Source organism: Crinia signifera, chromosome 5, assembly GCF_055691185.1.
Source record: "Crinia signifera chromosome 5, ASM5569118v1, whole genome shotgun sequence".
NCBI classification, from domain to species: domain Eukaryota; kingdom Metazoa; phylum Chordata; class Amphibia; order Anura; family Myobatrachidae; genus Crinia; species Crinia signifera.
In genome coordinates this window covers 237,640,244-237,784,422 of record NC_139221.1, presented here as the reverse complement: position 1 = coordinate 237,784,422, position 144,179 = coordinate 237,640,244, and the positions used below count along the sequence as shown (strand labels likewise).

General features: G+C 42.6%; 1 protein-coding gene across 1 annotated transcript; it reads left to right on the top strand.

The window, feature by feature from the left end:
• Positions 1-63,512: 63,512 nt before the first annotated feature.
• On the top strand, positions 63,513-131,866 carry CMC1 (C-X9-C motif containing 1). Its single transcript, XM_083188683.1, has 4 exons — positions 63,513-63,664; positions 81,864-81,956; positions 119,197-119,287; positions 131,651-131,866. Exons 1-4 carry the CDS (start codon positions 63,643-63,645, stop codon positions 131,769-131,771), a joined length of 327 nt encoding a protein of 108 aa, XP_083044809.1. The 5' UTR covers positions 63,513-63,642; the 3' UTR covers positions 131,772-131,866.
• The last annotated feature ends 12,313 nt before the right edge of the window (positions 131,867-144,179 follow it).

Below are 144,179 nucleotides of genomic sequence, written 5' to 3'. Positions count from 1 at the left end.
CTCTGTTTCTGAACTTCCCTATTAATTTATGATTACTATCACCTGTGGTGAAGCACCTTTCTGATCACTTAACCTGTTTAAAACATGTGATGGCATTCATAGAATAAGAGGGTGCTGGATGACTGCCCGACAGGGGGGATCCTGACAGTCAGTATCCCGACGTCGGGGGATCCTGACTCACAGGGGCTATTCTCCCTTGTGGGGGTCCACGACACCCCATAGAGGGAGAATAGAACCTGTGGCGAGTGAAGCAAGCCAGCAAGGGGATTCTTTGTGCTCGCCCTCCTGTCGGAGCGCCGGCAGTCGGGATTCAGAGGTTGGGATACTGAGCGTCGGGATCCCCCTGTCGGAGCGCCATACCACACCCAGTCCGGAAACAGATAATTGTGTCCCTCCTGAAGAGGATCATGTTTGGATGTATGCATTTTGTATCCATGAAGCAGTGTGTAAAGTACCTTGTTGTATTGTATAAATATATCTGGAGATATATGCAGATTAAGGGATGATGCAGTGAACACTGCACCTCTACTCCCCACTGTTAGGCCCCCCCTGGCCTGAGCACAGTGACATCAATAACTCTTCTTATTCCTGTCCTAGTGTGTAAGTAGTACGGAGGCTACTGCTACTCATACATTTGACAAGACAGATGCCGATTTTATTTTTCTATGTGTGAAAACGTTATCAAATAACAGTCTTTCAATTAGGTGAAGCTATAAACAATACACATACATTTAAAAACTACTAGTTTAAACATTTTATAAACTACAGTATTAGTTTAAATCTAATATACATAAGCTATACCTCCCAACATGTCCCATTCCAGGAAGGACACAATCTTAATTTATGATTGCAATAACCTGTGTTCCTCTATTACCTCTATACTTGAACTTGTAGACTACAACATATATGTGGGATACCAGTTGGAGATCCCTGAAGAGCACCCCAATTCTAATATGAGAGTGCAGGACACACCAAACCAAAAAAATTATATATATATATATATATATATATATATATATATATATAGGGAAAAAGATCGCACTAACATCCAAAAATAAACAACCACAATGCAGTCCAGAATGTATTGAAAAAATTAGAAAGCACATTAGGAGTTAGAGTCCCTGCTTCCGGTATGACGAGTGTGCTGGTCTCACGGAGAGAGGGAAACGTGAGACCAGCACACCCGTCATACCGGAAGCACGGACTGCGTCTTCCGGTTTCGGAAAAACAGCGTGCTAACGGCACAAGGGGACGGGGACGGAGAAAAACGCCGGTACTTAAAAAACATCTAAAGGAGAGGTAAGATTAGGGATAGACAGGGCCTCCGTAACCTCCCGAATACCATCTACTACCTACGGCAACCTCCGGGCTACAAACCCCGCTATTTCATCTGAGTGCGCTCCACGTATATAAACCCACAGGAAAAAACTCCACTTGCTCCAAAAGGGGCTGTAAACATTGAAAGTGATTGCTTTGCCAATTATATTTTCATGTTGATACATTTGTATTAATTATTTTATCTTTAATTTTGACTTTTATTTCTCATTTTTTCGGCATGCACAGCTCACATATAAGCTTAGATACAAGCGCTTGATTAAATCCAACATATTGTGTAAATCCCTTCCCTATCAAGCAGCTAAACCAGAGCGCAGTGAAAGTCCCTTTTTCGTTTCAATTGTATTTTTTTTCAAGATTATGGATGAAACAAAGACCCTGATAATCTAGAAAAACAAAAACTCTGACAAGAATCTGTGACGGAAAAGTTGTTTTAAACATTGTTTTAATAAATGTTTTATGTATAAAGACATATTTTGTGTATGAATTATAAAGTGAAGAGAGACAGGAATCCCCATTTAACTACATAGGGCACCGAGTAACACTATTGTGGGTATATTGGGATTGGTGAGCCTAGTGTTACTGGCCTAGTGCCTAGTGTTACTAGCCTTAGTGTTACTGGCGACCACCTTTGGATATTACACCTAGCAAGGCCTGAGAAATTTTGTTGGTTTTATATATATATATATATATATATATATATATATATATACACAAACATACAGTGTGTGTATATATATATATATATATATATATATATATATATAATTATCATGAGTTTAGCAGTGTGTGTGTGTGTGTATGTATGTGTGTTTTCAACTATTAAACTTTTTATAATTTACATTCTGGTTTTCAAGACACAATGCTTAAAACTGGTTCAAATAAAACATCGATAATGTATTGTATTAGATCAGGCATGTCCAAATGATGGCCCTCCAGCTGTTGTGAAACTACAAGTTCCATCATGCCTTGCCACAGTTTTGCTATTAGGGCAGTGGTTCCCAAACTGTATGCCGTGGCTCCCTGGGGTGCCTTGGGACACGTGCAGGGGTGCCACGGGCTGGTGGACCAGGACCAATTCAAATTATGTATGGTCAATTATTTATGCACAAAAACAGTTACTGTTATTGGTTACTGCCAATGATTGGTTACTGCCAATCATAAATATGTGTACAAACAGAAGCAAATACTCCCCTTTACTTCATAACAGACCTAAGGATCACATATAAACACTATACTTAATTTTATATTTTTTCCTTCTTTTTTTTGGCCTATTGGTGGCGTGAAAAAATTCTGATACTCTAGGGCATGGGTCCTCAAACTGCAGCCCTCCAGATGTTGTGAAACTACAAATCCTAGCATGCCTTGCCACAGTTTTAACACTCCCTTATAGCAAAACTGTGGCAAGGCATGCTGGGATTTGTAGTTTCACAATATCTGGAGGGCCGCAGTTTGAGGACCCATGCTCTAGGGTGCCATGATTCAAAAAAATATTGGGAACTTCTGTATTAGGGAATACTAAAACTATGGCAAGGCATGCTGGGATGTGTAATTTCACAACAGCTGGAGGGCCACAGTTTGCACATGCCTGCATTAGATGCTCAATAACCAGAATAGGCCCTTGGCTGTATTTAACTCTGGTCAAGTCAACAGATGAAAACTCCTGAAACTCTCCTATGGAAATCTCGTCTATTTCTCCAGGCCTGGTGATCTCTCTGAGGTATCACATGTTGGCCTTTATTCAGATCTGATCGCAGTACAAATTTGTTTGGAAAATGGGCAAAACCACGTGCACTGGAGGTGGGGTAGATGTAACATGTGCAGAGAGAGTTAGATTTGTGTGAGTTATTTTGTTTCTGTGCAGGGTAAATACTGGCTGCATTATATTTACGCTGCAAAATAGATTTCAGTTTCGACACACCCCACCCAAATGTAACTCTCTCTGCACATTACATCTGCCTCACCTGCAGTGCACATGGTTTTGCCCATTTTCCAAACAAATTTGTATTGCAATCAGATCTGAATAAGGGCCATTTTGTGAATACAATTTAGGATAGAAAATGTTAAAATCACGGCTTTCCTTAGTTCGTTGTTTTATTTTACCACATCATTTCCAGTAAATGGTTGGTCCCACAAAGGGAATTTAACATATTCCCTAGCAACCAAGGCAGTTACTGTCAGGACTCTAAAAGAGTAAAATAAATGCATTATTGTGTGAATTTAGTCCAAATGGACCTCCAGTTGATTGAATATAAACAATGACACTCCAAGGTTTGCAAATCTTTGGGAATTCCAAGATGCTTTATACTATCCCAGAAGAAGCAGAAATTGTACTCAACAGAATGCTAAAACCATATTGTATTATCAGAGGGGAAAGACACACTTATTTGCAATAAACATTAGTGCTGCCACTCAGGTGTGATACAAAATGGCACTAATGTAGGGATGAGTGCTTATTTTTGTCTTCAGAAATTGCTCAGTTTGCTAGACATTGCACGACTCGAGTCCTTGGGTAGTATGCAGGATCTTGGACAGTTCTCAAACTAACCTTTAATACTTTATAACAAATCAACTCTAGCTTGCTTGCCAGGGAAGTACAATACTGTATGTAAGGCTGTGCTATGAAAAAAAGTCTGCGTTCATGCAAGTAATAATTAAATACAGTCACAAACATTGTTTAAGTTTATCATTAGTATAGCGAAAAATAAAATACATCCAAAATATTAAAGAATTCCCCATTTTTCTATGCATTGATGTAATCTTACAAATACGGTAGGAATATAAATATCAGACCTTTTTTTGGAACTAGCGTACGTCATGTAAAAACAATATAATAAACATGTTTTTATATGATTGCCTATAGGTAAAGCTGAGGTAAACCTTGCCACCAAATGCTATACAGGTTGAGTATCCCTTATCCTAAATGCACGGGACCACAAGCATTTTGGATAAGGGATTATTGCGGATTTCTGAATAACTTTCGCATCCCCGGTACGAAATGCATTGCAAGGGTGCACTGGTGACGTCACCGGTGCACCCGCACAATGCATCCTTGAGACCATGGATGCAGTTGAAGAGTCCAATAGCCACCATTGACACCAGGGGACAAGGTAAGTATAAAAAAACTTTTGAAATATTCTGAAAACGGTTTTTGGAATATTTTGGATATCGAATAAGGGATACCCAACCTGAACAGTATACAAATGGATGTGCTAAAGATTATAATGGGGAAACAGGAAACATATATATATATATATCTCAGGGAAGTGGGGGGTGATTGGGGTGCGCTACCTAGTATAGAAACTGTACCTCCCAATAAAACATTACAATTTCAAAACAGAATACACATTTCTGAAATAGTGTTCTTGTATTTGAGGATGTTCCCAATGAATAAGCTCAGTCCATCTCTGAGTAAATAGTTATTTTATTGGTGAAGAAACCCGACGCGTTTCGTCTCTAAGACTTCATCAGGGGTAAGAACCAATGGGTGAGTGAATTTTGTGTGGCTGGTCCTATTTGAAGTTTCTGCTGATCACAGCTGATGCAAATAAAATAAATATCCCCAAGTCCTTCTTGATGGGGCTCAATTAAATGGAAATTTCTGAGTTGAGAGTCTAGTGTAGGTTCTTATCAAGAACAATATCAGGACGCTCTCTCTGCAGTATCCTCTTCGTTTTGCATTCAAAATGAGAGTCAAAAACCCTTTCTTCTATATATATATATATATATATATATATATATATATATATATATATATATATATATATAGAGGGTGTTTGGCGAGCCGACAATCCCTTAGTAGTCCTGGGGCCACGGTGCCCGTAGGTGAGGATACAGATGCTTGGAAAAAGACAAAGGCACTCGTAGGACTTTCAAAAATAACTTGTGTATTCACAGGAAGATGACCAACGTTTCGGGGTGCTTTCACCCCTCTGTCAAGGTATAAACAGGTGAAAAAACAATGTATCAATATACCTTGACAAAGGGGTGAAAGCACCCCGAAACGTTGGTCATCTTCCTGTGAATACACGAGTTATTTTTGAAAGTCCTACGAGTGCCTTTGTCTTTTTCCAAGCATATATATATATATATATATATATATATACATACACACATATATATTTTTTCTTAACAGTATGACATTAAATTCAGATCTGTACCTAATTTTGTAATTATTATGTATAATTTAATCCATAGAGGAAGCTTTTGTGTCAGTCCTTCAGCAGAATTGTTTTGGACAAAGAAGGAAGCAAGTCTCGGTGGAGTTTGGGAGAGCAGCCAAAGTTTATGCAAGGGGAAAACGGGGTAGTAGGAATGAAGGATATATGAAAATGGTTTGTTGAAGCATTATAAGCTGCTACTCTGTGTGAGTCATTTTATTATTAACCATGGCATCTGCACAGAGCAGATGTACAGAGCCTGCTTTTCCCAGTCCAAAGACTATATTACATTTGAATACTATTTAAAAACAATCAAAACATGTAAAGTAATAAAAAGGTGGGACAGAGTCCAAAATAAGCATTGTAACAATACCCTTTGTTCTGCATCATTTAAAAAAAAAAAAAAAAAATTAGTGCTGCTCTATACTTAACTTATTATGTACAAATGTATACCAATAGTATACTAAATAAAAAGTAAAACATGGGTTAATCATTGTATGCTTTTGAAGTTATGAGTCATAGCCACACACTGGGTAAACACAGGTGTGCAAACATGAAAAGATCAATTTGGTATCAATCGACATAAAAATGAAATATTCTGAACATCTATTTTTGGGAAGGGGAGTGGTTTTGCTGTTGAAATTTTTTCTTTTATGTTCCTTTAGCCGTTGGAGGAACCTGCACTGCACTGGCTCCTCTTCTATTGTTGTCGGGACACCGTAGTGCTGGAGTTACGTTGCATCATGACCTCTTATATGGCATGTGCCAAATCGTAGGGGAGCCCTCCTGGGGAGTGGCCACGGTAATCAGGTCCGACTTGCCTAGTTTATGGGGTCTTTACTCCTCTGTATCACTCCCACAATGTTTCCTCTAAAATGGGCGTGCCTTGTAACTACAATTTGCATTATTATGAGTCATTTCCACCCATTTTGCAGGCCTTTACTGAGAATTTCCAGCTTCCCCAGGAATCTAGAACATTTGCTTATAAAGTGGTAGACTTTTGAAAGTTTATAAAACCTGTCACGAAGCCATCAATAAATGAAAGTTTAGGGATAGATCGCTATTCTTTAATATTGCAATCCCAATATTTAATTAATAATTAAAAGAAACTGACATAGTTATCAAGTGTGGTTTTAAAACAAAAAAGCTGGAAAATCCACAAACAAGATAGCTCATACAACATGTTTTTTGAGCTTGCACCCAGGGCAGCCGAGAGAGGGGGGGGGGGGGGGAGCGGATACTAATTACCAGGGCCCAGGCTAGCTGGAGGGACCCTGGTCCAACCCCTCCCTTCCCCCTCCGTGTAGCAACAGAAGCAACTTCTACAGCATGTGCTGTGCTGACAGCAGGTTCAGCATGAGTGTCTCACTGACAGCGTGAGAGGTCATGCTGAGTCTGCTGTCAGCACAGCACATGCTGTAGGTGTGTGTTGCTGCTGATATTACAGATTTTTTCACCCTCCTCTTAACATTTTTGGGGCATGGCCTAAGTGTGGGAGGTGCCCACACCTCCCACACCCCCAAAATTTTACCGGGGCCTGGCATTCCTCTCGACTGCCCTGCTTGCACCCAAGATATTGTGCTGTGGACAGCACAGTGCACACAGGGCCCTACTTCCCAGGGGGGGGGCAACACCACACACACTGCACCTATTTGGTTATACTTACCCTCAGGAGTCCAGTGGCGGGAGCGTTTGCAGAAATCGCTGCAAAAATGGTGGTGCGGTGGCCATTTTTACAGCGTTCTGCACATGTATAGTGGAGTCTGAGTGCTCTAGTGCTCAGACTCCACAGTGCAGCAGAAGTTTGCACATGTGCAGTATGATCTGAGCACTAGAGCTCTCAGACTCTACTGATCCAGGCACCACTCCCAGCACAGGGAGGGGGCCTGGCCAAGGAGGCTGCACACGAGCCTCCTCCTCTCTTAATTCCCCAAAATATAGCCATGATCAGTAAATACAAGTAAATTTAAACCATAGTGTTGTTGTTCTTAAAGAAGTGGGAATATGATTTTTATGTGTTTTGAGAATTTGGGGGATATCCAATTACCCCATGTTTTATTTTGGGCTCTCCGATTGGCTACGATAAAAGACCCATTTCGTTGAGAAAACACGCAGGTTCAGCGAAACCTGTGTGTTCTCACCGAACCTGAGGTAATCAAAACATATTCCAGAAAAACGGCGGCATGTGCCAGCTTGACAGAGCTAATTATGTAGCCCCTTGTGAGCATATTAGCCACAAACAGTGAATGTGGGTAATAAAATATCATTGTTTGTGCTTCTCCAGTCCTGTGCAACCACATACAAAAGCAGAAGCCTCATGTAGAGGTCACCCTCTCACATACTTGTTTCCAAACTTGAACTTCTGATGAACATAAAGATCAGTTCCACCGTTTATAAATGAACAGCCACAATTGAGTTATTGAAACCAGCCTGAAAACGATAAGATAATATGCCCATTTTAAGGTGCTTGTGAACAATGAGTAACCCAACAAAGGCCATATAACAACTTATCAGTCAACATTTTCTTTTCAATTTTAATGATTCAGATGCAATATGATTAGCAAATGATTGTAGAGCAAATGAAACACTTTCACACTTCCTTAGTTGTAGGTGTAGCAATGTATCAGCACCACAGAGGTGTGAAGAGCCCTGAAATCTGCATGCAGGCTAATCTGAAATACCGAAGCTACTGTACTTCCAACAGTTTCTGAAGTATCTACCTCCGTTGTTTTGTCAAATGAAATCAAGTCAAATATCTGAATATGATTACTTTATTTTTACAATTAACAGTAGAAAATGGCAGGGAGTAGGACATAGCATTAGATGTAGCTATGAATAATGCTGCTTACAAAATTGAATTGATATTCTCACTGCCCTGCAAGTTTAGCTGTGCTATTGCAGGCTTACTGTACTGTATGTGAAAACATTTGCATTATCTGATATGATAGTTGCTTTTATTTTTAAATTGTACTTTTATAAAGTCAGCTTTATTACATCTGAATACTGGGCTTTATTCAGAGATGTATAGATGGAAAACCGTATATGTTTCTGCAAATCTTGTTTTTAGGTCTTTGCATGTGCAGATCTGTACGATATCGCTAGCAGTGCTGGAAATGCTGAACCATGATTAATATGCTGTTGCATTTAGAGGTGGTGGAAGACAGCCTTCCAAGGAGCATGGGGATGTGGTTGGGGAATCGTCTCATATACTGGGCATGCTGAAGGCAGTGGTTGCATCCTCAGATGCAGCTTCACCAGCTCCAGCATTGTGATTTAACTGGACATCCTTGGTAACTGGAGGGTTACTCAGATGCTGAGCCTTTGGGTCTGACTGTACATGAGCATTGTTATTTATGTGCATATGCAGCTGCTGTGTGCGAGTGGCCACAGCAAATATATTATTAGATGGGCGCTCGCACACAAGAGTGTGAGCATGGGGGGCGGGCCCGGAGATTCACCTATGAGAACGCCCAGCGTTTCATGGTGTTCCCAAAAAACACTAGGCTTCCCATGGAAATCAGGCAGTGACGCGGTTGACGGGGGGCAGACAGCTGACATCACCGGATATTAGCTGCCTGCCCTGTTCACGTACAGGGAACATGCAAAACGAAGGCACCTGAGAGTGCCTTAGTTTTGCGTACACTTTCCAAATCATTCGATGGTCGGCGAATGGGCCGTGAGGGGAACATCCATTCACAGCCGTGAGGGGAACATGGTAAGCAAGGGGGGGGGGGGGGGCGGGCGCCTGGATGAGCAGTGGGTGGTGTTTAAATTACAAAAGTTTGCAGCAATGCATGTGAACCAGAATAAGGTCCTTCGGACGTAGCAGAAGTTTACAGAACCTAGGAGTGGGCTCCTTGCTTTTGCATACTGTAGCTCGAGATGCCTGGATTTTTCCTATTTTTGCAGAGACACAGTGCTACCAAGATGCAGCAGCTGTGCAAGGCTGCAATCCTTTTCCTGAGAACAAATAAAGTTTACAGATGATAAGTTTACAGATAATCTACTAGCCACAACTTGGGGCAGACTTCCACACAGCTGGTGGTTGCTTGGAGAAACCCCTAACTCTTCCAGAATGATAGCATCCAATAGGATTTTGCAAATGTATGTGCAATCGACCTGCATGCTGTATGTATGGTAGTTTAAAGATAGCAGACTTTGCAACTACTTTAGATGAAGGGGCACCACTTAAACTAAGAAAAATCAGTACCAACCTCTTTCATGGAGACAACCCATCCTCTTATTGTAGAAAATCTGGATGGACTATAAGATTACTGACTGGTAGTGAATAATTGCTGTATATTAATGCTAACAATTAGGGAAAGTCCAAGGTAAGTAGATATACAGGAGATAATGCAATGGTTTGGTCTTTATCATATTTTATTATGCATAATGATGGATGAAACATGTTTTTATATGACCTTCAAGACTAATAGGGTACCCTTCTGAGATAACCATGTGCCTTAGACTGGTGTGGTACAAAATATAAACATTCAAAATGTTGACATGTCGATGATTGTGACGTGTCAAGATTGTGAATGTCAACATAGCATTTTTACAGTATTCAATCCTTATGACAATGCAACCTCTAGTAAGCGGTGATTAACTTGCCAAAATAGAGATACAGAGGTCCTAACTAAATAGTGGCACAGTTATGTTTGTAAATGTTTGCTCTAAAGTACTGGAAATATAATCAGTAGATGTTTTGAAGCTAATACTGGGTTGAGCACATAGCAAGTGAAGCATACTGTGCTGTAATGCGTATGTGCCAACACTGAGCCTACACAAGCATGAACTACAGTATGCAGAATCATTCATATTTGAATCCCAACTACACTTATAACTGTAGAGGCAGAACTGGTTTGTATTGGAATGTTCTCAAATAAGGGAGGGAGGGTGCAAGTGAGCAATAGTGATTATAATTAGCAGTACAAGCATATACCACGGTGGCAAGCACACTTTGTTCAACTATACACATACATTCTGTGGGGGGGGGGGGTGATTTAATTGGTCACCAGCCATCAGTTCAACATGAGAATGTCAACAGTGTCCGACTATCGACATTCAACATGTCAGCATGCTAAGAAAGTCAACAGTGACCATGTTAATATCCATCACATCTATCAGGATGATATGTCAACATGATGAATTGTTGGCAAACAGTTCTTGGATGTCTATTGGCTTCTTACCTTACCCCGGCAGCAGCAGCGGCTCCAGCAACATGTTCTGGGTTCCTAACCCCCACATCCACAGTGGACATTGTGAATATGCTAACAGTTTGCGGATGTCTACCTAGTGACTGTCGATAGTATGAATCATGTTGACCATCTGAATATCGACATGGTTACTGTCAACTATTCTGTGCACAGTGTTGACAGAATGCTTGGAGCTTGGAATGAAGGCTTTCTGTGCTTGGCATGTCGTGTCTCTGTTGTGTGCTGTTGCCTTACATTGGTTTGTAAGCATATATTAGCCAAGGCTCGGTGGCTTACGTTGTAATCTATTTTTGGGCATAACTCATAAGATATTTCATGTACATTATAATGTGTGTCCGGAGCTTACAGTCATTACTGCATTTTTTTCATGAAATCTGGTTGCAATGCTGTTCACAGTCATGTCATGTGCTATGTGTGTCTGCAAAGGGTAAGGGGTGCCTGCCTGGACATGTGATGTACTTGTACCCTTATCCCGAAAATCAAAACTGTCTAGATGAAATGGACGCAAAAGTGTTTGTAAGCTGTCGTAAACATCTCGAATAGTGAACATTGAATAGGTTTGTGAAGATACATCGACAGTTCGAGGACAAATCAGCTCGGTTTGTCGCAAAAACAACATTTTAATGTGCAAGAGAAACGAAAACAAAAAACTGTGTTATCGACAGTAGTGAAAACATTACATTGAATACGAAAAAGCAAAACAACAACATTTACTAAATATATCGCCAAAATTGACTTTAACAGGGATTGCAAACCCCCCTGGACTCTTACATAGCAGATTCTAAAAATTTTACCAGGTAGTGTTGAAATCTCATATATGACTATACTGTAAATTAAGTAGTAAATTGTATTTGCAATCAGTACCTTTCACAATAGCATGTGAACAGATAGGCAATGTGGCATTTACTGATACAATATTAAACCACACATGGGTGTCTTGTGGGGTTTTTAATTTCCACAACAGAAATCTAAATAGCTGCACCCACCACTTGACCTAGATCTGTAACACTGCTTTTGACACCTGGTATTGAATATGTTTCGGAGATGCATCTGAATAGGCTATGATTAAATGTCGTTATTTGAAAATGCACCATGGCCATTAACATTTAAACAGTAACTTAAACTCAGTATTTGCCATTAATATATAACAACAAATGATAACTACAAAGGCAGATAACGAGTTTCTAAAAGTGCCATTTGGATTTAAAGATCCTCATAATTGGGAAGGTTTAACACCAGAACTAGTGCTTACAGTTTCCAGCAGAAAGGATGTGAAGAAGGTGAGTGCATCTGCGGTCTATCCATACATTGGGGGAAATTTACTAAGAGGGGAATTTTATTTCAGATGGGATGTTACTACAGGCAACCAAGCCGATACTATCTATGATCTTCTAGAAGGTGCTAAATAAATAAGTCGATTCTGATTGGTTGCCCATAGCAACATCCCATGTGAAATAGAACTCCCATCTTATACCCCGTTCTCACTGCTGCAAAAACCCGGGTATTTGCCAGGGCGAGGAGTAATTTCCTATGTCGCATCTCTGTGTGAAAGAGTCTTTGTGAAATCCCCAGGTGTTATGCCCTGGGAATTACACACAGTTTTTTTGCAGGGTTTTTCCTGGGTAATACACGGGTGTGTGGCAGTGTGAACAGGTTAGACCTGGGTTTTTCTCACAAAATGCAAAAAAAAAAAAAGTTCATTGCATTGCTCAAAACTGCTTTTTAAACAGCCAATCAAATATACTTTTTAAACATCCAATCACACTTGATGGCAGGCATACCAGGGGAAGCAGTGTGAACGGGGAACACCCAGCATTTGCATGGGGATGCCCATAAAACCAGATCCTTCCCTCCCTGTGCGAACTCCACACTGACTGTGCAGGACATACGTCTATGAGAATATGCAGTGCAGTACTTCACCATTGGACCCCCATGCGAACACCCTGGGGACCAAAGGATTTAGAATCAGGGCCTAAGTGTTAACAATATCTTACATTGTTTCCCATTATATTTTCCCTACATGAGAACAACAAGACGTAAGGAAAATTACGGCAGATAAGACCACTTGGCCCATCTAGTGTGCCCCCTTTTCAAACATGTTACCTCAAACCAGGGCTATTTTTCAGCCGGAACGGTCCGGAACGCCGTTCCTGAAGCTCAAATTAAAAATGACGTCATCAGGAACGGCGTTCCGGAACCTGCTCCAGGCCGCCCAGCACCTGCATCGCCTGCCCGCTCCCCGCACCCCTGCCCGGAGAGACGTGCAGCAGCAAAATTCACCTCTCCTGCTGGACCGCTAGCCAATGGGCGCTTGCGGTTCAGCAGCCAATCAACTGGTGGCTGCTGGACCGCGAGCGCCTATTGGCTAGCGGTCCAGCGGGAGATATGAATGGAGCGGGGAGCAGCAAGCAGCACAGGGCTGGGGCCCGCCGAATGACGGGATTTGCGCAGCGGAGAGGGGGGCTGGGAAGCAGTGAGGCCGCCGCTGCCGAAATACAGTCCCCTCCCCTCCCCGTGCTATACATCATTCAGCAGCAGCCCCGCTCAGCCTCCCCTCCTCCCACCCGCTGTCCGCATCTTCCGGCGCTTTCCCACCTTCTCCTCTAGTCTAGAGGCAGCGCGGCTCCAGATCACAGCACCATCTACATGTGCAGGCCTGGGATGTCAGCAGCAGAGGTGATCAGCGGCTCCTCGAGGCACCGGGGCTGCGCCACATCAACCCTCAACGGTAAGATTGCCTCTTTGGTCAGTGTTGGTGCCCCTAGTAGTGGCAGGGCTGGAAGGAGGTAGTAGTCTGTGTGCCATGGTGCGGGGGTGTATGGCAGCAGTGTATGTATGTATGTATGTATGTATGAATGAGACTGTCAGTGCATGTATGTATGTATGAATGAGGCAGTCAGTGCGTGTATGTATGAATGAGAGTGGTTATGTATGTATGTATGTATGTATGTATGAATGTATGAATAGAGAGTGTCAGAAACAGTGGCGTAATTAGGGCTCCGCAGCCCTAGCCATGGCGGGGGGAGCCGGTGACATGGGGGTGCAGTGATCTGCGGGAGACAATGTCAGAAGGAATGTTAGGGGCTGTGGCTGCGCTAGTCTACCTATGGCCGGTCTAACCTGTGCTGCCGATCTGTGAGTGCGCCACAGTAGCAGAGCTGGGCTTATGACCCAAGAAGCTTTACAACAAAAAAAGTTACAATGAAAAGCCTGCAGCTGCACAGGCTGCAGTGTTCTCCCCACTCTTTACAGGCAGTCCGCACTGTCAGTCCAACAGCTCTTGTGGGAGATGGTGACGGGCGAACAACAGGGGACGAGTGAGGAGCAGGAGGCCCGGCGGCGCCATATGTACATCGCAAAGCAAGAGGCCCTGCGGCGCTGTCTGTACAGGGGAGAGATGGTGGATGCTGGCTGGCCTGTACAACAGAGTTGAAGCTCTGGTGCCAAGGTGGCCCGGCTGCGGGAGGCACATATGAGAGACCAAACTCAGTCTGAAGGTACAGTATCTTACTGTGGAGGAGAGGGAGGTAGTAGAGATAGCAGAGGGGCTAAAATTCTACTACACAAGATGCCTGGCTCACTCTCCTCTCCTTATCCCTATGTCCCCCATATCCCCCCCCCCACCCCCTCCCTTGATCTCTCTCCTCTTTTTGTCCCCTGTGCCCACCCCCCCCTCATATGTATGTATGAGAGCGGCAGTGTATGTATGTATGAGAGCGGGAGTGTATGTATGTATGTATGAATGATAGCGGCAGTGTATGTATGTATGAGAGCGGCAGGGTATGTATGAGAGCGAGAGTGTATGTATGTATGAGAGTGGGAGTGTATGTAGGTATGAATGAGATCGGGAGTGTATGAATGATAGCGGCAGTGTATGTATGAATGGGCGGGACTGTATATATGTATGAATGAGAGCAGCTATGTATGTACAGTATGTATAAGAGCAACCATGCATGTATGTATGTATGAATGAGAGCGCCTATTAAGTGTAAGGAGGGGCCCTTAAAAATGTTGCTATGGGGCCCAAAAAGTTCTAGTTATGCCCCTGACAGGTACCCCACACTGCTGCTAATGACTGGTACATGCTGCTTACTGCCATTGCTTATTAAGGAACCCCGTGGATTGGAAGGAGGAGGCCCAGCACCATGGATCACAAGAAAAAGCCTGGCACCGCAGAGAGGAGGTTGAGGCTCTGCACCAGGGGACTGCAGACAAGAGGCCCGGCGCACCAGTGTGGGAGGAGGAGGCCCAATGCTGAAGAGAGGGAGAGCTGCCTGAGGTACACTCGCCACTTTGATTGAGGGGGAAGGAAGGATTAGGAGGCGCAAAGTAATTTCTGTAACTTTCAAACACATGCCTACTTCTGCTCTTCCTTCTCTACCACCCCACTCTCCTCCTCTACCACCCCCTTCTCCGCCTCTACCACCCCCTTCTCCGCCTCTACCACCCCCTTCTCCGCCTCTACCACCCCCTTCTCCTCCTCCTCTACACCCCCTCTCCTCCTCTACCACCACCCTTCTCCTCCTCTACCACCACCCTTCTCCTCCTCTATACCATCCCCTCTTCTCCTATACCATTTCCTCTCCCCCTATATCACACCCTTCTCCTCCTCTACTACCACCCTTCTCCTCCTCTACCACCACCCTTCTCCTCCTCTACCACCACCCTTCTCCTCCTCTACCACCACCCTTCTCCTCCTCTACCACCACCCTTCTCCTATACCACCCACTCTCCCCCTATACCACCCCCTTCTCCTCCTCTCCCACCCCCCATCTCCTCCTCTACCACCCCATCTCCTCCTCTACCACCCCCCTTTTACTCCTCTACCACCACCCTTATCCTCCCTCTCCTCCTCTACCACCTCCTTTCCTCCTCTACTACTCCTATTTCCTCCTCTACACCCCCTCTACTCCTATACCACTCCTTCTCTTCATCTACCCCCCATCTCCCCCTCTACCACCCACATCTCCTCTATCCCTCTTCCCCTCTGTCACCCTTTCCCCACCTCAGACACTCTCCCTCTCTTTCTTCCCTTTCTCATTCTGCCCATCTCTCACTCTCCTCTCCCCCTACTATAGTCCCGTCACTCACTTTCCCCTCTAATCCAACATCTCTCCCTCCTCTCACCCACCCCTCTCTTTCTTTTGCCACCACTCTAACCCCCTCTCCCTTACTTACCCCTCTCATGCACCCCCTCTCACTTTCTCTCTCTCTCTCCCTCTACCCTTTCTCACTATCGCTCCACTCTCTGACTTCCCTTCCCCCTATTTAACCTGTCACTTATTTTCCCCTCACCCAATCTCTCTCCCCTCTCTCTCTCCTCCTCTCACCTACACCCTCTTTCTCTTGCCACCTCTCTCACTTACTCTCCCCTCTCATGCACCCTCCTGTTCTCTACATTCTCTCTCTCTTCCCTATCTCCCCCCTATTTTTATGTCTCTCACTTACTCTCACCCCCTCTTTCTCTCACACCATCTCCATCTCTGCCCATTTCTCTCCCCTCTCTCTCTTCCACTCACCTCCTCTCTCCCCTCTATCTCACTATCCCCTCACTCTTTGTGCCTCACTGACTCACTCCTCTTCCCTCCTCACTGTCCCCATCTCCTGTACCCTCCGTCCACCTTCCCTAGCTCCCTCTGTCTCTCCCTGTAGCCACCTTTGTCTCTCTGTCTCTTCCCTTTACCAACTGCATCACCATCTACCTCTCCACTGTGCTACTATCTCCCCATTTTCATCTCTCTCCTGTCACTCTGCCTTTCCAAGACATCACCCTCTGCCTCTCTAAATCATCTGTTCACTGTTACCCACTGTCTCTCCTATGTATAATGGCCATCACGGTGTGTGGCATATGTATAATGGGCATCTCGGTGTGGGCCATATGTATAATGGGCATCTGTGTGTGGCATATGTATAATGGGCATCTGTGTGTGGGCCATATGTATATGGGCATCTGTGTGTGGCATATGTATAATGGCCATCACGGTGTGTGGCATATGTATAATGGGCATCACGATGTGGCATATGTATAATGGGAATCTGTGTGTGTGGCATATGTATAATAAGCGTGACGGAGTGAGGAATTATGGCTTTCTTTTTTTTATGTAATGCCCCGCCCCTTTTGTAGCTCCTCCCACATCACCGCCCACTTTCTGCCCCCGCCCACAGTTCCTGAACCTATTTTCCTACAAAAATAGCACTGCCTCAAACCATAGTTGATCCTTATTTCTTTGTAAGGATATCAAGAAAAGAAAAAAAGCGCTACCAAGGAACATCCATAGAAGGAATGTTTATTTTTTTTTATTTATCACATTTTACCATTCCACACATCTTCCATTAGACCAAAGAGGGGATTCCCATCCGCCTTATCAAGTCTATGTGGCGTCATCTAGGGTAGACCCTATTTGTATCTCTGCTGGAAGAACCCCTATGTGAAGCGCTCTTAAATTTTTCACCTAGTATCAAAATTCCACAGGTTCAAATGAGTGCAGACTCAGCTTTTGTTCTATATAATGCCACCAGCAAGTATACTGTACTAAAGATGTGGAAGGGATTCATATGTATGTATGAACCCATACACTAAAAGCCCCCCAAATCTCCCTTAATATATACCAGTACAGAAATTGTATTATGTTGTGTGGAAAATAAAAATGGAATTTTGATTTATGGCCAACCATGTGGACAGCTGGTGACCATCGTGCAGTCATGATGATGGCTTATATTTCTGTGGAGGCCTGGAGCTGCAGCTCCATCCGCCCCATTGTTGTTCTAGGGATGCAGTTGAAATCCTGACCGCCGAAATCCTGACACTTTCTCCCTCCGTGGGTGTCCACGACACTCATAGAGAGAGAATAAATTAGTGTGCCAAACGTAGCGAGGCACCGGGCCCGCTGCATGGCGAGCGCAGCGAGCCGCAAGGGGGGACGATCCACCCCCCCCCCCCATGTTGGGATTTCGGCTGTCGGGATTTTGAACGCTGGGATTTCATACCAATCCCTTATTCTAGTCCTGCTTTCCACTATACCTCTCACCTCACCTTATTCCTCTTGTTTCTCCCTATCTCCCTGTTTTTCCATCTCCCACATTTTCTCCAATCTTCACATATTTGTGACCCTATTATTGCTGCCTCCAGCTATTTCTCCCCCAATTGCAACCATCTGCCTCAATTCTTCCTGAATCCCCCTATTCCTCCTGTTTCTCCCATCTTCCCATATTCCTCCTCCTGTTTTTTCTTTACAACTGTTTTTGTACTTCATTTCTCATTACTTATTTCCTTTTCCTCACTCCCAACAATCTTTTCAGTCCTTTTCTTATTGGGATACGGTCAACTAGGTCGACATGCAGAAATGTCGACATGGGTTAAGGTCGACATGGGTCAAGGTCGACGTGGGTTAAGGTCGACATGGGTCAAGGTCAACATGGATCTAGGTCGACATGGGTCTAGGTCAACATGATATTAGGCCGACACAAGCATTAGGTCGACATGGGCTAGGTAGACAGTCAAAAGGTCGACATGGGTTTTTTCACTGTTTTTTTACCCGAATGTCGACAGTTGACATGGACACAGTTTGAAGTGCACCGCATCCCCATGAAACGTAGGGCGTACGCATATGGTAATGAGCCAAAACAATCCTTCACGCCCCTCTCCACCCCTGATCGGATGGTTCCAACCAATCGTTTTCTGCACGGAACTCACGCTGTGTTCCGATGTGCGAGGCGTTCGCACATGCGCAGAAACGCCTCTAAACATGTGCAAACACCAAACATCGGCCGTCCGACTGCACACACAGCTGTCCAACTCAATCAGAATAAGGGCCATAATGTAAATATACACCCAGTCATCCCACTCCCACCACTTCCCTCTGGAGGTCTCAATGTTATATACAAGCAGTTTAACTTCAGTGTTGCTACAAGAAAATGTAGATAAAGAACAAAACATAATGATACTGAACAAAGAAAAAATGAAAAAAAATGAAAAAAATGAAAATGCAGAAAAAATCAACACAAGTGTTGATTTTTTCTGCATTTTCATTTTTTTCAGTTTTTTTCATTTTTTCTTTGTTCAGTATCATTATGTTTTGTTCTTTATCTACATTTTTTTGTCATGTACCATATACTTGCCTTGTAAACTAACGCACATGGTCCAGGTACATAGTGCATGTGTCGCATGTTTATTCACCACGAGCAATTGTAAAAACCTTGAAGGAATATAATATTCCTGTCCTTAGCGTCAGGCGTTTGTATTGAAAAGGTTTATTGCCGTACACCCATTACTATTACTTACAAATAAAGAACAACAATTTATTTTAAAACAGCCTGTAGAATTTTCATTAACGGAGCGCAGCACCACAAAACTATTCTTATAGGTCACCAATGTGAGGCTGCCCTATACATATATATATATATATATATATATATAGTATACATATAAATGTGTATATATTATTGATATATATTATATATATATGTATATATATTTATATATATATATGTATACATATATATATATGTATATATTATATATACATATATATATATATATATATATATATTTAATAATGTGTGTATATATAGATATGTATTTTTTTTTTTTGCACCACTGCCACCAATGTGAAGATGTTCACAATATATACTGTATATACATATCAGCAACACTGCAATGTATGCGTTGGGGAGTGTCGGCGGTAAGTAACGCATACATTGCAGGCGCAGGCCAGCAATGTATGCGTTACCACCGTCACTGCCTCACCAATGTATATTGTGGTGGTAACGCATACATTGTTGTCGCATGCGCACGTGTGGATCAAGCCCTTTTTGCGATCACAGGCAGTGAACACCTGTGATTGATCTCTGCCCGTTTGCTGTCTGATTGACAGCAGTGGCCATCGGAGGGTGCCACCACCATATTCTGGGAGTTCACCAGAAAATGCAGGCGTTCCCTGGCCATTGGAAGTCGCCAGCAGCCTCCATGGCGCTGTGAACAAGGGGAAAAACATTCAATGGTGACTGGTTTCTCCCTATTTTCTCGGCTGCAAATGAAATTGCTGCCGTTCACATGGGTGAGATTTCGGATCCTTGTGGGGTGTCGTGCGTTTACCTGATCACTCGCCTCCGAATATATGCAACCCAGCGTTCACTTCTGAATCAGGCCCTAATTACAGAAATACACAGAATAATATGGCCCCTGCTTCCACCCTTGGAATTCAAACCCCGCCCATTATGTTAATAGCATTTTATATGAAAGATTTTCAGCAAAGTCTTCCACCTCCTGAAAATCTCTTGCTCTTTGGGGAAAATAGCTCAGTGTGTACGCACTACTTTGGTGACAGACATATCTATCAAAGATTTTGGCAAAGTCTTTTGAAATGAAAATCTTCGAGTGTGTATGGGCCTTAACATTCACATTGAAAATCTTTCATTCACACACCCAATGGTAAGATCTGTCAATCTCTGATAACAAGAAGATGTGCCTAACATTTAATAACTGTGCTACTTTTAGATTCAAGGGTTAAATAACTGAAAGAGATGAAGGAAATTGTTTAGATCATATCAAGTGCAGCAGGAAGAGTCTTTTCCTCTGTTCTGATATCCTGTTTCTCAGGTTTTTATCTAGGTGTCAAGTTTAAATTTAGAACATGAATACTGCACTGCAATCAGCTAACTGTACTGAATAGAGGGGTCTTTTCTTCTCTTCTTCTAAAATACCTGTTCTACTCCGAATCCTTGAATTTGCAATGGACAACAGTGCACTTTGATTGGATCATACCTGGTATAGGTTGTGTGGCTGGAAATTGGATACATTCTCTTTGATATCCACTTTCCAACTTATCATTTGAATTTGATTGCATTAAATCTGTATACAGTATGTGAATATCCTAATTATTTTCCGTCCTGAAATTCTTATTCAGTCTAACATTAAAAATAATAATATTAGCCATCTCTAGATGCTGACAAACATCAAACACCAAGGGCAAAATGTAATGTGGTGTGAGAATAAGGAAATGAAAGATTTTGGGACAGGATTCACAGTTTTTTAAATCGGAAATCAATTACATGGCTAAATCACCTGATGTTTCGGTGTAAAAGATTTATAAAAAATGGTAAAACTCTCCCAAAATCTCTCACATTTTGATTCTCACACCCTATTACATTTGGCCCCAAGACTAATTCCATCTTCAAGTACAGAACTGGAAGAAAAACACAATACTGATTTTGAAGAAGAATTATAATGGAAATACCATTTCAAGGGATGAATTCATTATAAACATTTATTGCCAAAAACATGTAAATACATAAAAACACTTGAATAAAAATATAGATACCAATTATAATGGGTCCCTCTCAGAGGGTGCATAGATGAATGAATAGCAAAAAAGTGGTCCTGTTCTTATAGTAACCTCGTGTGTAGGGCACAGTTCTTTAGAAGAAGGTGTATAGTCTTTTCTCCGTAGGTAGGCCAGTATTCAATGCTCCCGATTCACCGTTTTTTTCGGTGAATCGGGCTTCTCACTCCTTGCAGTGAATTTTCTTCACTGAAAATCTGATTCACCCTATTCAATGTTCACTGTTCGCCGAAAGCGAACAGTGAATGCCGGCCAGTTCTCCGTGTCAATATCACTGCAATTCGCTGGTGTATTTCAATGGAGTTTTCACTGGGATTCGCTGAGAGTGTATTCAATGCTAGGATGGAGAACTGATTTCTCCCTGATTTTTGCCATGATTCACCGTTTTTGCATTAGACATCTTTTTTAGGTGAACTGGAAAGTGATCTTTTAAAATAAAGTTTTTTTTGTTTTGTTTTTTGGTGTAAAAAAAAATCGGAATTTTTTTTCTGTGAAGGGGCATGCTATTTTTATTCATGTGCTTGAAGCACATTAATATCTAATTCATTTTTATTTTTTTACAGGTTTTTTTATTTTAGACATTAGCCAGCAGGAGGCTGGGAGCCGCTCATTGCATTTTCATATATTCACTTCACACTGGTCGCGGCTTATTACAGCGGGACCAGTGAAGTGGCATGGAGTCTAGCATTGCAAGTAGCCTTCACCAAGAACCACCTCAAGGATGTGTGGACTTTTGTGACCTTACTGTTACGGCCCCTGTCTGGGTCTCTTTACTGAGAAATACTGGTAACAGGTGGTAAATACTAGAAGTAGAAGAACTACAGTCTTTAGACAAGTGTAAAGACAAATAATTAATTAAACACTCGCTCTGAGGAATAACCAGGAGACTGGACCGGAGCTGAGAAAATGAAGAATTAAAAAAATACTTGATCCAGAGAATTACCAGAAAACTGGACCAGAGATGAACAAATGTAGAATTAAAGATATACTTGATCCAGGGAAGACCCAGGAGACTGGACCAGAGCTGAATAAACAAAGAATGAAGAAATACTTCATCCAGAGAATTACCAGAAGACTGGACTGGAGTTAAAGATACAAAGAATGAAAATGTACTTGATCTGGGTTATAATCAGGAGATTGGACCAGAGCTGAAGAAACGAAGAATGAACAAATACTTTATCTAGAGAATTAGAAGGAAACTGGAGCGGAGCTGAAAAAATGAAAAATTGAAGAAATACTTGAGCCGGAGAATTGCCTGGAAACTGGACCAGAGCTGAAGAGAGTAAGAAAGAATAGCAAGCTGTTCTAGGAGATCGGAGCTCAGGACGCTGAACCTTCCAGGAGGTAATAAAGTGTTGTATTGACATCTGTTTGGAGTCAAAGTCCCAGCTTTAAAGTTCTCAGGCTCTGCTGATTGGAGGGTTGGCTGCCAGTTGAGTTTCTATTGGCCGGCTTCCCCAAGATGGCAGTGACCAGCGGATAGCTCCACTGTCGCCTCCTTCATAAACTTGGGGAAAAGTTGAAGCCGACCACAGCCATACAGAAAGGGAGAAAAGGCTGGGGAAGGACATGCAGTGCCCACTCGGAAAAAAGCCATGACAGCAACAGCTTAAAAAAACAAAAACAAACAAGATGTGCAGCATTTGCTTAAATGTTTCTATAAACAAAGGCATAGATCACACCATAAACTCTTCCCTACAACAGTTTTTATTGAAAATGTCGTTCCATTAACCACTGAAGTGGAGAGGATACAGAAAATAAAATAGGGGGGGGGGGTGTCCAAATATAATACATCAGAATAACAGTATACAATGTAGACATCAATACACAAAGCAGAATATAAGACTTGTTTTACAATCAGCAAGGCTATATGTGTACACGAAATAAAGCAAACAGCTATCTACAGTTAATGGGATTAGTCTGGTCCAAATATCTTATCAAGACCTTCCCTAGAAACAGAGTATTCATGCCAACTAAGCCATTTAACCGTTGAAGAGTTGGCCTTTGAGGAGTGTGGTAAATCTGTGGTTTCCATTTGGTATGCATAATGTATTTTTCGGATAATCTTCGCAAGGGGTGGGGGGTTAGGGTTTTTCCAATTCTGTGCTATTGCTGCTCTGGTGGCTATTAGTAGATGTCCAAGATGTATCTGGCTGTGGTGGGGATAGCTTTGGGATATGTGTGGAGTAGGGCTAATGAAGGTGGCATTGGGATAGGTACTCTCAGGATCTCAGAATCTGATGTAAATGCACAGCTGGCGAATTACGGAGCAGGACCAGAAGATATGGAAGCTATCACCTATCTCCGCACAGTCTCGCACACTGTACTTGGAGACCGATGGCCAACTCTTGTGTAGCTTGGCCAGTGTGTAGTAGAGACCACGTATTAGTTTAAAGTGCATCTCTACATGATTGCTGCATTTAGACATTGAATGAAACGACACACATATTGATTCCCACTGTTTTTTGTGTGAACGAAAAGTTTAAGTCGGACTTCCATTTTAATTGCGAGAGTAATTTAGTGTCTAACTCATCGATATTTCTTAGTGTACCAAAACTTAATAGAGCACCTACAGTTACCAGTCACGATCTTAGTCATGATGTCAAGGGGTGAAGAGCAAAGTGAGCTTGTTATCCAGTGGATGATGTGGTTAGAGAGAATAGCTCTGTAGGGGGTAGGTTATAGTGAGTTTGTAATGACGAGAAAGGGGTAATCCTGATACCATCTACCAAATTTGTGATGTTGACAATACCCCGGGAGATCCAGCCATTCAGTGTCAAGTCTGGAATTATAGCAAAGAGGGCCCCGTAGCGATAGGGATCGAGTGGGTAGGGAGACCTTCTTCGAGAGCACACCAAAAATTCTTAAAACAATGTAAATGATAAACTATGGGAGAGTAGAATCCACATTTTATAATATACTATGTAAAGTGCAAAAGGAAAATATTTTTTGTAAGCAGTAATTAAGTGTTAATGAAAGCAAGTATATCATTAACAGAGTATAGCTTAGATCATTTGTGTATGCTGCAAGATCTTTAGCCACCTTAAGGCCACAATGAATATGGCAGACTAGACACAATAAGCACCATGCAGACTCCACAACAGACTCCACAACATAACACCTCACTGTAGGCAGTGACAGCAAAGGCAAGTGGGAGATCACTCAATAATTCCCTGTACTAGGGCAACAGGCCTTCAGGACATTAAAGGTTCGGCGTTGCAAACATTGACTTGCAGTGGAAATAAAAAACCTGACAAAGAAAATGTCAAAAAATGCAGATCAAAATGTGGAACAGGCTACAGTTTGTACATGTCACCTTTAGCAGTGTTCTGGAATATTAGAAACTTCAGGGTTAATTCTTTGCTATGGCGGACATCAGACCACTTATTGTAGCCACCAGAGGTATTATTTAAGTAAATAAATAAATGTGGACCTCCTGATTTAGAGGACTACTTTGGCTTCTATAAGTGCAAATGACACCACAGGGACTTCAATGTTAAAACTGTACAATTTAATAAAGTAAAGGAACTCATAAAGTTAATCATTATCTGGTTATATTTTTTTTATTTCTTAAGTAAATAGCATTAAATGATAAAACAGTGAACTGACATTTCGGTACACTTAAGTGTCCCGCCTTACAAATAAATAAGAAATATTTTTTTCTGCTGCTATCTGCATATCTCTCATTTCTGTCTCCTTTATACCCCTTTCACACTGCACAAATAACCCAGGTCCGACCCGGGTTGTTGCCGGGTTGACACGAGTCTCTGTGCTGTGTGAAAAATTTGAAAAAACGCGGGTCCAGCAAGCCGGCATTCCGACCCAGGTTAAAAGATGGGTTTTACCTGGGTCGGACCTGAGTTGCTGGGCAGTGTTAATGGGTCGAGCGACCCGGGACCCATTCACACTATAGGGAAGAGGCAGCATCAACTAAAAGCGCTCCCTCCTCCCCTGCCCGATGAAGCGTGGCATCTCCGCCCAGACCTCTTTCTGACGTCAGTGACCTGGCTTACTGCTGGGTCGCTGTGTGGGCTAATCATCGCAAATACCAGGTAACTCCCGGGATGGACCCATGTCCCAATTCCGGGTTCAACCAGGCATTTGCAATGTGAAAGGGGTATTACATCAAACAATGAACACCACTGTGTGGCTCTAATATGCCACCTTATTGTTAGTAAACAAGCTGCACCCTTGCATTAAAAAACAACAACAAATAAAACCCTAAAATTAAAACAGACTCCACTGCTGTTAAATAGTCAAAAATAAATAAGATTATCAATAAATATTAAGAAAAATATATCATAGGCACAATGTCAAAGTTTACATCTTTAAAAGGTGCCATTTAAATAAAAAATATTTTAATCAAGTGTCACACCCGGGTTGTTGCCGGGTTGACACGAGTCTCTGTGCTGTGTGAAAAATTTGAAAAAACGCGGGTCCAGCAAGCCGGCATTCCGACCCAGGTTAAAAGATGGGTTTTACCTGGGTCGGACCTGAGTTGCTGGGCAGTGTTAATGGGTCGAGCGACCCGGGACCCATTCACACTATAGGGAAGAGGCAGCATCAACTAAAAGCGCTCCCTCCTCCCCTGCCCGATGAAGCGTGGCATCTCCGCCCAGACCTCTTTCTGACGTCAGTGACCTGGCTTACTGCTGGGTCGCTGTGTGGGCTAATCATCGCAAATACCAGGTAACTCCCGGGATGGACCCATGTCCCAATTCCGGGTTCAACCAGGCATTTGCAATGTGAAAGGGGTATTACATCAAACAATGAACACCACTGTGTGGCTCTAATATGCCACCTTATTGTTAGTAAACAAGCTGCACCCTTGCATTAAAAAACAACAACAAATAAAACCCTAAAATTAAAACAGACTCCACTGCTGTTAAATAGTCAAAAATAAATAAGATTATCAATAAATATTAAGAAAAATATATCATAGGCACAATGTCAAAGTTTACATCTTTAAAAGGTGCCATTTAAATAAAAAATATTTTAATCAAGTGTCACACCTGAAGGCATCCATAACCTCTCTTTCTTTTTTGATAACCAAAAGGTGTGGGATTTCTGCAACAGATAATTAATCTCTATTGCTATCTATAGTTTCATAGTTAACACTGTCTTAAAAGTGCAAAAACACATTCACACCTCACAAAACAGATGATTAGTTAATCAAATGACAATATGGATGTTTGACTAGTGCTTTGGAATGAATGCTATACAAAAGAGTTCTCAAATTTTATTTATATAGTTAAAATAATATACATTATTACATATTCCGCAGCTCTTTACAGAGAATATTTGAACATTAACATCAGTTTGTATCACATGTACACGCACAAGCAGACATCGGGTTAATTTTGTTGGGAGACAATTAACCTACCAGTATATTTTTGGGACTGTGGGAGGAAACCCACGCAAGCACTGGGAGAATATTCAAACTCAGCATAGTTAGCGCCATGCTAGGAATTGAACCCATGACCGTAGTTCTGTGAGGCAGCAATGCTAACCATTACACCAGGCATGTCCAAACTATGGCCCTCCAGATGTTGTGAAACTACATATCACAGCATGCCTTGCCATAGTTTTAGCATTCCCTAATAGCAAAACTGTGGCAAGGTATGATGGGACTTGTAGTTTCACAACAGCTGGAGGGCCATAGTTTGGCCATGCCTGCATTACACTATCTGTGCTGCCCATACAAAAAAGTAATATGCAATGCTTTCAAAAGTGATCACAATGATGCCTTCAAGTTAGCGTACCAGATCTCGGGGCAGATGCATTAAGCCTGCTGTAGAGATAAAGTGGAGAAAAAGTGGAAGGAGTCAACGCACCAGCCAATCAACTCGCAACTGTAATTTTTCAAACACAGTTGATTGACTGGTGTGCTATATCCTGCCACTTTTTCTCTAATTCATCTCTTCACCAGGCTTAATACATCTTCCTCCTTGAGTGAATCTGCTCTGAATGAACACATGCTTTTTTGTCTATGTAGGTTTGCATATTTCTAGCATTTTGTCTATCTGCATTTGGAGAGAAGGGATGGAGGTGGGTGGGAAGGAAGTCCCAAATTACATGATAAAAACTATCTGGGTAGTTCTGACAAGCAGAAAGGCTAATGCCTAGCATTGAGCAAAGAATGGAGAGAAAATGAGGCTGTATGATGCCAGCACCCAATGCTTAGGCACCAAACAAAGTATTGTGGTGCCCACCCCAAATTTTAAAACCTGAGCAACATTGACAGGAAATTGGCAACAGTATGCTGGTGCAAGATGTACAGTAGGAATCCTGATGCTTAAAATATCAGAAGACCGGTCCTGGAATACTGACATTTGTCAAAATCGCAACACCAGAATCCCCATAGTCAACATACTGAATGTATGGAGGAGTTAGGCACTGGGGGGAGCTTAGGCTGTATGGGGAGATGACTAGGGATAGGCTGCGGGTGGGTTAGGGTTAGGCTAGAGATAGGGATGGCGAATCAGACCACCTGCACTCCACTTGCCTGCACAAATTGGGGAGACCGTCAGCCGTAGATCACAGGGTATGGGTTGTTAGGTCGACAATATTTAGGATGGTGGGCATAAGGTCAACCACTAAAAGGTTGCCAGGTATTAGGTCAACATGGTCAAAAGGTTGAGACAAGCTATAGGTCAACATGCAAAAGGTCGACATGAAAAGGTCAACATGAGATTATTTGTTTTTAAGGGTGTCTATGTGGACATAACTAGACATGGACAGCGTATAAATGTACTGCATCCCCTTACATGGCTCTCTGTGCCCTTCACGTCCACTGGGATGGTAAAGTATGAAGAAGTAACCTCGACCTGTTGCTTGTGTTGACCTTTTGACCACATCAGTCTTTTTCATGTGTCGACCTACGGCATCTCCAGCAATAGCGGTCAACTTAGGCACTGTTGACTTAACGACCACATAGGAAATAGGAATATCCAGCAGCAGTGTTTAATTATAACAGAGATTGGTGACTATGTATGCTATATATATGTATTTATTATTTATTTACAGTTTCTTATATAGCAAAGCATATTTTGTTGCGCTTTACAATTGGAAACAACAGTGATTAAACAAACTGATTAGAAACAAACTGACATAGAGGCAGGAGGGCCCTGCTCGCAAGCTTACATTCTATTGGGATAATTGGAGGGATACTTGAGGAGCGAATTCCATAGCATTGCAAACCATGCTAGATTACAAGACAGTCCTGATGGGATGCAATTAGATATGAATGCTACTGGAGGTTAAGTGGGGGTTCTGGAACATGATAAGCTTGCCCAAAGAGGTCAGTTTTCAGGGAACGCTTGAAAGTTTGGAGGCTAGAGGAGAGTCTTAATGTACATGAAAGGGCATTCAATAGGATGGGTGCTGCCCGACAAAAATCCTGCAAGTAGAAGTGAAAGCAAGTAATGAGTGTGGATGAGAGACGCAGATCTTGTGCAGAGCAGAGAGGTCGGATGGGGATATATTTTGAGATAAGTGAAGAGATATGTCAGTGTAGTCAGAGTAATGACCTTGAATATAAGTAGAAGTATTTTATATTGAATACGGTAAAATACGGGGCAACCAGTGGAGGGACTGACAGAGCGGATCAGTAGACTTTGAACGTCTAGCTAGGAAGATCAGCCTCGCAGCTGAATTAAAAATGGATTGTGGTGGTGAGAGTTTTTTGTTCGGAAGACTGGTAAGGAGGCTATTGAAATAATCAATGCATGATATAAAGAGTCCATGTATTAGCAGTTTTGCAGTGTCTTGTGTAAGGTACGGGCGAATTTTGGATACGTTTTTTTAGATGCATGTAACATGATTTAGAGACCAGATTGAATGTGAGGAATAAAGGACAGTTCAGAGTCGAGGTTGACACTATGCACTGGTATGTTGCTGTATATAAAATAAATTGTGTATAAAGTGTGTACATGGTACACACACAGAATCCATGGACTTTTCATGGATACTAGGGTTAACAGGTCCCTGGAAACAAATACCTACTGAGCAAGGTGGAGCCTGCTGCCCCAATTAAAGTACCGCAGGTAATTGAATATAAGCTTAAAGCTTTTTAACATCAACAGTAAATCTTTAAACTAGTTTCCAGTAAAAAAAAATGTCTACTGACCAGTCAAACTAAACATGATTCAAACTGAATTTTAACATGATCCCTATATATAACATATATCCATATATATAACTTATTCTGCAACTAAATAAAAAGTACATTTAGCTTTCATTTACCATAGCAGTTACAGTATTTGTATTAGTAAGTAATTATTCCATCAATACAGTGTTAGCACAATCAGTAAATCTAAAAACCAGTAACAGGAATGCAATACAATTAACAACTATATTTAGAAATAGGAACTGTCATTTGCACAAATACATGTCAATTTATTATCCATTTATATGACTTGTTTAGGAAAACAAATCCACGTATTTAAAAGCATTTTACTATAAAAGAAATGCTATCTTATACCGCATTTACACCAAAATACCAGATCTGACCCGGTATTTGGAAAAAGGTTCCAATGTGGGTCGGCTCCGGGATTTTCCCCATTTACACCGCGGTGCCGACCCGGAATATTTAAGGGCCGGCTGCATTTACACTGCACATGAGTGCAAGGTGCGGCGCTTGAAGATGACATCATCTCCAAGAGCTGGGGCCACCGATCGCCACATCTGGACCACTGCTCTGGGGGCAAGCACAGCACCAAGGGAAGCTTCTGGGATTCCCCAGCCTCCATGCACCCCCTAGCCCCTGAGGTGAATGGATGCCGCATACAGACATCCATTGACCTGCACAGTACAGCAACAGAGGCTTTGTGCACCCCCCCCCCCCCCGCAACACACAACCTCCATACTGACCGCAGGATGCTGCGGTCTGGAGGTTGGGCTCCCCTATTACTGTAAACTGGATCTGGGTTGGATGACCAGGCATACCCATTCACACTGCCCCAACCTGGGTCCTGCCTGTGTTCCACACCTGGTCAGAAACCGGGTAAGATTCACGGGGAAGTGAACCCGTATTTTTCTTTTCAGTACCCCTTTTACACCGATGCTGACCCAGGTCCATGAGGAAAAAACCCAGGTTTCTGCCTCAGTGTAAAAGGGGTATTAGACAAAGCCAGTCTCTTTAAATTGTCATAAGTTCGATTGCGTGTTACTAAAAACAGCAGCTAAATTCTGGAATAAAATAACACTAGTGCGGCTAGAGCTATTTTATTAACTACTGAAACTGCATGATAACACTTTCAAATATTATTACCTGGCTTCAATCTGGCACAGACTCAGGACACAACATGGGTCAAAGCGAGGGTTATCCATTTTCATGCGTGAGTGATTACCCAGGTTATTCCCAGGGCCTTCACCATTCACACCAGGTATTCCAGTGACCTAGGTTTTCCAGAATTGAGTAGGCACTTGGATATGATGAGCTACTGTCTCAACCAATCAATTTCTTTTAGGCGTTACCCAGGTTGCAACTTTCAGAACTAAGCTGGGTTGTCTAGCTGCGTTGCAAGCCTTGGAAAAAATCCTGCTAGCAGCAAGGTTGCTGACCCAGGACTCTATCCCTGAAAGCCTATCCATTTCAGGCATGAGCCAGGCTCCAGTTGATGCATGTTCACGTTAAACACAAAATGGATTTTAGGCTTATGTATGAAAGGAGTTTAAGTTACGTTGGAAAACTCAGTCTGTAGTGGACCTATACTGTAATCATCCAAGCTCTGCCATTAATAGTGTGCCCTAAAAGCCAGATTGTGGTAGGGCTTTGCTGATATGTGTAGTCATGCAGCAGCTGGAGGGTCATTAATTGCCCAACCCCCTAAAGTTAAACCTAGCAGGATGATGAAGACCCAATTGAAACCTCACACTGCTCACACACCTTCGGCCAAAAGCCACTGGCTGGAAAAGGTAGTTGCATTGGCAAGCTTGTTACTGCCATTCCTACTTGAAAAAAAAAAATCACGAATATGGTGGTGTATTGAAATTAATGGCCGGTAGTGTATATGTATAATAAAACCACACCGTATAAATGAATATATGCACAGCTTGAACCCAAATTGTACGGCACTGTTGGTTCCAGCACTGAGCCGGCAAACCGATTTTGAAGGATTTTTGTGGGTATCATCTGCATGCAGGGAGCATCATGACCCTGTAGCTCAATTTCCCACTCCCCATCTCCTGCTCAGCATACACCCGCAGTGAAAATCACCCCCCCTACCCCCCAGCTCTCCTACAGCCTAGGGTTACGGACAGTCTGGTAATTACGTCTGGTGTCTGGACAGATGGCGTTCCCGGTCTATACAATGTCCGGGAACCGTGCCGCAGCCGCGACTTTGAGCGAGAGATGACTCAAAAGACATGCTGGGAGATAGCTGTGGACCTGCTCTTTAAAATCTTGCGTCATGTACGTCACATAACCGAATCGTGCCTCTAGTCTTCTTCCCCCCATGCTAGCTGCACTTGGTATCACTCAGTTCCTACATTCGAAGCAGGACAGACCATTCCCAGGTCCACATGGTGGGATGTGATGGAACTGATGCTGTCAGCTTGTCCCAGGAACTTCCTTGCCACATCCACCTAATGATGCAGGAGGGGGATCAGCTCATGGCTTGTAGACTCCCTCCCATCGTAGTGCTGGCTTCTGGGCCCAGCAGGGAGGACTACTGTAGTACAGAAGGCAGTGTGAGAGCAGCAGGTAAGATGATCTGCATGCTGCCATGTACTGTAATGTGTACCACAGAAATAATCTGTAGTATATATATTTACATATATAGAAACACTGTACGGGCCACACTTCCCATATAACAGAATCAGCGGGTGCCTTTCTTAGGTACTCCTGCGAGAGTCCAAAATAATGCAGCGATGGTGGCATGCCAAATAACAAGTCAATGAAACAGGTATGGTCAATCAACGTTTTGGGGTACTTTAATGTGACCCCTTTATTAGGATGACAAACACTGTAGAAAGATTCATAGTTATAGTACTCACCCTCACTCAAAGGCACCAAAACCATTGGGTCCTGCCCACCGATACTGCCAGATTATGTCACAAACTTGTTGCAGTGGTCCCATCATCCCCACGGCCCAGAAATGCATGGACCGCCAGAGACTGGTGTATCCGGCGTCAATCCAGAACCGTGGCAACGTGGCCACTTCCGCATACACTGCAACCTAACATATGCCACATGGCAGTGTCCCATCGTTATGACAGCCTACTACAACAGTGCTCAACCAACTCAATATACACAAGACAAATAATATACACTATAAATATGATTCTTTGTACAGTGTTTGTCATCCTGATGAAGGGGTCACATTAGAGTACACCGAAACGTTGATTGACCATACCTGTGTCATTATTTGGAGTCCGGCCCTTATTGTACATTATGCTGGACTCTTGCAGGAGTACCTAAGGAAGACACCCACTGATGATGTTATATAGAAAGTGTGGCCCACACAGTGCTTCTATTTTAAGGCCACTGGGAGGAGCAGGTACCGTGACCTTTGGAAAGCAGCACCCCTGATGTTATTCATTTTGTGAAGTGACTTACAGACTTTCATTCTCATCAGTGTTGTTATTCCAACATGTGTCGCAGAGCACATGGGGTTTGGAACCTGCTGGATTCAGTTAATTTATCTACTGAAACACAAGGCTTGACTTTCAATTTTTTGGAATCAGAGGTAGAATCTATTTTATATTTTGAAAAACTACTTGATGCGCCTGAAGCCAAACAATTGGAGTATGTATATAAGGATCTGCTGCGATGCAAAAAGCATGAGACAGATTTCTTGTACCATGGTATTACCCTTAGCGAATATTACAAAGAGAAACGCATACCCAGAGGCAACGGGATTAAAAATGCAATTGGCAAATACAATATTGCTTTCTGCAAGAAGTGGATAGCGTTGCTGAATAAGTGCAGGTGGACTTTAGTCGGGGAGGGAGCTTACTGCTGGGATAAAATCTCTGAGTTTGAACATGCACATAAGGCATAAATTGAGGCAGATAAAGAGACCAAATGGCTCAAGAAATTGGAGACCAAAGTTGGTAATTATAAGCTTGACATTATTGCTTTTAAAAAACAGAAACTCTATAAAGTCAACATGGATTATGAACAAAATAAAATCTACCCATGGGTCTATGGTGGCCAGAATACCTTTCCCCCGAAGTTGCTTTCAAAAAGCGAAGCAAGAAAGGCAATAGAGGTGCATCATCCTATGAGGGCATTTCTACTATTGACTCTGAAGGAGGGGCAACTCAAGGCACTGACACCCGTTCATTGCCCCTTTAGGGGTGCATACCCGATATAGAATGGGGGCTACAGGAAGAAACAAACCCACTCAATTGGAGGGGGCGGTCATAAATATATCATCACATGTCCTTACTGAGACTGAAAGTACTGTGTTATGTAAAGGACTCACATTTGTTGCCTTTGAACTTAGATGGTTTGAAATAGGCGGTAGATAAATAAAAGCTGAATCGCCAACTTAGGCTATGTGAACATTTTGTTGATTCTGTGAATGTTTTTGATATACATAATATTCCATCTCAATTAAGTAAGATTAAACCTACATCAAAATTTAAACCGTTCTCTAATAATTTTTCCATTAACCCCTTCCCGACATTGCCTTTTTTGTTAATTTTTTTTTTTTTTCCTCCTTGCGTTCAAATAAGCGTAACTTTTTTAATTTTCCGGCTATATAGACACATGAGGGCTTTTTTTTTGCGGGACAAGTTGTACTTTGTAATGGTACCATTTACTATACCGTATAATATTCTGGGGAATCAGGAAATAATTCAATGTGGGGTAAAAAAAAAAAAAAACGCCATTCCACAATTTTGCACTGGTTACGCTTTTTTTGGAGTTCATAGTTCGTTTAAAATGATGGGTTATCTTTATTCTATGGGTCGTTACGATTCTGGTGATACCAAACTTATATAGTTTTCGTTATGTTTTACCACTAAAAAAAAAATAGCAACTTTTACGGTTTTTCTAATTTGCGTCGCGTCGCCATGTTCTGCGGCTTATAACTTTTTTATTTTTCCACCTACGGACCTGGGTGAGGGCTCATTTTTTGCGGGCTGAAGTGTACTTTTTAATTAATACCATTATGGGATATGGGCGACTTTCTGATCTCTTTTAGTTATTTTTTTTTGGGTACGCGATGCGACCAAAAAACGTAGTTTTGGCGTTTGGAATTATTTTCCGTTTACGCCTTTAACCGTGCGGGATAACTAATGTTATATTTTAATAGATCGGACTTTTAGGAACGCGGCGATACCAAATATGTTTATTTTTTTTATTTTTTATTTATTTTTATTTGTGAAATGGGGAAAGGGGGGTGATTTGAACTTTTAATATTTTTTTATTTTTTTTTTATTTTTAACCCCTTCCTGACAGAGCCAGTTTTTGCGTTCCTGACAGAGCCCTTTTTTTCAAATCTGACAGGTATCACTTAAGTGGGGATAACTTTTTTTTGCTTTTACTTATCCCAGTGATTTTGAGATTGTTTTTTCGTGACACATTGTACTTCAAATTAGTGGTAAATTTTCGTCGATACAGTCTGTGTTTTTTTGTGAAAAATACCAAAATGTCGGAAAAAAATGGAAAATTTAGCAATTTGCAAAATGTTAAATTTTCTGCTTGTGAGACAAATAATCATACCACTCAAAATAGTTAATAACTAACATAGACCATATGTCTACTTTATGTTTCCATCATTATTTCAACTTCCTTTTAATTTTTTTGGACACTAGGAGGCTTACAATATGAATAGCAAATTCTCAAATTTTCAAGAAAATTTCAAACACTGATTTTTTTAGGGACCAGTTCAGTTCTGATGTGACTTTGAGGGACTTGTATGTGAGACACCCCCATAAATGATACCATTTCAAAAACTGCACCCCTCACAGTATTCAAAACAGCATTTTGGAAGTTTGTTAACCCTTTAGGTGTTTCACAGGAATTAAAACAAAGTGTAGGTGAAATTTCAAGATTTGCAATTTTAATACATTTTTCTAAGGAACACAGTACATTTTACTAGAGAAATGTGACTAAAAATTGATTCCCCCAATTCTTTTGTTTTCATAAATATCCTATATGTGGCCCTAGTGTGCACGTTGACCAAACCACAGGCTTCATAATAGAAGGAGCACCTACTTGATTTTGGAGCCTCCTTTTTATGAGATTATTTTTTAGGCACCATGTAGGTTTCTAGGCACCATAAGATGCTAAAATTTAGGAACCCCCCCACAAGTGACCCCATTTTGCAAACTACACCCCTCAGGGAATTCATCTAGGGGTATAGTGTACATTTCAAACCCCCAGGGGTTTCACAAATTGTGGTACAACTGGGCAGTGAAAATGAAAAATTAAATTTTTTACACAAAAATGCAGTTCTGGCTCAAAATTTTTCATTTTCACAAGGAATGAAGGAGACAAAGCACCCCAAAATCTGTGCCCCAATTTCTCCCGAGTACGGCAATGCCTCACATGTGACCAAAAAATACCATTTGGGTGCATGGCAGGACTCAGAAAGGAAGGAGTGATTTTTGGATTTTGCAGCTCAGATTCTGGTGGAATGTTGGTGGGTGCTATGTTGCATTAGCAAGACCCCCCCAAGCACTAATACAGTGGAACCCCCCCACAAGTGACCCCATTTTGCAAACTACACCCCTCAGGGAATTCATCTAGGGGTATAGTGTACATTTCAAACCCCCAGGGGTTTCACCAATTTTGATACAACTGGGCTGTGCAAATGCAAAATTACATTTTTTACACAAAAATGCAGTTCTGGCTCAAAATTTTTCATTTTCACAAGGAATGAAGGAGACAAAGCACCCCAAAATCTGTGCCCCAATTTCTCCCGAGTACGGCAATGCCTCACATGTGACCAAAAAATACCATTTGGGTGCATGGCAGGACTCAGAAAGGAAGGAGTGATTTTTGGATTTTGCAGCTCAGATTCTGATGGAATGTTGGTGGGTGCTATGTTGCATTAGCAAGACCCCCCAAGCACCAATACAGTGGAACCCCCCCACAAGTGACCCCATTTTGCAAACTACACCCCTCAGGGAATTCATCTAGGGGTATATTGTACATTTCAAACCCCCAGGGGTTTCACCAATTTTGATACAACTGGGCAGTAAAAATGAAAAATTACATTTTTTTACAAAAAAATGCAGTTCTGGCTCAAAATTTTTCATTTTCAGAAGGTATGAAGGAGAAAAAGCACCCCAAAATCTGTGCCCCAATTTCTCCCGAGTATGGCAATGCCTCATATGTGACCAAAAAATACCAGTTGGGTGCATGGCAGGACTCAGAAGGGAAGGAGTGATTTTTGGTGGTGGAATGTTGGTGGGTGCTATGTCGCATTAGCAAGACCCCCAAAGCACCAATACAGTGGAACCCCCCCACAAGTGACCCCATTTTGCAAACTACACCCCTCAGGGAATTCATCTAGGGGTATAGTGTACATTTCAAACCCCCAGGGGTTTCACCAATTTTGATACAACTGGGCAGTGAAAATGAAAAATTACATTTTTTTACACAAAAATGCAGTTCTGGCTCAAAATTTTTCATTTTCAGAAGGTATGAAGGAGAAAAAGCACCCCAAAATCTGTGCCCCAATTTCTCCCGAGTACGGCAATGCCTCACATGTGACCGAAAAATACCAGTTGGGTGCATGGCAGGACTCAGAAGGGAAGGAGTGATTTTTGGATTTTGCGGCTCAGATTCTGGTGGAATGAATGGTGGGTGCTATGTGGCATTAGCAAGACCCCCGAAGCACGGTGAAATTATGAACCTAATAATCCATAGATGTGTGGTATATTTTAAAACACTCCTTTATACATAGGCCGGGTTTGTCGGGGCAAGTGTCACACTGGAAAATAGTTTGCTTTCTTATTCCCTTTTTATAGCAAACTTTGCACCTTTTTTGTGTCCTGCCCTTTTTTCCAGTGGAGGGGATTTCATCAGGAAAATGCTGCCCTGGTACAATACGGGGGCCAGTACTAGAAGTACTGGGGCCCTCTGCCTGCTGGTTCCCAAATACTAGGCCCTTTATGACTTCCTCTTGAAAGTGCATAAATGTCCCCCTCTGGCCGGTAGAACGGAATAGCACGTAAGCATTATACAGTGCCATCTGGATGATATACACGGCCAGCTTCTTGTACCAGATTTTTGTTTTCCGCAGGGCACTGTACGGCTTCAGTACCTGATCTGAAAGATCCACTCCGCCCATGTACTTATTGTAATCCAGGATACAATTAGGTTTGGAGGTGTGGGTACTGGTACCTCGTACAGGGACGGAGGTGGTACTGTCTCCGTGAATTGTTGTCAGTATAAGGACATCCCTCTTGTCCTTATATTTGACCAACAACATATTTTCGGTGCATATTCCCCTGCTTTCACCCCTTCTCATTACTTGGGCAATGTGCGTTTTTGGGAGGCCTCTTTGGTTCTTGCGCACAGTACCGCAAGCTGCTGTACCTCTTGAACCAAGGGCCTTAAACAGGGGGATGCTGGTGTAAAAGTTATCCACATAGAGGTGATAACCTTTATCCAGGAAGGGGTGCACTAAATCCCAGACAATTTTTCCACTAACACCTACGAGGGAGGGGGGGCATTCTGGCGGTTCAATTCTTGAATCCTTCCCTTCATACAGATGTGGCCAAGTACATCGTGGTTTACAACGCGCTTTTGAGGTCTCTGAGTCGCGAGTTGTAGATTGCGTTATGTCCTGCGTTATGTCCCACACCATGTAATACATAGTTTAACCACTGGGTGACAAATGTTCCACGTTAAGACTACGGTGCTGAATACAATGATGTTGCAGTTGACATTGATCTGTGAGAAGCTGGCCATTCAACATTCTTCACTTTATAAAAGAAAAAAAAATCTGTCTTCTACAAAACGAAATGTCAGGCTGCCACGCAACTTCCCACTACAGATTTTGTCCAACTTCCCACTTCAGATTTTGTCCTTACTTTAGAGAAAAAGTACTTACAGTACTTTAGAGAAAGAGTACTTGGATTAAATTAAAGCAGATCTGTTTGGTTATACATTTTGTTGGTACAGATTGCTATATGGAATCCATGCTAACCTTTACTAATGCTGGAAACTTTCACATGGTATATTATTTACGGAGGTGTCTATCATTATGCTGTACTGCGCCATGAAAACAGCACAATCTACTCATACTTGACTGTACAGTATATTGTACACCAATGTAGCAACTGAAATCACAGGTTTCTGTGGCCTAGCGGTTAACGACACAGTTACTGTATACTGTTAGCAGCAATACTGGTTCGATCCACAGTGTGGTACAGTTTTTTTTTTTTAAACGTACTATTTTTTTTTTTTTCATTTTTTTAATCAATAAAGTAATTTGATGCTTTGCAAATTCCTTTTGCACAAAAAAATTAACAATGGCAGGCTGCAATTTACATGATACAGTTATTGTCGTTACATACTGTAAGTTACAAAGAACGTTTTTATTTTCGCAAGAGTAAATTTTCCACTTCATGTAAAAATCCTTAATTTAGGGAAAGAGTACTTACTTTACAGAAAGAGTTCTTGGATTAAATTCGCAGGAGGAGATATGATCAGATATACATGTCATTGGTACAGATTGCTACTGTATAAATATGGAATCCATGCTAACCTTTACTTTTTTTTTAAATGCACTATTTTTTTTTTTTCATTTTTTAATCAATAAATTTATTTGGTGCTTTGCAAATTCCTTTTGCACAAAAAAAATAACAATGACAGGCTGCAATGTACATGATACAGTTATTGTCGTTATATACTGTAAGATACAGAGAACGTTTTTTTCTTGCAGGAGTAAATTTTCCACTTCAGGTAAAAGTCCTTAATTTAGGGAAAGAGTACTTACTTTAAGGAAAGAGTTCTTGGATTAAATTTGCAGGAGGAGATATCAGTTATACAATTGTTGGTACAGATTGCTACTGCATAAATATGGAATCCATGCTAACCTTTACTAATGCTGGAAACTTTCACATGGTATATTATTTACGGAGGTGTCTATCATTATGCTGTACTGCGCCATGAAAACAGCGCAATCTACTGGGCATGTCTCATACTTGACTATACAGTATATTGTACACCAATGGAGCAGCTGAGATCACAGGTTTCTATGGCCTAGCGGTTAAAGACACAGTTACTGTATACTTGTAGCAGCAATACTGGTTCGAACCAAAGTGGGGTACAATTTTTTTTTTTTTTTTATGTACTACTTTTTTTTTCATTTTTTAATCAATAAAGTTATTTGGTGCTTTGCAAATTCCTTTTGCACAAAAAAAAACAATGACGGGCTGCAATGTACATGATACAGTTATTGTCGTTATATACTGTAAGATACAGAGAACGTTTTTTTTCTTGCAGGAGTAAATTTTCCACTTCAGGTAAAAGTCCTTAATTTAGGGAAAGAGTACTTACTTTAAGGAAAGAGTTCTTGGATTAAATTTGCAGGAGGAGATATCAGTTATACAATTGTTGGTACAGATTGCTACTGCATAAATATGGAATCCATGCTAACCTTTACTAATGCTGGAAACTTTCACATGGTATATTATTTACGGAGGTGTCTATCATTATGCTGTACTGCGCCATGAAAACAGCGCAATCTACTGGGCATGTCTCATACTTGACTATACAGTATATTGTACACCAATGGAGCAGCTGAGATCACAGGTTTCTATGGCCTAGCGGTTAAAGACACAGTTACTGTATACTTGTAGCAGCAATTCTGGTTCGAGCCAAAGTGGGGTAAAATTTTTTTTTTTTTTTAATGTACTACTTTTTTTTTAATTTTTTAATCAATAAATTTATTTGGTGCTTTGCAAATTCCTTTTGCCTTTTGCACAAAAAAATTAACACTGGCAGGTGGCCATGTACGTGATACAGTTATTGGCGTTACATACTGTGTTGCAAAGAATGGGTTTTTTTTCACACAAGTACATTTCCCACTTCAGTTAAAGGTCCTAACTTTAGGGAAAGAGTACATTCTTTAGGGAAAGAGTACTTTGATTAAATTCCACACAAGTAGATCTGTTCGATTATGCATGTTGTTGGTACAGATTGAGTTTGAAAGTCAATGCATGTTTCTGCCCCTTCCCCCATGATCACTCATTAGCATTAATTCCCATTGAGCCCAGTGTTTACTGTATACAGTATGTCTGTAGCAAAACACCTCCCCCAGCCACTTTGTGTATGGTCACATTAGTGCCATGCAATCCATGCAATGCGATCTCAGTAGTTTATGGATAGAGTACTGATAGACGTTTTTCAGTTACCGTAGCTATGGAATAAGCTTAAGCTATGGAAATAGCGCAGTCAGTCAGAACTTGCGTAAGTTCTCCCGGGCACCAGGGCCGGTGCTAGGGTGTCCTTCGCCCTCATGCAAACCATAAATTTTGCGCCCTTTAACATTGCCAATGCAACAAGCTGCAGCCCGATTGTGGGAGCGTATGCAGCATGCAATCCTATGGAGGATCTCGGGTGCATGTACATGTTTGCATACACCATCTCAGTGCTGTGTCCGCAAAATGTTGCAGGCACTAAAGGTGCCCATACACGCTATGAGAATCGCATACGTTATGGGCTAGATAGCATCGCACGGCATGCATGCAATGTGTGTGCGATGCGATCCGAAAGCAGTACAAAAAGTGTGTGCAGCACATACTTTTTGTACTGTGCGATGCGATGCCCGCGGGAGCGCAATTGCAGCGTGTATGACCACCTTTAGGCACATAACCCAGCCCATTATTTAAAAAGTGTCTGGCACAATAATATACTGTAAGTTATGGAATGATAAAAATCAATAATACAATACTTTATTGAAGAGGATGGAGATGCTTGGTAATTGAAAGAAGTATTGGAGGATTGATTGAAGAATTGGATGATTGTTCTTAGGGTTGGATGATTGGATGAAGAATTGGATGATTGAATAAAGAGTTGAATGATTGGATGAATATTGGATGGTTGGAAGAACAATTGTATGATTGGAAGAACAATTGGATGATTGAATGAAGATTGGATGGTTGGAAGAACAATTGGATGATTGGAAGAACAATTGGAGGATTGAATGAAGATTGGATGGTTGGAAGAACAATTGGATGATTGGAAGAATAATGGGATGGTTGGATGAAGATTAAATGATGAAGTTTGAATGTCCTTGCTGAATTGGATCATGGCTGCAGAACCAGGAGTAACCGTGGAGAATAACCGTCAGGATTGAGGAGAAAGATAATACCCCTTTGGGGGGCTAACCTTGTCCAGTCCGTATTGGCGGCAGCAGGTTCCTTGGTACACAGGTGTAGCAGTGAGACGATCAGCAGGAATAGAAGAGAACTTCACCAGAGGCGCAGGAACTGTAGTAACTACTACAGACAGCCAGGAGTGAGCAATGATGCTTAGGCATGGACATCATTGTACTGGCTGCCGGTCTTGCAGGGCAAGCCAGTACTTAAGGAGTGAGCTGTGCGGCGATTGGATAGCCGTTTGACAGCAAGGTGGAGCCGCACAGTACAGGTTGCAGGATCCCAAAAGATGGCGGCCGCCAGAGGAGGCGACAGAAACCAGCCGGTGGTGAGTGTGCGCAGCTGTGCAGTTGCCGGCGTTTCCAGACAGAGGCCTAACCAGCACAGACACACATGGCGGCTCATGTCTCACGCCACCTATGCCCTGTATGGCACCGGAGCACTTAGCACCACTGTCACCACGTGGTGACAGTGCGGGAACATGCACCCCACTAGTACAAGGAACAGGAGTGGAGGTGAGCGCCAGGGTAGGCGACACGCTGATACAGGACCCAGGGCTAGGCACAGCACAGGGGAACTGGGTAGCAGCCATGGTGATCGTGACATCATCATTGTTATCTGGACATTCATCCTTATTATTTAATATTATTTTGCCTGTCTTTTCCTCAAAGAAGTATTTGAGTCCCTGTATGACATCTTTTATTAAACCCGCTCGTTTTAACCCTACTGCTGCTGCCTCGTCTCCAGTCCCTGAACACCACACAACCCCATAAGAACCATTAACCGTGACAGTTTGCACTGACCCGATGGAGTCGGGTGAAAATCTTTGGCAGGGATCTTTGGCAGATGTATTGCAAGGCATCATGGTCCACCTGGAAAAGTTGGAGTCCTCACAGTGGCAAGTGGCGCAATTCCTACAAACGCTGACTTCTCCACCAGCTGCTCCTCCAGTTGCTGCAGCAACATCATAAGCTCCTTCAGGAAGTTCCTCTGCCACGCTGCCAGCCGGGTCTATTATTCCTCCTCATCTGCATCTGCCAACCCCCAGCAAATATGATGGGTCTCCTAAAGGATGTCGTGGGTTCTTGAATCAGTGTGATGTGCACTTCACTCTCCAATCATCCAAATTCAAAACTGCCAAGGCACGAGTGGCCTACATCGTCTCACTCCTCTCTGGTCCAGCCCTGGATTGGGTTTCGCCTCTGTGGGAACGAGCAGATGCTCTGCTGAATAATTATGACGATTTTATCACTTCCTTCCAGCGAATCTTTGACGAACCAGGTCGAGTATCATCTGCAGCTACAGAGATTCTGAGAATTTGTCAAGATAGCAGACCAGTGGGTCAATATGTTGTGCAATTCCAGACGCTATCATCTGAGTTAGGATGGAATGAAGAGGCACTCGTCTCTGCTTTCTGGAATGGCCTAGCCGGTCGCCTCAAGGATGGATTGGCCACCCGTGATACACCCTCCACCCTGACATATCTAATCTTCTTGTGCAATAAAGTTGATCTGCGGATTCAAGAGCGACAACTGGAGAGAGCTCGTTCTGATCGCTTTGTCCTCGTCCCTCCCCTGCTGTTACTCCTGTGAAAAGTGGATTGTCTACTACTTCTGCCACATAAGAACCAATGCACATAAACTGGTCTCACATTTCCCTCGAAGAAAAGAACCGACAACGTCGAGACAATCTTTGTATGTAATGTGCCTCTTCCTCCCATCTCCTGGCCTCTTGTCCACTCCGTCCGGGAAACGACCGCTTCTAATCCCCATGAGGGAGGTTACCGTAGATTAGGAGTGTTATTGCCATCTCCCTCTACCATAGACTCTGCTAGACTCAGGCACAGCGGGAAACTTCATTTCGGCCGATATCGCTGCACAGCTCTCCATACCCCTCCAGCCATTAGAGCAGCCTTTGGTCCTGACAGCCGTTGACGGTAGCCACATCTCCAGTGGTCAAATTACCTCTCAGACTGTACCAGTACATCTTCAAGTTGGAGTGCTGCACCAAGAAAGGTTAGAGTTTTTGGTCCTTCCACAGTCCTCTCACGCTGTAGTTCTGGGAATGCCATTGCTTACCTTGCACAACCCCTATGTTGAGTGGCTAACTATGGAGATTAAGGCCTGGAGTAAAGACTGCTTTTCTTCTTGTTTATCTCGAGTCATACCCGTCCTTCTGAGTGAGTCACAAGCATCCTCTTCCAAACTCCCTGCCTCCGCCATATTACTATCGCCACTTCATCTGAAATTTCTCCACCATAGCAGCACCTCTGACTGCACTCACCCGAAAGGGGGCCAATCCTGCCCAATGGCCACCCGAGGCCTTTTGACAACTAAAACAGGCCTTTATAACCGCCCCAATCCTTCTTCAGCCAGATGTGAATAGGCCCTTCATCCTGGAGGTCGATGCCTCTTCAGAAGGAGTAGGGGCAGTCCTTTCGCAAAAAGGAGAGGATTCAGTGCTTCACCCTTGTGCATATTTCTCCAAGAAATTTCTTCCGGCAGAAAAGAATTACCCCATTGGAGCTGCTAGCAGTTAAGTTAGCCTTTGAGGCGTGGCGGTACCTGTTGGAGGGGGCTCATCACCAGATTACAGTCTTTTCAGATTCTTTCTTACGTCATGTCTAGTGTCTCACTTCTCGACAAGCCCGCTGGGCTATGTTCTTTGCACGATTTAACTTCCAAATCAAGTATCGTCCAGGGGTTTTAAACAACAAGGCTGACACTTTATCTTGTTCCTTCGATGCCAGTTCAGACTCTGAACCTCTAAAGCAGCCCATCCTGAACCGAGTAGTCTTCGCTCATGTCACTCCTCATCCTACACCTCCTTCAGGCAAGTTCTTTGTGCCACCCAATTTACGCAAGAAGCCTCCCGTTTTGCTGGACATTCCTGTATTCAAAAGACTTTGCAAATTCTCCTGCATTCATATTGGTGGCCGACCATTCGGCAGGATGTACCAAACTTTGTGTCATCATGCTTCAAGTGTGCTCAGCACAAGACCTCTCGAAATCCTCCGGCTGGAGCACTTCTACCACTATCCATCCCAACGGAACCGTGGACGCATCTCTCGATGGACTTTATATCCGAACTACAGCCATCTGGCGGGTATACTGTCATCTGGGTGATAGTCGATAGATTTTCAAAGATGGCCCACTTTGTGCCCCTAAAGTCCCTGCCTTCTGCTCCTGTGCTTGCTCAACTCTTCATATCGTCCATCTTCAAGCTTCATGGTCTGCCAAAAGAAATTATATCCGACTGGGGTCTTCAGTTTGTCGCCAAATTCTGGAGAGCTCTATGTGCTGCTCTTCAAGTAAAACTGAAATTCTCCACCGCCTTCCATCCTTAGACTAACGGGCAAACCGAACGTGTCAACCAAGATCTAGAGACATTCATTTGACTCTTCATGTCCTCCTCTCAGGATGAATGGAAGGATCTTTTACCTTGGGCAGAATATGCACACAATAACTCCTACCATTCCTCTTCAGGTACCACACCTTTCTTTACAGTTTATGGCAAGCATCCACGGTCCCCTGACTTCACAAGTCTGCCGTCCCCAGAGGTTCCCGCAGCTGCTTCTTCTCTTCATGGTTTTGCAAAAATATGGGCTGAGGTCCATAAAGCTCTTCTTCAAGCTTCTTCCAGATATAAAAGGGCAGCTGACAAGAAAAGAAAGGCGGTTCCACCATTAAAGGTAGGGGATCGAGTATGGCTGTCCACCCGCAATCTTCATCTTCGTGTACCCTCCATAAAATTTGCCCCACACTTTATTGGGCCATATCCCATCACTCAAGTAATCAATCCGGTGGCTTACAGATTGCAACTTTCATCTTCCATGAAGATATCCAATTCCTTCCACGTATCTCTTCTTAAACCTTTAAAATTGAGCATCATCCAAAGGAAAGTACCCAGACCCTCAAAAGTCAATACAGAGAAAGATGCAGAGTTTGAAGTCAAACGAATCATAGACTCTCGTTATCGCAACTCCCGGCATCAATTTCTGGTGGAGTGGGCTGTTTTCGGACCAGAGGAGAATTCTTGGGTAGATAAGGCTGATTTACACGCTCCAAATCACGTTAAAGGCTTTTTTCTGAAGAATTCCCATAAGAAGCACAAGCTTGAGGTTACCCGAAAAGAGGGGGGTACTGTCACATGCCGACACGGTGGTACACGGCGGGTACTGTACTCACCCGCCCGTGTCCGCCGCCGGCTGGCGTGTGTAGGCCACCATGTCAGGTGAGGCGGCAGGCAGAGGTCTGGCAGTGTTTGAAGGCAACATGGGAATCTGCAGCATGGTCCCGCTCTAAGGCTATAGATGCCGGGAGGCCAGCGCCGCCATCTTGCTTGAGGGCAAACAGGGGATCGGCCAGGTCAGGTATTCTCACCTGTTTCACTGTGACAGCCAATGGCAGCCGCCCTCTTTGCATAAAGGGGATCTGCCTAGGTAGCTCAGTGTCAGTGCAAAAAGTCTTCTGTGCCATGCACTTCGTCTCCAGCATCCTCAGGTCAGCCATTCCTCATAATTCTTTCAGTCACCGGATCCACTATTGTTGCCATCTTCCCACTTCTTTATCAGGACATTTCTCATCATTGTTATCTGGACATTCCTCCTCATTGTTATCTGGATATTCCTCCTCATTGTTATCTGGATATTCCTCATCATTTTTATCTGGACATTCATCCTTGTTATTTATTATTATTTTGCCTGTCTTTTCCTCAAAGAAGTATTTGAGTCCCTGTATGAAATCTTTTATTAAACCCGCTCGTTTTAACCCTACTGCTGCTGCCTCGTCTCCAGTCCCTGATCACCACACGACCCCATCAGAACCTTTAACCGTGACAGCTGGAGATGAGGGTCCATATATTGATGCAAGAAAAGCTTTGGATGCTGCAGTCTGCTGTAACAGCCAGGAAGAAAAAAACTCCTGTGAACAGCACTAGACATCTGCAAATGCTGTGGGCCTTTTTTGGAGGTTTATTTGCAATTACAGTAATTGTATGCTGATTTTTAAATAAATAAGTTAAAATTAATTTTTTTATTATTGAATGTAGCTTATTTTAACACTTTTCATGCATATTTTAAGTATTTTTCATGCATATTTGCATGCATATGTCAAGCTTTTTATGTGGCATATAATCCTGTCTCTACTAATGAGTGATCATGGGGGAAGGTGCAGAAGCATGGTGCAGAAGCATGCATTGACTTTCAAACTGTACCACAGGGCAGCAGGTGCCTACTGTAGCATGGGAACAATACAGTACCATGTGAATAGCGCATACTAAATACAGTATCTTTATTAAGTTAAAACTCTTCAGAAAATGACACTGCTTTGTCTGCAATTGCAATCCCGGATTGAGTACACAATGTAGGGACAAACACACAATAGGGTGAACATAGTCATTTTGCAACATTGATAGTAGTTCTTCACTTACTCATGTGACTATGCACAAAGGAGCTGGGGGAGGTGTTTTGCTACAGACATACTGTATACAGTAAACAGTGGGCTCAATGGGAATGATCGTGGGGGAAGGTGCAGAAGCATGCATTGACTTTCAAACTCAATCTGTACCAACGACATGCATAACCAAAAAGATGTGGAATTTAATCCAAGTACTCTTTAGAAAAAGTACGTACTCTTTCCCTAAAGTACGTACTCTTTCCCTAAAGTTAGGACTTTTACCTGAAGTGGGACATTTACTTGTGCGAAAAACCCCATTCTTTGCAACACAGTATGTAACGACAATAACTGTATCATGTACATGGCCACCTGCCATTGTTAATTTTTTTGTGCAAAAGGAATTTGCAAAACACCAAATTACTTTATTGATTAAAAAATGAAAAAAAAAAAAAGTAGTACGTTTAAAAAAAAAACCTGTACCACACTGTGGATCGAACCAGTATTGCTGCTAGCAGTATACAGTAACTGTGTCTTTAACCGCTAGGCCACAGAAACCTGTGATCTCAGCTGCTCCATTGGTGTACAATATACTGTATAGTCAAGTATGAGACATGCCCAGTAGATTGCGCTGTTTTCATGGCGCAGTACAGCATAATGATAGACACCTCCGTAAATAATATACCATGTGAAAGTTTCCAGCATTAGTAAAGGTTAGCATGGATTCCATATTTATGCAGTAGCAATCTGTACCAACAACATGTATAACTGATATCTCCTCCTGCAAATTTAATCCAAGAACTCTTTCCTTAAAGTAAGTACTCTTTCCCTAAATTAAGGACTTTTACCTGAAGTGGAAAATTTACTCTTGCGAGAAAAAAAACGTTCTCTGTATCTTACAGTATGTAACGACAATAACTGTATCATGTACATTGCAGCCTGCCATTGTTATTTTTTTTGTGCAAAAGGAATTTGCAAAGCACCAAATTACTTTATTGATTAAAAAAAAAAAAAAGTGCATTTAAAAAAAAAGTAAAGGTTAGCATGGATTCCATATTTATACAGTAGCAATCTGTACCAATGACATGTATATCTGATCATATCTCCTCCTGCGAATTTAATCCAAGAACTCTTTCTGTAAAGTAAGTACTCTTTCCCGAAATTAAGGATTTTTACCTGAAGTGGAAAATTTTCTCTTGCGAAAATAAAAATGTTCTTTGTAACTTACAGTATGTAACGACAATAACTGTATCATGTAAATTGCAGCCTGCCATTGTTATTTTTTTTGTGCAAAAGGAATTTGCAAAGCACCAAATTACTTTATTGATTTAAAAAAACAAAAAAAAAAAATAGTGCATTTAAAAAAAAAGTAAAGGTTAGCATGGATTCCATATTTATACAGTAGCAATCTGTACCAATGACATGTATATCTGATCATATCTCCTCCTGCGAATTTAATCCAAGAACTCTTTCTGTAAAGTAAGTACTCTTTCCCTAAATTAAGGATTTTTACCTGAAGTGGAAAATTTTCTCTTGCGAAAATAAAAATGTTCTTTGTAACTTACAGTATGTAACGACAATAACTGTATCATGTAAATTGCAGCCTGCCATTGTTATTTTTTTGTGCAAAAGGAATTTGCAAAGCACCAAATTACTTTATTGATTTAAAAAAAAAAATAGTGCATTTAAAAAAAAAGTAAAGGTTAGCATGGATTCCATATTTATACAGTAGCAATCTGTACCAATGACATGTATATCTGATCATATCTCCTCCTGCGAATTTAATCCAAGAACTCTTTCTGTAAAGTAAGTACTCTTTCCCTAAATTAAGGATTTTTACCTGAAGTGGAAAATTTTCTCTTGCGAAAATAAAAATGTTCTTTGTAACTTACAGTATGTAACGACAATAACTGTATCATGTAAATTGCAGCCTGCCATTGTTATTTTTTTTGTGCAAAAGGAATTTGCAAAGCACCAAATTACTTTATTGATTTAAAAAAAAAAAAATAGTGCATTTAAAAAAAAAGTAAAGGTTAGCATGGATTCCATATTTATACAGTAGCAATCTGTACCAATGACATGTATATCTGATCATATCTCCTCCTGCGAATTTAATCCAAGAACTCTTTCTGTAAAGTAAGTACTCTTTCCCTAAATTAAGGACTTTTACCTGAAGTGGAAAATTTACTCTTGCGAGAAAAAAAAACGTTCTCTGTATCTTACAGTATGTAATGACAATAACTGTATCATGTACACTGCAGCCTGCCAGTTATTTTTTTTTTGTGCAAAAGGAATTTGCAAAGCACCAAATTACTTTATTGATTTAAAAAAAAAAAAAAAGTGCATTTACAAAAAAAAGTAAAGGTTAGCATGGATTCCATATTTATACAGTAGCAATCTGTACCAATGACATGTATATCTGATCATATCTCCTCCTGCGAATTTAATCCAAGAACTCTTTCTGTAAAGTAAGTACTCTTTCCCTAAATTAAGGATTTTTACCTGAAGTGGAAAATTTTCTCTTGCGAAAATAAAAATGTTCTTTGTAACTTACAGTATGTAACGACAATAACTGTATCATGTAAATTGCAGCCTGCCATTGTTAATTTTTTTGTGCAAAAGGAATTTGCAAAACACCAAATTACTTTATTGATTAAAAAATGAAAAAAAAAAAAAAAGTAGTACGTTTAAAAAAAAAACCTGTACCACACTGTGGATCGAACCAGTATTGCTGCTACGAGTATACAGTAACTGTGTCTTTAACCGCTAGGCCACAGAAACCTGTGATCTCAGCTGCTCCATTGGTGTACAATATACTGTATAGTCAAGTATGAGACATGCCCAGTAGATTGCGCTGTTTTCATGGCGCAGTACAGCATAATGATAGACACCTCCGTAAATAATATACCATGTGAAAGTTTCCAGCATTAGTAAAGGTTAGCATGGATTCCATATTTATGCAGTAGCAATCTGTACCAACAACATGTATAACTGATATCTCCTCCTGCAAATTTAATCCAAGAACTCTTTCCTTAAAGTAAGTACTCTTTCCCTAAATTAAGGACTTTTACCTGAAGTGGAAAATTTACTCTTGCGAGAAAAAAAACGTTCTCTGTATCTTACAGTATGTAACGACAATAACTGTATCATGTACATTGCAGCCTGCCATTGTTATTTTTTTTTTGTGCAAAAGGAATTTGCAAAGCACCAAATTACTTTATTGATTTAAAAAAAAAAATAGTGCATTTAAAAAAAAAGTAAAGGTTAGCATGGATTCCATATTTATACAGTAGCAATCTGTACCAATGACATGTATATCTGATCATATCTCCTCCTGCGAATTTAATCCAAGAACTCTTTCTGTAAAGTAAGTACTCTTTCCCTAAATTAAGGATTTTTACCTGAAGTGGAAAATTTTCTCTTGCGAAAATAAAAATGTTCTTTGTAACTTACAGTATGTAACGACAATAACTGTATCATGTAAATTGCAGCCTGCCATTGTTATTTTTTTGTGCAAAAGGAATTTGCAAAGCACCAAATTACTTTATTGATTTAAAAAAAAAAAAAAATAGTGCATTTAAAAAAAAAGTAAAGGTTAGCATGGATTCCATATTTATACAGTAGCAATCTGTACCAATAACATGTATATCTGATCATATCTCCTCCTGCGAATTTAATCCAAGAACTCTTTCTGTAAAGTAAGTACTCTTTCCTGAAATTAAGGATTTTTACCTGAAGTGGAAAATTTTCTCTTGCGAAAATAAAAATGTTCTTTGTAACTTACAGTATGTAACGACAATAACTGTATCATGTAAATTGCAGCCCGCCATTGTTATTTTTTTTTGTGCAAAAGGAATTTGCAAAGCACCAAATTACTTTATTGATTTAAAAAAAAAAAAATAGTGCATTTAAAAAAAAAGTAAAGGTTAGCATGGATTCCATATTTAAACAGTAGCAATCTGTACCAATGACATGTATATCTGGTCATATCTCCTCCTGCGAATTTAATCCAAGAACTCTTTCTGTAAAGTAAGTACTCTTTCCCTAAATTAAGGACTTTTACCTGAAGTGGAAAATTTACTCTTGCGAGAAAAAAAAAACGTTCTCTGTATCTTACAGTATGTAATGACAATAACTGTATCATGTACATTGCAGCCTGCCATTGTTATTTTTTTTTGTGCAAAAGGAATTTGCAAAGCACCAAATTACTTTATTGATTTAAAAAAAAAAAAAATAGTGCATTTAAAAAAAAAGTAAAGGTTAGCATGGATTCCATATTTATACAGTAGCAATCTGTACCAATGACATGTATATCTGATCATATCTCCTCCTGCGAATTTAATCCAAGAACTCTTTCTGTAAAGTAAGTACTCTTTCCCTAAATTAAGGATTTTTACCTGAAGTGGAAAATTTTCTCTTGCGAAAATAAAAATGTTCTTTGTAACTTACAGTATGTAACGACAATAACTGTATCATGTAAATTGCAGCCTGCCATTGTTATTTTTTTTGTGCAAAAGGAATTTGCAAAGCACCAAATTACTTTATTGATTTAAAAAAAATAAAAAAAATAGTGCATTTAAAAAAAAAGTAAAGGTTAGCATGGATTCCATATTTATACAGTAGCAATCTGTACCAATGACATGTATATCTGGTCATATCTCCTCCTGCGAATTTAATCCAAGAACTCTTTCTGTAAAGTAAGTACTCTTTCCCTAAATTAAGGACTTTTACCTGAAGTGGAAAATTTACTCTTGCGAGAAAAAAAAAACGTTCTCTGTATCTTACAGTATGTAATGACAATAACTGTATCATGTACATTGCAGCCTGCCATTGTTATTTTTTTTTGTGCAAAAGGAATTTGCAAAGCACCAAATTACTTTATTGATTTAAAAAAAAAAAAAATAGTGCATTTAAAAAAAAGTAAAGGTTAGCATGGATTCCATATTTATACAGTAGCAATCTGTACCAATGACATGTATATCTGATCATATCTCCTCCTGCGAATTTAATCCAAGAACTCTTTCTGTAAAGTAAGTACTCTTTCCCTAAATTAAGGATTTTTACCTGAAGTGGAAAATTTTCTCTTGCGAAAATAAAAATGTTCTTTGTAACTTACAGTATGTAACGACAATAACTGTATCATGTAAATTGCAGCCTGCCATTGTTATTTTTTTTGTGCAAAAGGAATTTGCAAAGCACCAAATTACTTTATTGATTTAAAAAAAAAAAATAGTGCATTTAAAAAAAAAGTAAAGGTTAGCATGGATTCCATATTTATACAGTAGCAATCTGTACCAATGACATGTATATCTGATCATATCTCCTCCTGCGAATTTAATCCAAGAACTCTTTCTGTAAAGTAAGTACTCTTTCCCTAAATTAAGGACTTTTACCTGAAGTGGAAAATTTACTCTTGCGAGAAAAAAAAAACGTTCTCTGTATCTTACAGTATGTAATGACAATAACTGTATCATGTACACTGCAGCCTGCCAGTTATTTTTTTTTGTGCAAAAGGAATTTACAAAGCACCAAATTACTTTATTGATTTAAAAAAAAAAAAAAAAGTGCATTTAAAAAAAAAGTAAAGGTTAGCATGGATTCCATATTTATACAGTAGCAATCTGTACCAATGACATGTATATCTGATCATATCTCCTCCTGCGAATTTAATCCAAGAACTCTTTCTGTAAAGTAAGTACTCTTTCCCTAAATTAAGGATTTTTACCTGAAGTGGAAAATTTTCTCTTGCGAAAATAAAAATGTTCTTTGTAACTTACAGTATGTAACGACAATAACTGTATCATGTAAATTGCAGCCTGCCATTGTTAATTTTTTTGTGCAAAAGGAATTTGCAAAGCACCAAATTACTTTATTGATTTAAAAAAAAAAAAATAGTGCATTTAAAAAAAAAGTAAAGGTTAGCATGGATTCCATATTTATACAGTAGCAATCTGTACCAATGACATGTATATCTGATCATATCTCCTCCTGCGAATTTAATCCAAGAACTCTTTCTGTAAAGTAAGTACTCTTTCCCTAAATTAAGGATTTTTACCTGAAGTGGAAAATTTTCTCTTGCGAAAATAAAAATGTTCTTTGTAACTTACAGTATGTAACGACAATAACTGTATCATGTAAATTGCAGCCTGCCATTGTTATTTTTTTTGTGCAAAAGGAATTTGCAAAGCACCAAATTACTTTATTGATTTAAAAAAAAAAAAAGTAGTACGTTTAAAAAAAAAACCTGTACCACACTGTGGATCGAACCAGTATTGCTGCTAGCAGTATACAGTAACTGTGTCTTTAACCGCTAGGCCACAGAAACCTGTGATCTCAGCTGCTCCATTGGTGTACAATATACTGTATAGTCAAGCATGAGACATGCCCAGTAGATTGCGCTGTTTTCATGGCGCAGTACAGCATAATGATTTACACCTCCGTAAATAATATACCATGTGAAAGTTTCCAGCATTAGTAAAGGTTAGCATGGATTCCATATTTATGCAGTAGCAATCTGTACCAACAACATGTATAACTGATATCTCCTCCTGCAAATTTAATCCAAGAACTCTTTCCTTAAAGTAAGTACTCTTTCCCTAAATTAAGGACTTTTACCTGAAGTGGAAAATTTACTCGCGAGAAAAAAAACGTTCTCTGTATCTTACAGTATGTAACGACAATAACTGTATCATGTACATTGCAGCCTGCCATTGTTATTTTTTTTGTGCAAAAGGAATTTGCAAAGCACCAAATTACTTTATTGATAAAAAAATGAAAAAAAAAAAAAAATAGTGCATTTAAAAAAAAAGTAAAGGTTAGCATGGCTTCTGCACCAATCACATACAGTTCATGACCATACAGTACGTCACTGCGGCTGCGAATAAAATAAAATAACTCTGTCCGTAAAGTAAGGACAAAATCCGTAGTGTAAAGTATGATACTGTAGGTCCTCAAATAATGTTTTAAGTAGTCATCCAGCAATAGCAAAGGTTAGCATGGCTTCTGTACCAATTACATAAATGACCGTACGTAGCTGCTTCTGCGAGTAAATACAAACACTCTGTCCGTAAAGTAAGGACAAAATCCGTAGTGAAAAGTCGTGGTGGCCACTGTTTTGTAGAAGAGATTTTTACGCATGCGCTGTACTGTTTGGGAAAAGTGACATCTGGTGGTCAATGAGTGTAAGTGCAGGTTACATTTACAAGATTACGTTAAGTTATAACGCGATCTATAACGGGACTATAGCGCAAGGAGCAGGCGCGATCCATGCGCGATTTGCATGGCGCACTTTATGCGCAACGCAGCCACGATGTACTTGGGCATAACTGTATACCCTAAACCTGTGGGTGTACCCTGAGGTGCTTTCACACAGCTTATACATTTTTATGCCATACCTTGCCCTCTTACTGGGAAGGTACTGGCGGAATTTAACCCTTCCTTTAAAATGTATAAGGGACTCGTCAATACAAATAAATTTTTCAGGGATGTACATCTCTGCAAATTTGGCACTGAAATGATCAATGACCGGCCTGACTTTGAATAGCCGGTCAAAGGTGGGATCATCTCTGGGTGGGCACTGTGCATTATCGTTGTAATGCAAAAATTTAAGGATTAACTCAAAACGAGTCCGGGTCATGGCCATACGGTAAAGTGGGGTGCTGTACAGAACATCTGTACTCCAATATTGCCTAATTTCTGGCTTTTTTACTATGCCCATATGAAACACCAGACCCCAAAACGTCATCATCTCTACTGCATCTACAGGGGTCCACCTAGCAAATGATGACGTGGGGTTTTGAGCAATAAACTGCTGGGCATATAAATTAGTTTGGTCCACCATTAAATTTATAAAATCATCAGAGAAAAATAATTTGAAAAAGTCAATTTCTCTGAGACCTGTGGAATCAAATTGGATTCCTGGCATGGCCAAAAACTCAGGAACCTGGGGCTCAAAATTGTCTGGTGGTGGGGTCCATACGAGATCAATTATTGGGGGGGGGGTCTCAGCTGCTCTACGGGGGCGTCTTTGAGGGGGTCCCTCATCACCAGAGGAGGAAGAGGAGCTTAAGACAAATCCTTCAAATTCCCCGCTTGCATCACTGGCTGTGTCAGAGTCAGAGGCAATCATGGCATATGCCTCCTCCGCTGAATACATTCTTCTGGATGACTGGGATGACATTTGGGATGACATTTGGGATGCCATTTTTATTTTTGTGTTACTGGTAGTGAAATGTTTCAACACGTGTATAGTGTAGGGGGGGTACAAACTTTATTTCAACCCGGGGGGTATGTAGTGTGTAGTGTGTATGTAGTGCAGAAAAAAAAAAATACTTTATACAGGAATTTGATCCCAATAAAAAAAAAAAAAATTGAAGGGGTTAAAAAAAAAAAAAAAAAAAGGTCCTGCGCCAAAAATTGAGCACAGATGTTGGTCAGTAACGTCCGTCACTGAACAGCGCTCAAAGGCAACAGGAATTTGATAAAAAAAAAAAAAAAATAGATCAACCCTGTGCCGAAAAAGCTGATCAGTGATGTACGTCACTGATCAGCGCACAGTGGCCACAGGACACCCACAAAATCACAGTGTGTGTAAAAAAAAATTAAAAAAAGACCCCACAGCACTCTCAAAAAAAAAAAGGTGATCAGTGATGCGACACTGATTACCAGTGAGGGGCAGCAGGTGCACAACCTTTGGTGCAACTGACAGTGCAACTGGCAGCAACTGACAGGTATATATAAAAAAAAAAACCCTGCGCCCCCAAAAAGTTGCTGATCAGCACAGATATACTGATCAGCACAAAAGGGGGGGTAGCAGACACAAAATATACACTCTCTATCACTCTCTGTCACTATCTCTCTCTATCTCTCACTATCACTATCTATCACTATCTATCACTCTAGGACACTGCAGCAGCAGCACTGACAGTTATATGTATAAAAAAAAACCTGCACTCCCAAAAAGGGGTGGTAGCAGACACAAAATATACACTCTCTATCACTCTCTGTCACTATCTCTCTCTATCTCTCTATCTATCACTATCTATCACTCTATGACACTGCAGCAGCAGCACTGACAGTTATATATATAAAAAAAAAACCTGCACCCCCAAAAAGGGGGGGTAGCAGACACAAATCTCTCTATCTCTCACTATCTCTCACTATCTATCACTCTATGACACTGCAGCAGCAGCACTGACAGTTATTTATATATAAAAAAAACCTGCACCCCCAAAAAGGGGGGGTAGCAGACACAAAATATAGCTCTCTCTGTCACTATCTCTCTATCTCTCTCTCTCTCTATCACACTGCAGCAGCAGCAGGAAGTCCCAAGAAGTCAGATCCAGGAAGCGTCCAGCACGCTACAAGCAGTGATCAGGTGATCAGGTAAGGTATTTGCAAGGATCAGGTAAGTATTAGCAAGGATCAGGTCAGTATCACGGCAGATAGGCACGGTGACTGCTCTGCACGCTATTCCAGACCGGAATGGCGTCTGCAGCGCAGTCACCGGTAGTTTAAATGTCGCGCCTTGGCTGTGATTGGTCCGTGGGTCCCACGGACCAATCACAGCCTTGGGGGCAGGTGGGGTGAGGGTGGGGTGAGGTGTCATCGTCACCGATGACCCCCTCATGCCCCCTGACGCCCGGCGGTGATTGACACCTGTGTTACCGAGCGTCTGATTCGCTGGTAACACAGGAAAACGCTGTGAATGGCTGTTCACACTGAACAGCCAATCACAGCGATCGCCGACGGGGGGGCGGCAGGGACAGCAGACATCGTCCCTCTGTCACTGCGTCTCTAGACGCAGTGACAGTTTAAAGTCATGACGTACATTTATGCCATGTGTCGGGAAGTACATCCCGGCCATGACGTAAATGTACGTCAAATGTCGGGAAGGGGTTAAACTTATTTTTTTTTTTTTTTTTACTTTTACTACAAGGCCCCCTAGTGTACTTGACCACTAGGGGGCGCGATCGCCTGTACTAGGTTCAGCCATAGAGCTCTATGGCTGAACATAGTGATTTTCAGCACTTTCTATTACATCCTGCCTCAGGCAGGATGTAATAGGAATACTGACACGGCCAGCACAGGGGTCTACATTAGACCCCTGGCTACCATGGCAACCGATCGGCACCCTCCGATCTCGCCGCGGGGGGCCCCGATCGGCGCCGGAGGGGGGCGCCCCCCCTCCGATCAGCTATTTAAGCACTGCGGGCGCTTTGCCCGCGGTGCTTAAAGGGTTAAACGGCCACGATCGGCGAACTCGCCGCTCGTGGCCGTGAGAGCAGGTGCCTGGCTGTAATATACAGCCATTACCTGCTCTCTTTCAAGCCAGCTCACTCCGTGAGCTGGCTTGATTCCCCCGCAACCGACACATGACGTATATATACGTCATGTGTCGGGAAGGGGTTAGGTAATTCGGACAGATGCTTGATCATGATAGTTGTGGTGATTATAATAAATTGTGTCCTATACAAAATAGTAACAATTGTAATTTGTCCCGTGATGAATTCAGGGCTTTGCAGGATTTGTCCTGCTACAACAACATCATTATTTGCCCCGCCGATAAAGGTGGGGCAATAGTGATACAGGATCTTGTACAATATAAAGCAGAGACTAAGAGACAGCTCGCAGAGACAGCTCGCAGACACACAGGTATAACGTAGACTAACTAGTGACCTCACCATCATTTTTAAAACAGAATAGGCTGTAGACACAAGGCTCATTAGCCAAGCTCTGATGCATGAATACATGTGGAGCCCCAGATAGTAATTCTTTATACACTCCCAAAGGTGCATAAACAACTTGAATTACAACCAGGTTGCCAATTATAGTGGTGAGGAAATAATTGTTTCAGGGTTTCTCAGTATACCTTGATGCAATGTTACAACCTTGCATCAGGGGCAGTCATGGTTATATTGAGGCTAAAAGGAAAATATTATTTCTAAATTATAGCGCAAAATAGAAGATGTGCAGCTGGAGCTTTGTCAATCGCCAACAAAAAATTATCATGCGAGGTAATGTATTATGTAACCAATAGTGCAATCTCCAATTCCATATACAACACACCACACAATAGAGGTGGAAAAGAAATATACATGACCTAATACATGGGTATCCAGGAAATCAGGGGTCCATAGAAACAGGTTTGGTGGACCTGAAACAGAAGAGATCTCAAAACACCCCCAAACCGGAGGTTTTATAAGGGATGGTTGGAGACAAATACAGAAAAAAATTGGTGCAATACTTCTGAACACAAACAGAATATCTACTTCTTGTTTGTGAGTGCATTTTAAAGAATAAATATTCTGTTTGTATAATGGACATTACAGTGTGTGGCTTAACATGACCACTCACATTGTCATGTAGCTACTCTAGCTCACCCCCTCATGCCACGTGGCCACACCGAACAGCGCGCGCTATCAGTACCACCAAGAAAGTGCTGCATTGCTGCATGGTAGGGTGCTATAGGGCTGGGGTGCCTGCTATAAAAAGTGCATATGAGGAAAAAGTCTGGCTTGTAACTGGGGGGAGGTCTTGGGGCCCAATTCACACCGGTTCGCTGTGCTGCAAATTTGCAGCATGAGCGAATCGAATGACCGCACTGTGTGCAAGAGAAAGATGTCCATATGTAGACAGCCATCAAAATAATTGACACCTTGCGTCTGTAACCATGCATTTTTGGGGGATTTCCCCACAAAACGCAGGTGTTCCCTGGCCGTTGGGAGGAAAGGTCACCCCCACCACCTTAGCAGCGCTAAGTAAGTCTAGACTTACTCTGAGTGATCCACTGAATGCAGCCATAGAAAGTGTGTTGAAAGTTGTGAACTTTATAAAAACTCGGCCACAGAAGGAAAGGTTTTTAGAAAAATGTGTGAGCATATGGGCTCTGAGCACACATCTTTGATATACTACTGCAGCTCACCATGTCTCTCCCGTGGCAATATACTTTCTTGTGTTTTTAGATTACATCTGGAACTCTACTCATATTTTGTAGAAGAAGAAGAACATGAGTGTGCCAATAACTACTTGTATACTGTTTTTTTGACCAAGTTAGCCTACCTACAGTATGTGATATATTTGATGCACTTAAACTGAATGCACTGAATCTCTCACTGCAGGGAAACAACACCCAAATTCTTAAACTCTCAGAGAAGGTATCAGCATTCAGGAAAAAAAATGTCTTTGTAGAAGAAAATTAAAAAAAGACTGTTACAATGACCATTTGCCCATGTTGCATCAGTTTGTTACATCCAATGATATTTGTTTGACACATGAACTTAAATGAGTTTTTGAGCAGCACCTAAAAAACCTCAGTGACTGGTTTGAAAAATATTTTCCTGAAAAATATGGAAAAGTTTGTATGGATCCAAGATTCATTCAGTATTAGGGCCCAACAGAATTTACTTCTGTAGAAGAAGAAAAACTCATCGAGCTGTCCTGTGACAAGACCTTGAAAGCAAATTCAGCAGCATGGGACTTGAAGAGTTTTGGATATCCATTAAAGATATATATCCGATGCTCAGTGCTAAATCACAGCAAATCATTGTTCCTTTTGCAACAACATATATGGGTTTTCAGCAATTGCTGTAATAAAAATCAATGTGGAACAGGATATAAGGGTGGCAGTGTCCAAGCTGATCCCAAGGGTTGAAAACAGGCTCACATATCCCATTAATAAATAAGTGTTGTAGTTTTTAAACACACTTTAATAACCGCCACATATTGTTGTTTATTTTGTTTGATGTTATTTCTGTTAACGAGTGTTGTCAATTGTTCTTTGAAATACACCAAATTAAAAAAAAATATTTTTTTTGTTGGATTTATGATTATTATTTTTACAAACAAGTTAATAATAATTTTAACATTGGTTTAACCAAACGGTTTTAAAAAAGGGACAGTTCTGTACTTATTTTGGCTTAAGGGTGCCTTGAAACAGTAATGGAGACCCAAAGGGTGCCTTAGACTGAAAAAAGTTTGGGAACCAGTGCTATATACTATTATGTCCAATGCAAATGTTTTAGGGGCAGTGAAGGGTTTGATTACGATTAATCCCCTATAGAAGGATCCATCAGTATCCTTGTTTCTTGAGATAATCAACATGATTCTCATACAAAACTATTTTTTGAATGATGGTAGCGACTTCCTGCAGTTTTCCGGTTGTGTGATGGGGTCCAATGTGGCCTCATCGTAAGCCAATGCATATAGGCTGCAGGAGGAGCTACCCATCTTTATCAATATCCTGGATGTGTGCATCAAGACTGTCCCATGCGCCAAGTATATCGATGATCTATTTCTTATATAGAAGGATAATTCAGAACAGCTTATTGAGTTTGTTGAAGGACATAATATGTTGAATAGTCCAATTAAATTCAAGTACAGTATGGATGATCAGTGTGTGAATTTTCTTAACGTTGCAGTGAAATTACAGGATGGTGTAATTTCCACTTCACTGTATAGCAAGGTTACGGGCCTTAATTCACAGCTACATTCTCAAAGTTTCCACCCAAAAAAATACAGATTGCCCCACTCGCAGTTTTTACGGGCTTGGCGCATCTGTAGCAATGAGATTGAGGCAGAAAGACAGATTGACTTAATGGCGGGACAATTTTCTGCTCGTGGATATGACAGCGGGATCCTTGGTAAAGCCAACGTTAGGGCTATGAGAATTACACGTGATGAGCTGATGGATAGCAAGGTTTCGAAGAATTGTGGTGATCGCTTACCCTGGGTTTATCCCTTTAACATACAGAATAGTGAGATCCGAAAGTGTGCCAAACAGTGGTGGCCTATGGCTCAGGTTGATCCTGCATTGAAACAAAACAAAATTATGCCGTGCTACAAGTGTAGGAGGAATATCAGGGATTGGGTGGTACGTACAGATGTGAAAGGCATGCAATGTAGCCAAAGTTATCAAGAAGACATTTTTTAACAAGAAGAAATACAAAAAGAAGCAGCGCTCGTACTTAATAATGAGTGAATCAAATCTTAAAATATGTATATTTAATATTAAAAATAATATTCATAGGACACTTAAAAAAATGCATATAGTTGCATATAATCACATGCATAAATATACAGCACTGCATATAAAATTATGAATATAAAAATAAAATAAAGGAATTGGCTTTAAAACCAGATCTCAAGTAGGGAGAGTGACCCCAAATCGGGGTAAGGGTGTGACCTGCACTGTCCTCAATATGGTAGTCCCAAATGGATGGAGTCCAAATGTACGGCAAGTTGTAATCCTGTGTGCAAACTTAAGGAGTGGTAAAAAGTTTTTTTTTATTAGTCACCGAGTGACGAGTACTACACTGTTTGTAATATATCTGTTATGTAATATATCCATGTGCGCGGAGTTATGTTGGCAAAACCGACATGGCACTTCACAGATCTGCTATTAAACAGGCCAAAGATAAGGAATCAACCTGTGGCACGACACTTTTTTGAAGCAGGACACTCTGTATCGATGCTCCAGTACATTATAATCGATCACATCCCCCTTCACTTAGGGTTGGTGATAGATCGTTAAAATTATAGCATTGGTAATCCCAGTGGATTTACTGGTTGGGAACGTTGGCCCCCAGAAACTTGAAAGAAAATCTTGGCCTCCATTGATCTCTATAATAATTCTGCTTCATGTGATTTGTTTATGTTTGATTTTTATGTATATTTTATGTCTTGTGTACATGGGGGTACATGGCGGGTTGCGCACTGTTGTAGTAGGTTGTCATAACGATGGGATGCTGGCGTGAGGATTGTGATGAGATCGCATTTGATGTAGAAGTGGCCACACACATTGAATTGGTTTAGATTGACGCCGGATAAGGCATTATCTGGCGTTCTGTGCATCTCTGGGCCGTGGGGATGATAGGACCACTGCACCACGCTTGTGACACCGTCAGGCACTACTGGATGGTTTTGGTGTCTTTGATTGAGGGTGAGTAGTACTATACTGTAAATATGTTTGTCATCTTGGGGAAGGGGTCACATTAAAGTACCCCAAAATGTTGAAATGTTACTCATATGTTATATTTTTTTGCAGTCTAGAAGCCGTATACTGTATGTTTCATCTGCTAACAATAGGTGTTTTTATACAAATTGAATCTATTTTGTCACATTAATATCCATATATAGTATGTTTGACTTATATGTGTGGGAAGACTGTCCCACTGCAGACGCCAGGTTCTCTACACTCCTGACCCAGCTGTGTGTAAGGCAGTTAATCAAATAAAGAGGGTTATTCTGATTCACTCGGAAAGGCATAATCACTCTGTAATGGACAAAAACATAAGCACTGCAGGTGGGGCTGATGTAACATGTGCAGAGATAGTTAGATTTGGGTATTTTATTGTTACTCGGAAAGGCACAATCACTCTGTAATGGACAAAACCTTATGCACTCCAGGTGGGGCTGATGTAACATGTGCAGAGACAGTTAGGCTGTGTACACACAGGGGCGATTCTGTCTAATATCGCGGGCAATATGGTCGCTGAGCAACCATATTGCCCACGAAGGGAGTGTGCACCGGCGATATATCGCCGGGTGCGCGCTCCCATTTTCTCCCCTGTAGTGAACGCTGGTCGCAGGAACATGCTCTTGCAACCAGCTGATTTCCACTGCCGGGCTCCACCGGCAGAATCTTTTTCATCAGCGACGATATATCGCTCAGCGATATATCCCCCCGTGTGTACGGGGCTTTAGATTTGGTTGTTTTATTGTCTCTCTGCAGGGTAAATACTGGCTGCTTTATTTTTACACTGCAATATAGATATCAGTTAGAAGTACACCCTCACCCAAATCTAACTCTCTCTGCACATGTTACATCAGCCCCACCTGCAGTGCATATGGTTTTGTCCTTTACAGAGTGATTGTGCCTTCTCGAGTGAAACAGGATAACCCCCCACGTCCCAGCTGTGTGTAAGGTAGTTAATCAAGTCTGGGCTTTCACAGTCACTTCCCTGTGACATGAAGGCCCTGGCATTGAGCATGAATCCATTGGTTAAGAAATGCCTAGCAAACTAACATGTGGGTAAGCGGCACTTATGTGGCATTATATGTAATAACAATTACAGTGTGTGTAATATGTAATGGGCATCACGATGGGTTGCATTATATGTAATGGGCATCTCGGTGTGTGTGGCATAATGTGTAATGGTTATCACGGTATGAGGCATAATGTGTAATGGGCATTATGGTGAGTGACAAAGTGTAAATGGCATTATGGAGTGCAAAATCAAGAATAGAATTGAAGCAAAGGTTTATAAAAAAAAAAAAAAATCATGATGAGGTGGGTCAAGGAAGGTGGTTACCGTCCCCACCACAGTACCTTCTACATTGAATACCCACCCGAATCCTAACCTCCCCTTGGCACCTGGTATTTCCAGATGTTCAACCTGTATCTTGTGATAGTGGAACAAGCAGGGGAAGGATGTCAAGAGGGTTGGGGGGATTATATAAAGTACTGGCATAAAAGATTTCAGTTGCCACTTGCCAGCCCTGCATGCGCCCCTCGTGTATGGTTTTATAACTACAATGAACTCACTGATTACACAGCCCTGGCTGCTCGGATTCTACTATGTCTATACACAGAACTTCCATACACAGAGCCCATTCCCCGGCAGAGGGGAGGGTGGCTGCTGCATACAATGCACACACATGTCAGCACGCAGTTCTGTCCGGCACACTGGTAAAGCAGAGCCCCAGCCTCTGTTTCTCCCCTTTAAGGTACAGCCGCACACACAAACATCATGCCCGTCCTGGCCAGCCAGTACCCGGCACGTTTGACCCGGAAGTACATGTCCCAACAGTAGCAGCAGGGGGAGGAGCGTCCGAGTCACGACCCCGGGAAGGTCACTATGTGCATAACCGGGGTGGTGTACCGCACGTATAACATCCATTCCCTGCCATGGATCCTAGCACAGATGGCGGTAAGCCCGCTCTGCATGCAGCGCACACCTGTACCCGGCTGCACATTATAAACCGCTCATCATGCTTCCTCGTAGTCTTGTACATGTATGGGTTACACAGCTTGCAGGGCTGGATGTCCACAGTAGCGTCCCCTCAATATGCAGTCTGTATAAGCAATGTATAATCTACTGCATGTACAACAGCCTATAATGTGTATATTATACTGTAGCTCAGAATAGAGACGTATTTAATATTTTATTGCCATGCAGACAGCTTGTAATGTAGTATACAAATTATTATTCTAATATTAGTAAGTTATATTGCAGGTTTTCTTTGAATAAGCGGAAAACTATGGATTTATACCAGGGTTGCCTACCTGACCCTCTCTTTCATGGAGAAAATGCTCTGTTCCTGGGCTTTCCTGGTAATGTATGATTGCTATCACCTGTGGTGAAACACATTTCTTATCAATTACCTAGCTCCACACAGGTGAACGCAATCATACATTACCAGGGAAGTCCAGGAACAGAGCATTTTTTCCCTGAAGGAGAGGGTCAGGTAGGCAACCCAGTTATCGTGAATGTTATTATACACAGGCCTACCATACTATCCTTCAAACCTGCACACTCATGAGTTAAGCTGGATACACACCTAAAGATCTATTCTATGTGTTCAATCCATCTGGTGGGAACAAAAATCTGGTAATGTATGGAACATTGTAAGAATCGAACATTTGCTTCCAAATACCGTAAACCAGGGCTGGGCAACACCGGCCCTCCAGATGTTAATGAACTACACATTCCAGGATGCTTTGCATTAGTTTTGCTATGTGGCCATGCTTAAAACGGATGCAAGGCATGCTGGGATGTGTAGTTCATCAACACCTGGAGGACCGGTGTTGCCCAGCCCTGCCGTAAACAGACAATGGTCATTCAGACCAAATGGTTAAAGCCATTTGATTTAACATATTTATCCGAACAATCATTTTTATCCATTTTCCAGTGTTTGGGAGCAAATGGATGAATGTCATATGAGATCAGAATTGTGTTCCCACCAGACTGATTGGACAGACATATCTGTAGGTGTGTACCCATTATTACACCGGTTCTGTGGCTTGGCTGGACAACTTCATGCATGCATTTCAGCTGGTTGTAATCAGCAACTAATAATTCTTAAGTGGCCTGGTTTAATGTATGGTTAGGATAACAATACTTATATAAGCTCTCACTCTGCCATTGGCTTATACATGCATTTAACGTATATGCCTTCTGTGTGCCTGCAACATGGCAATCTCTAATACCCCTTTACCACCAACAACATGGGTAATTAAAAATATTTTCAAGCCATGCCACAGCACAAGCTGGACCCTGGTTAGCACCAGCTCTTCTTGCTGGAGATGCCATGATCTGTAAGTGGCAGTGACAGGGCTCTCCACAGGCCTTTAGCATTAATCGAGTTGGGTGAACCATACCTCCTAACATTACCCTCTCCAGGACAGACACACTGCTCTATTCCTGGACTTCCCCCTTAATGATTGCCATCACCTGTGTTGAAACACCTTTCTTGTCACATAACCCTCACCTGTGTTGAACAGGGTATCCTAAATTAAGATGGAAGTCGAGGAATAGAGAATTGTGTCCATCCTGGAGAGGGTCATGTTGGGAGGTATGGGTGAATGGAGTCACAGGTTTACATCACAGGCTTCTCATGTTCTTCCTGAGTTTGACCCTGGAAGCTGCCAGTGTTCTATTCCCAGGTAAATAGAACAGGTTATTATTCAAACCCGTTTTATCAAATGTCGCCACAGGAGAAAACCAGATTATATGTTTGGTGAAACTAGCCAGTCTCACACTTTTTTCTCACAGGTTAGGGTGGCATCACATTGACAAATCGTCCACAAAGCTTCTTTCATTTACAAATGTTGCTTAAAAATTTTAAATCACTCAATGAGGTCATAATAATAGAATAATATTTAAATGCACAAGAAGTGATCTACATATTTAAAAAAAAAAATTAACATTTGCACAATTTATTAGTAGTATTTTGAACTATCTATATTGAAATCCAAATACCTTATGGCGTATCCATTCATATTAGCAGCCGTATATACGGCCGATAATATGAATTCCTATATGCAGTCTGCGCGGATCAGTCAGATCCGTGCAAACTGCAGTGTGTAAAAAAAAAAAAAATTGAAAGAAAATAAATAAAAAAAACGGCGTGGGACCTGACTGATCCGTGCAGGCTGAAGCCAAGTACACCAGTAAAATGAAGTGTATTTTCCAGGTGTATTTGGCGGGCAATTAGTGGGCGTATCGCGCTAATTACCGGCCATATTGAAAATATAACTAATATTAGTAAATTAGGAATCACCATTCTTTTGAATGGTGATTCCTAGTTGTATTCTATCGATGGTGTATTCATTTGTATTTGTAAATACAAATACGAATGTCCCATCAATACGAATAATCTTATTTTTGGCATAGTAAATGACAAAAATACGAATACGCCCCAAAAAAATCGTATTTGACTATAAAAATACAATTATTTTTTTTACGAATTTAGCTTAGTAAATTTCCCCCATTGGCTGCAGGGGAGAACCTAGTATTGTTAGATGTGATACGGGCTTGCACACATTTCTCAGAAAGCTGGTAGCTTGGACCAAGTGTTTGGGGCAGATATATAAAGCAGCGTAAACCATGCTGTTCTAAATTTCAGACCATTGGGTATTCTAACTCTTTACGACAGCGGATGGTGTGAAATGTGATGCGTGTGGTGAAGGGGTGGGTGCACAGGTGGCCTGTGGATGGTGGAGGGTGTCCACAGGTGCTGGGGGTGTGAGAATGGCAGGTGGGAGGTTGCCGCAGATGGGGCAGTGAGTTGAGGAGTGCTGCATATCTGTGAGGGCCAGGTGCGGGTGGGGGACGCAGATGTGGGAAGGGTATATAGATGCTGCTGGTGGGTGGAGGCCATGTAAATGATGACTTCTAGAGTATGATCAATTGGGACAAAAGCTTCTGAAAAGTCTGGGAGGATTACCAGGGTTAAAAAGCGTTTGGTCACCTGTTGTCTATCACTGCATTAACCAATAAGTATACTGCAAAATATAGAAATATCTCTGTATATTATGATCTGCTACAGGACAGACTTTTAGGGGGTAAACTTACTAAGGTGTGAATTTTTAGAAGACAGAAATGTTGCCCATAACAACCAATTAGATTTTAGCTATTATCCTCCAGAACAGAGGTCAGGGAACTTTTTTTTACCTTTTACCCCAAAATATATTTACTGTAGATACGCCAGCGTTACCTTCTTGATTTGAAAGGAAGGACATAATTATACAAGTAATATACACTGTCCCCCCAGGAATTGATGATCTATCCTGCTAGTACGGTACACAGCCTGGCAGCCATTGATGTTGATGATTATGATAATGATCATCATCATGCACTGCGTCAGGTCTTTGTACACTACAGTACTGTAACACACACACAGCCCGGCATGCATATAGATTCTATATAGAGGGTGAAATGTAATAGGATAAGCGATAAAGAAAGTGAGAGAATTGGTAAGAATTCTCCAGGTTTTTTTTAAAGCAGCAATTATTTACACTACAAAACGAGTTTGATTTTGAAGTTTAAATGATTGCCGTTTAAAAAAAACTGGAGACTTCCTACCAAATCTCTCACTTTCTAATTCTCTCATCCTAGTAAATTTCCCCCTATAGTTAGATACTATATGCAATTAAATTATAGGTACTTGTTTCCTAGCACGGCGCCCCCGATTTCCATCGCATCGCATGCAATATAGCGGCATGCGATGCAATTTTTAAGTGTACAAGGACCCCGATGAGTGCTTACAATGTTAAATGCACCCCCATTGTCAACGCCACTCCCACTATCAACGCCAAGCCGAAGCGTGGCGAGCGCAGCGGTACGCGTCCTCCGACCTTTTCATACCCCCACTATCCACGTCGGCGTGGAGTTGATTTTAGATAGTGTGGCGAGCCCTGCGAGGGGACGCGGATTATTTAACATGTATTCCGCGGCCGCTCGCCACGCTTCGGGCTTGGTGGCTCGCTGCGCTTGCCACACTATATAAGAATAACTCCACGCCGATGTGGATAGTGGGGGTATGAAAAGGTCGGAGGACGCGTACCGCCGCCCCTCGCGGGCTCGCTGCGCTCACCACGCTTTGGGTTGGCGTTGATAGTGGGGGTGGCATTGACAATGGGGTGCATTTAACATTGCACCCATCAGGGTGTTTGTACAATTGAAAATCCCATCGAATTGCATGCCATTTGCTGGTATGCGATGCTATGCGATATTTAATTGTACATTCTGGGCATTTACCCAAATATCGCATCGCATACGTTATGGCATGGTATGCGATGGGCGCCGTGCTAGGAAACAAGTACCAAATTATATTCCTGGGGGAATGGATGGTCGCGCTGGCAAGACACAGCCAGACATGCATATAGATACATATGCATGCCTGACTGTTTTGGCACTGTGGCGATCAGAAATGTAATTTTTATCCAATTTGGGGTAATTGGCCCCTGTTCCCTGACCACCGCTCTAGGAAGTCCTAGACAAGTAGAATCTGATCAGTTGCGTTTGGCAATATCTCTTCTAAAAACTCACACTTTAGTAAATTTACCACTTAGAATATAATAGTGGTTATAGGAATCCAAATGATATTGTAAATAGCCTAATTGATACTGTACAATAAGCAAAACGTTTCTCCGATGACTATGGAAATAGGAAATGAACGATGTTTGCATACAGTACATTTGTGCTGATTGGGATGTATCTGTATCTGCTTTTCCATAAAGCCAGGATAGCGTGCTTACTAGCTTGTAATGTACGCTGATCATCCATGCCCATCCATATGGAATGCTGTCCCACCTACTGCATTTCCCTCTGCAGCCACATACCCGCTCCACCCTGAGTGTAAAAGACCCTTCTGAGCCCATTTTTGAAGTTGCCCACTATTTTGAAGTTGCCTCATGAATAAATTATGATTAGTGTTTTCAAGCTCTAATCAACACTTTTTACTAGTAACTAATTCCATCTATAATTTTCCCTAACAGTTTTGTAGTTTTGCAATAAATACATTTCTGCATACATATGGATCTGAACAACCTTACATTAGAAGAGTTGTGCTGCCGCCACACTTCGTGTAAATTAATGGATCTGGGTCACCGTGTAGCTAAGCTAGATAGACTCGGTTATGTGTTAATGAAGTCTTTATTATCTGTTGAATATCTTAACTGTAACATTTCTCTTTTCATTGAATTGCTGTAAGGACTCTCTGGCAGGTATTCAATGCGGCCGGCGAGGGGGTTAAACAGCGAGGATTGCAGAAAACCAGCGATCCTCACTGTTTAACTCCCTCACCAGCCGTTCGCCCTATTCAACGTTCTGGGTAAATCCTCGCCGTCACAGAACAGCGAGGATTCCCCCAAACGGCGAGACCCGCGGCTAATGCAGCGAACCCGCTGTATTTAGCCGCGAGTCTTGCTGCTTCTGGAGCCACATACGCCAATTCCCCCTCGCTCAAAAAACGTAGCAAGGGGAAATTGGCATATGAGGGGGGTGCGTTGAATACTGACAGGGTGAGTGGTGACAGCGAGCAGGAAGCCCTGCTCGTTGTCGCCGCTCGCCCACAGCATTGAATACACCCCAGCGTCTCTGCCAGCTGTGAGAGTAGTAGCATGAGAAGTTCTGTAAAGTCCCTCTGCAAGCTGAGAATAGCCAGTTGCTGGACTTTCCGTGTATGTGTCTCATTATGCTCATTTTGGGGCTCTTGTAGAATTGGACATACGGTAAATTAAAAAAAATGATTGCAAATTGTGTTTTTTCCTAATGTGCATTCTCTACCTAAAATCCATCCACGTCTTTGCCTAAGCTCTCGGAATTACATTTTGTGGTTACGACTACTTGCACTTACAGGGACAGGACACAGTTTGGAGGGAGCGGTCAATCATGGGCAGAATGTAATAAGAGCGTGTCTGCTCAAAACAAGTTCCACACTGACCACAATAAAGAAACGTGCCACGGAGGCAGAAGACTTGCAGGTGTTCGACCTATAGGTGCCCAATATTGACTTGTGACAGTCAGTAGTAATTTTTGAACGGTTTAGTGCTTGTGAATTTCTACTACTGAAACTATTGTAATGTGGCTGCTGAAACACTATTTCATTTAGTCTTGTTTTAAATGGGAAGGCATGTGAACTTTTATACGTTGTTATTGCAACTTAATTATTTATTAACACTAGCCATACATGGACCTGTATTGAGTATGAATATCGGCTGATATGACCAACTCTGCGGACTAAGCAATAGGCGCCTTTTTCTGAGGTGCATTTTGTGTACTTCCGATTATGATGTCAATTCTGCCAGGTCCGCATGGGTCATTTCAGGTAGACAAAATTACTGTACTTTGATATGTTCATTCCATTGAGGGAACAATGTAGATGCGATTGTGATGGATCGCATGCGTCCCTGCTTCCCGCCCCCTGGAGGAACGGGTGGTCGGACTGCCTGCCGGTCCGACCACCTGGTCGGGTCCGATGCGCACGGGACCGCGCATCGGACCCGACGGCATGTCAGGAAGAGGCAATTTGGTCCGATTTAATGGCCCGATTGGCCGAAATCGGACCAAATCGCCTTGATGTCTATGTTCATTTTGTTTCAAAAGCATGCAGTGTTTGTTGCATTTACCACTGTGATTATACAGTGGTATCACCAGAGGAGGGGGTACAGTGCAGTTCAAAATTCAAATGGAAGGCACAGTAACTGCAATTCCAAACTGACTAGCTTGCTGTTGGTGTGACTCCCCTTTTTTTTGAAGTTTGTACTGCTGCAGCCCCTCCTTTTGGAGCCGCCACTGGTGACATAATATCCCTTATGAGGCCATTACATGTAGAGATTGTTCTGAGCGATCTGTCGGGGCCAGTGTTCTCTGGCTGGTGATCTAACTAGATTCATCCAGCATGCTGGATCTTAATCGCCGGGTGATAGCGACGTGTGGGGCCGCACCTTCCTATCGCTATGGCCCATACAAATGAAGCGATGTAGGGGGATTTTCTAAGCAATCTAGTCAGATCGCTTAGAAAATGACCTGAAATCGCCCCATGTGTAGGCCCCATTAGTCCTGGCTAGCTTTGCAGTACATATCTCCATTTGATTTTTTGAAGGTATACTCGGGATATAGGCGCTTTCCTCACGGACTTTGAAGGTTTCTACTTGGGTTCTTTTATAATGTGTATGGGTGGATTATTCTACTTTATAGACTTAATTGTCAGGTTAGGAAAAAATATGTGTATACTCCCCTTTCAGTCCATTTCCTTTCTTTTTTTCAGGAGTGGTCGTTTGTATGGCTCCTCAGTTGATATATAAAGTGGGGAGACAAAAACATATACACGATCCAATGTGTAGATTCGTTTACAACGATATTTAAGGAAACTTTATAATGTTTTCTCAGAGTTGGGTTTACTTAAATGCGTACCCAACCCACTTGAAAAAACAGCTTTAGGGGGAGATTCTCTAAGAATCTCCGCCCCCCTTTGCCGCCCATCGCATTTATAATTATTGCATATGTTGTAACATATGCGATAATTAAGGCAAAGGACAGCTCTTGCGTTAAGAGCTGTCCTTTGCGGTGAGAGTCGCCGGGTCCCAGCAGGTCCTGGCGGCTCCCCCCTCCCTCACGCACCCAGCGCTGCTGCTGCGCCGGGCTCTCCTCCTCCCTGCACCCGGAAGAAGATCAGTGCAGGGAGGAGGTCACAGGTCCGGGCAGCACATCTCTGTGCTGCCCGGACACAGGTGATGGGGCGATGCGGGGGGTCGGCGCGGCGGAGGGTTGCGGTAGAAGCCCATTGGCTTCTATGGGGCATCGCCAGATTTTTCTGGCGATGCCCCCCGCCACGGTTACCGTGGCGGGGGATGCTTACAGCATCCCAAAATGCGGTAAAAACCCAGATAACGGGCTTTTTATCGCATTTTTCGCTTAGAGAATCTCCCCCTTATACACTTATCAAGGTATCTTTAGATTTGGGTAGCATACCCGCACTCACGATGAGGTCAGCTGTGCAACACATAAAAAGGTATCTTTTCCAAGGGATTCAGGTCAAACGGTTTTTATTCCACAATACAAGATAATAAAAGATAATAATAAAATCCAGGATGCGGGCAGTGTCAATATTGGAGCCAACACCCCGGTGTCCAAGGGTCTGGACCTGGAACCTGTGTGGGCCTCCAATCTTACACTTACCTACTTCTCTGGGGGTGAAAGCACTAGTCCAGGAACAACATGTTTCGAGACATGGGTCTCTTCCTCAGGCTCCTCATATATCTAAATAGCTAAATATCTCTATTTAGCTACTGATGGCACAATGTAGCAATGTATGTCCCATGGCCTATGCACAATAGAAAATCAGTGCGCTGGCCTTAATAGTTTTTGGTTACCGGATCCAAGACGTAGTTTAACCACCCATTTTACAATGATGAAATAGGTTTTGGTATGTTTCATCTGCAGATATATTTGTGTATAATCATCATGTTTAAAGCTACAACAGCTGTATGATTAAAATGGTTTAATCAGCATAGTAGCTGAATTATGCCAGCGGCATTACTCTGTACATTACGAATGCTGGCTTTCTGACTGCTTTCCAGATGATAAAAATATATTGTATACTTGCCTACCTGACCCTCTCCATGAGGGAGAAAATGCTATGTACCTGGACTTTCTTGGTAATGTAGTGTTCACTCTAGGAGTGACACCGGGCAGGGCGCTGGGGGGCGGACCGGGCGGACCGACGTCACAGCTGGGGGCGTGCCCGGGCCGCCGACGTCATGAAAGGGGCGTGCCCGGGCCACCGACGTCATGAAGGGGGTGTGCCCGGGCCGCCGCCGTAATGAAAGAGGCGTGCTTGGGCCGCCATTGTCATCAAAGGGGGCGGGCCCGGCCGCCACAGTCATCAAAGGGGGCGGGCCCGGCCCCTCCGAATACACTGTGCTGCCGGGGAAGCGCCAGGCCGGGGAAGCCTGGGCTTCCCCGTGAGGCTGTTTTAGCGGGGCGCTGCGAGACGGGCAGGGCGCAAACAGCCTAGCGGTAACACTAGTAATGTATGATTGCCATCACCTGTGGTGAAACACCTTTCTTATCAATTATGTAGCTCCCCACAGGTGATGGTAATCATACATTACCAGGGAAGTCCAGGAGCAGAGCATTTTCTCCCTCATGGAGAGAGGGTCAGGTAGGCAAGTATGATATATTGGCATTACATATCTCAGTATTTTATATTCGCTATTGTAGCAGCTTATCACTGCTTCCTAATATTGGTGCTGCAGAAATCCTACTGATATGCATGGGATTCAAAAAATCTACTTATACCCCTTTTAGACATACTACCCGGGATTTTGGCCAGGTTTACCCAGGATTTTCAACCCAGGTCACTCCCAGGATTTTAGTAACAGACCCCCTTTCACACTACACCTCAAACCCGGGAAATACCCGGGTATACCCCTTTCACACATAAGCCAGGCTTTTCAAGCATTTCAGTGTATCATCATTAAAATGGGACACGCCCCGGCAGCAAAAAAAAGCAACATCACATGTTTAAAACTGAAAAACCCGGGTAAACCCATTCAGACATAAGCCGGGTACTATACCCGGGAGTTAAATACCGGGAAAAACCCTGGTCAATTGCAGGTGCTCAGTAGAGTGAAATCCCGGGTATACCCTTTCAGACATACACTAGTCCCGGGTTAGGGCGCGTTCATGTGAAAAAACCCGGGATTTTCGCGTATGTCTGAAAGGGGTATTACTAATTGGTTTATGGTCTTGTTGTTTTCCACATTTTAAAACTTGTAATATGTATACATACATATCAGAGGTGTTTCTTCAGTAATTAGTATTTCAATTTGTCTTTGTTGCTACATTGATGCGAAAGCTCCTGCAAACAAAATCAAAAGAAAATATTAACTCAAATCTAAGTAATACATATTCTCTACTTTACGTGTGTGTTTTATAGATGTATACAATAATTTATTTAAATCCATATGCCCAGCACTTGCATAACCAGAATATAGCTGCGGACGAGTGCCCCCACAATTAGATAACACTGTTACATACAGTTGCAAGAAAAAGTATGTGAACCCTTTAGGATGCGCTGTGAATATTAACATGGTGTGTTCAATAAAACCATGAGAACATATAATTGTTTGTGTGGTATTAGTTTAAGCAGAATGTGTTTGTCTATTGTTGTGACTGATGGTGTGTACACACGCATTGATTTACTTTTAACTTCCCCAAATCCACCCCCTTTTGATTTGGCCTCTGCTTTCTGTTCGATATCACATTCGAGCTGCACTTTTGCATTAGATGTCTATTTCGATTTGCATTAAAGGCACAGTGTTTACTGGATCAAATTCGATATTTCCTTACCTGTACAGTCTCTTTTTCTCTTCGATATAGAGAAAATGGGAGCTGGCATCGAAACGATCGAAAGAGTCTTATGATTCGATTTTGCTTCTATTAGCTAAATCGAATCAAAAACCTGTGTGTACTGTACACTCTTTTAGATGGAGATCAGAACACATTTTATGACCATTTTATGCAGAAATCCAGGTTATTTCAAAAGGTTCACATACTTTTTATTGCAACTATATATTCCCCACAAGTGTAAAACTCACATCATTTTTAAAGATACAAAATCAGCAAAACAATAGAAGGCGGTACTCGGAGACATTAAGTGGTGAAATCAAAATGGTTTTAGTCAACGTTTCAGGGGCGTGTTCCCCCTTCTTTATGATACAAAGATTGATTTGTATCCTGAAGGAGGGAAAGATGACCCAGAAATGGTTAGTAAAACCGTTTTAATTTCACCACTTAAAATGTCTCACAGTACCGCCTTCTATTGTTTTGCCGCACAGAGCGTTATGCTAGAGTGCCAGATCTTGCGTTGTGTTTTATACCTGAAGATGGGGTTGCAGACCCCAAAACTTTGTTTGTGAAGTCCTCTTTTTTTGCTATCTTGTGGGTTACCCTCAGCCAGGGGGTCTCGCAACATCTATCTATCTATCTAATATATATATATATATATATATATATATATATATATATATATATAGTACGGATTATTACCTGTTAGTACGCTTTCCTCTACTCCACCATGGCAGCCACATATGGGTTTTCCTCCAATTAGGTAGATATCTGGAAAGGGAAACACAACAGCCAAAAAACCTCCCCTAGACACGGCCTCCTATATAAGGTCCGCCCCTTTAGTGCTCTGTGTCTCGATTATATAGCTTCCGATCATTTTTTAAATAATATTAAGGGTGGGAAACTGCTGCCATGGTGGAGTAGAGGAAAGCGTACTAACAGGTAATAATCCGTACTTTCCTCTACCTCCCCATGGCAGCCACATATGGGTAATACCATAGCAATAACACAGTAGGGAGGGAAAAAAGAAAAACAGAAATAATAATTAGCACTTCAAAGGATACGAGGTTGTCTTCACCCCTTTATTCTCCTTCTTTCTCTTTTTTTTTTTTTTTTTTATTTTTATATTACAGCACTCAGGATTTTCCTGCCCAGTTTCGCGTCACTGGAGGCTCCTACGTCTACTCTGTAATGTTTTGAAAACGTGTGCGCCGAAGCCCAGCATGCTGCTTTACAAAGCTCCTCTATTGAGGCCGCACCTTTTTCTGCCCATGATGCTGCTACGGCTCTTGTCGAATGGGCCTTAATTCCTTTAGGCACCTCTATCTTCCTTATCTTATAGGCTTCAGCTATGCACTCTTTCAGCCACCTTGCTAGTGTAGCCTTCGATGCACCTAATCCTTTATTTTTTCCTTCTGTTACTAAGAAGAGCCTCTTTGACTTCCTCCAACCTTCCACTCTTTGAAGATAAATTATCAATGCTCTCTTTACGTCCAGCGTATGTAGCCTTCTTTCTTTCTCATTCCCTGGGTTAGCACAGAAAGCTGGCAGCACTATTTCTTGGTTGATATGAAACTGGGACACTACTTTCGGGAGGAAATTCGGGTTAGTTCTCAACACCACCTTATCCTGAAAGAAGTTGAGAAATGGTTCCTCTGCCCAGAGCGCCTGCAGCTCTGATACTCTCCTGGCCGATGTAATTGCGACCAGAAAAACAACCTTCATCGTTAACTTTTTTATAGGTATTTCCTGCAGTGGCTCAAAAGGCTCTTCCGTTAGTACGTTCAGTACTAGATTCAAGTCCCACGGAGCCATGGGGTTATGAAATTGCGGCCTTATCCTTCTTAGCGCCTGCACGAACCTCCTTACATATTTGTCCTCTGATATTTTTGTATCCAGCATGGCTCCTAGTGCTGAAATCTGCACTCTTAATGAGCTGGCTGACAGCTTTTTTTCTAGCCCTGTCTGCAGGAAGTCCAGAATTGTGGGTATCGACCTAGGGTTTCTATGCCCTACCTCGCAAAACTGAATGTAAGTTTTCCAAATCTTATAGTATGTAGCTGATGTATTCATCTTCCTTGCCTTAAGCAGCGTATTTATTACTTTCTGAGAAAAGCCCTTTTCTACCAGTGTTCTGGTCTCAGTAGCCATGCCATCAGACCCCAGTTGTCTGGTTGTGGTCTCGTGTAGTTCCCCTGTCTTAACAGGTCTTCTCTGTCTGGAATCTTCCAAGGAACGTCCACCGCCATTCTCACTACCTTCTGAAACCACGCTCTCCTCGGCCAGAAAGGTAATATTGTTATCACCGTTGCTTCCTCTTTTTGTATTTTGTTGAGCAACCTCGATATTACCGGAAACGGAGGGAAAACATACGCTAGGCCTGTGTTCCACTGCGCCGTCAGAGCATCCACCTGACTTGCTCCTGCCTCCCAGTGCCTCGACATGAAGGTGGGTACCTTGGCATTGGCTCTTGTGGCCATGAGGTCTATAGCTGGACATCCCCATTTTTGCACTATGAGTTGAAACACTTCCTGGGACAGCTCCCATTCTCCTGCTTTTATTGCCCTTCTGCTCAAAGCGTCCGCTGCCTGATTTTGTTCTCCTGCTATGAATACTGCCGTGATGCTCTTTACGTGTAGTTCTGCCCATTGCAGCAATTCCTCCACGGCCTTCATCATACTCCTGCTCCTCGTTCCTCCTTGCTTGCAGATATATGCTACCACCGACTTGTTGTCTGACCTGATTATTACTTCTTTTTTGTATAACCGGTCGCTGAAGTTCTGGCATGCTAGATACACTGCATACATTTCTCTTAGGTTGGAGTGAAGCTGGCTGTAATGCTTGTTCCATTCTCCTTGCATTGCTTGCCCTTGGCAAACCGCTCCCCAACCTGATTGGCTGGCATCGGTTGTAACTACGACCTGTTCGCCTGTTATGAATGACCTGCCTTTTGATATTCTTCTTGGACTCAACCACCACCGCAGATCCTCTTTTGCCTTCTTTGATATCTGCACTTTTTGTAACAGATTTTTTCCGTCGCCGTCCCATTGTGCTAACAGGCAATTCTGAAAAGCCCGCATGTGGAATCTTGCCCAACTTATGGCTTCTAGTGCAGCCGACATAAGACCTAGTATCCTTACACAGTCTCCAGTGCGTACCACCTTTTTCTTCAGAAGCCCCGCAATCTCGCTTCTCAGTTTGTAGCTTCTTTCTTCCGTCAGGCGTACTGTCATTTTGACTGAATCTATTACAAACCCCAGATATTTCACTGTGTTGTCTGGTTCTAGTTGGCTTTTCTTTTGGTTCACGATCCATCCGTGTTCTTGCAGGTAGCTTATCACTCTGTCTGTATACTCTCTTGACTGTTCTGCAGACCTCGCCATGACAAGTAAGTCGTCCAGGTATGCCCATACTGGAATGCCTTCCTTTCTTAAATTTGCTATCAATACTATTAGCACCTTTGTGAAGGTTCTTGGCGAAGTACAAAGGCCGAAGGGTAATGCTGTGAATTGATAAGTTACTCCTTTTAGGCGAAATCTTAGGTACTTCTGATGCGACCGATTTATTGGAATATGTAGATAAGCGTCCTTTAAATCTATCGTTGTTAGAAACGCCTTCTCTTTTATATCCGGGAGTATTGTGCGTACTGACTCCATCTTGAACCTTTGTGTTTTTACAAAAGTATTTAGCCTTCTTAAGTCTAATATTGTCCTGAAGCCCCCCGTGGCTTTCCTCACCACGAAGAACCTGGACTGCCATCCTACGTTTTCTTGGTCTTGTGGTACCACCACTACCACTCCTTGATCTATCATATTTTTGAGGCTTTCTATCAGTGCCTTTCTTTCTTCTGGATTTTTCGGAACCGGCGATTCCTCCTTCCAGCATCCTGGTGTCTTTATGAATTCTATTTTGTAACCTGATGAGATAACTTCTCTCACCCAGTTGTCTTCTACTGATTGGTCCCAGACAAGATGAAATTCTCTTAGTCTGCCCCCAACCTTTAGCTTGGCGTCATTGCGACATGTTTCTGAATCCGAATCTTCCTTCTTTGCCCCTTTGGCCACGAAAGGATCCCCTATTACTAAACCAGGGTCTTCTGTACCCCCTTCCTGGCCTGTATGCTCTTGCTTCCTTGAAGTCCGTTGTCTGAAACTTTTGTTGTCTGACAAACGGCCTCCTTGTAGGCTTCTCTTGCGGGAGCCATGATGACTTCCCTCCTGATGTTTTAGATATTATGTCGTCTAGATTTTTCCCAAATAGGTAGTCGCCCTGAAAGGGCAGGGACACTAATTTATTTTTGGATTGGGCGTCTGCCACCCATGGCTTCAGCCAGAGCGCCCTTCTGGCTACAATTGTTGCCGCATTACTCCTTGCTGCTAGCCGCACATTGTCCAGGGAGGCATCACATATAAATTCAATAGCTACCTGCATATTTTGGATTACTTTCAGCAGTTCTGACCTCTTAATCCCGTCTAGTAGGTCCGACTCCAGGTCTTGGCACCACGACCTCAGAACTCTGGATGTTACTGCCACCGCAGAGGAGGCTTTTATGGCTGCCCCTGAAGTCATATATTGCTTCCGTAGGCACATCTCTAGTTTTCTTTCCATTGAATCTCTAAACACGTTTACGTCTTCCAATGGAAGGGTGGTTTTTCTAGAGATACGGGCAATGGCTGCATCGACCTTGGGTACTGTCTCCCATTTTTTAACTTGCTGATCCTCAAACGGGTACATCTTCGTAATCCTTAAAGGTACCGCCACCTTTTTATCTGGACTATTCCATTCCTCTTCCACAATGTCCTTCAATGGTTTAGACAAGGGAAAGGTTTTACATTTCTTCTTTTTATCCCTGAATAGAAGGTCTTGCAATTTTCCCTCTTCCTGAGGGTCCTCAATCTCTAAGGATTTGTTAATCAGTCCCAACAGATTATTCAATAAATCTGGGTTGAATTCCAGATCAGCTTTATCAGAAGGAAGCTCACCTTCCTCTATTTCTTCTCCTGCAGCTATGCCTTCTGCCGGTTCAGAACCTTCTGAGTCCTCTGATGGAGGCTCTCTGGGTCTTTTTTTGGACATTTTTTCCAAATCACCCTTTGATACAAACGTATCAGCTAATGCCGATCTAAGCATGGACACCAAGTCACTCATTTGCTCTGGTGCCAGAAATTGCACCCCTTTGCATTTGTCACAGACTGATCCAATTGTTTTGTCAGGTAGTACTTTATCACATACTGAACATTTCCCCGTGTGCAGTTTCTTATGCTTTGTTTTTGCCTCCGCTTTGCTTGATTCTCTGAAAGGTATGGAGACAACACTAAGTTCCATCTAATCCACTCCAAACTATGACACAAAAAACTTGAGAAAAAAAAAAAACTATACATCCCCTGGCTTACCCTGCCTTAGGAGTTTGTTTCTTTTCCTCCTCCATAGCAACCACTGCACCCTCTATGCAGGAAGACAAAGACAATGTACTGTCATTTCATGTAATTGGAGGAGGTAAGCCAGCGCCCCAGCAGCGCTGCTGCTTGTAGGGGCCTTACCTGGTCAGCTGGCAGTCTGGACCGACACACTTCCGTCACAAGGTCCTGCGCAATCCCCCTCCTGATGGCAGTGAGTACTCGGCGCTGTCTCCCTGTCAGCGTCCCTGTTATGTAGCGCGCCATTTCCCGCGCTGGCCACCGCGTCATCACCTTGCGCCAGCTCCGCTGACGTCAGACGCCGCCTTACATGCACGCGCCAGCGTGCCTCCGTCAGACGCCGCTATCCTTCACAGCGTCCGCACGCGCCTGTGCCTCGCGCGAGCTGCACCAGCTCCAGCTGGCTCCTGACACCACTACTGCCGGAGGGGGACCGTACCCAGGTACGCGCATATCCCTGACTGCATGAAGCAGCGGGCGCCAAGCTCAGTCTCCCCACTACACTAGGTAGCGGGAGAACCATACTCCTTGCCCAACCCCTAACTGCACTAGGCAGCAGAGAAGGCTCTTCACAGGATAAGCCACCATCTACCCGGAAAGGGAAAAAAAGACACAGAGCACTAAAGGGGCGGACCTTATATAGGAGGCCGTGTCTAGGGGAGGTTTTTTGGCTGTTGTGTTTCCCTTTCCAGATATCTACCTAATTGGAGGAAAACCCATATGTGGCTGCCATGGGGAGGTAGAGGAAATATATATATATATATATGTGTATATACAAACAATGAATGTGTGGCGCCACCTGTGAGTCCTCAGTCCAGTACCAGGTGTAGTAGGCAACGTCCCCCTTCTAATTATGGGTTGTCAGCCAATCTTCAAAGAGAAAAGTAATGGTAAGTTACTTGGGGCAAAACGTATATGTTCAATGGATGAAGATGCGGCGACTAATTGCTCAAAAAAACAGTATATACTGAGTGTGCTGGTCTGCACTTTTTAAAAAAAAAACAATAAAAAGTTATTTTCTTGATGTGGACCTAAAACACGGTGTGTATAAAATTTCACTATGGATACGATAAAAAATTTTTTTTTTTATCAACAGATACGTGTAAAAGGTAAATACATTTATTTGAAAAAAGTTGAAAAAAAGTTTTCTGTCTGTTTTTTAAGAACTTTTTTTCAACTTTTTTCAAATAAATGTATTTACCTTTTACACGTATCTGTTGATAAAAATTTTTTTTTTTATCGTATCCATAGTGAAATTTTATATACACCGTGTTTTAGGTCCACATCAAGAAAATAACTTTTTATTGTTTTTTTTTTTTTTAAAGTTCAGACCAGCACACTCAGTATATACTGTTTTTTTGAACAATTAGTCGCCGCATCTTCATCCATTGAACATATATATATATATGTGTGTGTGTGTATGTATTTGCCGGCGTATAAGACGAACCCCCCAACATTTCCACTCAAAATATAGAGTTTGTTATATAAGTGCACCCGGCGTATAAGACGACACTCCCACTTGGAGGCATGATTTTCAGGGGAAAAAAGTAGTCTTATACTCCAGCAAATACAGTATATATGGTGTAATGGTTAGCATTACTGCCTCACAGCGTGGAGGTCATGGGTTCAATCCCCACCATGGCCCTAACTGTGCGGAGTTTGCATATTCTCCTAGTGCTTGTGTGGGTTTACTACGGGTACTCCGGTTTCCTCCCACAATCCAAAAATATACTGGTAGGTTAATTGGCTTCCAACAAAAATTAACCCTAAAATGTCTGTGTGTGCATGTACATGTGGTAGGGAATATAGATTGTAAGCTCCACTAGGGCAGGGACTGATGTGAATGTTCAAATATTCTCTGTACAGCGCTGCGGAATATGTATGCGCTATATAAGAAACTGTTAATAAATTATATATATATTTTTTTTGAGGAAGCGTTAACAAAGTACTCTTTCTGTGACTGATTTGTATTCAGGATCCTTTAGTGGCAAATCCTGTTGTTTCAAAGTCATTTAGTCACTAGGTATTTATGGTGTGCACATTCATATCATTATTCTGTGCTAGCACATTATGAGAATGCAAGAGTCTTAAAGCAAAATAAAGCCTAATAAATTCAGTCAGTAAAGAAGGTGAAAATTGATTCCTTCTCAATGATAGAATAATAAAAAGTCTTAAGCTTTGCTTGTTCTCATTTCTGTCTTCATTTTTTTTTTTTACTTATTTAAAGAAATACACCAAAGTTCTCAAAGTTTTCCTATAAAGTGATTGTATACTCAATGCCACAGATGTATACACACAATTGTGCAAACTAATTGGTTATTAGTTCATTAAATGTAGGTCTTCTTTCCCTGCAGAGGAGACTGCCTTGCGACATGTAGAAAAAGATGTCCTCATTCCTAAGATAATGAGAGAGAAAGCTAGAGTGCTTTGCGCAGAACAAGTAGAAGGTAAGATACAAACTTTTTATAATACGGACAAATTATTATGGGGGGTATTCAATGTCAGGGGTATGGCTGTTGAGCAAGCTCGACAGCCGTGCCCCTGTCCCGTTCTCGCTTTGCTTGACTGGAGCTCGGTGGTCGGGATTCAATGTCCCGGCCGCCGAGCGGCGAGAAAGGGGCGTGGCCGCGAGCTGAGGACGGAAAAAGAATGAACTCCGGCCTGGAGCTCACCTATTTCTGGCTTTTCTCAGCAGAACGAGCCCGACAGCTTGTGATGTCGGGCTCGTTCTGCGGAGAACCCCTGTTCAATGCTGTCGTGGAAGACGGGGGAGATGGCTGCGGGAGCATGACGGCAATTGAATACCCCCCAAAGCATGTATGTTTTGCCCAGAGCGCATTAAGCTACTCCCACCAAAAGCACCCGTTACTGTATTACAGTGACCATTGACCTCTGTCATTTAATGCTCCAAATACGGTTTGTATATAACAGTTGTTCTTGTGCTGATTGCAGCGAACTGCGCCCCAGGTGAAATTTAAATGCTATTTCTTATTGTGCACAAGTCCTATGTCCATAAGCCTTAATTATTGTTGTTATATAAGATTATTATCTTAAACTTTCTTTAACTTATGGTTAAATTGCCGTGACCACGGTCACATCTTTTCAGCCATGCCTACAATGATTTGTTTCCTAACCTATGTTTCTTAGCTGAGTTTGTGTCATTGTACGATCTACTGAATGCTACACCCATGTTTAGTGCACAGCTGAGAACCACATTGCACTTACTTATCTAATCCTGGAATCTGTGCTCAATTTTACGTGGCCTACACAGGTAGTGATTAAGTGTACGTGTGATGGGGCCCGCACTAGGCTATTGCCCGTCAATTAATATCCAGCATGCTGGATAAATCTATAATCGCCGGTGTCACTGGCCCGGACATCGCTCAGCGGCACATCGATATGTAGCGCTGTGTGTTCTCAGCGATCTAGCATCACTCAGAACGCTCATCAGCGCATCTCTAGCATGCTACTTTGCCCTAAAGCCCATACACACGGGGTGATTTCTGTCTATTTATTTGTTTATTACCCGTTATTTATATAGCACACACACATATTCCGCATCACTTTACTGAGGATATTTGAACATTCACATTAGTCCTTACCCCAGTGGAGCTTACAATTTATATTCCCTACCACACGTACAGGCACACATTCATTCTAGGGTTAATTTAGTTGGGATCTAATTAACCTACCAGTATATTTTTGGATTGTGGGAGGAAAACTGAGTACCTGGAGGAAACCCACAGAATATACAAACTCCTCCACATAGTTAGGACCATGGTGGAAATCGAACCCATGACCTCAGTGCTGTGAGGTGATGCACAGGGGGAGAGGGGGTATCAGTGCATAGCTAAGTGGTGTACATGCAGGGCGATGTGTGCTTAATTTCTACGCAGACAGATCATTTAGAAAAGTGCCATGAATCACTACAGGTGGATGGGCCATAACTGTCATATTGTCGGAGATACCCTTAAGAATTCTGGGGAAGATGTATGAAGTTACGCTATGGGGGAAAAGGCATATCAGCGCATGTTATGTGCACTGATACCGCCTCTCCCCCATGTATGAATAGGCTGGCACACGTAAAATGATAGGATTGCATAGCGCCCAAGTCCATATCGGCGCTGCTATCAAAAAGGTATCACACCGATATGCAGGGCAAAGGTATGAACGGTCAGCAGTGCTGACTGTTCTGTCTCCTGCAACTATCGACTTTGACATCTGCATGGTGCCCTTACCCTATCCCCCACAGCAGGGAAAGCGATATCCCTTCTGCCAGCTCCAGGCTGCGCAGGAGAGCAGGCAGAGACAGGGCATCAGTCTGAGCTGCAGGAGGGGGGAGTTCATGCTTCCCCGCTTTGGCGGACAAGATGTTAATGCATCCTGTCTGTGTCCCTTCCTTCATCCGACCCAGGACCTGTTTCCACCAATGAAACCTCCTAACTGCAGCGTCCTGTGAACAGTCCAATGGTTGGGCAGGGGGTGCATAGAGCCTCTGCTGCTGTCTGCTGTGCTATGCAGACCTCAGTAGATACGGGAAGGAGGGGAATGGATGCTTGTGTGCAGCAGTAATGAGCTGGGGGTGCACAGAGCCTGGGGGCAGCCCAGCAGCTTTCCCAGGTGCTGGGGTTGACCCAAGTATGTCTATGACATTGTGGGGGTCCCGGCTGGCAGATTTCCCGGGGCTTGGGGATGATGTGATTTCCAAGCACCAGCTAAGGACCCACCTCCACCGGGGGATGCTGGTGTAAAAGTGGAGAAAAGCTGGGTCGCGCCCAGGTTAGAACCAGGTCTAAAAACATGGGTGCAACCCCGCGTTTTGGTGTAAAAGTGGTACAATCTATTGGTACCATTGCTAATCCTTATCCAAATGATCTCCAGTTTGCTGACGCTTAATACAGGATGGTCACATCTGTAGGTCACATCTTCTAGCATTAATAATAGTGTGCACCTGTGTTCCTCAGTGATGAAGCTTGCGATGTGAGCAGATGGGTTTAATGCTAGACTTGTAGCATCTAACCTAAGGACCGGTCCAAGCAAATAGTCAGTTCTGTTTGTTAATGAGTAGATATATACAATAGGAGACATTTGTGTGTTTGCGGATAAAAAAGAAACTGAAGCGATTTTTATTCTTATACTGTATTTATTTTAACATGGTGTCCGTGTTGGGGACATACGAGCAAAGTAAAAGATACTTCCAATGTGCTACATGCAGATTTGCTGGCTATACAGTCTGCAGCTACTGTACACTAGCTAGAACCTTACAATGTAACTGAGAAAACAATTACAGCATAAGACAAAGCAGTAGACCTGTAAACTATAAACCAATCCAATATTAACATGCTTTCAATAAAGAAAAAATCTAACAAAAAACCTGTCCATATGAAAAAAAAACTAGTTGCATTGTAAATAGTTGTTTGACAACTCCCAGGTTTCCTCATACCTCTTCTCCTCTGGGCACACAATGATATTTAGTGAAAATGATTGGCTAGAACATAACTTCAGGCCTCCCTTCTGCGAAGCCTAGCCAGTGTCAACCATGGTTTCAGTAACATGCGCTTGTTCAACAATACTTCACCAACGGGAACCATTGTGTCCCTCAAGGGTTGTACTGGCTTAAGAGTAGGACATCTTCAAGTGACAAGTGAAGAGCCACACGTGAAGAACAGAGCCCTTTTCCAGCTCCACACTGTGCATCTAAATTGCCTGAGGACAAATTAAACTGACACTTGATAGAAATAAGTTGGGGGAATAGTTATGGCCTATTATGAGACACGGTGTGACCACGAGAGAAGTGTGAGATACTTAACGTTCTTGGAACCTAAGAGCATAGGTTAGGTTGTGTCTGATTCAATCAGGTTGTGAAATGCATTTTATAGCACCAAGGGCAAGTTTCTATCATTCTGAACTGATCAGGTGGAAACACCAGTTTTATGCATAAATACTCTGTTGTTAAACCTGTAAAGTATGTAAAAATCAAATAATCATTTTCAAATATAATCCTCTGTTTCTGTAAAAAATAGATTTACAGTTATGTTCCTGTGGTTTGACTGTAAGGATGTCTTTAATTGGAATTCAAGCTTTCATTCGCACTTATGTGGTGGTATGTTTCAGAAATGTTTAGTTTGTCTGTATTTGTAACCTATCCTGAGACCTATAGTAAAGCTCTGATTGCACTGCTGGCAGCTCTGACAATCCAGGGGGTGGATAATATCTGCTTATCTAGGAGATAATGTTCTCAAATATTGCTGGCTACACACTGGACGATTCCTGCTAGTTATCTATATCGCATTGTGCTGTGTAAGAACATTATTGACGCACACACGGACTGATATCATTCACAGCATCGGTCAGTGACGTCACCTTTCCCCTGCTCCGTACATGCAGTCTCTGACTATATTGTCGGATTGAGCTGCATGTTCAGACGAGGGCGGTGGTGTAAACAATATTGATTGTACACACTGGATGATATATATGCAAAAATATTGATATTGCCCATATCGCTGTGAGAAGTCATTATTGGCGCATAAACTGGGTATTTTTTTTTTGAGAGTCTGTATAAACACTGAGGTCTAGACTTAATAATTTCCACGGAAGAAGGGTCATTGTATTCATCTGATGCGAAATGAAGAAGTCCAAACCAGGGTGCTTATCGGCTTGGACAGGAACTGTTCCTCCATGGTCAACAACCATTTGCTCCCATGTGCAGACTGAACTGTAGTTAAGCACATTGGCCCTTATTCACATTGGCGCGTACGCATGCGAATTCGCACGTTTCACCCTGCTACCCCCATTGCGCATGTGCAGCTAACGCACTGCGCATGTGCAATCTAATAAAAAAGTACTCGCAAGCAAACTTTCGCGTAGATTTCTCCGTGCGAACGAGTGCATAGGTAGTAGGCGTGCAGTGGGCGTTAGCATGGGCGCGACCATTATAATGAGCAAAAGTGGGCGTACACATGGGCGTTCACTATGAGTGGTGGGTGTGCTTTCGCATGAGTGCAAGAGGGATTGTTCCCCTCAAACGCAAAACTTTTCGCCAGCTCAAAGCAGGTTTTTAGTTTCGCACACCTTGCTCCTTGTAATGTGCTCATTCGTACGGAGCAAACACACGCACGAAATGGATAAATCAATGGGTAAATCAATGGCACCTGCACACTATTGACACCAATACATGGTTGATTTCATGAGACAATTAACTCAGCACAACTTCTGATTGCATACCACCAGCAATCAAGTGTTAGCAGATACAAAATTCTGATGTTGCTAAAGTTATTTTGACCAAACCAATGCGCTACAACCAAACAAATCCCACCGTTAGCAGACTGAGGTGAGTGTGCGTACGAAAATGTGTGGGTGCGAGCGACCAGTTACACGTACGCGCAATGATAGTCCACCCCCCTTTTAAGTATGGTTGCGTGCGAATGATTTCGCAAGCACTATAGGCGTGCCTTCGCCCGATGCGTGCGTGTGGTTTTTTTTGGCAAGAGTGCTTGCGAATGTGCATGCGAGCGCATGAACCTGAATGAGGCCCATTGTGCCAGTTTTTGTTAACAATGCATTTATTATGCATTGTTTTATCATGCTAATTGTAGATTAATATGGTTTGGAAGACTCAAACACAACAAAAATGTTTGAATATAAAACTGTGATCAAACTTTCTGTGTCACAAGACCAGTGCCGTACATATACACGGCACGGTGCAGTGTTGCCAAAAAAAACTGAAAGCAGACTGACTAGCTTATTGCTACCTTGCTGAGAACAGAACAGCTGTTGGATCAGAGCTGATGGCAGCCGCCTTATTCAGCTTATCGGTTGATTTAGGCTTAATAGTGTTATTTGCTATAAATATTTATTTGCCATCTGCAGCTGCATAAATATACAATTTGTTCTTTTAAGTATAAAATATTGAGGCCTACATTTAAATCTGGAACTTAAATAATTGTCCTAGCTGGTAAATATTTCCAACCTTTGGTTTGCCACTTATTGACAATAGTAGGATGGGCTGGTAGTACACATATACCCCTCAATCCTGGGTCCAACCCGGGTCCAGGGCTTTAACATTAAATCTGGGTCACCCATTATACAGAAGTGGTTTATGCCATTTTATAACCTGGGCTGAACTGCCGGGTTAGTCGACCCGAGTTATAAGGTGTGGTGCTTTCACATCGCACCTCGATGCGGGTCTGTACATCACCAACCTGGCAGTAATCCGTGTCCGAGGTGCGATGTGAAAGGGGTAATATAAATTTGGTAGTTGCATGCTTCCCAAGTCCAGTACAGCAGACTGTCCTTTGCAAGGTTATTGGGGACGCAAAACAGAAGACTTGCATCATTAAGGAAAAATATACTTTGTTTGAGAGATTTGTTCAGGCTATTAAAGCACATTAAACTCCTGACTATCAGACACCACTTCACTGGAATATGTCAGTAGAACTTCAGATGGAAGCATAATTATAGCAGTTGTTCTCTACAATACTGATGGTACAGGCTGATGCACTGGACCATTTAGCATTTCACAAGCAAGGAAGTACTAAGGATAAACAGCATGTTCCTACCTAAATTAGTTTCTTCCTATCACAGTAACTTATTAAGACATCTGTTTAACTAGATTTAATGTTACACGTGCTATTCATAGCTACCTGAACTCACAAAATCTGTATGTTGCTAAATGCCTTGAAATCTATTTGCAAATAATTCCCTTTTTAGGGCTACATTTGGGCATAAGTTTACACAGAATAATTAATTATGCAACGCAGCTGTGTGGACACGAATACCCACATTCATTTAACAGCACAGTCTGCACGTGTATTCTGCTAGACACTACAAACCAGGTCAGTACTAAAGTGTAGGGGCCTTAGCAGCTCAACAGTATATAGGGCCAGATTTGGTACTTGTGTATTATCACGACGCCCACTACACAATTTTCTTAGTGGGATATTCTGTGTAGTGAAATTGAATCGCATGGTAAGTTTTTACGTGGCATGCGATGAATGCGATGCGATCTCACTAGTTAATTTATTCACAGCACCCTGACCACAGATCGCATCGCATTACACTCAAAATCGAATGCGATCGCATATGATTTTTTTGTGCATTGCGATTTACCACGAAACTCCCAGTGTATATGTATATGTGATGCCACAAACCCCTAGTGTCTATGTATATATGATGCAATTGTATTTTTCACACCCCCACTAGCCACGTCACCCCGAAGCGTGGCGAGCGCATGCGTTACGCGTCCTCCCGACTTTTTCATAACCCCACTATCCATGTCGGCGTGGAGTTGATTTTTTTTTTTTTTTTTTATGCAATCAATTTTTATTGAATAAAGTCACAATACATCATTGATACGAAACAATGTAATGCACAGTCGAAGAAGAAAATAATAAAGACATTTACCGGACTTATGTGCAGTCTTTGTGTATCTGAATATGATGTGGGTATATTTATAAAACAGAACATTGGCATAATGTGACTAATCGTCATTTAAGAGGAAAATAGAAGTACCATCTTTGAGAGAAGTTGAAGTATAGTGAAAGGATGGTAAAGAAGAGAGAGGTGGAAGGAATAAGGAGGATAGGGAGGTAGGAGGGGGAGGTAGGGTGGGGGGGGGAAGGGTTTTGCCCAGGGACCACTACATCTCAACAACCTGGCCTGGCGTATTATACTGAGAATAATCTGGGGATTCTTTATATGTGAGCCAGCTTAACCATGTAGCAGTGAAAGTCTGGGGAGACTCTTTCAGGAAGGAAGTCAGGTCCTCCATGGACATGTATAGATCTATTCTGCGAAACCAGTGCGCAATTGGAGGGGCCAAATTGGTTCTCCAGTGGCAGGGTATGACCGCCCTAGCTGCGTTCATTAGGTGTCTAATTAAAGATTTCTTAAATCGGGAAATGGGCATATCCATAAGATTAAGCAGCCAAAATTCCGGGTTAGAGGGGAGAGAGGAGTTTGTAATTTTTTCTGAGATTTTATGGATCGGACACCAGTATTCTTGAATAATTAGGCAAGACCACTATATGTGTAGAGGGTTACCCGGGTGCTGATTGCATCTCCAACAGAGATCCGGTATAGCGTTATTCATTTTGTGTAGTGTGGATGGGCATCTATACCAACGCGATAGAATCTTATATTGGGTTTCTAGTGTTTGGATTGATGAGGAGGATGCAAAGACATATTTAAATATTTGATTCCACTGGTCCTCCGACAGATCCCGACCAAGCTCTTTGTGCCAAGCTACTGTATATGCAGGCGTTGGATCAGGGAGGTTACTCAGGCATATTTGATAAAATTTAGAAATCAAGTGTTTTGGAGGCTCCTGAGAGAGCAATATGGTCTCGAAGGGGGTCGGTTCCCAGCAGTGATTTCGTTTAGGAAGGGAGGATACATAATGTCTAATTTGGAGATAGAAACAGAAGAGCCCCGTCGGAAGACTAGCATCCTTATGTAAGTCCTCAAAGGTACGTAAACCACATCTATCCACTAACTGACCCAGGTATGATATGTCCACAGAGAAGCGACTAGGTAGGTTTCGCAAGTTGAAACCCGGGGGGAATTCAGGGTTATTGATTAGAGGAGTAAGGAGTGTTGTACCCGGGTTAAAATAGTGGAGATGTCTGTACCTGCCCCAACACAAGAGTGTTGGGGTCAGAGTTGGGTGCCGTACCCGAGGGATCTTCCGAAGCCAAGGAATGACCCGGGGGGAAACACCCACCGAGTGACCTTCGATAGCCGGCCATTGTTTGTATTGTACAGGTCTAGACATCTCCACAATTCTGGTTATGTGTACAGAATGGTAGTAACTGAGGAAGTGAGGGAGTTGTAAACCGCCCCTATCTCGACTTTGAAAAAGGACTCTTTGAGAGATTCTAGGTCTGCGATTCATCCAGATAAATCTACTCACTATACTTTGTAATTCTTTGAAGAAGGAAGAGGGTATTGTAATTGGGAGAGCTTGGAGTAAAAATAATATTTTGGGGAGGGTATTCATTTTTATCGTGTTGATTCTGCCCAACCAGGATAATTTAAGTATGGACCATTTTGAAACCGAGGCTTTTAAGCTAGCGAGTAGAGGTACAAAATTAAGCTGGAAGAGATTTGAATTATCCCTGGTTAACAAGACCTCTAAATATTTGATGCGTGTTGGGTGCCATCGAAAAGGAAAGGCCCTTTTAAGACCCTCCACTATGTTGACTGGGGCAGATATATTTAAGGCTACAGATTTATTAAAGTTGATTTTGAAGTTAGATAGTAGAGCGAATTTCTCGAATTCTAACATCAAAGACGGCAGGGAAGTGGTAGGACTCGAGATGGATGCCAATAGGTCATCTGCATATAGAGCCAATTTATGTTCATTTCTGCCGACCTGGACACCCTTGATGTTATCATTCATTCGTATCGCACGCGCCAGGGCCTCCATGCACAGTACAAAGATTAGGGGCGATAGAGGACAGCCCGGTCGTGTGCCATTCCGAATCTTAACTGAGTCTGACAGGGCTCCATTGACCCGGATTCGGGCTGAAGGGGTGCTATATAAGGCCAGTATACGGTGGAGACACTTCGGGCCTAACCCTATGTGTTTGAGAAGAGTCTCCATGAAGGTCCAGTCTATCCTGTCAAAAGCCTTCTCTGCGTCAGTGGACAGGAGGACCACGTGGGTTTCCCCAAGCTTTGCAAAGTGAATTAAATCAATCACCTTGGTTGTATTATATTTTGCCTCTCTACCAGTGACAAAGCCCACCTGATCCTCATGAACCAACCCAGGGAGAAGGGGGCCAAGCCGCAAGGCAAGAAGCTTGGCAAATAACTTCAGGTCTGTGTTTAAAAGTGAGATGGGCCTATAGCTGGAACACTGAGCTGGGTCCTTCCCTTCTTTCGGGATGATGGATATATGGGCCTCTAAGCTTTGTGCGGAGAAGATCGTCTCTTTTGAAATGGCGTTGCATGCAGCGTGGAGTTGATTTTATATAGTGTGGCGAGCCACCGAGCCCGAAGCGTGGCGAGCAGACGCGGAATAAATGTAAAGCAATCCGCGTCTGCTTGCCACGCTTCGGGCTCGCTATATAAAATCAACTCCACGCCGACGTGGTTAGTGGGGGTATGAAAAGGTCGGGAGGATGCGTAACGTGTGTGCTCGCCACGCTTCGGGGGTGACGTGGATAATGGTGTTTTAGGAACACATTCATTCCTGCCACATCATACATCTGACACAGTAATGATGACATGTGTTAACAGGTAACTTGAATTTACTTAATAATTAAATATATTAAATAATGAAATCACATTAATCACAATAAATAATAACAGTAAATCAACGAAATAAATAATTACAATAATAACAATAAATCACGGAAAAGAACATTAATAATAACAATTCATGAAGAAAAAACGGTACTTGTTTCCTAGCACGGCGCCACCGATTTTGATTGTCTTGATCGGGTCGGAAAAATCGCGTCGATAGCATCGCATGCCAACGAAATCGCATGCGACGCGATCGACCCGATTTTTACATTGGAATCAATGTAAAATGGTCCCTGAGACCCGATTTTACATTGATTTCAATGTAAAAAGCCCCATTTTAATAGCAAACCCCCCCCTGATGGTTGAAATGCCCCCCCATTATTAATGCCACCCCACTATTGACGCCAACCCGAAGCGTGGCGGGGCGGCGGTAAGCGTCCTCCGACCTTTTCATACCCCACTATCCACGTCGGCGTGGAGTTGATTTTATATAGTGTGGCGAGCGCAGTGAGGCGAGGTGCAGAACTTCACAGGTATACGCGTCCGCTCGCCGCGTTTCGGGCTCAGTGGCTCGCTGCGCTCGCCACACTATATAAAATGTACTCCACGCCGACGTGTATAGTGGGGGTATGAAAAGGTCGGAGGACGCGTACCGCCGCCGCTCGCCACGCTTTGGGTTGGCGTCAATAGTGGGGTGGCGTTAACAATGGGGGAACATTAAACATGCTTTCTAACCCTATACAATGAGAAATTGGCCATATTGGCCCATTTCCCATTGTTCCCTATGTAAAATCGGGTTGATCAACCCGATTTTAACTTTAAAAATAATTTAACATTATTCTCTATGGGAAAATCGCGTTGATCGCGGCCCATTATAATGGGCCGCAATGGACCCGATCAACGCGATTTTGTCTTTCACCGGCAAATACACTGGTGATTGACATAAAATCGGGTCCATCGCGTCGATCACATGCCTTAAGTACCTTAAACTTAAGGCATGCGATCAACCCGACGGGCGCCGTGCTAGGAAACAAGTACCGAAAAAAATTAATAAAACAGTCACTCTGCCTTAGGAAGCAGTGAAAGTGCGTGAAGAATACGCTCAAATGCATTATCCACACCCTGAGTTTTCCACCATATGAACTCCTGCAGGTAGGACACTAAATGGTTGCGTGCCGTGCCTCTTTGGCGCTTGTTGCACCATTTGCATGAGCCCCATAGGCGCTCAGTGTTCTGAGTGTAAACACCTATGTCCGGGTCCACAAAGTTAAACCGATGATTAACCCGAGCATGCTGATATTCCAGCTGCTCGGTACTATAGGCCCGCCAGCAATCCGAGTAAATTGTTGTGCCCGGCTCGATTAATTCATTTATGGCGGCCATCGGAGTGCTGGCATCCCTTGTCGGCACCTGAGTTACGAAGCACTCACCACTTTCCCTTGAAATGCCTCCAAATATCCATTGCTGAGGCAGCATCCATCCAACATTGCTCTTTCTTTGGACGAACAGATTCTCATCCACTTCCACGATCTTACCGGGACCGCCAATACGCCGCTGGGGCTGCGCCATAAGGTCCACAGTGCAGGCCTCCCGCATCCAATGGTTATAGAGGACCGCAGTTTATTGGATAACTGCAGCTGTCGCTCACAGTAAGCAATAGATGTGAGCTCCTCTGCCTAGGAATAGATGAATCTGATCAGTGTCAGGAAGGATAAACGGCACCCCGGGAACCAATGCGCCACCCTTCTTGCGACAGGATATTATATGGCACCGCCACAAGCACTCTTTCATAGATAAGCGCATAGGGTGCCCGTTACTGAAATTCTGCGTGACCGGGAGCAAATTGTGCTGCTGAAAGAAGAGAACAGCCTCCTCCTCTGTCTTTGGCAAGGTGATCATAGTTGTGACAGGTTCTGCAGCCATTTCTGTCACCTCTCCTGCAGCTCTCAGTGATGCAGCCATTCAGCCAGTCAGTAAATTACCTCAGATTGAATCTGACAGGGAGCGGGAACACTACTTCTGACTGTCTACGCAATTTACGTTGCCTACGCTAATTCTGACAGCACAGTTCCGCTAATTACGTAACGGCCACCAATATACAAGTACCATATTAACTACTGAGATTGCACGGCACTAAAACAAGACATGCGATGCGATTTCAGTACGCTAGCGTACGTATGCTAATTGGGCGCACTGCAAATACACAAGTACCCTAGATTCTCTAAGCTTCAAAAGTGATAAAATGGAGAGTGATAAACAGCCAGCCAATCAGCTCCTGTCTGACATTTTTCAAACACAGCCTGTGACATGGCAGGTAGGAGCTGATTGGCTGGCTGTTTATCACTCTCCATTTTATCACTTTTGAAGTTTAGAGAATCTAGCCCATAGGCAGATAAATGAATCACTCTAAGATACACGTTGAACATCATAGAGTAAATCTGTCTGCATAGCCTCTAAACCATAATATAAGTGATGTACAATATTAACAGCTTGTGGGAGGTATAAATAAGAGCTGAGAGAAACCATATTTAAGTTGTGCAGTCACAAAGCATCCTGATCCCTCTTTTTTAGCCAATATGTTACCGTCCAAATCAAATCCAGATGTCTATAGTCAAAAACTGCAGGCAGGGTATTCAATAATTGTTGTACCCATAAAACCAAATGTTTTCAGCATACACTATAGGTAGGGTGTTCACTGGAGTCCCAAGTATTGCAATGATGTAAGGTGGGATGTAATGAAGTTCGAGATCGGTGGCCATGTGGGATGCTGGCCAGTTTTTCAAAGGGAAATCTGTTACAAGGCATGGTTTTGCCTTGTTAATGATTGGCCTATTAGAAATGAAAATCCAAGTTTGTCCGGCATCCTGCACCGCCGCTAAACTCGGACTTCACTATTATGCAACTAGGAGCTGTAAGGTGATGGCTACTTACCCAGCGGTGTCCATGGTGTTGCTGGTTACAACTGCATCTAAGGTACACTTTGGACCTGATTCTGGTTGACTCAGTAATCTGCGAAGATCCCAGCACCAGAGAGCCTGCCCTGCTCAATATCATCAAACCCCCCCCACACCACTGTTTCCCCTCGCAACTATGCAAGGTTATGTGTTACGGAAACACAATTCGATGGTCGCCAACCATTAAATGATTTCTCCGGCTTCACAAATAAGTTGATGGAAACTGACTTTTATTTGCAAGCACCAGGACGGAAGAACGGGCGGGCCGCTGACGTCCAGTGAAATCAGCCGCACCCACATCGTTCCACCTGCATACCCATGGGAGTACCCAGCGTTTTCATGGGGAGGCCCATGAAATGCTGGATGTTCCTATGGGCGACCGCCTTGATCCCTGCGTATGGCTCGGCGACTATGCAGGTCGACAAAATCGTTCACAAAGGGGACCTGCACATGTGCATAAAGGACAATACACATGCGTAGTCGCACAACCATCGGGGCGGGGCCTGAACTACTGTACATGTTTAGCGAGTAGATTAGAAATGCGCAAATTATCAGAAAACGGCTGTGTATTCGACAATTTACGTCAGTTTCCGACAAAACCGATCCGACTTTAATAAAAGTCAGACCTGTAAGCCTTCAGTGCTTTTGGTAATGGCAGCATTGAACAGGAGAGTGGTGATGTTTCCCCTGTCAGAAAATCCGCACAGATTGAATACTTCCCCCCTCTATATCTAAAGCCACAAAAGCAACAACTCCTTCCCCTACAAAATAGTGAGCAAATGGGCTTTGGAACACCCATTAGATCTGTGTGCGGTTTCTTACCAGGCTATGTCAAGTCAGGTCAGTGTGTTTGTAAACAATGACTGGCTTAACCTGTCATTTGCATCTAGGTAGCAAGTCCCGCATTGTTTATGGGGAGTTTGATTTTTTTTGCCAAGCATGGATTTTACATGAACAGTTGGCTTATAGGTGAGAAATAAATGAATTTAAGAGGGGTGTGTCATGGAGTTTTTTTTAAATATATAATTAAAAAAGTTTTTCATTGTGTGTATGGTTTTTGCAGGCTCAGATGAGGTCCAGGGCATGCTGGTATAATGTTACTAGGGAACGCAGTCGTGAGCTGGCCAGCTTAGTGTTGTTTGGCTACTATGGTGATGGGACCCCCTTCTGCAGGTGGTCGATTTACTATAGCTTTACCAGCAACTTGTGTGTGTGTGGGGGGGGGGGGGGGGTGTTAATTGGATCCCAGGCTCTTTGTATTGCTTCTTATCCTCCCTTTCTTTCTTTGCTGCTACCAGACTTGGTTTGCAGTGGTAGTGCCTTTATACATTGTTTTTTTTTTAAATAGCCTCTACAAACATTTAGCAAAAGGCCAAGCGATCGGCAAAATGTGTCTTTTAAATCGACAACTTTGCTTTAAAGCCTCCATGTTCTAGGAGTATTACATTTGTTCTGTAAATTCCTAGTAAAATTGTATTTTTCTTATAAAGCCATACTTTTGAAAACAAAACTACTTGAATCTATATGTAAATGTATCATCATGGGTGTATATATTATATATGTGTGCGTGTCTTTTAGGAACATCGCAGCATAAAATAAAAGTGCTTACATAAAAAGTGAAGTAGTCTCTGCAAGTTCTGCCCAACACTTTCACTGCAGCATGTAAAATATTATTTGGGAGTGAACCTTTATTCCATTTGATTTTCAATGTCATCTCAACCCAGCTTATCAGAAGAATTAAGCGTGAGCGCTAACACCACCATTACTACGTAGGGTATTTTTCTATGGGGAAGGAGCAGCTTTTACGAGGACAAAGAGACATGAAATCACTTTCAATGAAAGAAACGGACCTCATTAAAGCCACCAACAGCAGTTATTGACAGCTACACTTCCTATTAACAAGGAGCATTTAACTAAGAGTTTGGCTGTTGGATCTTTGGAGTTGATCTAATTTGCTAGCATTAATTAGTTTCCTTTGAGCATGGACACTTGGTGCTCACAGCTATAGATTCATAGGACTAATTAGGATACAGAATTGAACAGAATGTGGTAAAGCCTTAACCTTCCACCATAACCAGCTGGGGCTCTGATAAAGACCAGAAAGCCCAAATGTTCCCTTTTCAGGTAAAAGTACCCTAATGAATATCAATTTCAGCAAGCTGACAGGCTTTCTTTTTACCAAACATGCTATTCCTTCAAAATGACATTACAGAAATAATGCATTTCCATTGTGCATCAATGTAATTAATGTTTTTTCATACAGCATATTCTAATCTGAACGGGCATTGCTTGGATAAAATGTAAGCCAGCAATTAGAGATATACAGATAGCAGTGGTAGAACTCTAGTGCATAGATATTATGTGAAATAAGCTGGACATGCTTCTCTAATGTACACGGTATTTTTCATGCAAATGTTTCCGTCTTTTTTTCTTATAAATTCAGATCTTCGATTTAAGAAAACTATGGCCGTATTGGTAATTGTGCTTTTAGAATTCTGTCAGGGTTGGTGACATATGGATCCAGGTTGAGGTGTGGTGTGAAAGCACCATAGCTTAGTATCCGTGTCGACCAACCCGGCAATTCGACCTAGGTAGTAAGAAAGGTTAAATCCAGGTCTCCCTCTGTGTATAATGGTTTAGTGCGAAATCACCGGATCCGACCCGGATTTGCGATGTGTAAGGGGGTATTAGTGAACGGTTTATTCTTCTTTATTAAGGTGAGTGTCACATTTAATAGAGGATATCAAAGCAATATGTGGGTACAATGTGGAGCGTACGACGGATGACAATCAAAGAAACCTTTATGTGCATGCATCTCACCGGCATTAGGTGAGTGCAGTGAGGGATTGCCATCCAGCACATAAAAGTATTGGTGTATTGGCTTAATTAGATACCTTTTCTGTTTTCATTTCTTTGGAAGTGCGAAAGGCACTAACAGAAGAAAGACAGAGAGGAGGGAGCCCTGTATTAAATCTCCAGCAAGGACTTTGCTCTTGACCACTCGTTTTTTGTGTTTCATGGTATTAGAGGAGTGGTGCTCCTCAGTGTGTACCATGCTGCAGTCTCAAGGGCGCATATGGCTTAAACCTATTGTATTGACAGTAGCGAACTGACCTGCATCCTAGGAGGCAGTATTGGACCACTGTGAAGCCACCGGACAGTTTTCAGCACCCATGGGGCTGCACATTGCCGATCCTTGTAAGAGACCAGGAAATCTGTCCAACTGCTGAGATCCTGGCCTCTTCCCTCCCTGCAAACATTGGCAGATGACGACCTCCTCCACACTCCTAAACTGAGTCAGACTGTGGCGCAGGACCCATTCGCGCACATGCGGTACTTTGCGCATCTGGGAACAGATTCTTCATTATCTGAATTCACCCCTATATCTGATGGATAACAGTCAAGAGATTCTAATGTTGACATCTCTGTAGAGTTTTTGTTTAAAAAAAAAAAAAAAGTACTTTCCCTTTTGTGCAACTTTAATTACTTTTATTTCATCTACCAATATTTAAAATAATCACATTCTTCTATATGCTGTTGCTCAAATTACAATAATTATTTTAATCAATTGTTTTGTGCATGCCATAGCACAGTAGAATTTATTATTATTATTTTTTAAACCCTACTTCCCCTCGTACTGGAGAGGCAGAGACTTCATTATTTATAAATGTGATTTAAAAGTAAAATCAGAAATATTGATTTCTACTTGACTGGAGAGTGGATTTAGTTTGAATATCAGTCTGATTCTAATCAGGTGAGAATTAATTGAGTCTGAGGTTTTAGATATTCATTGATGTTAACTGAACCATGATCCATACAGGCCTGGCTGGTTTGTGCAGCGCACTGACAATACCAAGTAGCTCATGCACCCAGCATTAAACAATACACGGCAGTGTGTAATCTTATTCTCATGCTCATCCTCTCAACTTCCTGGCTCATTACATGCGCCCACTAAAGAGTCTCTGAGCACTTGCACATCATAGGCTGCAACATAAACTAATCAACCTTGATCTGGCACAGAATTAAAGGCATGCTAGCTTTGCCATGGAATAGCTTTTTGGAATCCGTTTTTTTTTTATGGACTCACTGTGTATATGCCAGCTGCACAGGCCACAGCTCTACAGATGCGTGTACTTCAGATGATATTTTAAATAACATGCATGATATTGACCATTGTTAACAATAATTTTAGTATATATTGTTATATAGGGTGTATACGCACTATTGGCCAGATGCACTAAGCTTCAACATTGATAAAATGGAGAGTGATAAACAGCCAGCCAATCAGCTCCTACCTGCCATGTCACAGACTGTGTTTAAAAAATGTCAGACAGGAGTTGGTTGTTTATCACTGTAAAGTGATCATTGTATCACTTTTTGAAGCTTAGTGCATCTGGTCCCTTATCTTTAACTAAAGATGGAGCCCCTCTCATTGTTGCCCGGCGCCTGCCAGAACATCCCCTCTGGCGAGCGCCGGCGGAGAGGGACTCCAATAAACTGGGATGCATGTCCCAGTCTCGGCGGCTGGGCAAACGGGCAGGGTTGGGGGGCACGGGGTGGCGGTGGGGACCGGCTCTGGCGGCGGGGACCGGCTCTGGCGGCGGGGTGCTCCTTCGCCATGGGATGTGCGAGCGTCTCATGTGCACGCGCCCCCTGGTAGGGGCTGGAGATAGTTTCACCATCCCCTGCAAAGATGGAGCACGCTCCATCTGTATGCGCACTTCTGCGGGTCTTTAGTGCCCCTCTTTTACATGCTGACTGATTCAGTCATGTTCACTAGGCTGCATATGATCGCAGCCTATCTAACAGATAGACGCTGCTCGAATCCCCGCAATTTGCACGCGAGGGGATGTGTAGGCTTACATATCCCTTCACATGGGGCCGAATGGAGGAGAAATCATTTGATCATTGCTGCCATCTAATGATGCTTTCAATCTGAAAAGTAAGTCAATACTTTTCAGTTGGCCGCTGATCTCCGAATTGGGGGCGGGTCATGTGACGCCAGCCTTCTGCCCTGACGGGGGTATCACCCCACCTGTGTGTACAGGGGAATGGTCAGCGTTTTTATGGGGACGCCCATAAAACGCTGGACATTCCCCTGCCCCCCTCCTCGAGCAAATGGCTAGGCGAGTGCGATACTCGCCGAAGTTGCTTGGGCCCCCGGGTTTGCCTAATATCGTATCACTCACAAGTCATCTAGTATGTACCCATCTTAAGGGGGTATTCAATCCCAGACGCTATTTCTGATGGGGAAAATAGCGGTGGGTACCTATTCAATGCTGTCTTGGTCGCCTTATGTGAACACACCCCCTTTTTGCCGATCGGCAGTTGGGACATTGAATCCCATCGGGCAAATTAAAAACAGGCCAGGGTCACAGCTGTTGGGACGGATCGACAGTCATGAGTCGGGATTGAATACCCCCCTAATACCCCTTTCACACCAGAAAAATGCAGGGACTTACCCGGAAATACAGTCTAGGGCTGAAGCAAGGACACTCCGGCGTTGGCCCCTTTCACACTGGCCTCGTCCCTGCATTTTCTGGTGTGAGGGGGGCAGCGGGTGGCTGGGTCTGGGGTCCAGAATGTGGGGATCCAGGCAGCGGCTGGGCGCTTGTAGCGCTATTTGCTGGGGAGCGGGGCAGGAGAATTTGAAAACATTTTGAAAAGACTGTCCGGACGCTGATTGGCTGAGAGCATCCGGCCAGTCTTTTCAAATCCAGCAGCGCTTCCCGCTCCGCTGCCCGGCAAATAGCGCTACAAGCGCCCAGCTCCCGCTGCCTGGACCCCGCTGCCCGGATCAGACGCTACCACCCGCTGCTGGAAGCAAGCCGGGATGCCGGGTAAGTACCTTTCACACTAACTTGTATCCCATGCTGGTTCTGGGAGGTACCCTACTGTCTGGCTGTTGTGAAAAGGGTATAAGTGTTGTTAAAGTTCCTTAAGTGTATTTGTGTTTATAATTAAATCATGACTGTTTAATACTTAAGTGCTCTAACAAAGATTACCCTACCCTTGAAATCCTTGTAGAATGTACAGTAGGGACATTAACAGCAACTACGTTTGGCTAACACTACTCCTGGCTTTCTAAGATGCTTTGGTTTTCCAAGAAACATTCATCTTTTCAACACGCTGTTACCCTGCTAGCAGTTTGCAGTGACAATGCTTCCGTACGCTTTACAGCAATGTACTTAGCACAGGCCTCCACCTAAGCTGCTCTTTGTTTTAACGCCTGCAAATCATATCACTGCAAGGTGTTGAGCGTACAGAAAATAAATAAATAAAAGTAGCCCTCCCTATTCATGGCAAACACTTTCATTTATTTGAAGAGTGTGATCACAATATCTTAAGTGTTGTGATAATATACATGGTGAGATGACACCTCAGTAGGGCCAGTGACTAAGTAGAAAAATTGTAAAGACTTTCAAGCTGCAGCCAGGGCAACGCAGGCAAAGTTATGCTGGTGTCTGTAGTTATGTTTTTAACAAGTCTGAGCTTTGGTGATATATCTCAGTGTGGTTGCTGAATAACATTGCATGTTAACACCGATCGTTTCAATTCATGCCATGATGGGGAAGAACGTGACGTGGCTTCCTGATGAGTGTCCTCCTCGTGTGATAGAAGGAACTCCTGTGCCCTTGTGTAATAACAGCGACTGTTGAGGAAACGGTGATGTGTGCGGCATCTATTATCCAGGATGCTTCTTTTGCTAAGGGATGGTTTCATTATTGCATGCATAAAAATATAAAATATTTAGATGTTGTCTTTTCTCCATTGTCTTAATTTAAGGGGTCATCTCATAATCTACAGTTCTGTAGGTGGGAACTGGCAATTTCCCCACACAGGCTGTCCAGCAGAGAGCAAGCGGAACTCAATTGACTTTAAATATAAAATGGTGTATTTCAGACATAAAATAGCAGTGCATATTCCTATGCTTCAATGATGCGAAGGGTGTTTTTATAAGGGTGCTCTTCAGTGAACCAAAAAGGTTCATTGCATAGAATCAAAGATTGTTTCAAACAGAGAAACAAACGTTTATCCGGGTATCTTACTACACGGATTAAAACATTGGGAGCGAAAAATGGAAGTATTTTGTTTTGCTATTCCTGATCTTTTTTTTTTTTTAATGTTTTGATCTATTCTATTGGAACGCTCGATTTAAAAAGACCCAAAACACACATGTTCAGTGAAACCTGTCTGTTTTCACCCCAACCACATCCGGCGATTATGCTTTGCCTGCTTGAGGCAGGTAAAACAAATCCTGATAAACCAGTGTCTCGTGCCGGTTTAACGGGGCTAAGTAGATAGGTCTGGGACGAGCCTATTATCCGCAATAGGATATCGGCCTTTCACTATTGGAACTAAAAAGAACACTATAATGGGGCCTACACATGGGCCGATTTGAGGGCATTTTCTAAGCGATCTTACTAGATCATTTAGAAAATGCCCCTACATTGCTGCGTGTGTAGGGGTGATAGCTATGCACGGCGCTATCGCCCAGCAATTAATATAGAGAACACTGGGTCTGGTAGATCGCTCAGCACACAACACTGACACAGGCCCCTTTATCAATAGATAACAAAGGGGTGGGGATTTAAATATAGTATTACAGGAAAAAAATGGCTTCGGAACTACCTCAGTGAGTCACTTATAAAGTGTCTTTTTCTCATTACTAACTGTCTAGATATACAAAAAATCGACTAAACATTAAATGTGATAATGTTCAGTCGATTTATTGTGTATGCTTGCTAAAAGGGACTTTGGGTAACCCCAGGGTCTAGCTGCTGCCATCTTAATTCCTCTCGTAGTGAAGCGCAAACTTTCTCCTTCTAGCTGTATATAACTGACTGGATAGCTGATCCCTGTATTCTAGTCATTATGAAGGTTTTGGTATTTGCCTTGCATGGGGAAGGAAGGCATTGATTTTCGTAGAAAAGGCACTTTGGCAAGAGAGTGCAAAAACTAACTTTCTTGGATGTAGTGTTTTTGAACCAATGTTTAATGTAATGTATAGAACGGTCAGGCTAAAGTTTACTTGCTGTGATAGCGATTGCTTTGAAGGATAGCACATTCCTTTCCCGACAGCTGGGAGATTTCATTTGCTGTTGGTGTGAGAAGCTGACATCAATTTAGTGGTGTCAATGGCCACTCTGTTTAGCCAACAAGAGGGTCATTGACCCCATGGAAGTTTGTGCTACAATTATGGTGTACCTGCCACAACAAAAAAATGTTTGATCTATGTGATGAAAGCCTGTATATGGAGCATAACAATTACTCATGGAGGATTCCTCCAAAACAATAGGTGTTTAGGTGTGTCCATCTGAAAACTGGTTAAATTCTTGTTTGAAATACTACACTGAAGCACCAAAATGCTAGTGAATGTTACACATATTATTAACAACCCGCGCATCGTTAATGATAACCTACCCACACACACGTCATCGGAACATGCATATTCAGCAGGTCCCGGTGTGTATGCGCAATTTGTTTACCCATGGCTGATATTGTTAACAATATCCACCCGGTTGCGGGTTGTCGAGTGTATATGGGGCTATATTTTAGATTCCTCCAGATGAATTGAACAAAACAGGCTTTCACTAAAAAACGGAAACATAAGTGCAATTTAATCGACCATGAAACTGGGGTCCACACACAAAATGTAGAATAAATAGTTCTGCAAAGTGATGTAATAAAAAAACAAATTTCAATGTGGCTGTGAAATGCAATGGTACCAAAACTTGTACCCCTCGCAGATCCTTTGAATGCTGATTCACAGATGTTTTTGTTACTGTTCTATGGGGCTCCAAACAAGAATTTGCAAGTCAGCAATACTATAAGTGTGGCATGCAACCACACTTAGGGCGGTATTCAATGAGCCTGATTCGCCATGTTTTTATGGCGAATTTGTGCTGTTTGGCGAATTTCTGACTAAAACGGTGAATCACCCTATTCAATGACCACATGGCGAATACATTTCAAGGTTTTTTTCACCATGATTCACCGAGTAGCAATCGCTATCTTTTTATGGTGAAGTGGAATGTGAACTTTTAAAATAAAGTGTTTTGTTTTTTACATTTGGTGTCAAAAAATCAGGAATTTTATTCTGAGGAGGGGCATGCTATTTTTATTCATGTGCTGTAAGCACATGAATATATATTTAATTTAAAAAAAAAAAATATATATATATTTTTTTTTTTTTACACAGCAGCCAGCAGGGGGCGCCGGAGGCGAGCCGCTCATTACATATTCATATATTCACTGCACCCGATCGTTACGATCGGGTATAGTGAATATACGCTCCCCTGCTGGCACCCCCGGGGGGCAGCCTGTGCTGCCTGGCACCCGGGGAGCCCACCTACCCCCCACAAAGTTCTGGGGCAGGCAGAGAGACTACCATCTCTCTGCCTGGCACCGTCCTCAGGCTCCCTGCGGCAATCGCCGCAGGAGCTCATATTCGCCAGTCAGGGGCAGCGAGCCCCTGACACGTTGAATACCGGAGCCCGCCGGCTCCGGAACGTGGCGAATGTGCAGCGAATCCTAAAAAGGATTCGCTGCACCTCGCAGGTATTCTCATTGAATACCGCCCTTACTCTCCTCTGTGATAGCTTCACGGTAATTGGATTGACCCCTAAGAGAGATACTAAAGAAAAAAAAACATTTGAAAGATCGTGTACAGGACAGCAAAATGCAGAGGAAAATAATTACTGAGCGAGTATCCATAACAGTCTAACTGTTGGAGGAATACTACCTTTATAAGCTTAATTTTCAAGTTGGCCGTAGCAAGTGATGTCAAGGTTAATTTACAAAGTGCTTACAGTATATTCTAAGAGTAGAAAGGATTTTTTACCTAGAAATATAATGGTACCAAATGACTGACCCACTCTTTAAAGTAAAGAGGACACTCTCTACCTACAGCTGTGGTTCCCAAACTTGGTCATCAAGGCACCCTAACAGCCCAGGTTTTAAGTATATCCATGCTTAAGCAGTGATGCGATAATCAAACTGATTTTCCTTGTGCAGACTTCGTATAACCCGTTAACCCACAAGTTCACTTTCCTATCATCCTGACCCTTGGCCAACATTGCTGGGTCACCGTATCATACAGGCCACCAAGAACCTTTGCAATTTGGCTGACCATTATGCAACAGGTGGCACCTATCCTTGTGTATCAATGCCTATTTCCCTATAGAGTGTCAGCTTGTGAGCAGGGCCCTCCTACCTCTATGTCTTCCTGTTAATACCCGGTTTTGTATTATTATTGTTGTTTTTAATTGTAAAGTGTAATAATAATGTTACGACCCGAATCCAGCGGGTTGGTGTAAATCTGCTGTATATATTCTGTTTGTAGTTTGTATGTTTCCCCTGGATCAGTACTCCGGGTTTTGCGGATCCATCTTGCCTGGGTTTCATGCATACCCTGCTCCTTGGGTGTGGCTGCATGCTAGGTTATTTAGTTAGGCTCCCAGCATGCAGACCCTGACAGTGATTTTCCTTGTGCAGCCAGTCCTAGTCTGTTTTGCCTGTCAGCTTCTTGTGTAAGCCTGAAGTCTGTGTCCTTGCTGTGCATCTGGAATTGTGTCACAGATGAGTCCAAGTTTCTTCCTGTTCCCTGGTACCGGCTCCTGATGTCCTGACCCAGACCTGTTCATAGATAAGTGTCCTTGTATCATCTAGGTATTTGTATTCTCTGTTATTTGCAGTTCAGTATAATCAATGTGTCATGTTATATGGTGTCTCGCTGGTATTCCCACAAACGATCACCAGTGTTATGGTGGGTGCCAGCTCCGTGTTATAACGTCTTTCTGCAGAACTGCATGTATAGGTCTAGCTGTTGGAGTATTGTGTAATTATTAACACCTTCATGCGTTGTTGCACCTGGGGTAGTGTGGTGGGAAACTGTATCGTTGCTCCCCACTTCACTATCTTCCTAAAGGATCCAGCTAGGGATCATTTGTGTAAATTAGTGTTTGTTGGACTGCTGGAGGACTCTCTCCTATGGAGGACAGCTGTGCCACATTTCTGTTGTGTTCCATGTTTTCCGGTTATTAGTTAGCAATCCTCTTGTCTGCTCTGGAGGTGGTGGGCACCTTGTTTCCTTGCAAAGTCCAGGTGGCACCGGGGTTGGGGTGAACCTAATTTACCCCTTCGGACGTGGCTATTATTGGTGAAGCCTTAGCTCTGCAGGTGCCTATAACCTCTGGAGGGATTAACAGAGTTAGGGTTGGATTGTGGCCTGTTCTTCCCGGTAACCTCTTGTCTGGGATCCCCTCAGAGTCCTAACTAATAATAATAATGATAATAATAACAATGTGCCCAAGATGGCAGATTTCCCTTATTTCAAATGTTATATTATCTATAATATGGTTCTGTGGGTTTTTAATGTTCTATAGTGTATTTTTGGGGGGAGAATTATCACATTTAAATGGTTTATTATGGATTAAGGTGAAATTGTAAATGTAATAGGGTGTGATATTAAGAAAGTGAGAGATTTTGGGAGAGATTTCCCATTTTTTTTAAAGCAGCAATTATTTACACCAAATAAACCAGGTTGATTTTTCCTTGTAAAAGGATTGGCGCTTTAAAAAAATGGGAACACTCTCCCTAAACCTCTCACTTTCTGATTCCCACACCCTATTACATTTGGCCCACAGTGTGAGATCTCTCGCAGCATATCGGCAACGATATCTGTGCTCTGCTAAACTGATCAATCACTGGATTTCTTATGTCAGGCAAAACCTACATCTGTCATGATTGTGAATTGGACATGAGGGGCCGGTCTTGGGAGTTGCATGTACTGTACAGTCCGGTATGGTATAACTCTGTCAGCCTGGATTCCGACCATCATTTCTCCGACATTGGAATCCCAACTGTCAGGTGACTGTTAAGGTGATGAGGGCATTCAAGCCCCTTGCATGGCTCAATGGCAAGCTAAGTTGGCCACATGCACGTACGATGTCGCAGAGCCCCTATACATCCACCCAGGGGCTGGCTGGCAACTTATAGCCTAGGGGGCAAGTCCAGAGCACTAGCCCATACCCCCCCCCAACTTTCTGGAAGACGGAATGCTTGTGCGCACCGGAGGCGCGCTGAAAAATTAGGCGTGTAACCTATCATGAGGGGACGTGGCCTGTACCATGATTGTATTGTGCACCTACAGATTGCACATTGTGATGCTAATTACACATTATGCCGCACACCTTGATGCCCATTACAATCCATACTGTGATGGCAATTACCCAATGCTACCCACACCGTAATGCCCATTACGCTCCATACCATGATGCCCATTACACCGCACAATGTGATGTCCACAGTGCCAGATTTGCCCCCACAGTGCCAGATATTCCGCCACAGTGCCAAATACACATATGCCCCCACAGAGCCAGAGACACATATGCCCCCACAGAGCCAGAGACACATATGCCCCCACAGTGCCAGATATGTCCCCACAATGCGGCCATTTTCCTGTAGCCGCGGCCGTTTTCTGGAAGCCGCTGCCAGCGCTGGAGGAGGTGGCCAATACGCAGGATCCAGCGCGGCCCGCAGCAAGTGGCTGTGTAAGCGGTCCGGGGGGCAAATGGCACCCTGCCACCCAGCCCGCCCCTGCATCCACCATTATCACTGTCTGCATGCATTTGTTAGTAATGGCAGCAGCCCTATGTGATCGCAAAAGTTCCATCAGAAACAAACATTCCTTCTCCAGGCACACAGCTAGTGTGGCTACCTGCCCAGGGCACTCCCATGGCACGGATCTCTTCCATGCTTTCTCAAGGGAGCTGTCCAGGTGCTGGCAAGAACTCGCGGAGAGAACCAGTTGCTCTGAATTCCTCCATTATGGTGTGTATGTATGCACCTATCCTAGATATGCCAGGGTAATTATGGTGTCAGTGGAGTAATAACTGTAGATATTTATAGGCTCCATAGCAAAAAAATTGCAAGGGCCCCTATGTGCCACCCAGTGGGGAAAAATGTATACGGCACATGTTAGTTTGACAGGAAAGGTGGCCCCTCTCAGCTCTGGGCCCCATAGCAGCCGCACTCCCTGCACCTAGTAGGGTGCAGTGAGTAGTATGAAAACTTGGTTGGAATAATTAAAACACCCAAGACGGTTATTTAATATAAAATCAGTTTATTATGCTACAGATGATAATAGCAAGTAATATGCCACTAAGCACTCCAAGGTCTTATTGATGTTTGTGCCAAGACGGATGAACTGGGTCAAAGTTTACTCCAGTTGTTTATATCAATGGGTTGGTGCCAAATGGTCCACTTGAAATATGTTGAAATGTTTTACAGGTTATTATTGTCATGTATCCACAATCCAGCTGTTGAGTGATATGAATGGCCAGTTAGTGTTCTCTAATAGAAGGATCGTGTTTAATCATTGTTGGTGAGAAACGGACATTCCCCATCTACAGTGATTATACACCAGGGCTCGACAAAACCCGGGGGCCAGGTCACCATGGCGTTCAGATTCTGCTTCCTGGCGACCAGATTTGCCATGAAGCAGAACCCCCGGGCAGAGTAGTGGATTTACAGCAGCGGGCCCCGCTGTGGGTTATACGGTAAGAGCCACCGCGACAGCAGCCGGCAGAGCAGGGCACAACTCTCCCGGCTGCCGGGAGAGGGACATGGAGAAGCAGGGAGCTGGCAGCAGCCTCTGCGTTAGCAGCGGGTCCCCGTGGCTTGCTATCCTTTCAGCACATACAGCAGCCTGGGGTGCCCGTTTTAGACCACGTAAACAGATGGTGCCGCGGCGTGTTATTATGTTCATTATAGCAGGCAGCCCGGCAGAGCGGTGCACAACTCTCCCGGCAAACGCTGCATCAGAGCAGGTCCGCGGCGCGACTATTACATAAGTCAAGGCGGCTCACAAGCTAATCGGGAGCAACAAATGCTGCTCCGTGCTTGAGTTTTGAAATAGGTGCACTGCGGACCTGCTCTGATGCAGCGGCAGCCGGGAGAGCTGTGCACCGCTCTGCCGGGCTGCCGCCGTGCTGGCTGTTATATTGAACATAATATACCACTGCGGGGCCATCTGTTTAAGTGTCTTTGTTTTAACAGGGGCACCCGAGGCTATTGTAAATGCTGATAGCATAACCAGCCACGGGCACAGAGGCATCAGACACCAGAGGCACCAGACACCAGAGGCACCCCCCCCCGTCATTTTTTTCTCAGTCTGCCCCTGCCTGGCATCAAGCCAGAAACCCATAGCAATGAGCATGTAAGTAAGCAACACTGTGGCATAATATGCCATGGGCATTACGTTGTGTGGTATTATATGTAATGGGCATTACGGTGTTTGGTTCACCATGTAATGGGCATTGCGGTGTGTGTTGTATATGTAATGGCCATTATTGTGTGTGGTATAGTATGCAAAAGGTTTTTCGGAGTGTGGCATAATGTGTAATGGGCATTGTGGTATGTGTAATGGGTATGTGACATATGTAATAGGCATTATGGTGTTACTTTTTGGCGCACACTGTCACTATTTTTTTTTTTTCTGGCTCCTACATTTTCATCCTGGCTCCTAGATTTTTTAGAAATTTGTCAAGCCCTGTTATACACGATGTCTAGGGTTTGCGCATGGGCGATAATGTGCATATGCAAACACCAGGACCAATCGGCTTCGGCAAGTTCTAAAAGGCGGATATATATATATATATATATATATATATATATATATAGCGTTTTACTCTGAGTCATTATCTTCTGTTCTGGCAAGGCACCTAAAGTTTCGCTTTTTAGATGAAAATAATGACACCTATGAAGAAGCTCCGATCTAGTTAAAATGATGTCAGGATGTCTTAGAGTGGTTCATTAATATACTTTAGCATAGTAAAAAGAGTACGAGCTTGTCCTAGTGCAAAGTGACTGACTTTGGTGGGAGAAATAAATCCCTGATAGCTGACCCGTTTTCATGGTCACAATTGTGAATATTATGTGTTTTCACCCAAAAGTTTTTTTTTTTGTTTTTTTTTTTGGTGGGGGAGGGGATGCTCTGTATTTAAAATGTCCAAGAAAAGAAATTTTGTGGCAAAAAATAAGGGTAAATCCCCTTTTTTTGCCCTTAATAGAATAGTGCCCCTCTGTGTCTTGTAATGTCCAACTCTTTACTGAATGTACAGTAAGTACAGAAAACAATGCATTACACTCTGTTCTTTAGGTTCAGTATTTTATACACTTCTGATTATTGTCTTTCATTGTGGCAGTTTATTTTAAACATGAATTGGTCTGAAAAACAGTTTAAGACATCCTTACATAATTTTAACTAGATCATTTTAACTAGAATATGAATACGAAAAATCGTATCCGTAGTCTTAGTAAATTCCCCCTAGGTGTCTTGCTGGAACAGAAGATTTTGATCTAGAGCAAAACACTTTTGCATGTTTCTTATTCAGGTCAAGTCACATCTTTTCCACACTAGCCAATTTTGAATATCTCAACTTAAACTTTTTCACTCTGCCCTAAAATATATATATATATATCAATATAGATATATATCTATATAGCTATATATATATATGTACCCCAATAATCCAAATCGCGCTACCACCAAATTAACAGTATTAGTATATCAAGATATGGCAGCCTTACCACTAAATTCCCTGAGGGATAGAGAATAACCAAACCCAAGTATATCACACAATAGTGGTTATGGCGCCCAATGTGTAAATGTTAATGTCCAAATACAATAATTGTTATCCAATGAAATGAAAAGGAGATTTCTTCCAACACTTGTTTATTTAGTCTTCACAGTATTATTGGGTAAGCGTTTCGTCTCACAGAGACTTCATCAGGGGAATATGACATGACAATCTTTCATTATCGATATGATAGCATTGTATGTGTCTATCTGGGGTATACCCAAAAACGATTGGAGCGGTTTATATATATATATGTATAAGGGTAACTTCCTTAATCCTATAAATTATGTAGCTTGGGGGTGCTTCAATTTACCTCCCCTGGATCGACTTAATAGGCAACCTAAACTATAAGTTGAATAATTATGGTCTTCCAACTATGTGTTGTGCCCTGTACAGGGTTTATAATTAAGTGGTTCAAAAAGCACCTCAATGAGCCTCCCCTGGATCAATTTAGTGGTGATCCTAAATTCTCGGGTAAGTGTATGTCCATCCAACAAAAGAAATTTATGTGCTCAAATATAATCTCCACCAGTACTAGTAGTTCCTCCAGAGAAGGCTAGCAGAGCAAGGATTCGTCTGTGAGACGAAACGCGTTGGTTGATATTTCTACTTGCCGTTTTTACCCAATAATCCTGTGAAGACTAAATAAACAAGTGTTAGAAGAAATGGAAGAAATCTCCTTTTCACTTCATTTGGATTTGGATAACAATTATTGTATTTGGACATTAACATTTACACATTGGGCGCCATAACCACTATTGTGTGCATATATATATATATATATATATATATATATATATATATATATATATATACTTCCTTTTATGCCGGCACTCCAATAAAGTAGATCAACTCGCCTGGTGCGCTCTAATATCCATAAATACAAGTCCAATAAAAGAGGCACTCTTACTTTTTTTGCAAAAAAATCACGCTGTATTGGGCATAGTATCATAGATCTATGATACTATGCCCAATACAGCGTGATTTTTTAGCAAAAAAAGTCTGAGTGCCTCTTTCATTGGACTTGTAGATATATATATATAGATATAGAGATATACAGATAGATAGATATATAAAAGAAAGGGTTTGACTCTGTATTGCGCTTATTTGTATGTGCAGCACCACCAAAATTCCTCCTGTTAGTGAGGAACAGTATAGTAATCGAAGAAAAGAGGGGGAGATTGGGGTGCGCTACCTAATATAAAATCTGTACCTCCCAATATAACATAATACAATCAATATAACATTTCAGAAATTCGTTTCCTTGTATTTTGGAGACATCCACAATGATTAGGCCCAGTCCATGGCCCTTATTCTGGTCTGTGCGGCCGGAGCCGCACACGGTGCTCCGGCCGCACAAACCAAACCCCGCCCACGATACGGATCGCCACGGCCGTCCGTACACGGACGGCTGGCGATCCGCAAGAAAATGGTGGGGCGTACGCCTCCACCATGGAGGGAGCTGCCCCCTGCATTCGATGGTCGGCGACCATCGAAGGCAGGGCCGCACGCCCCACCAGGTCCCGCAAGCTGAGACCACACGGACAATCGTCCGTGTGATAGCTTGTATGGGGGCTGAGAGCTGACATCCGGCGACGTCAGCTTCCCGCCCCCATCACTGGCGTCATACCCTCATTAGCATGCATACGCCCCGCGTTTGCATGGGAACGCCCATGAAACGCGGGGCGTATGCATAGGGAAATGAGGGTATGAAGCCCCTCACGCCCCTATACGCCCCTTTTGCGGCGGACGAACTACGTCTGCGGCGAATTGGGCTGCACATGCGCAGATTGACCTCTGCGCATGTGCAGACTGAAAACATCGGCGGTACGGCCGCACGCGGGCCGTACCGCACGATTCAGAATAAGGGCCCATGTCTGGAAAAATAGTCCTTTTATTAAAGATGAACAAAACCCGACGCCTTTCGTCTATAAGACTTCATCAGGGGTAATAACTATTAGAAGAATTAAATTTGTGCAGCTGATCCTGGTAGGAATATCTGCTGATCACTCAATAAATAACATCACAATGTAATTTTTTTGATAAGATCCAATTTTGGAAAATACTTTTTCTGGATTTGGTAGATTGATGTGCTTCTGCTATTCTGAATGCAAAGCAAGGAGGTCATTGAATATCGGCCGCACTGAATATCACCCATGGAAGGGCGTTCACTTCCCTTATCCTTTGTGGACACTTCATTCATCCCCCATAAACGCTTCTTTTGTTATTTAGCATTCTCATGACCTAGCAAATGATGGGTTTAAACTATTAATCTAAAATACTGTATACTAATCTGTACTGAGAACAGGAAAATTGTGGTTGATGCAGCCAGAATTTCCCTATTGGAATTACGATCTGTAGTCTAATCGAGGCTATAGCTTCATAGCATAAGGGGTTATTTTGTCATTGTTCTATGATCTGTCTGTATATTCTAAGCAGAGCTTTTTTATCACCATTCTAAAACATGCTTGCTGCTCTATCCCAGGGTCTCTTCCTGGGATATCACACCTTTTAACCAAACAAGTCTGACTTAACAAGTGAGAGGGACCTCCCGATGGCTTTTGCTAAATAAAAGCAGCCTTCAAAAGCGTCAAAAGAAATTATTCATTTTAGAGAAAGCAGCTCAGCAGTCATTTTCAGTGGGGACCTCACATCATACTTACACTAGCCTGAAGCTGAAACACGTGCACATGCTATACCTCTGGAATATCGTACTCTACACTAACTACGATAGATGTTTAATGAATTTCCCTTTTCAACTCATTTTCACTCTTAGAATTATTTTAAAATATTTTTTTTTTTATAAAACCTGTGTTTCCTTATATTTCATAAAATGCACTACATGCATTTTTCAGCACAGCTCTTTAATTTACAGTGTTGTTGTATGGATTTAGACTTGCAGTTAGGGTGGCCCATCGATCCCGGGATTTGGCCCAAAAATCGTTTTGACTCCCTGGATTGGGGTCCCGCCAGCTACTTCTGCTCTAGCACTCCAGGCCGCACCATCGCTCTCGCCCGCCCATGTGAGTTAATGGGCGGGGTGGTCATTTTGGGGGGGTGGAGAGGGGTTTGTTTTTTTTATGCGGGAGGCCAGTCCCGGGATTGAAAAAAATGCCCCGGATTTGGCATCCCTACTTGCAATTGTATTCATCTACTTTTGGAGAATCGGCTATGTACGCCACCCTAAAGTGACACAGCGCTCAGTTCTAACACCTGAAAGCAGCCTTTGCCATTAAGTAGTACATTCCTGATTTAAATAAGCCAACGTTTCATCGGTGGGGTAGTGCGGTATATTATAACACAGGCGTGTGTTCAACCCTGTGAGTGCCAACGTTGCTGTGAGAGATCCTCAAAATATCATCTGAAAATGCCAGCGTCGCTCACAGCAACTGTTCTTTTAGTATAAATAAATACAGATACAGACAGGTCAATTAATTGAAGCTTCTTTAAATATTGCACCCAAAAAGGAACAGTTGCTGTGAGTGACGCTGGGATTTTTAGCGGATATTTTGATGATCTCTCACAGCAACGTTGGCAATCAAAGGGTTAATCTTAACATATGGATAACTTTTAACTTAAGTACAACAATGACACACTCAGCATTAGCAGGGTTTGTCTGAAGAGGTTAAACCTGTATATTCTATTTGTTGTTCGGGTCATGTTAATATCTTGGGATGGAAATACGGCCAATCAGATTTGAAATGTTTGATCTAGTGGTCAAAGTTTGCTTATACTGCTTTGATTGTAGTGCTGTCATATTCCATTACTTAACATCAGTAATACCCCTTTCACACCGCAGCTATAACACGGTATATTGCTGATTTTTTGCTAGGCGATGTGTGAAAGCTCCATAGTCAAAATACCGGGTCAAAAAAACCTAGTAATTTTAACACATTACTCCGCAAAAGGAGGCAATGAGCTGTCTCCCTGCCTAATGACACAATCCTGAATCAGGAATCCAGATAAATAGCATCTGAAGAAGTGGAGAAGCATTGCTGCCATATTTCTACACCACAGAACATACAGTACAGTTATGGCAACATGGACTGATGAGGAGGGGAGGGAGTTGCTTAGAATAAGAGGGGAGGCAGACATTGGCAGACAAATCACTGGCACCCTCTAATATATAAAAAAACATGTGTAATTGGTACAGTACATAAACATCAACAAACAGGTTTATTTTTAGCTATAATACAAATATTTGAGCCATAAAAGTCCATTACAAATTACATTACACTGTTTTCTATGGGTGAAAAGCACAAACCTGGTAATAACTAGTGTTGCTAATCCCGGGATCGGCGGGCCCCAATATTGCCGGGATATCGGGATTAGACGGCGCATACGCGATGCTGCCCAGCTTCTCCCGACGCTGGCGTGGCTCTGTGCGCAGCGGATCATAATGTCAGTATTCATGCTGTGCAGGCCAGAAAGCTGCACTGCCACTCCTGGACACGGCCGCATTGACTTCCGGCCGCACCGCTCAGCTCCTTCTCCACTGCTCACCACCTTATGAGTTCTGCCACACCACCCGGATCCTGGCCGCATCCGCCCAGGTATGTAAGTATGCGGCGGCTGGGGCATTTTTTTAAATAGGGAAGCCAATCCCAGGATTGAGCATTTTTTCAATCCCTAGTAATAACCCAGTAATAAACCAGGTCCACCATGTAATGTGAAAGGGGTTTAACTTGCTCAGACCCATTTCAGAAACATTTTCAAATTACGGGTTAGAGCAGGGTTTGCGATGTGAAAGCAGTATAACTTGTTTGATCGCCATAACGTGGTATGGAAGATGAGCCATTAACACCATCCATAAGGAGTATTGAAGTGTTTGTTTTATTCTTCTGCATTTTAAATTAATCCGGATAAACATTTGGAATACTGTGTAAAATAATCCCAATAAGTAGTGAAAAATGTATGAAAATGTAATTTTGATACTTAACAATAAACTAACAAATGTAACAGAATACCAATTTACAGATGGAGAATGAGGAGGATGTAACCATGCAGAAAGAGTGGTGATCCTCGTTATATTATTGTCATGTCGTGACACTGGTGGTTATCATGGATTGCTATTTTATATCAAAGGGGTCGATCCTATTTACTGTGGAGGGTGTGATGTGCCGTTGTTGTGGTGTTTCAATGCTGGCAACAGCACCTGATATTGCATCCTTTGCGGGCTGGTCTCAGATGGAATTTGCACACTACTGTAGTATATGTTCTAATGCTCACAATTGCACTGCTGAGATCTCTGCATTTCTATTATTATGTAGGATGCATGTCTCTGATGGGTTCGTTGCAGTGTGCTGGTGGAATTTTTTTATTTTCCTCCTATGGACTTGTGATGGACCAATTGATTTAGCTTCCACCATTCTGTGTGTCTGTGGTAAAAATAGCCAATCTAGCATGAACAAAAACAGCAAACACCGCAAAGTAAAGCCCCATACACACTAAACAACGGGGGCCGCAGACAATATAATTAACAAGATCGGCCGCGGGTCCCGATATTGCGAGTATACAGTACACTGAACGTTATCAACGGCCATGTCACCTGGACCCACTGAACAGGCAGGTCATGTGGTTATATAGCCAAATTGAGCTGCATGTTCAGAAGACCCCAATCATTAATATCTTTAACGATATTGAGTGTACACGCTAGACGATATTGTGACCGATATCGCTCAGAAGCCCTTTTCTGAGTGATATTGATCACAATATCCTCTAGTGCGTATGGGGCTCTAGACTGAATGAGGAAGACCAAAAAGGAGGACTGAGAGAGGCTAGAAAGCTGACCAGAAATTAAGGAGAAAAATACACATTTAGAGCCAAATGTGTGTGGGATTTTTAACACTGCTGAGGTTTCTAGGCCATTTCATAATCCAATACCTGATTACATTTGTCCCATGGCCTTTCTTCTCCCCTGGCACTCTGTTCCCATCATCTTGGGCACTTTCCTCTGGCACCCTTCCATTTCTGTTGGCACTCCCTGAAAAGCTATATGCCGGTACACAGTGATAATACAGAATTATAAAATACAATTATATTTAAAAACAGAGATTATCAACTTCATTAAACACCTCTTCATGGAATCCCACCAAACCCCCCTGAGTATCTTGTTTCTAGTTCTCCTAATTTAATTGTCCACCCCTCCACATCTGCCACCTATGACTTATTTTCCAAACTCCCCACCCACTGTCCGTATCACTATTCAGGTTACTCATTGCCCTTTAATTCTGATCTAGCACATGCACCAGCCAGCTGACCCGTGTGTGCAGCATCCTTAGTACTTGCATAAAGTAAACAGGATATTGTGCCATTCATTGCATTGCCGGTATCCATTATTGTTTGTTGTATAGCACTGCACAGTGGCAACTATATACAGTATAGAAATATGTTTTAATATACAGTGTCTTTTTATTATTTTTATTTTACTAAATGCATTTTGAAGTTCTGTTGTGAAATACAAAGTGAATACATTTTGCACACAACTTACCCCACCTTATACATCATTTCTAATAAAAAATCCAAAACAAAAAAGGAGTTGCATCAATCAAAACCAATAACAGCCTGGCTCCATTTTATGTGATATGATAGGATATATTCTAATTAAATCCTTGTGCTAAATAAGCGACAAAGACCTTACAAACAGAGTGTGGCTGCAGGCCAGCCATAGCGAGACTGGAGTATCAGATTTGGTCAGTGAGTGAGAAAATGCTTACAACAAGGATTAATTTGTTGGTCACAAAGCTATAACATTGTATTAGAAGCCCTAGTCATGTGTAAACCAATTTCAGAAAGTATAAATTCAGTATGTGCCATCATGCAGAATGTATTGGTCTTTTCTTTGTAATTACATTTTGTACTTGTCTGTTACATCCAGTGTGTGTTCTGTGGTTAGATGCATTAAGTGAGTAGAACTCCGGTTCATTCAGAAAAAAATGTAGACCCTTTGGCAGGTTTCATACAGCTCTATTTTATAATGCGCGTAATGTGTAATTTTTCACTGATCAAAACATTTAATATAATTATATATATATATATATATATATATATATATATATTATAATATATATAATATAATATATATAATATATATATATATATATATATATATATATATATTTTTTTTTTTGTAAACAATGCCTTGTGGATATATCACACCAGCAGCATTGTAAAATATGTACACTATAGCTACAGCAATTAATACAAAGACAATAAGCAAAATATAATCTTAGGATAAGACCATTACTTTTGTAATTACATGAATTACAGATATTCATTATATTAATTTTTACACAAAATATATATATATATATATATATATTTTTTTTAAACCAGTTTACAGTAATCGTAGTGTGTACACATAAAGTCAATAATGATCTATTCATACATGAGGTATGATATTTTAGATCCATGTTTGTGCAATAAGGTATCTTCCCCCCCCCCCCCCTTCCCCACCCCACCTTATCTAAATATCAGTTGTCCACATTATTCTGAAAACCAGTTTCCAAAATGTATTTTTTTTTTTCCCCTGAAAAACCTACTGGGTACGTCTGTAATTGGCACTACTGGGGAAAAGATATCTAACTGGCACTAAATATGTGCAAAAAAATGATTGCCTGGTATTTAAGGTCAGTGCCTGAGATAGTACACAAACTTTGTTTCATATTTTGAAACCATGTTTTATGCACATATAAAATTTAATATTTGTGCGGATTTCATGTGTTATGTTGTACAAACACGTCTAACAAAAAAGAAGAAATGTCCCAAGGCGCTATCCTTGCAGCCTCAATTCCACTTGTAGGACCACTCAGTAATCCTAACTTGCAACTCTTCCCCGAACAAAAGTGGATTTTGATGGCGCTTGACTGGTTTGCTCATTAGTGATGGTTTTCCTCAGGTTAGTGCAGGAAAAATATGTTTGTACAACATAAATGCTACAGTACAGATGGTGTAACGGTTAGCATTACTGCCTCACAGCGCTGAGGTCATGGGTTAGATTCCCACCATGGGTCTAACTGTGCAGAGTTTGTATATTCTCCCCATGTTTGCGTGGGTTTACTTCGGGTACTCCGGTTTCCTCCCACAATCCAAAAATATACAGATAGGTTAATTTCCCTTCCAACAAAGTTAACCCTACAATGTCTGTGTGTGTGTGTACGTGTTGTAGGGAATATAGATTGTAAGCCCCACTGATGTGAATGATGAAATATTCTCTGTAAAGCGCTGCAGAATCTGTGTGCGCTATATAAGAAACTGTTAATAAATAAATAATACTGTATACCTCATGATACCTCATTGAAATATAAAAGTATACCTTTGTGTTTGTCATTAATACATATTGTAATAAGATAGCTTCATGTGGGTATATAAGAAGAGTCACAGGCAGGCATGGGCATCATGGGGCATAGATTATGCCCCAAAAGTCTATATCTCCTAATAGCAACCATATTTTGTACTACACAACAGATTTTTATTAGCTTTTGGCCTTTCAACTATTGGATTTAAAATGCACACATAAATCTGTTTTTGTAAGGTAAGGTTCTGCAGAAGAAGTTAAGTTAGACCATTTGAGTTGCTTCCAGTTATGCAATTTTTTTAATAGGTTTGTTACAAGATTTAAAAATTGTCATAAAGCATGTTTCCTTATTCATGATGTGTGTGCATCATCTCAAGTCGGATGTATCAAGGAATGCATGCAACTGGAATGCAGAAATGCATATTCAAGTTTTCAAATGCATCTTTGCTTATACACTAGTGATTTATCCTTAGGTTCAGCTGTAATTCAGGAACAATGTAATTGACTGTGCTCAAACTATGGTTTTAATACTGCATTTTTATTGCAGCTTTCACAAAATGCTGTCAAAAAAATGGATTTCTTATGGTGGTGAAATGCAGGGAGGAGAACGCTGCACTGAAGGACTGTCTCACAAAGCAGTAAGTGGTGTTACTCATTCCCTCTCTACTTGTACACTGCACCGTTAGGATTTCATGGGGCCTGTGTTTGTGGCCTGGTCATATGAGCTCATTACAGACAGTATGTAACTGGGTATTTAAGGCCTCTGCAGACTAGAACTTATACAAATTGAGCAGTTTTAAATGAAAAGTAAAGCACTACTACTAAATAAAATATTTTACCATAGAGATACACATACATTCACCTAAATTTTTATTATTTCCTGGACAAATAATACACAGATTCACCCAAAATATATATCAAAGGCATCCCGCATTGCAATTCCAACAATATAAATAGATATATAGATATAAAGACCAAAAAGACTCACTCTCCAGACTGTTTGATGCAAAATAAAAAGCTGTGTATTTGTATTCACATAGACATCAATATAAGAAAGAAGGGTACTCAACGTTAGCGTTTCAGTCCTTATAGGACCTTCCTCAGGAGTTAGACAACAAGGGCATCCATTTGGGGTGAAGCACAGCGTGGACCACACAGCAGGTTCCTACAGCGGCTGTAGGAACCTGCTGTGTGGTCCACGCTGTGCTTCACCCCAAATGGATGCCCTTGTTGTCTAACTCCTGAGGAAGGTCCTATAAGGACTGAAACGCTAACGTTGAGTACCCTTCTTTCTTATATTGATGTCTATGTGAATACAAATACACAGCTTTTTATTTTGCATCAAACAGTCTGGAGAGTGAGTCTTTTTGGTCTTTATATACATGGACTTTTTTCTTGCGAGGAGAGTTCTGGACATCACCCCAGTGGTTGTACATTTGTTGTATGGAGTGCGATCCTATATCATATATAGATATATAGATATATATGTATATATGTGTGTGTATGTATGTATGTATATATATATATATATATATATATATATATATATATATATATATATGTGTGTATAACACACACACACACACACGGGGCCCAGCACTCACTACAACAAACTAACTCACATTAACATTCAAATAATCAATAAATAAATAATGGGGTTTTAGTTTATGAATTGAAGCTAAATGCATTGATCAATTCATGCACTAAAACCCCATTATTTATTTATTGATTTATTTGAATGTTAAGGTGAGGTAGTTTGTTGTAGTGAGTGCTGGGCCCCCTGTGTTTGTATTTACTAGTGTGTGATCACAGGCCACTGCACCCCACCCTGGGAAGTGGGTGCTGTTTGCACCCCATTCCTAGGAATGTCAAGTGTGTTGATAGATATATATATATATATATATATATATATATATATATATATATGTGTATATGTATATATATATATATATATATATATATATATATATATATATATATATATATATATATATATATATATATATATATATATATATATATATATATATATATATATATATATATATATATAGTAGGTAGACAACCCCCAGAGTTAGACTCCAGGAATAAAGAGTGGCACTCTCCGGGCTTAGTAAAGTCAAATAGAGTTTTTAGTGGCAATAAATCATCATCATCGTCAACGTTTTAAGGCCCTATGCCTTTTCATCAGGACGGGTGTACAGATAAAGTGCAGTTAGTGCCGTGCAAGGAATAAGAAGACAAGTCTTCTTATTCCTTGCACAGCACTAACTGCACTTTATCTGTACACCCAGGGTGACACAGAAAAGAGCCTTCACCAAAAGCCCGACTGCAATATAGGAAACCAAAAAATAGTGACAAATACTGGTGAAAAATCATGTAATATGTACACACTTACACATTGGATTTTTCAACCAAGTGAATTCTTTTACATATAATATGCAATAAGAGCTTTTTCTTTATGAAACTCAAACACAGAAATACATAGTGCAATACTGTAGATATAAAAATAAATTATTTTATTTTTCTCTATCATTCTTATGGGATACAGGGAAGTCGTTCTTAACGATGGGGAAAAGAGCTTATCCGAAGGAGACAGGCACATATAAAACTTTATACTGGGTGTACTGGCTCCTCCCCTCTGCTCCCCTCCCTCTAGCTTCAGTTTGAGAACTGTGCCTCAGGAGAAGCACGCATCAGGAAGAGCTCCAGAGAGTTTTATCTTCTGTTTTATTTCTTTATTATTTTGGGGCTGCTGTTTGGACTTAACAGCAGTCCTGCGTCGTGGGAGACTAGGGGAAGGGTTCAGCTGCTGGCCACTTCAAGGTACCGAGCTGTCCCTGCCACAGGACCACCGTCCTGAGTGGGTGCTTTTACCGCGGGCATTGCGCTGCAGCGCGCTCACCCCTAGTCCAGTCTGAAGACGTCAGTGGTGAGTATTACCCCGGGGTCCCCCGCCGTGGGGTCCCCGGGTTACTGTGCGGCAAGATGGCGGCGGTATGGCGGTGCCCTGCACAGGGACCGCGCAACCCCCTGCCTACACTGGGACAGGGTACTGCCTCCTGTATTGTCCAGGGCAGTTACCAAAGAGGTTTGGACATTCCCCAATGTCAGTCTCAGTATAAAACGCAGGTAAGCTCCGGCGCCATTACGCTGGGCGGAGCTTACCCAGAGTGAGACCAGCTCTGTGAGGGCGCCAAAAACCTGCTTCCTGCTTCTTCCCTGGCTGCTGGAAACGCCATTGTACTGCTCCAGACACTCCTCAGCGGTGTGGATCAGAGGGAATCTGCTTGCAGAGACAGCTTCAGGTTTTCAGCGCTTGTGTACTTGTACACTTGCCTGCATACTCTGTAAAGTACTGTTATTGATACTGTACTGTTTTACCAGCTCTTATAATCGGAGAGCTAAGGTTATCTGGTGTATTGGTCTCCTCTATTATCCTCTGTACACCCCCCCACTGGCTTGTTAAGCTGTACAAGATCAGATAAAACTACACATAGTAATTATCTGGATAAATCACACTGCATATCCACTGTGTGTGCGCGGTGTGTGAGGGGAGACTGTTTGTTTGTCACGATGGTGAGGAAACTTACATGTATGGTGTGCAGTGATAAGTTTGTGCCAGCATCTTCATCACAGGTTACTTGTGAGACATGTATGTCCCCACAAAGTAGTGGGGTTCCCCCACAGCTTACTGGGCAGCAGAGTAGCACACAGGACAGCTCACAAGAGCCTGCCTGAGCAACAGGAATGAAAGCCATGCTTGAAACTGTGACTACACAGTTAACTGCTACTGCAGCACAGACCCAGAGAGTACAGAGGGAGCTTGCTATCCTCTCTGCCAGAGTTGATATAATCACTCCTACCCCTGGGGATACTCGTAAGAGAAGTGCCCCCTCTCAAACCCCTGATTCTGGGGCTGATGATGGGGATGACGATGATGATGTGGGAGATGCAGACGCAGGTGATGAGGAGCCTGATGCTTCACAGTCACTGTTGCGGGGCACAGAGCCATTAATTATGGCAATCAGGGAGGTGTTGGACCTTCCCTTAGCTGAATCCACTGAAGGGGATGCCTTTTTTGCTACTCAGAAAAAGCAACAGGTTGTTTTCCCTGAGCAGTCTGACCTGGAAAGTACGTTCAAGTCAGCGTGGAATAACCCAGAAATGAGGTTTAAAGTGGCTAAGAAGTTTAGATCCACGTTCCCCTTTGATCCTGCGAGACGTAAGGTGTGGGAGGAGCCACCAGAGGTTGATTCTTCTGTGTCTCGCTTAGCAAAAAAGATGGTACTCCCAGTACCAGGGTCGTCTTCACTGAAAGACGCCACGGACAGAAAGGTTGAAAACACCCTGAAGTCCATTTTTACTGCTAGTGGCGCGTGTCAGCGTCCCGTCTTAGCAAGTTGTTATATGGCTAAGTCTATATACACGTGGGCCTCCCAGATCCAGGAAGGTCTTCTGGGTGACATGACAGTAGCACAGGTGTCTGAGAAATTACACCATATTCAGGACACAGCTAAAGTTCTGTGTGAAGCGCAGAAGGAGTTAGGAGCCATTAACGGCCGTAACTCAGCCATGGCGGTGTCAGGGCGCAGATCCCTCTGGCTGCGGCAGTGGGTAGCTGACGCTGACTCCAAACGGAGTGTAGAAAACCTCCCCTTCACAGGTGGCAGGTTGTTTGGGAGTGATTTAGACGAGTTAATCTCTAAAGCCACGGCAGGGAAGTCCACTTTCCTACCATCAACCCCACAGGCGCCGAAGCGTCCTTTTCAATCTCACTCCCAGCAGTCCTTTCGGGCAAGTAAATTTCGCCCTAAAGCCAGGGGTGGTTCAAATGCTGCAAGAGGCTCCCGTGGTAAATTCAGGAAGCCTTCTGCTTCGGCCACCGCAGAGCGGCCATCCGGGGCAGCTGCAGGTAAACCCGCAGCATGACGGTGGGGCTCCACCATTAGCTCCGGCAGAGGTGGGAGCCAGACTGGCGTTCTTCGGCCAGGTTTGGGAAGCCTCGTGCCTCAATACTTGGGTGCAGGCTCTTATTACGCACGGTTTCAAGCTGGAGTTTGCAGTACAGCCACCTCAGAGGTTCTTCAAATCAGGCCTCCCAGCGTCCCCAGAGGACCAAATGGTGTTGCAGCAAGCAATCCAAAAGCTGGTACAGGCCAGGGTGATAACCCCGGTCCCTCCCCTAGAGAGGGGGCAGGGTTATTACTCGAATTTATTTGTAGTTCCAAAACCGGACGGGTCAGTACGCCCGATTCTGAATTTAAAATCCCTGAATCCCTTCTTGAAGGTGACCAAATTCAAGATGGAGTCCTTGCGGGCCGTGATAGCGGCACTGGAGGAAGGGGAGTTCTTGGCGTCCTTAGACGTGAAGGACGCCTACCTTCACATTCCAATATGGGCCCCTCATCAGAAATACCTGAGGTTTGCGCTATTGAACGATCACTATCAGTTTCGCGCACTGCCATTCGGCCTGTCCTCAGCCCCGCGCATATTCACCAAGGTGATGGCGGAGATGATGGTGGTCTTGAGGAAGAAGGGTATCTGTGTGATACCATACTTGGACGACCTGCTGGTAAAGGCGCGGTCGCCAGAGGAATTGCAGACAGCCTTACAGGTTACCATACAGACCCTGTCGGGTCATGGTTGGCTCCTAAACTTGACAAAGTCCTCTCTGATCCCTTCACAGAGACTCCAGTTCCTGGGGATGGTGCTGGACACAGCTCTCATGAGAGTGTCCCTGCCACAGGACAAGGTGGTAGACATTCAACAACTGGTCACAGACTTGTTGAAACCCCCCCAGGTGACGGTGCACCAGTGCATTAGGAAAGATGGTAGCCTCTTTCGAGGCTCTCCAATTCGGGAGGTTTCACAGCAGGATTTTCCAGCTCGACCTCCTGGGAAAGTGGTCCGGTTCACACCGCCAGATGCATCGGCGGATTGTGTTGTCATCTCGGACCAGACTGTCGCTACAGTGGTGGCTCCACACGCCCAACCTGCTGGCAGGGCGTCGGATTGGCATCCAGGATTGGGTCTTAGTCACCACGGATGCGAGCCTCACGGGATGGGGTGCAGTGACCATGGGTCAGTCCTTTCAGGGCAAGTGGACCCTATGGGAAACACACCTCCATATCAACAACCTGGAGTTACGTGCTGTGTATTACGCACTTCTGAAGGCGGCCCCTCTCCTCAGCGGTCAGGCGGTCCGCATCCAATCAGACAATGCCACTACTGTGGCATTCCTGAACAGATAGGGCGGGACCAAAAGCAGGCCCTGTATGAGGGAAGCATCGAAGATCCTGTCCTGGGCAGAGAGTCACTGTCAGGCTCTTTCGGCCATATTCATACCCCGGGTGGACAACTGGGAAGCAGACTTCCTCAGTCGCCACGAGCTCCACCCGGGGAATGGAGTCTACACCACCAGGTATTCAGTTCTCTGGTGGCTCGGTGGGGGACCCCACTGGTAGACTTGATGGCATCAAGATACTTCTCCAGGTACTTCTCGAGGGCAAGGGACCCTCAGGCAGAAGGAGTGGATGCCCTCTCCATACCGTGGACGTTCAACAGCCTGGTGTATGTCTTCCCACCGATTCCCCTAGTGGCTCGGGTGCTAAGGAAGATAAGAAGAGACGGAACCGAGGTGATTCTGGTGGCTCCGGACTGGCCACGAAGAGCGTGGTACCCGGAGCTTCTAAGTCTACAAAGGGACTCGTGGCGCCTACCTCTGCAAAGAGACCTGCTCATGCAAGGACCGTGCGTCTTCCAGGCCTTGGAACAGCTGCGTTTGACGGCCTGGAAGTTGAGCGGCAGATCCTGACTCAGAAGGGGTTTCACACTTCGGTCATCAGAACTATGACAAGTGCAAGAAAACCGGTAACGGCTGCACATTACCACCATATCTGGAAAAGATATGTGGGTTGGTGTGAACAGGAAAGGTTTATTCCTTCGGAGTTTAAACTGGAAAGGTTTCTTAGATTTCTTCAAGCAGGTCTGGATCTGGGCCTACGTTTAGGCTCTTTGAAGGTGCAGGTATCTGCACTATCTGTTTTTTTCCAGAAGAAGCTGGCTAATATACCTGAAGTGCAGACATTTCTGCAAGGAGTATTGCATATACAGCCTCCTTTTGTGGCCCCTACTCCACCGTGGGACTTGGATGTTGTTCTGACGTTCCTAAAATCCTCCTGGTTTGAGCCATTGGAGGAAATTGATCTGAAATATCTGACATGGAAGACGGTGGTCTTACTAGCCCTAGCTTCGGCTAGGAGGGTCTCGGAGCTAGGGGCATTAACTTGCAAGAGCCCATATTTGATATGAAGACAGGGCAGAATTACGCACTAATCCGCGTTTTCTGCCCAAAGTGGTGTCTGCGTTCCATGTGAACCAGCCAATTGTGGTTCCTGCTGGTGGACCTCATTCTGAGGTGCCAACATCTTTGGATGTGGTAAGGATTCTCCGTGCCTACATTAGGAGAACAGCGAGGATTCGCAAGACTGATGGACTTTTTGTCCTCTATGATGCCCAAAAGATTGGGCGTCCTGCTTCCAAGCAGTCTATTGCACGATGGATCTGTGCAACCATTAAACAGGCTTATGTGGTAGCAAAGCTTCCTATGCCTGCTGGGGTGAAAGCCCACTCAACTCGTTCAGTGGGGACTTCCTGGGCGGCTGCCCGAGGAGTATCGGCCTTACAATTATGTAGAGCTGCCACATGATCAGGCCAACACACTTTTGTCAAGTTTTACAAATTTGACGCTCTGGCCACTGAAGATACTCAGTTTGGGCAAGCGGTGCTGCGGCAAGAGGTTCCGCACAATCCCGCCCTTTCTGATATCTTTGGTATATCCCCATCGTTAAGAACAACTTCCCTGTATCCCATAAGAATGATAGAGAAAATAGGATTTTAATACCTACCGGTAAATCCTTTTCTCGAAGTTCTTATGGGATACAGGGCGCCCGCCTCTGTGCGGAGGTTTGCCTTGCTCACTTCGTGAGATATGGACCAATACTGGGTCCGTCTGTTACCTTTTGTTCCTTGCGGACATAAGGGTGTAGGTTACCAAGGTAACTTACTGTTACATAGTGTACCTTAAATGTCCACGGGTGTAGATTGTCACTTAGGCGATACTTCTTATACATTGTTCCAGTTGGAACACAGTTCAAAAGAGTTGTCATGTTGACAAGTTCTTAGGCCCTTAGACTTCCCAGGTTCTGTGGTTGCAAATGTAGTCTATGTACATTGAATGTATGTTGGGTGTGCTGGATGAATCTCACCACGGTAAATATACACATATTCCTCTCATATTGGCCCTTATTCTGGTTGGTGCGGTCGAGCCGCATATGCGGCTCCGACCGCACCAGACGTATCCCCGCCCACACTACGGATCGCCACGGCCGTCCGTACACGGACGGCTGGCGATCCGCACGAAAATGGTGGAGGCGTACGCCTCCACCATGGTGGGAGCTGCCCCCTGCATTCGATGGTCGACGACCATCGAAGGCAGGGCCGCACGCCGCGGCAGCTCCCGCAAGCTGAGACCACACGGACAATCGTCCGTGTGGTAGCTTGTATGGGGGCTGAAAGCTGACATCCGCCGACGTCAGCTTTCCGCCCCCATGAGTGGCGTCATGCCCTCATTAGCATGCGTACGCCCCGCGTTTGCATGGGAACGCCCATGAAACGCGGGGCGTACACATAGGGAAATGAGGGCATGATGCCTCTCACGCCCCTATACGCCCCCTTTGCGGCGGACGAAATACGTCTGCGGCGAAGGGGGCTGCACATGCGCAGAATGACCTCTGCGCATGTGCAGAGGAAAAACATCGGCGGTACGGCCGCACGCGGGCCGTACCGCACGAATCAAAATAAGGGCCATTGTTCTTCTCCTTCAGCACAGTTCACTTAACTGAAGCTAGAGGGAGGGGAGCAGAGGGGAGGAGCCAGTACACCCAGTATAAAGTTTTATATGTGCCTGTCTCCTTCGGATAAGCTCTTTTCCCCATCGTTAAGAACGACTTCCCTGTATCCCATAAGAACTTCGAGAAAAGGATTTACCGGTAGGTATTAAAATCCTATTTTTTGCATTCCACTCACAAGGGAAGAGGTTCATGCGCATATCATAGATGACAAGGATGGTTCCCTTCAGCATCTGTATCGTTGCTACCTGGATTAAGCTCAACAGAAAAATATATGGTGCAAATAACATTTTTTAAACATAGAAAAACAATTCATTCAGTGCACTCACAAAAAGACAAAGTTTAAAAGCATATCACCCTCAGGGTAGTAGAAACGTCTGTAAAGGAGCAGAATACCGTCTCTGTATCAAACAGGGGTTCCCGGCATTGGTCCAAATAGGGTCCGGTCGATGGTGGCAGAAAGCTTAAGCGCGCTTTCGGGCAAAAGAGTGCATACCTGTCGCCATCGAGCGGGACTTCCAAGTCAAATTCCAAGATTTGTTTTTTTGAGAAATTGGAAGTAAATCCATAGTCCTTAATGAATTTATTACCCAATAGCAGGTTGCTGAAGGTAGTTTCCACTTCCATCCCCACTGTCGCCAAAGTTTCCATTCCCACCTCAAAATCCACTGCCTCCACCTCATGTGTCACCTCCATTGTCTTCAGTGATAAGCTGTTAGCTGATGGATTAGGGCGAGTATCATTGCCAAGTATACTAACCCCCATTGCCATCACTCCTGGGCTCCGGGTAATACGTGCTGTCCCAGGAGACTGCCTTTTCTGACAAACCGGCTTGTACACGGTGACAGGTGCAGCACATAAATTTTCTTGGCAGCATCCAGCTCCTCTCACTAATCAAGAGGCAAAACTTGTAGTGTCACCACTACAAAAAAAAACTTCTAGTCTAGATTTAAGAGGTGAAATTCAGTTGTTTCTTTTGGGGAGAGTCCATTGGACTGGGTTTGATAGGCTGAATAAACATTTAGATGTATATTAGGCACCTTGCAGAAAAATCTCCCAGAATGCGTTCATTTTGCAAAAAGGAGGTCTGTAATGAAATCCATCTCAATATGGGTCCATGGTTTGTTTTGTAATGGATATATGATGAAGTGATCCAGAAGGAGTGTATTGTGGATCATTGTACTGTGCAAACTTGAGGCCTGATTGAGACCTTATCACTGCTTTGGGAATTTGCAAGCCTATCGATAATTGAACTAATAGGAGGCCGTAATTTGTGGAGGGTAACCGGCTGTTTTCTGCTAGTGTGGTGGAAAAAAGCAGGCGTGCCCAAGAGTTTTAATAAAGATCCTCGAGATAATAAGGAAATATTCATATGAGAGTTTCCAAAGGGAGACTAGAACTGAAAAAATAAACCTGCTATAGAATTTAATGAAGCCAGAATGGTAACTAAGCCTAAAGGACACCTTTTTAAAGTGATTAGAAATGAAACATTCTTCAGACTTTAACACAGCTTGGAGGGTGAGCTCCTATATTGGGCTCTCTGACACCTGTAATTTGCCAGAAGTTGGCAGAAGTTTAGGACCTCTCACAAGCAAATGATCAGTATCAGCACAGAACAGGCACAGCTTCTTCCTGAAACTACACTGGCACTCCTACCAGAGTAAGATAAGGGCCACGTAGCTGAATAGCCTCAACGGTTGTTTAGGTCTAATGATGGATGCACGGAGCTCATCAAACCTTTCCACAAAAAGCCTACTCCTTTTACGGAGATATTTCACAGGATTCGGAGACTAGCTAATCAAGAGTGGCCAACTACAGATGGAGTGCTTCCCAGCCAGCCTAAGGAATCGGCAGATTGCCTGAGCTGGCACAAGCTGGCGGTCAGGTGCTCCATCTGACGGGGACAGGCGAGTGTTTCACGCGTTTGGGCATCCCCTTCATCATGGCGGCAGGAAGCGGATTCCCTGCCCATCTCCGCTTCAGGGAGACGGGCAGGGTTAGTAGGGGCTGCGGGCGGCGACAGAAAAAAGGCATTGGTGAAAAATGCTTCAAAAAGTGGTGAAAACATGCTAATATGCCAATCCAGGTGTTTTTTGGCCCTCCAACTGAATAGGAAGAATCCCAGTTAACCCTAAAAAAGGGCGACAAATCTAACCTAATTAAATAACCCTGTAAAGCTGACAGATATGTTGGTGGACCTGCCATAGGTCTGTATCATTGGGTTGGGCAGTGTCTATGTCATTGAAGAAGAACCTTGGCACTCTAGCTGTAGACCTACACATTCCAGCATGCCCTGCAAGTTTTAGCATGGCCAAATAGCAGAACTGTTGCAGGGCATGCTGTTTTTTGTAGTTCAACAGCTAGTGTGCCAAGGTTCTCCATCACTGCTCCAGGTGGTCAACTGGCAATAGGTCGACGTGGTTCTAGGTTGACATGTAAATGGTCTACACAGAAAAATGTAATCTAAATTTTTTCACTGGTGTCTTTTAAACATGGACACCGTAAAGTGTACTGTGTTTGCTTCGGGCGCGGTGCCTGGCTCGACACACTATTGTATGCCCTCTACCTACTGGGATCGTTGGGTAAGAAAAAGTTGGTTTAAAATATAAAAGAATTAAAAAATTGTGTCATCCATTTTCTGTGTTGATCTAGACCATGTTGACTTATTGCCTGTTGACCATAGTATAGTGGTTGACCTATTGAATGTCGACCTAGACGCCGACCAAGCGGGCAACCAAGGCAATTGTCTGTCCCTGTCATGCATCTGAACAGGCATTGGAATTTGCTCCCATACAGTAGCTGTGATATTGACTCCCATCTGTATACACAGCACAATACTCTGGCGAGCAAATGAGATTATTCACAGACACATCAATGGTAAACACCTCCCAACTCACCCACAATGTATGGGCCATGCATTTGAGCATGGTAAATACATTGTGGGCAGTTGGCTGGTATGCACAGTATAAGAGCCAAGATGTGTACCCAGTAGAAGACCCAAGATGTCAATCACCAAATAAGTGTATCAAGATTAAATTTACCAAACGGCAGTTTTTCTAGAAGTTTGTACCCTCCTCTCATTATTGGCAGCTTTGAACTACAAACTGCTGGTTTTAGTATTCATTGATTTCATAATCCGTTTTAAATCACCCATGAACACCAGTGCATGTATTGACCAGTCAGAAGGTGAGGAATCACTATACAATTATAATTCGGATAATCATTCTGTCTCGAATAAGGAGGCAGATAACATTTTATAATTCTTATGGGGCAATGGGGCAGATGTATTAAGCCTTAAAAAGAGATAAATGCAAGGGTAATAAAGAGAGATAAACGTCCAGCCAATCATCTCGTTACTGATGTTTTTCAAGCACAGGCTGTAACATGGTAGTTAGGATGTGATTGGCTGGACGTTTATCTCTCTTTATCACCATCACATTTATCTCTTTTGAAGGCTTAATACATCTGCCCCAATATTTATTATTAGGTTGCAAAAGTAGGGCATTTATAATTATAGTATAAGGGCAATTACAATGACTTAAAAAAACAACAACATGTTTTACATTTTGTCTATATGAGTTTTACTTTGACTAAAATGAAGACATAACACATAGGGCCAGATGTATCAAGCTTCAACAAGTGATAAAGTAAAGAGTGACAAATAACCAGGTCATACCTGTCATTTTTCAAACCCAGCCTGTAACTCTGCATTTAATCACTTTTTGAAGCTTGTTACATGTACAAACTATGGCCCTCCAGCTGTTGGGAAACTACAACTCTCATCATGCTTTTCCACAGTTTTGCTATTAGGGTATGCTAAAACTCTGGCAAGGCATGCTGGGATGTAAAGATTCACAACAGCTGGAGGGCCACAGTTTGGACATGCCTGATCTAGCCCATGGAGAGATAGAGAATGATCTCTGATTAGTATTTAGTTTTTCCCATTGCTTGCTATCAGTCTGGAAATCAATTTCTGATGATGTCTGTCATTGCCACATTATGGTCTCTTTAGTTGTTAAAACTTGCAAACATTTACTAGATTTTCTTGAAAAATTAAATTGTATGTATAACTAAATGTTTCTTCTACAGCTATAATGACCCGACGTTCTTTGAGGAATGTAAACAAGAATATTTAAAGGAAAAAGAAGAATTCCAAAAATCAGGAATTCCTACTAAAAAGAGACAACAGAAATTACCAACCAGCATGTAGCAACAAGACTTCAGAGCATCTCTGATAAATTATCCATTACTACTTATTTGATCGTTGTGTATTATTTTCACATTAAATAAAATCTTTATTTTTGATTTTCTTTGTGCATAATCTTTTTTTATTACATAAAACAAGCAATAAAATAGCATGTGCGGATTTTTGTAAAAACATATTTTAATGCCCAGAATAATTTATTGTATAGTGGACTCCACCATGAGAAATTATGACCATGAAATAGATTGTGCATTGTTAGGGCAGTTTCACACACTCCGGCTGATGCTGGGCGGCGAAACCCCGCACGGCCAAGAAGCCGCGCCGTACACAGAAGATTACAATGGTCGGGATGGCCACAGCCCGGCAGCCTTCCTTTCCAGTGGTGACATTTGGCTGCAACCGGGTGGCCAGGCTGTGACCGTCCCATCTATAGAGAATTTCCACACCCGTGTGTTCACACTATGCTGTCTCACAGTGATGAACCTTACACCAAATATCATTATGTGCTGTAAAGGAGGGAAAGAGAGCATGATACAGCAATTTAGTTTAACCTTTATGTTATAAAGCCAAATAGTTTCTTTACTTGCTCTTCAACCATTGTTTTACAGTCCTATTTCTTTCAGCAAGAGCTGACAAGTCAAAATGGGCAGCAGTGATGTGTATTGGTTAACATTCCTGCCTCACAGCACTGAGGTCCTTGGTTTGATTCCCACCATGGCCCTAACTTTGTGGAGTTTGTATATTCTCCCCGGGATTATGTGAGTTTCCTTTGTGTACTCTGATTTCTTCCCATAATCTAAAACTGTACATGTAGGTTAATTGGCTCTCAACAAAATTAACTCTAACTCTAATTGCCTACACTCAATTACACACTTCCACAGGTCACATGCAGTTGGCCATGCAACCCAGCGCAGTGTAATAAAGGACGAAACAAGGTATTTTCCCATCATTTATTACTTAATGTAGTATGTACCGGCAATCTTTGCTGGTCTGAGTCAAAGGAAAATCACCCCAAAATTCAGCAGGTTTACCGATCATCCTAGTGTGTACCCGGCAATGCACACATTGTGCAATTTATTAGTCACCTAAGCCAATGGCTCCCAAACTTGGTTCTTAAGGACCCCAACGGCGCACATTTTCCAGTCTCTAAACAGATTCACAAGTGAAATAATTAGATCTACCATTGGAACTTATCTTTTTAAATGTGTCTGAGTAATGAGCACACCTGATGGGTGACTGGGAAAACTGATGGTCATTGAGGACAGACTTTGGGATCTGGTCCATTAAGGCATCCATGCCTTGGCAACATAACAGAGTATGCTTCTTGCAGAGTACCAACATGAATAACTCAGTAAAGTGACATAGCCTACTATAACAATAGAAATGGTCTATATGCCAGCAGCCTGGAAACAATCTGCTCTGCCATGTTTAGAGTCTATTCTATCCCAAATATGGTATATCTATTGTGGGTGTACATGACCAGTATTTTTATGCCGCTTCTAAATCATTTGATAAATTTTGGAGGCCCTGGTTAGCCTCTCAAAACACCCTTTCCCCTTTACTCTACTCCTAGAGTTCTCTGATTTTCTCTTTTGTTATTTTCCTCTAACTTATGCTTTTTTTCCCCTCTTCATCAGTTTCTCTCTCCTATACCATGTCACATTTTGTCGTATCTATTGGTGTTCTCTTTATCCTTTATGTAACACAAGATTGGTCACACAGTCTGTTTTTCATATAGCCTGATATCTATATTTTTATATCACAATTTTATTGAGAAGAAATGACAAATACACATTGACATTTATAATAAAAAAAAAAATGTCTGTGTCAGATGGACCATAGCATGGATATAAATAAAGAAGGTAATATGCTAATATCCATACTGAGATTCACAAATAAACTATCATAAAGTCATATCTTCTATAATTTTTTTTCTATAATACAAACCAACCAGACAGGGTGGATAAAAAAGATAAAGAAAGGGGGTCAAATAAAAAGCAGAGAAGGAAGGGGTGGGGTGGAGACAAGAGAAGAGAGTACTGTCTAAATAGGGAGATCAATATGTCAAAAGCAAAAATTACAAGGAGTGTGGAACAAATCAGTAAAATGCATAAACATTTTCCAAACTAAAACTGAAGCTAAACTGTTAGATTATGTTGCGGAGTAAAGACCACTTGGTACTTTCAAAGACTTTCAGAATTTGAGTAGATGATCCAAATATGGCTGCCACTTAGCATAAAACTTGGAAACCCCCTTTTGTACAACTAGCAATGCAGTGAGTCTATCAAAATATTGAGCTGAAAGGAGCTCTTGCTTTACCATATTTAACATAGGAGGTTGTATAGCCATTTAGACAGTATCGTTTTCCTAGCCACAGTAATTAAAATGGATAAAAATTAGGTTAACAAAGTTTATTCAGTGGGGATATTCCAAGGTGTAAAATCAAGTAATAGAAAGGCTTCCCATGAGAAAAAAATCTGTAAATATGTAATTTGTCAGAGAAAAGAGAACTTGAAGCCAAAAATGTTTGCTCCTGGGAAAATACCTTATATTATGCGCAAAAGTGGCTGATACATGACTACATTTTGGGAAATTTCCTTTTTCTTCAGGGACAACATGCTTTCTTTGTGCCTGTGTGAAATATTTTAAGTTCCTACATCGAGCATGAGTTTCCTGTAATCTTGAAGAACATACTGTAGTGTCGGGACTGTAAAATATAAGAAAAATTAGTAGAGATGTCAAAATTAGATTGTAATGGTTGAAAGGAGTAAATCAAACCTCCAGGATCAGCGATGTTTCTGACAGCAGAGATTCCCCTTTATTTCCATGTTTGGTAATGTGAGATAGATATGGATGGAGGAAAAGCAGGGTTACCCCAAAGTGGGGGCATATTTAGAAAAAAGGGGGTTGGTCTGGAAACATTTATTAATGAAGAGCCAAGCTTTCTATGTGTTCTAAATAGCAATTTATTAATTAGACCTATGGGTAATTTAGATCTAGGGAGATGCAACAGAGCTGCAGGTGAATCGGGAGAGAATAGCTCCTCTTCTATGTTTAAATTGGTAAATTTAAGTAATCTCAATTACCAGTTGGAGTTATAGAGGCATGCCACTGCTTTAGAAAATGTTCAGATATCTGGTAGTCCTAGACCTCCTTTAGCCTTGGGGAGAATCAATTTAGATCTAGAAATTCTGGGCTTCTTGCCCTTCCAGTGTAACATGGAAGGAAGTCGAGCTGATGATATCATCAAACGGTTTAATATAGATCTCTTTATAGATAGGATTGGAACACAGGGAAACAGAAGGGTTCTAGAGCCAAAGCAAATAATAAAGGGGATAGAGGACAGCCATGATTATAGATGGAGAATGGGTCTGATATGAAATTATTAGCCACAATTTTAGAAGTGTAGGAAACATTAAGTTGCCGAAGAAGGGAAATGATTTCTGGGGGGATGCCAAATAATTCTCATTTTCATAATAGGTGATCCCACAAGACCAGGTCAAAAGCCTTCTCAGCATTGAGCGATACATAGTGAGTTGCTATGTATATCATCTAGATGTTGTAAAACCGTCAACTTTTTACATGTAGGTTAGAAACAGAAACCCTTCCCATCACAAAACCAGTTTGATTAGAGTGTACCAAAGAAGGCAAAATCTTTCGGCTAAAATCTTAGTAAAATTTTTATAATCTACATTTAATAGAGATTTACTAGAACGATAACCTGGAAGTGTGGGATTTCTGCCTGGCTTCAGCAAAACTTTTAAAATAGCATCATTAGAAGACAGTTAAAAGCGACAGGAGGCAAAACAGAAGATTGAAGTAGTTAAAAAAAATCACCAGTATATCCATCTGGGGCAGGGGACTTACCTGACTTCAGTTCTTTAATTGCAGAAAGTACTTCTAGCTCGGTAATAGGGGATAATATGGATGTCCTCCTGAGAGCACAGTGTAGAGTAGAAGTTATATAATATCTTGAGTATGTCCTAACCATCATATCTTAAGGAGCCATCCGTATCATGTAAGGAAACAATCACTGAACTAGACCTAGTTCTTCTGAGCAAACTAGAAAGAAGTTTAATATTTTTGTCTCTGCATGTGGAAGAGATATTTGTTATTTTAGTTTGCGGTCTCCGGGGTGGCGTTAACCTTCACCCTGGGCTCCGAACACATGCAGCCCAGCAAGCAGATCTGAATCGGTGGAAGATGTGAATGGTTTGAGATTCTGAGGACAGCGTTTGAGAACCACTGTTCTTAAAAGATGCCAGACAAATGATAAGTATAATCTTTTTGGTTGCTATTGGCAACATCTTGACTTTTGAAAACCTGCACTTTAGTAAATATACCCCGAAAACACCATTTTCCAATAATCACTAAAATTACTTTTATATGGCTTCCTAGTGTCCAAATAGATTTGAATGCAACTGGACTAGAATATATCATATTGAAATGTGGCCACAGCAACATATTTACCTTTGACAGACTGAGTCGGTATACGAAGCACTATGGAACTTGGCATGGAAGAGTGTCATGGCCTCTGAATGATAGCACTTCATGTACAGATTCAGAGACTCCATTGCACATAAATATACGAGTGTCACATAGCAAATTAATCAGCACAGTCTTCTGGTGAGTCCTGGTTGCATAGTGTTATGAATAAAGGCCCATACACACTGGGCAACTTTGAGCTGAAAGCCGCTCAAAACAGCATGTTTCAGTGGCTTTCAGCTCAAAGCTGCCCAGTGTGTATGCCCCGGCGATGATCGGTGAGCGCTGCTGCTCCTGCATCATCACCAGCAAAGCCGTTCATCTGCTGGTAATACCAGCAGATGAGCGGCTTTGAGGATGGCTTTGCATAGAGCTGCGCTATGCAAAGCCGTCCTCTTCCCGCTGAAGGTGCTGGGCAGGGGGAATGCCGCTCAGTGTGTATGCACTGAGCGGCTTTCCCCCCAGTGTGTATGGACCTTAAGATTCATTTAGAGCAGAAAAAAGTCTCACAGGATTGGTGTCACTGCAGCAATGATGTATGAGGGCACATTTGTGTGTGTGTGTGTGTGTGTGTGTATTATGTATACAACTTTGGATGGTGGACCGGCACTCCCAGCTTAATGGCAGATATCTGGCACTGGTGCCCTCACGGCTTCAAAAAAAAGCAGAGTATACAGGAACAAGGGTGCAGTACTCAGGTCTCTCAATATAAAAAACGACAGTACAGGGTCATATTTTCAACGTTTCAGTGCTCCTTTATTGGCACTATCATCATCCTGACGTTAGTGCTAATAAAGGAGCACCAAAACGTTGAATATATGACACTGTACTGTCTTTTTTGATATTGATAGACCTGAGTGCCTCACCCTTGTTCCTGTATGTGTGTGTGTATGTATGTATATATATATATATATATATATATTTATTTATACTCCCATATTTGGGATGGACTAAGATATTTTCCCAATTGGAGAATGTGTACATTGAACAAACACAAAATCAGTCTTATACTGAGGTTAACTATAATATTCCATGGAATTTATACACTTATTTAAACCTTACAATTGGAAATTCCTGTACAGACTAGAACAAGGTCATACAAACAGCAACACAAATTATTATATCCTTTGTACATGTGCAGTTTTATAGAAAAAGCTTTAATCACACAGACAATCAAGGATTTTCTTTTCTCATTACTTTGGAAAATTGTGGCCAGCTCACTAATTACAAATAAAAAATGAATAAAGAATAAGCTACATTAGCGATCAGAAGGAGAATATTTGCAGTCACAAGAGAAATAGTTGCATCTGCTTTGTTATTACACAGGTAGTTAATTCTATCAGCTAAAGCCTAGTGAGTAGGATTTGTTTTATGCATATTGAGCTGTGTTCTATTACTCTGCTGGAGATTGCAATCCCTCGAGTCTGCCGTGTTCACTGGTCACAATAAGTTCAGCATCTCTCCCCGTTCCCATTATTTACAGACTGTAGATGTGAGCAGGATAATGGAAAGCTACATGATATCAAGATAACAATACTATATGGTTTATGAATATTGTTCATTTACACTGAAGAAAACATCAGTATTTTGATGTAGCTACAAAATGAATAGAGCATTTCCTCTAAAGTCTGTATCCTATGTAGAAAGCTGCACAATGCAATGATTAACTCAGATAATGTTGATACAAACAAATTGTTTTATTAAAATTCTTATTAACTAAAATGTGAAAGGTTTGTTTATATGCAAAGCTGGGGAACGTAATATAAAAAGTACACTAAATGGCATAAAAAATGCCCAGTATCCAGATGGCTGACAGACCATGTCTAGGTTGACACAAGCAAAAAGGTTGACATAGAAAAGATCAACATTCTATTGCCATGCCTCGGGCCAGGTGCCTTGCTCTACTACCGCTGATTTTCCTGTTGATCTTGACTATGGGCCGGATGTAATGATGGCCGAGTTCAGCGGCCGCGTGGGATGCCGGCCAAACTCAAGTTTTTTTTAAGGGTCAATTACTTACAAGGCAAAGCCATGCCTTGAAAGTGATTGTCCCTTTAGAAAAAAGTCAGAGTTCGACCGGCATCTCAAACGGCCGCTGAACTCGGTCGTCATTACATCTGGCCCGTTGTCTGTGAGTTATACTACACCCAAAATGCCCCATCAGCCCTCGTTCTACCCATTTAGCTGTAATTATAAAAGTGGCCCCCAAAAAAGGATTTTAGTACTTACTGATCAATCCATTTCTCTGCTTCCACAGGGGAAACTGAAGGTAGACTTTACAGTGGCTATAGAAGTGTAGTTCCTGGGAGCTGTCGCTTTAGGAGTGTAACAAGTGTGACTCCTATTGCCCCTCTATACCCCTCCACAAGCTAGTCTTCGTAAACCATGCCTGAGGAGAGATGGAAGATACACATCAGAGACCGAAAGAATTAAGAGCACACAACTAGTGTGAAAAGAAAAATATATGTAATAAAAACTGAGAACAGTTAAAAAGGAAAGGACAACCACCAAGGCAGGAAAAATCCAGTGTCCCATATGGAATCAGAGAAATGGATTTATCAGTAAGTACCAAAATCCTGTTTTCTCCATCTACTAGGGGATGTCCCATCATGGGTGGGAGAGTGTTGAGAACCCTGCAGGACTGCACAACCATATTGAGAAGCCGAGGCTGCAAATGTGTCAAACCTGAAGAAACGGAAAAAGGTATGTCTGCCTGACCAAGTAGCTGCTCTACAAAGTTGATCTATCCACCCAGTGAGCAGCCAACCACGAAGGACCCACCGAACGTGTGAAATGGGCAGTATTGGAAATCCTGGAGGTATCCTGGATGATGCAACATATGTCTGTGGAATGGTCAGACAAATCTATCTTGCAAGTGTCTGCTTGAATGCTGGCTACCCAGGTTGGGCGGCATCATACAGAAAAAACATGGAATCTGACTTTCAAAGAGAAGCAGTTCTGACCACATAGATCATGAAAGCACAGACTACATATAGAGATCTGGAGGTAGGAGAGTCATTGGAAAGAACCGGAACCATGTTTATGTGAAAAACTGAGATGACTTTTGGAAGGAAAGACCTCTTCATACAAAGTACCTCTTTTGTCATCCTCACTGCTTTAATCTTTTATGATGACAGACAACTCTCCTACTTTTTAAACACCCTTCTGGCTGAAGCTAGAGCAAGAAGAAATATTAACTTTCAATATAGGTACTTCAACTCTACCGCCTCAAATGGTTCAAACAGAGGGAACTGTAAAAATTAATGAAACAGATCCAGGTCCCACGGAGCAGTGGGAGCACAATAAGGTTTTGTCAGTCTGATATCCAGTCTTCATGTCAGGCAGCAAGGCAAGCGCAGATATCTAAACCATCATTGATTCTACTGTAGTTGTAAAGTGGCAGAGAAACCAGCCTTTAAGAAAAGGAAGAGCAGAGACTTCTTGAATGTAAGGAAAGACAATGTTTCCTCAATGTTTGCACCAGGAGAAGAAAGCCTTCTATATTTTTTTGATGTGACTCAAAGTGGGAGAGCCCACTGACCATCCACCAAAAGCTGAAATAGGTCAGAGTACCATGTTCTGCAGGGCAATCCAGGGCAACCAAGAGAACCTTGATCCTTTCTCTCTTGATGTGGTGTAGAAGTCGAGGCAGCAAAGGAAAAGGTGGAAACAAGTAGATGAATACAAACTTCCAAGGAGTCACAAGTGCATCCACTGCTATTGCTGCTGGATTCCTTGTCCATGAACAATACTGCAGTAGTTTTTTTTTTTTTTTTTTTTTAATGCCATAAGGTTGACTTGTGGAAGGCCCCACCTCTGAACTATCGTCTGAAATACCTGAGGATGTAGAGTCCATTCCCCGGGGTCTATGTCCTGCTGATTGAGGTAGTTGGCCTCCCAATTTTTCACACCTCTAATGAATATTGCTGACAGTACTACAGCATGTTCCTCCACCCAAGTCAGAATTTGTCTCACTTTTCTCATAGCCACGCAACTCCTGGTGCCTCACTATCAATTTATATATGCCACAGCTGTGGCATTTTCTGGCATTTTTTGACTGAACTCTGATTGTTCTTCCCAGCAACAGCTGATGTGCCTGTTGTAGAACATCTCAATACCACCTGTAGCTCTTAGATGTTTGTAGTAGAGTCCAGAGTCCCTGGAAGTGTGATCTGCAAGTCACTTGCCCCCAACATTGTAGGCTTGCATCAGTGGTGAGCAGAGCCTAATCGCACACTCCAAGCCTCTTGCCTTTCAACAGGTGTTCTGAACTCAACCAGCAGAGGAGATACATCCACATTATTGGCGTTAGTAACACTCTCTTGTGTAGGAACAATTGGGATACTGGCCACTGAGACAAGAGGTCTAGCTGAAAGGATCTTGAGTGAAACTGACATTATGGGACTACCTACAAGGCCACCACCATCCATCCTATGTGCTATAACACCAAATAAACCAAGCATGTCCAAACTATGGCCCTCCCAGATGTTGTGACACTACACACCCCAGCATGCCTTGCCATAGTTTAAGCATCCCCTAATAGCAAAAATATGGCAAGGCATGATGGGACTTTAGTTTCACAACAGATTGAGGGCCATAGTTTGGACATGCCTGAAATAAACTATCTTCTGAATGGCTGTCCCTTTTCCTTGTGGAAGAAAAATTTGTTGTTTCACGTGATTTTGAGGATGAGTCTTGCCAAACTGTCCAGCTTCAGTACTATGAATAAACTGGAGTACAATCCCTGTTTTAGTTGATGCGTGGGTACTGGTTTGTTACAGCCTCATGTAAAATGACCTGCTTCTCTTTGGAAACTAGCAAACCTATGGTGAAAACCGAGGCAAGAGTTATTAACCCTCAGCTTGTACCCCTGAATAATGAGGTATCTTTCCCAGGAGTCCTGTCAGGTCTCTGTCCAAATGTCCCAAATAAATTTTCCAGCATGCTCCCACCCTGGGTCCCCCAGATGAGAAGTTAACCCGTCGTGAGCTGGGTTTTGGAGTTGACTTAGATTTCTGGTAAGAAGTTGTAGTGGCTCTGCCACAGCCTCTGAATTCACAAGATGGTACTGATCCTCCTCTGGTATGGCCGCTAAAACGACCAGAGGGCTGAAAGGGCCGAAGAAGGTCCAGCAAAAGACCTTCACGGGGCCAGAGCCACAGATGGAAGAAAGACTTGCCCCCAGTTGCCTGAGAGATCAACTTATGTAGCTTGTCCCCACAAAGGACATTTCCATAAAACGGCTATGCTTCCACTGTCGTCTTTGATTCTGTGGTGGAAATTTACTAAGATGAGATGTTGGTATTAGAACCAGATGCTATCTGTAATCTAGCAGTTGCTAAATAAATAAGTAGATTCTATAGCCCATAGCAACATCCCATGTGAAATAGAACTGCCATCTTAGTAAATGTCACCCTGTTTCCCCTTGCCACTAGCACAAAGAGCTCTGCGGGCCGGCACCACTAAGGCAGATAACTTTGAAGTCTCACCTAAATATGCAGGTTCTTCAATCTGTCTACTTGACAGACCCTCACCTACTTGTGATGCCCATGCTACAATGTTCTTGTCCGAGCAACTAACCATAGCTGGTCATATAATACTACCCAGGCTTCAGTGTACAGTGTGCTCTAACTTCCTATCCATTACAATGAGGTGGCTCCCAGAACTGGAAGCACTGTGTTCTTGGACAGATAAGACACTGAGGAATCTACCGTAGTGTGTTTCTCGCAAGACTTTTTGTGGAAAAGGGATATGTCAACATAAGATAATGTGAAACCTGGAAACTATTTGGATGCTGCCAATCATAATTCAGTATAGCATCCAATTCCTCTGAATCTGGAAAAAATAAAAATTTTCACCAAAGAATGACCACTTTGTCGGACCTTGATCGGTCTCTTCAATTCTTAATACCTGGTGAACAGCCATAATTAACGCCTCTATTCAGACATATTTGTGCCGGGGGACCTTGCATAATAAGTGTCCCAGCTGTGGCATGACACCGCTGGCTGTTGGAGCCCAGTGCTGGTCCCAAAATATGGGGACCCCCAGTCTTTTTGTCCCCCAATAATTTTGGAACCAGGACCGGTCCAAGAGATTGGTGCTAGTTTCTTAAATATGTGGGTTCTCAATTCTTTTTCCTCACTATATTTGGGGAACAAGGACCGGCTAAATAAGGCCTTGGCTGGATATGCTCGGCAGGGGCCCCACGCTAATTTTTTTCATTGTAACAGAAATCCACACACTCCCTTAATTAAAAATAATTGCACTTTCATGTTACTAAAAAATCCCTTTTGTCTAAAAAACACACAGTATTTGCCGGCGTATAAGACGACTTTTTCCCCCTGAGAAACATGCCTCCAAGTGGGGGGTCGTCTTATACGCCGGGTGCAGTTCGTAGGCATACATATAGCTGCCCCAAGGGTTACACTTTTATACATTTCATACACTCTCCTCAGCCCTCCTTCTGATGCATACCTTGATACTCCAAATCTTATAAAAAAACATGTCAGTGCTGCCGCTTTACTCCCTGCCTAACCACCTGTCACATTCAGCAGTGACGTCAGTGGCAGGCTCGGGGATGTTCGCAACTGTTCGGGAGGACTCGGGTGCCCGAGCCGCGCCGAAAATACCCGAGCCTGCCGCCAACGTCACTGCTGAATGTGATAGACGGTTAGGCAGGGAGTACAGCGGCAGCACTGACATGTTTTTTTTATGAGAGATTTGGAGTATCAAGGTGGGAGGGGGGGCGAGGAGAGTGTATGAAATGTATAAAAGTGTAACCCTTGGGGCAGCTATATGTATGCCTACGACAGCGGCAGCACTGACATGTCTCTTATAAGAGATTTGGAGTATCGAGGTATGCATAAGAAGGGGGTCCCCCCAGGCCGCTTAGGCAGGGGGGACAGCGGCAGCACTGCAGGTGAGGGGGGCTTACAACTTTATGTGGTGGGTTTTGCTGGGGCAGGACAAACCTGCCGTGATAGGTTTGTCCTACCCCAGTAAAACCCACCACTCAAGGGGTTAATACTGGTACTACAGGTATCCATAATATGGATTCAAGGGCGGACCAGACAGCTGCTAGTTACATGGACACTCCATGTCACTAGCAGCTGTCTGGTCCGCCCTTGAAGGTGTGCGGAAGAGGGGGTAGTCTTATATGGTGAGTATATAACAAACTCTATTTTGAGTGTAAATGTTGGGGGTGTTCTTATACGCCGGCAAATACGGTATTTCTGTTACTAAAAATTGGCAGAAATTGCAAGTGAATTCTGACTTTGTCTAAAAATTCGCACCCCATCACGTGCAAATTTTAGGAAAAAAATTGCAAATGTGGCATGTGCGATTTTGATTTTAGGCACCTAAAAAAAAATTGCAGCCTTTTACTGTACATCTTGACCCCAGTGTCTTCTAGTGGATGAAGGAGAAATAAAGTTTCAGATTCAAGAAATAAAAGCCATTTAAAATGGTATTTTCCCTTTTTGACAATGTATTTAAATTATTTATACATGATTAAATATTGAATATTGCATTATTGGAGGAGAGCAGATTTCTACCCTCGAAAGGAAAGGCTTTACTCTCAGGGCAGTAAAAGCGTAGAACTCTCTTCCAAAAGTAGTGTTGGCAGACACAATAAATACATATATATTAAGGTTGGACAATCATTTATTAGATAAAAAATCCAGGGGTACAACAAATAAACATTATTTAGCCCAAAGTGGAATCGAATTTAAAAAAAGTGGTTCTCAACCCCGGTCCTCAGGACCTCCACACAGTTGATACAGAGGACAGCTGCTGGTGACCTGGAAAACGTGCACTATCACATTTTAAAAATGCACAGGTGTCCTGGAAAACATGAACTGTGTGGGGGGTCCTGAGGACCGACGTTGAGAACCACTGCTCTAAGGCGTCCTGTCAGAGGTTGAACTTGAT

Excerpts from the sequence above, each read along its gene's own strand:
- CMC1 (XM_083188683.1), top strand. The coding sequence starts at position 63,643 with ATGGATCCTAGCACAGATGGCG. Across the intron at positions 63,665-81,863 it reads GGATCCTAGCACAGATGGCG|AGGAGACTGCCTTGCGACAT; the intron begins GTAAGCCCGCTC and ends CTTTCCCTGCAG. Across the intron at positions 119,288-131,650 it reads AAGGACTGTCTCACAAAGCA|CTATAATGACCCGACGTTCT; the intron begins GTAAGTGGTGTT and ends TTTCTTCTACAG.